Source organism: Gouania willdenowi, chromosome 8, assembly GCF_900634775.1.
Source record: "Gouania willdenowi chromosome 8, fGouWil2.1, whole genome shotgun sequence".
NCBI lineage: Eukaryota > Metazoa > Chordata > Actinopteri > Blenniiformes > Gobiesocidae > Gouania > Gouania willdenowi.
Window position 1 is genome coordinate 15,114,108 of NC_041051.1, and position 114,148 is coordinate 15,228,255.

At 38.8% G+C, this 114,148-nt stretch overlaps 2 protein-coding genes across 2 annotated transcripts; one reads left to right on the forward strand and one right to left on the reverse strand.

Moving 5' to 3' along the window:
• Positions 1–212: 212 nt before the first annotated feature.
• LOC114468936 (ras-related protein Rab-26-like) lies at positions 213–54,791 on the reverse strand. The gene is made up of 9 exons (XM_028456116.1): positions 54,369–54,791; positions 51,304–51,414; positions 21,546–21,587; positions 20,080–20,146; positions 14,434–14,486; positions 3,809–3,874; positions 2,842–2,898; positions 2,185–2,261; positions 213–1,042 (listed from the first exon to the last, which is right to left on the reverse strand). The coding sequence occupies exons 1-9, from the start codon at positions 54,558–54,560 to the stop codon at positions 943–945; spliced, it is 765 nt and encodes a 254-aa protein (XP_028311917.1). The 5' UTR covers positions 54,561–54,791; the 3' UTR covers positions 213–942.
• Positions 25,910–28,568, forward strand: LOC114468934 (uncharacterized). The gene is made up of 7 exons (XM_028456115.1): positions 25,910–26,079; positions 26,229–26,315; positions 26,423–26,554; positions 26,666–26,923; positions 27,351–27,841; positions 27,945–28,292; positions 28,462–28,568. The coding sequence occupies exons 1-7, from the start codon at positions 25,930–25,932 to the stop codon at positions 28,508–28,510; spliced, it is 1,515 nt and encodes a 504-aa protein (XP_028311916.1). The 5' UTR covers positions 25,910–25,929; the 3' UTR covers positions 28,511–28,568.
• Positions 54,792–114,148: the final 59,357 nt, after the last annotated feature.

Consider the following 114,148-nt stretch of genomic DNA (forward strand, 5'->3'; position numbering starts at 1 on the left):
AATTTCAGTTAAAATGAAAAAAAAAATGCACAATTACAAGTTTTGAAACATCATCCCACATACTGTATCAGATTGGATTGAACAAAAAAAAAAAAAAACCCCAAACATTTAAAGACAATAAACCAGCTGTCTTTTTTTGTTGTTGTTGTTGTTGCATTGTTACTGTACCATATTATCTTTTATTTTGTAATAAAAAAAAAATAGAAATCCCCAACAAAGCTCTTGTGGACAATGCATGCAAATATTTACCAAAGTTCTTTAATTTTGATTTAATTTTTACAAATACCAGAATTTTTAAAGCAGTAAATAATAGTGACAATAATAAATAAACTGTTTAAATAATCTGACACTTAAAACTCACTTACCCAACAATCTAATACATACTGTATCTGTATGAACTGAACTATTTAACCAACACTTTCCCAAAATGACTTACAGATAATTCACTTCATGCTGGTGATTGAGACTGACTGGACCCAGCCTGAGAATTCACTCAAATGTGCAGTAAAATGTGAACAACAATCACATCACAACAGTCAACACAACAACATGTATGTTATGTATACAAATCACTTTACAAAACACGTGTTTACAGAAACACTGTAAATTGGTATAGAATCAAAACATTATTCAAAATAATAATAATAATAATAATAATAATAATAAATAAATCATGTCATCATCCTACACAAAAACACAATTCTGAATTAAACCTTTAAATTAAATTACTGATTTACAGTTAACTTGCCTGTCATGTTGTGACCACTATTTTGCAAACACTAACACTAATGTTCAATAAATATGAAATAATAAATCAGTGATAGGCTGAGCCAGCAAGATTTGGGGTTTGTACATTGTTGGAGCCACGTCGTCCTCTCTGATTGGGCCAAATATGAACCCACGTGATTAGTGATGACTCAGCTGGAAGGTAAAGGCGGAGGTTTAGGACCTGCAGCAGCCGGCACCCTTCATCTCTTTGTTTACGTATTCCTGGAGCATGAATTTTTCCCCAGGTTCCTTCATTGACCTGTGCTTCAGCTCCCTAAAAATCACAGAATCATCATACGCCTAATCACAATTTACAATAAAACTATACACTTCATGCTCTAAAACAAATGTGTCAAACTCATGGAGAAAGTCAAAATGACAGGGAAAACTTGAATCATTGTGTAAATGAAACTCAGTTTTCCCAGTGCTTATATCGCTTGATTGTATTCATTTTTAATGTTGAACTGCTGAAAAAACTCACAATTCTTACAAAACCTTCAATTTCCCTCATATTATTACTAGGGGTGGGAACCTCTGGGTACTTCACAATACGATACGATACTCGATACAAAGCTCTCAATAACGATTATCTCACGATATGACAATACTGCAATTATCGATGTATTGGTCAGAAATCGATCTATGATAATCTATGACATAACAAGAAAAAAAAAAAAGATTAAGTGAAAAAATACAGTTTTTATTTTATATCTCTGAAAGACAATAGTGTCCTATGAACAGTGACACTATTTTAGTGCAAAATTTCTGTAAATAAGTGTCAACATACCAATGTAATGAATAAGTATCTCCAATAGTGCTTTCTGTAAACAAAAAATAGGGTCTTTCTTACCAGTGACACCATTATAGTGTAATATTCCAGTAAACAATATATTGGTTCCTTCAACAAACAGTGACAACATTTCTGTGAAGACGTACCTGCACATTTTAGTAAAAAAGCAGAAAAGGTTTTGAAAAAAAAAAACCCGATACTTAGCGAGAGCATACCGATAATTGATCATGCGAAAAAATATCGCGATTTATTGCCATATCGAGATATCATCCCACTCCTAATTATTACATAACATTTCCCTTAATTAAATATAAATTAGTCACAAAATCTAAAATAATTAAAGTGAAGATCCTGTTGGGACTATAGCTGTCACTTATTGCTTGGACATGGTTGGTTTCCTACATATTTTGTATTTTATGTATATATAGAAGTGTAAACTAGGGCACAATAATGTTGAAATCACTCGTTTTCCTGCATAAAATCTGTGGCCCACTTGAGATCAAACTGCTCCGTATTTGGCCCCTGAACTAAAATGAGTTTGACACCCTTGCCCTAAAATGTTAAAACACTATATTATCCTGTCTATTTTTCCCTGTGACAGCTCTTGTAGGCAGAATTATACTTACTTGGCCACAGCAGTGAAAGCCAGCTCTACATTGAGACCTGACCTGGCGCTGGTTTCCATGAAGGGAACTCCAAATTCCTGCACAGTCAAACAAATATGGTCATTTGCCTTTTTAAGTCAGAATAAAAACAAGTGCATGAAAAAGCAACACTTCAAAGCCACTAACAAGGCTCAGAGCTGGTCATGGATGAAAGTCATGATATGCACCTTTTGAGTGAACACCCATCATTGCTTATTATTTCTTTTTTTTCCGTCAGACTCGTCACTGTAAATGAAAATGATTGCGTCGTGTGTATTTTCTGTTTGATTTAATTATTTGAATTTATTATTTAATTAATCAATTAAATGCATTTTCATTTTCCATTTTTGTTTCTGTTCAGGCTGAGCCACAGGACACTCAGTGGTACTTAATTTTCCAAGACTCTTTGACAACGTAGCAGTGTTCATATAGTGTGAACATGCAAAAGACAAGACGATAATTAAACCTCCTTCAAATCCTAACAATACATATTGACATGACAATCTATGGAGTAGAAATATACAAAAAAAAAAAGGCCTTTTGCAACACTTTCTTCACCATTTATCAAAGTAAACTTGCAAACTCTTAAGGACAAATAACTACCATAAACACTTCAGGTTACGCCTGTCGGTTGTTTACCTTTGCAAGCCGTTCACCATCCTCTCTCTTCACCACCCTGTCATGAGTGGCATCAGCCTGTTGGAAAACCATAAGTAAGAGTGAGGAATACAGGAGAAGAATATGAGGTCAAAACAGACGACCTCTGCACATTCTTCACCCCCCAGGGAACAAATGAAAAACTGCAGCACTAATATTTTTTTTCATGTGATGTTAAATGACAAAACAACAGCTGTGGCTCAGTGTTTTACTGTCATTTGCAGCACTTTGATGTATTTTCCTTTAATCATAGGAAAGGTTGAATTTGCTGCTGAAACATCCATAAAAAGACTGAATAATAACAATGAGAATGGAGGAGAAAGACTCAGCTGTAGGCTATTGAAATCAATATTTGAGACTATTTCTCATAGTGCGTTTACCAAAATTCACATATTGATATTTTTACTCAAAACAGCAATAAACAATATAAATCTCAATATTCTTAACTCAATAAAGCCGTACCAGAAAGACAATCACAGGTTAAATTTGCTGATGAAAAATGCCACACGCTCACATTTATTAACAAACAGCTGCACAATAAATGCTACTTTTGGCTTTTTCTCCTATGAAGGACAGCACGTGTGAGTGAGTTCTGTAGTGTGGCTTGTTTAGGGGAAACTCTGGGTTAGGACACACTCAGCTATCCATCAAACTGTTCTTTGTCGCCTATTTCAAGTCGTTTATCTGTATCACCAAAATAGAAAACTCAATATATCTTGAATCTCGATATATTGCTCAGGTCTAAACAAGAGTCAACTTAATGTGTTTTTTATGAATATATTGTATAGTGTAGCGCTTTGGTGATATTTAAACTTTTACATATATTTGAATAACTCTGAATTGTACATCTATTTTTTCATCTTTTCTAAGATTTAAAACTTACACTTATGTATCCTACAATGAAAAGTAATTCCTCTCTTTATTAAAGACTAACTGCAGATTGTCTTGCCTTGTTTCCAAGCAGCATGAGCACCACATCCTGTTGGGCGTATTCATGGATCTCAGTCAGCCATGCCTGTTAAGCACAAGATGAGGAAACAGAGCAGTAGAAACATTACAGAAAGATAAGGAGACTCCAAAAAACAACACCTTGTTTGGGGGCTTGACTATGATGAATTCATGTTGGGTGTGGGATACATATGTATGTGTATATACGTATATATGCATATGTGTGTATCCATAAAATGAAGAGTCCGTCCTTAAGACTGCTCTACTGTAAAGTGTCTTGAGATACCATTGGTTATGATTTGGCACTATACAAATAAAAGATTGATTGATTAAAAGATTGATTGATTGATTGACTATGACAAGCTTTGCATATGAAATAAAACTAGTACAGTGCCCGTCGGAAGTTTGGATTCATATAGTGGGAGGAGCTTAAGTAGAGTTGTCAATTATGGCCAAATGAGTATGTGTTTGAAGGTTGGATGTACAAAGAGGTGTACATACTCTGTACTCTGTAGTGTTATTTAGTGAAGTTTTGCGCATTTCTGTTGTCATTTTGTGTATTTTTTGTATAAATATTTAGTTTTGTGTATTTCATGTCATTTTCATATTTTTTGTTGTCGTTTGGTGTATTTTTCTGTAATGTATGTTTTTTGGAGTCGTTTTGTGTGTTTTTGGAGCCTTTTTGTATATTTTTGTGCTTTTCTGTTGTCGTTTTGTGCACTTTTTGTAAAAACATTGTTTAGTTTTTTGTTTTATTTCAATATTTTTTTTGATAAATTCCTATGTGTGGTGAGGGCGTGTTTTGAGATGTGTATGTGTGTGTGAGACTCGCTACCTCCATCTCCTACGTGGGTTCTCTCACACACACACGCATGCGCATCAGCCGCACGCATGCGCATCAGCCGCGCACATGCACATAATCCATCACAGGTTGTTGAGGAAAAAAAAAAAAAAACGGACCCGGAAGTACCACGAATAATAAACGTTTTGCAACACCAAATAAGTCATAACTCTCTCTCTAAACGGCTCTGTATGTGTTCAGCGTGCACATCCTGGCACTCTCATACACACGCACGAGCATCAACCACGCGCATGCACATAATCCGTCACAGGTTGTTGAGTGAAAAAAAAACGGACCCGTAAGTACCACGAATAATAAACGTTTTGCAACACCAAATAAGTTGCAACTCTCTTCCTAAACGGCTGTGTGTGTGTTCAGCATGTACATCGCGGCACTCTCTCACACACACACGTGCATCAGCCGTGTGTGTGTGTGTGTGTGTGTTTACATTATAGCTGCTAGCATCTTAACATCGATTAATGTAAGAAGAAACACGGAGGAGGAAGTGAAGTCCGTGACCCGTGATTTAAAGGAAGTTTGCGGTCACAGGAATCATTTCAAATAATCATGAAACATTACCATTTAGCAGTACAAAAACTTGTTTTTCACATTGACCTTCTTTTTTTAAATCCAAACAAACTGCGACACAGTGACGTCATGAACCGGTGACCCGGAACCGGAAGTGCCATGCTCAATACCGCACAAAATACAGAGAGGGAGCTGTAATCTTAAAATTAAAATGTTTTGCAACACCAAATTACTCCAAAATAACGGATGCACACACTCGGCCTATGTGCAAGCTGTCCATAAAGTTTCAGGTTGAACAAACACTGCGTCGGGGAAAAATCCGCTCCACAAACACGCATGCACACACACACACACACACACACACACACGCAGACCTTCTTACATCTATCGATAGATGACATGAATCAATAGGAAAAAAAACGGTTGTGGTTGAGATGAGGAATTAATGAGATATTAAGGTCAGGTTAGATCAAATACATAAAAGTAATAATAGGGAGAGGTTGAGATATTAAACTGACGGGCACAATAAACATTTAATCAAAGCTGTCGGCTGCTTCCTCATTCATACGTTACATGGATAGTGAGGCTTTGCAGCAGAGCTCACAGCGTTTCTGTCTGTATGAGCTACGACAGCAGCTGAGCCATCAGTCCACTATTAATGAGCGTTTAATTACTTCTAATGAACACCTGCAAACCCTCCCTACGGTACAGGTTACACCTTACTGAGCAACTAGTCATCAGTCTGCTTTCATTTCTCTCAACCACTCTCCTATAAAGTGTGTGATGCCCCGAGACCAGGAGTCACCAAACCTTCTGAAACTGTGAACTATGTTTAAACTAGTGAATAGTCCAAAGGGCTACCAGTTTAAAAAGCACTTATTAAATACAGAATTATTACGTTTTCACTTTAAGCGTCAACATGCAACACTTTTTCTTTCTCCTAATTCATGCAATTGTTTCATTTTCATTAGTTTTCTACTTTAAACAACAACTTTAAATAATCGTAACATGTTTGTATACAATTTAACCTTTATGTTTCTAAAGAAAGTGGATTTTCATAAAATAATACATAGCTTATTACAACAATATTCACTTGAAAACATTTGTCACAATGTTTTAGTGACAAAAAAAAAACGTTTTTAAAATAATTGTAAAATTAATTAAATACAAAATCTTATAATGTGGAAGTTGCGACAAGAAGCGTCTATTTCAAACCGTAGGTTTATTATCAGACATCCATCAATGCACAACCACACGGAAGTAACAGTTGGCTTTTTATGTCATTCCCCCGAGCACTACACTGATCCGACACACCTACGTCTCCATCTCCTGGCCAATCTGGTGATGAGAATAACCCTTCGCGGTCCACCACAATAATGTATATATAGGCACTGACTACATCAGCCATCTGTATTTATCTGTGTGGGTTTGAAGCCAGGCCTGAAGTAAATCAGATTTTAGATGGAGCTCATTGGAGACGAGAGCTCTAAACCAGGCCTGAGGACACCTCACATGGTCCATGGGGGCTACCTGGTGCCCACGGGCATAATGTTGATGACCTGTATTTTGTGATAAATGGTCAAATTGCCAAAGACAAGGATCAATACAGAGGTTTGATTCTTCAAGGTTTAACACAGAGTTTTACACCCTTTTTCATGTTGTGACCCCATTTTGATATCACAAATGTCCGGCGACCCCAGAGACTTTAAATGTCTTATTAAAGTGTGGTAGAAATACAGAGTAGCCAGGATTAGTGCACAAAGTTACAAGATGTTTTTATACTGCATTTTATTTTAACCAGATTTGAGAAAGTTTAAGTATTGGATACAGTTATTTGATATTTACTGTGTGACAATTAATAATTAAAATTTCAAAATATAATTTTAATCTATTTTTAACTGTTTTTTTTTTTATTTTTTGACTAGATATTTCAGGGGACCCCATTTTAATTCCCGGCAACCTCACATGGGGTCCCCACCCCAAGGTTGAAACACTGGTTTATCTAGACCCGTTTTGTTGACAGGCAGCGACAAATAGCTTCCCTGTGGTGGTCAGCCAGCAGTGACATGCTGTGACCACTAGGGCTGGGTAGGCACTGCCTACCTTGCCTACCCTGACTGCACGTCACTGTCAGCCAGTGTTCTCCCCATTGCACAGCCTGATCTAATTCTCTCATTTATATACAAGCATGCTTTGAGGATAATGTAGGCGATAACAGGCTCCAAACCACTAATTTCAGCTGCTGTGGTGCTCCTGACACTTGTTAACTTCGCATTATGATAGAAAACACAAGTGACAGTGGATGCACTGAGGAATATAAAGTGTTTACTGTGCAGATGCTGTTAAATGCAGGTGTTATTTTTGTATTCTGTGCTCTGTTTTTCACCTGCACACATGCTACCCTCTATACAGTCACCTGGTTTAATGTGTAGCCATTAAATCAAGGCTGGATTTGTGCTGGGAATTGATTTAGGGGTTAATGATGTTTGGTGATCCCAGTGACCCTGAAAAAAAGGAGCAAGCAGGTCAGAAAGTAGATGGATAAAAGGTGTGTTCGTGTTAAAGAACAAAACAAACAGAGGTATTTTAATCAGGTACACAGTGCAAATTGTATAGACTGAAGGACAAAGCTCTGGAATTCTACAAATTAAACTACTGTGGGTTTGTAAGAGGTTCCATCACACCTGATTGCAAAGAGTTTTTATATATTGCTATGTTAAAGTAGAGTATGAATAAAACACAACCCTAGACTTTTAAATAAGAGGGAACAGCTGCAAAGAAAAACGTTTGGATTATATTTTTACGAGTGTGCCAGGTATTTTATTTTGAAAAATTGCCACTGACTGGCCTTTATTAGACTTATTTCTGAAGTTTTGCATGCAGACGGAGAACACAGTGACTGCATCATGGGATCGGGATGTGTTGCAGGAACTATCTTTATTCCCACGCGTCTTCTGACCAAAATAAAACATACTTGGAAATCACTTGGAAAAGTTGAAATCTGATTAGATAAGATTTTTTTTTATTGCATAATGTACTCATTGCAATGTGTCAATCGCCAAGCTCTCCTTTGTAAATTTATTAAGGGTTTTATGTATTTCCACTGTGATATTGCACAAATGCACAGTGAGTGTAATACATTTGTTACACACTAATTTAATTTGTACAAGAGAAAGCAACTACAAAAAGCCCAAATCTGTGACTGTAATCATTCTGATAAATGCACAAAACCTACAGCACAATGAACTTTGAACCTTTGCAATATTGTAAGATAAAAATGAAAAATAAATGAATGAATTTTTAATGGTTATACAGCAAGCTGCAGAGTTAGAGAGCATTTTGCTATAAAAGGTCAAATCCACTTTTGACTTTTCAATCAGCCAAGAAAATGCAACACGGACAAACAAAAAAGCATTAACAAAAATGAAAACAAACTTCTATCTGAATGCAACGATTACTGAATACCTCCACTTTTGAGTGGCTGAAGTTTGAAGGCCACAGCACATTTATATTCATACCCTTTCAAATAATTTGAGTAACACTAAAGCAGTCAAACAATGTTGTATCTGAATTAATTTGATCTGTGAACGTCCAGCCTTGCTTATAAGTAGAAAATAATTTAGCAAAGCTGCAACAAACATAAAATAATGCTTTTTTTTGTGAGCAAGCAGCAATTATATATATATACATATATATATATATATATATATATATATATATATATATATATATATATATATATATAACACTGAACCATGGGAGCAAAGAGAGAGTTTATGAAGATCATGTTTTCAAAGTTAAAACCTTCCAACGGAATTATGACAAACGTCTAATTTCTTTACATACTTTATGGGTTTATGACAAGAAGCCACTTCAAACACACTAATGCATCTTGTTGCACTCTCATGTGTAGCTTTGCCACTGTAAAGCCTTCATGCATAGCAGCAGATACAGTGACGTGTGGAATCTAATATTGTTGCAAGCAAAAAACACATTTATGGATGACGTCTCAATGGATCGGTACGGTAATAAAATGAGATTATTATGTTGACGCTTATGATGTTGTTGCTCATTTGAATCAACCCTCAAAGGGCAGAGTAATTTATCTACATGCTTGTTCCACACAGATGAAAAAAAAAGAGTCTCTTTGAAATGTCTCATCTCCACAGGCTCTTAATGAATGGTGTTTGACTTTGTATCACTGCATTATTTATTGACAGTCACTCATCACCATCTGGCATTGGTCGAGTCATGGCATTTAGCAAACAGCTCTAAAGTCTGTAGCCATGGGGAATAGATAAGATTTGATGAATTTGATAAATGATGGATACTTGTTAGGGTTCTCCTTTTCTTTTTTTTTAAAATTTTAATTACAATTTTAATGTTTTATATTTTAAAAAAAAATGTTCCTTTTTCTGCTTTGTTTTTTTGGGATGTCATTTGGACTAGAAAAGTGTGGTTGGATGGTGACTAAGAGAGGGAAGGTAGTCCACACAGAAGGGGTCTCACTCCCGGAAGGAACAATAGCAGACATTGAGGACAGTTACAAGTACCTCGGAATCCCACAAGCAAATGGCGACCTCGAAGAGGTGACAAGGAAAGCGGCTACGGCCAAATACCTCCAACAAGTAAGTCAGATCCTAAGAAGCCAGCTCAATGGCAAGAACAAGTCCCGGGCAATAAACAGCTACGCCCTTCCAGTAATCAGATACCCTGCAGGAATAATAAGCTGGCCAAAGGATGAGATACAGACCACAGATGTTAAGACACAAAAGCTCCTAACCATGCACGGAGGGTTCCACCCCAAATCCAGCACCCTGAGACTGTACGCTAGCCGTAAGGAAGGAGGCCGAGGTCTAGTGAGTGTGAGAGCCACTATCCAGGATGAAACATCCAAGATCCATAAGTACATCAAGGACAAGGCTCCATCAGATGACGTGCTGATTTTATTCTATTATAATTTATTTAAAAAAAAAATTGATATGGATGCATTTAGAATTGATCTGAGAATCGTGCGACATATCGCGATATTTCGCCAAATTGATTTTTTTCAACACCCCCATTATTTTATAGTCTTTTTAATTATTTTATGAAATTACTTGTGCACGTTCATCTCAAAACCTTCATTTTTAACTTGTGTCAATCACATAAGCACATTTCTATGAAGCACTCTGATCTACAAGTCAATTGTAAGAAAATATGCTTTATAAATAAAGTTTGATTGATTGGTTGATAAAGGAAGATGCACACAGACAAAGATTTCATTTGTATTGTTTTCAATGTGGTTCTAAAAGCCATTATTATGACCACTTCTATGGACATCAGCAGACAGACATAAAAGCAGCAGTCCTTTCCATTCTATGTAGGCAATTAGAGTTTAATGTTCTAAAAATAAGTTATTCCCAACTGGGAGTAACTTGTTTAAATCTCTGCCTTGGTTTCATCATAATGCGATTGGAATGCTCAAGGGATGCAGGCTTAGAATAAAGATGCAGGCAAAGAACTGGAATGAACCCAATGATGGGATAATACAGCCCTCACCATTATATACAGTATCATCTGTTCTCATTTTTCCTTTCATTGAAAAGAAGGAGGGTGTGGAAAACTAATTTTTTGGAGATACAAATTTGACAAATAGATAAAACACGACTTGATTTACATGGCATGTTTAGTAGCACCGATGTAGTCACAAATTGCTTCATAATACAAGCACATTCACCCATTCATATTCACATCCACACCCCAAAAAAACATACATTTTTCCAGTCTGACAAACCTGAATCTTATTGAGAGAAAATGATCTGACTGACTCCTGACTAATGACCCCAACTGGGGCCAGGCTGTACCTTTAAAACTAATTTTCTGCACCCGAGCCCTAAGTGGATTTTTATAGTCTCCCTGAAGCACTTCATCTGATGTGAGCGCATTCATCATGTTTCTAAATGCCTTGTGTAACTGCTCCAACTATATTGACTCCATATTTATTCACTTAAACCGCCAATTGTTTATCACATGGAAATAAAAATGAATCATCATTCTTGTCTAGAGCTTAGAAAGCAGCATAAATAACATATAAAACAGATTTATCTGGCAGTATAGACCCTTAGAATGCTTGTATCGTACAACGGATGGTTTACAAGCTTAACCATAAACTTTGTGATCGTGTTCTTTAATTTTAATGAATTAATCCCAGAATAAAAACTTCATTGGTTAAAAAAAAGCATTGAAAAAGCTTTAAATTGCTACTTTGAGGTGATCCTTTTGCCTGAAAAGCCATTGTTTAAAGATAGCTACATGCATTTTAGTGCTTCCATTGTGGAGGTTGTATTTAGGTTGGAAAAGTTTCTGTGTCTGAGCCTCTATTACACTTAATGTACACGATTTAGCGCCTTTGAGATGACATTGTTGTAATTTGGCTATATAAATAAAGTTGAATTGAATTGAATTGATTTACAGTTGGTAGCTTAGCAAAACTAATAATAATTTTGCTGAAGAGGCACTATGGGTTTATTATGGGTTGGAGCGTCTCCCTTACTTTCCCTTTGAGAGGTGTAATATATCATGATTAGTGTCCATTAACATGAGATGGGGCTCATTTGGCATCTGGATACGCCAACACATTAAATCTCCTCCTCACAGGAATGGACAATTGTTGAATCATAGCGTGATGAAAGGTAAAACCTAACTTTGATTGATTTATGTAGTTTAAAAGCAGCAATGCAGCTGTGACGGATTAGAAGAAGAGGTTTCATCAAATAATCAATGCGCTTTACAGTGTTAGCCAGAAAAGCTGCAGTTACTAAGCCAGCGGTGGTTATCAAACTTTTTTGGGTTCTCACCACTTTGAACGAAGGTAACTTTCAAGCCCCACCTGCGCCCATCGACCCCCACCCAAATAATCCTGACAAATAACACATTGAACAAGTAATATCATATTTTATAATGAATCAAAAATCAAAAACTAAATTCAACTTATTAAAGGCACAAAACAACTAAGAAAAGAATGAAATGAACTCACAGAGAACAAATAACAGCATGTCTCATAATGCAAGTAAAATATTTCAAAATAAATCAAAAAGTAAATTAAACTAATCACCTGCATAAAAAAACAAATGTAAAAGTACAGCAGTCAAAAGTACAGGAAATAACGAGACATGGTTTGCAATCTGCCCAAAAGCTTCAGAAAACAAAAAAGGGAATTCTTTTTTAAGTCAGCTATTAAAAGTTTATTCATTGTTCCACTCCACTTTAGTTGCACGTTACATTTTCTTCCAGGTCGCATGTCTAATGCAGTCTAATAATTTAATGTTCTTTTAATTTTAGGCTAGTCATTATTATTTTCTTTGTGTATCGGCAATTGTTTAGTAATAATGATCTTTATTGTTAATGAAGAAAGTTTTTTTTTTAAAGATTGGCAACAGAGTGCCCCACACACTTTGAGAAGCACTGATCTAAGCTGACACTTGTTTCACTAATCAGCAGCTGCACACAAAGTAAACTCACTAAACTAAAGATGTGGCAGCATTTTTTCTCTAGGCACGTCTGTGGCCCTTAAAGAGATTCAATAGCTTCTGGCTCTTGGTCTCAGCTGGCATCGAGACCAGTGTGTCAACAATGGCAACACTTTGAAGACGTAACCATAGAGATTCACTTCAGTAGGGGCATCCAAATGAGGATAGAATAACAATTGGTGTCAAAATAAGCAGAATCGCTCAATAAAATCATTTTCACTAATTTTAAAATCCATCTCTCTATAAAAGCAAGTCAGTCTGTCTCTCTGTCTGTCTGTCACTCTGTCTGTGTGTGTGTGTGTGTCTGTGTGTGTGTGTTCCTCATACATCTCTGCGGATCAGGATCAGACAGAGCTGAGACTTTCAACATGGCTGCTGTTTGGTTCAAGGGTGCGCCCCACTCTCTGACTCTATGGAAACAGTGATGATGTCATCAATCCTACCTCTATAAAAGCAAGGAATCTCTGTCGGTCTGTCTGTGGGTGCGTGTGTGTGTGCGTGTGCGTGTGTGTGTTCCTCAAATATCTCTGCAAATCAGGATCAGACTGACCTGAGAGTTTCAACATGGCTGCTGTGTGCGACGTCGGATTTTTTTGGACTGCAATGATACCGTTAATAAATTATTTCATAAATGCTTTACCAATTCCGCGATCATTGTCCACCGGAGTCACCACAGTCACTTGCGCACCAGAGCCAATCACTGGAGAGCGCACCCCCACGCACCGCCTCGTAAGTGCTTCATGTGACCGCAAATTTGTACTTGCAGCAGTATATAGCCAGCGGTTTGCTCCCGTTCTGTCCATCTAAACGGACTGTTGTGGATTAATGACGCTCAACGAGTCTGGACCGAGTCTGAACAGATCTGCGAGGATAACGAACTGGAATCGGAACAGATGGGGTTCAACTCCCTACAGTGTCCTTGATAAAAGCCAAAATATATGAAAACACAATAGTTATCACTCTACACATTTCACAACAAACCTAAATGTCTCTGACGTCCCACCTTCAAACACAACCTCATTTGGCCATCCATGAAAAAGCTACTTAACCTCCCACTTCTCTATAGCAATACATACTTATACGGTCACTGCACCAGTTCAACTAAATGATGAATTGATTAAGTTCTCACTTCACTGCTGTACCAAGGTTTTCTTTTATTTCACAGATAAAGATATACAGTATATGTTCCCTCAATCTACACTGAATGAATGCTAGCATTAGCATTACTCCAGTATGCACTTTTTTTTGTAGTATTCAATTATTCATGTAATCCTGGCCAATCATCACTAATCTGGTACTAATTATTTGACGATAAATCGCAATCATCACATTACAGATTTTTACTGCACTCTCTTACCCGTTTAATTTAGTTTTGCCCCCAAAAGAAACACAAAGAAGGATTCCTGATAAACAAAACAACAACAAAAATACAAAAAAAACTAAATAAATTTAAAAAAAGAAAGAAAAATATCTAATTTGACGCAAAACACACAAAATGACTACAAAAATAAACAAAACAAAAAACATGTAAGACTTTAATCTTTACAATTATTGATATGCTTGTATTTTTTATTCAATCAGACAGCAATAGGAAATTATGTCAAGTGTTTTCCAATGTAACAATAAACAAAATATATCAGAATTTGTGCCTATTTCCACTTTTTTTTTAATATTATTCAATTAATTCGTGCAATCGATACCACGTTATGTCCCTAAGTAAGTTAGGTTAACTGAAAGTTGACTTACCTGAATGTTGTCAAAGGAGCTTTTGTTGGTGACATCATACAGCATGAGCAGAGCTATAAGAAAATACAGCCTGGTATGAGTAAGAATTTGCCTGTACCATTTAGTTTTAGAGCATGTCCTTCACATGGTGAGTATATATATATATATATATATATATATATATATACATATTGGCTTTTACAGCAGCTGTCTAGTCGTTGATAGTTGAAATGAAATACAAAAAAGTATCCAATGTGTATTCTTATTCTAGCAGGTAAATATAAGTATATGTATTGTATAGAGCACTTAATACACAAGGCAATTCAATGTGCTTTACATGATGAAAAAGTGCAACAGAAAACATTCAGCTTAAAAATCAATACGAACATTAAAATCAGCAGTAAAAACAGTTAAAATCAGCAGCAAAATCATTAAATTGACAATAACATGATTAAAAATCTCCCTCTTAGTCATACGCAGGAGAGAAAAAGAGTGCCTTTAAGTGTTTGGAATGATACAAATGTTAGGCAGTTCTACTCAGTGTATGAAGCAGTGCAGGCATTTAGCAGAGAGGAATGGATTAGGACAAAAGTGAGGAAAATAATTCCAGCTGCAGAGGCTGGTAATGTCACCACCCTTATTATGTAGATACCTACAAAAGAGTTCAATGTGTAAAAACAAGTTATTCAGTATTTTCATATATTTATTTTATCAAAGTGAGTAGGAACATGAGATGAGTGTCTCTCTCTCCCACACACTAAACACACACTGGCTGTCCACCATTATCTAAAATAGTCCTCTCAGCAGGACTCACCCTCTCCCTCATGGCCTCTCATAATTCAGAGCCCTGCCGTCCTCCTACACTCATCTCTCTGCCATACATTTTAACTCTGGACTGAAATGATGAACAGTTTATGAGGAAATCAGAATAACACCTCACATATACATATATCAATCCAAACCTTTTCAATCTGGTTCTTGTCCAGGTTCTATTTCTACAGTCACGCCCCATGTTTCCAATTTTCATGGAAGGTTCTCGTTCAGGACAAGAAGGCATTAATCTCTGTGAAGCTTCTGAAATTGTCATTACACTTTTAAGCTCTGAAACGGTTCAATCATGTACGAACATCTCCATTTTCTCTGACTACAGGGCCATACAAAACGTCTCCAGAGCTTTCATGCCACCCTGTCTGACCCCGAGATTCATCTTCACTAGCATCAGAGTACTTCACTTGCTGAAAGATCTCATTTCAAAGAATGGCAAGGTCAAGAACCTTTCTGCCCCTTAAAGCTTCAAAGAGCTAACTTCTATCACAGCGTTTCATTAGCAAAGTAGGATTTCATTGTCCGAAGTATACTGAGATATTAAAAACCATCAACTCAGGTACATTTCTGAAGGTCATAAATTTGCTGAGTTTGTTCATATTCAACCCATTTATTATAAATTGCAGTCAGAATAATTGGCATCTGCAAAGTTGTGGTAAGAATGTTGGTAATTTATACAGTAATATGGTAAAAAAGAGTAAAAAACTAATGCAAAGGTGATGAAATTGGAATTTTTACCAGAAGGTGGAATATTATATTTATTTTAATACGGAGGTGGTGACTTCCTATCCAGCATGTTTGAAATGTCTCCCTGATACTACACACCTGAATCTAATAATTGTGTAATCATGTTATGCAGATAGTCTGATAAAGAGCTAACCTTCACAATTAGGCAAGGCAAGGCAAATTTATTTGTATAGCGCATTTCATACTCAAGGCAACTCAATGTGCTTTATATGATAAAACATTCAATTTAAAATCAATAAGAACTTTTAAAATCATTAGTAAAATCAATTAAAATCATCAGTAAAATCAATTAAAATCATCAGTAAAATCAATTAAAATCATCAGTAAAATCATCATGACATCAACAACATGACTAAAAATCTCTCTCTCAATCATACGCAGTAGAGAAAAAAGTGCCTTTAACTTTGATTTAAAAATGTTCACATTGGATGCTGACTTCAGCTCTGCTGGCAGTTTGTTCCACTTCTTTGCAGCATAACAACTAAAAGCAGCATCACCATGTTTACTGTGAGCTCTGGGCTCCACTATCTGACCTGTGTCTATAGATCTGAGAGACCTGCTGGGTTCATACCTGACTAACATGTCACTGATGTATTCTGGACCAAACCCATTCACAGATTTATACACCAGCAGCAGAACTTTAAAGTCTATTCTGAGGCTGACTGGGAGCCAGTGTAAAGACTTTAAAACTGGAGTAATGTGCTCTGACCTCTTTGTTCTGGTTAAGACCCGAGCTGCAGCGTTCTGAACCAGCTGTAGCTGTTTGATGCTCTTTTGGGGGATTCCTGCCAGAAGACCATTACAATAGTCCAGTCTGCTGGATATAAAAGCATGGGCCAGTTTCTCCTCCTTTTTGAGCCATTAAACCTTTCACTCTGGAGATGTTCTTTAGGTGGTAGAAGGCTGTTTTTGTGATAGATTTGATCTGACTGCTGAATGTAAGATCTGAGTCAATCAGAACACCAAGGTTTTTGACTTGGTCTTTAGCTTTTAAAGATCGAGACTCAAGATAATTGCTGATAGCAGTCCTCTTTTCCTTGTTACCAAAGACAATCACCTCCATCTTGTCATGGTTTAGTTGAAGGAAGTTTTCACTCATCCAGCAGTTTACTTTTTCTAAACAGTCACACAACACCTCAATGGGACCATAGTCATCTGGGTTCAGTGATAGATATAGTTGTGTGTCATCTGCGTAGCTCTGATAATCAACCTTACAGTTCTGTAAAATTTGTCCTAAAGGAAGCATATAAAGGCTATACAGAAGAGGTCCAAGAACAGATCCCTGAGGAACCCCACAGGACATTGGTAATCTGTCAGATTCAAAGTTTCAAATGCTTACAAAATATCTTCGCTCCTCCAAGTATGACTTAAACCATTGCATTACTTTTCCATTTAGTCCAACCCATGTTTGCATCTGTGCAACAAAATTGTATGATCTACAGTGTCAAATGCAGCACTTAGATCCAACAGAATGAGAACAGATACTTTTCCTGAATCAGTGTTCAACCTTATGTCATTGATCACTTTGATCAGAGCAGTTTCAGTGCTGTGATGAGAACGAAAACCTGACTGAAATTTATTAAATATTTTGTTGAATGTTAAGAATTGACTCAGTTGGTTGAAGACCACCTTGTCAATGATCTTGGCCATGAATGGAAGGTTGCTGATTTCTAAAAATAGAGCTATTGCAGTCCGGACCCAGCACACATTAGACCTGTGTCGCTCTAAGATGAACACAGCTGGCCTGAGGAGAAGAGTGATCCTGGGCCTGGTATCGTCGAGGAGGGATGGGTGGTGCAGATTGGTTCTTTAGAGGAGATAAGATGGGACCATGGTGGGGTAAAGGGTGGGGTGTCAGTCTTGTGCCAGCCAGAACCAGCTCGTTCATCTGGGCAGTTAAATCCAAGAAGGCAGGGGTAGGAGAGAAGCTGGATGAGGTGGAAGTAGGTGAATTTTGGGGTGAAGCAGGTGGGTCCTGAGATGTGGGGGTTGGGTTGACCTCTTCATTTTGGCGATTTTTATTTCTTGCTGGAAGCTCATCGACTCCATGTTCTTTCCTTGTTGTTTTGTTCTCCGATGGTACATGTTGTCCTCTGTCTTTATCAGAACTGATAGCAGTGTGACTGGTGAAGTAAAACAAGTTGGATGTGAAGAGTTTTACTCCAGCCTTGTTTAGACACAGTCCATCTGCTCTAAAAAGATGACGACGTTCCCAAAAAATAAGAAAATTTTCTATAAAATTTAGTGAAAGGGCAGCACAAGCCGAAGACAGAAATTTATTCAAAGAGTAAATCCTTGAGAATTTCAGATCTCCTTTGCGGACTGGAGGTATCGGGCCACTGATGAACACTTTAGGCTGTAAACAGCTCACAGTTTTTAGCAGATGAGTGAAATCCTGCTTTAACACCTCAGACTCCTCCTTGGCTAAATCATTTAACCCAAAATGAATCCCAACATTTTTCAAATGTGGGTAATCTGCAACGATATGCAAGATTTTGTCAGCCAGGTCTGATACTGTGTCATTAGGTAAGCAGATCACTTTCACGTTGCTGCTTAACATCTTCTGAGCATCTTTAACAGAAACGTCTCCCACTATCAGTGTGTGAGGTTGTTGCTTTGGCCTACCCTGTAGCTTTTGTTTTCCTGAAGCACTTTCAGTCTTCGCAGTTCCAGAAGGTTGTGTGTTGACCTCATTAGAGCCAGATCCTAGGTCATTCAGCAGTGGGGCGAATCGATTACCCAGTTCTACATGAAACTGGGTTTGTGACTTGGTGATACTCCTGCCTTTAGCAGATGTCCACTTTTGTGCCTGGGCAGACAAGGGAGTTGATGTTGAGGCTGCAGTCTGCGAAGCCAGTGCAGGCCAGTCCGTCTCATTATTGATATCAGGGCGCTTTGCTTGGCCCGTTAGCCTTTGAAGTGGATATGACTTTTTCTCAGGCTTAGCTCCCAGGGTATTCCAGGGAGGACTCGCACCTGTTGTCTTATCAACGGGAACAGGATCCTCCCTAGGCCTGATAGCTTTGTTAGCATGGGCTGGTAGCGAGTTAGCTTTATCCACTCCGCTTGCACAGTCGTATCATTATCATATCCACAGTCTCCATTAACCTCAATGTTTACTTGTATTCCTCGCACTGTAGTCTCCAGTTCAGTAATCCTTTGGAGAAGACTGCTGTATTCTGTTGTGGAAAGAGCCATTCTTCTGCTAGTTAGCTTGCTACTTGTAGCTAGCTAGCTTGCTACTTGTAGCTAGCTAGCTTGCTACTTGTAGCTAGCTAGCTTGCTACTTAGCTTTCCAGTTGAGCCAGCAAATAAAAAAGCAGTAGATGATTACCTCAGAGCCAGAGTCAGATGGTAAATGATAGAGTTTGATGTTGAGGTATCGTATCATTTCTCAGAAGAAAATGTTCATGTTTAGTAAATAAATTCCTCTGTGAGCTCCGCTCTGCTCTTTTGCTGCTGTCAGCTCAGCTGCCGGAAGAAGAGTTAGGTGTGGTGTGGTGGACCAGGGTAGCATCTTAAAACATGCTGGATAGCGGATCTCCAGGACCGGACTTTGGGCACCTCTGCTTTTAAAGGTCATTAGATTTGTAAGAAAATGTCAAGACCTTGAAAATCATGTTGTTAAAAATGTTTAAAAAAATGTTTAAAAAGGTTCTAAAATGCACATCTGGGGCTGTGTTTGAAATCGCATAACATACTACTCACACTAAGTCTGATGTCAAAATGAGTATGTAGTGCGTTCACATTAGATAGTATGGAAAGATCGAGTACACGAGAAATACCCGAATGTATACTATGTTGGGACATTTTTGAAGTATGCACGGTGGACACACTAGTCATACTAAACCGCCCCATGATGCATCGCAAGCGGAACGTAAAATCGTCCTGGTACCGTTGTCTACAATGTATAGACATGACTGAGTAATATGTTAAGCTTTGATTGAAAATGCAGCCAAAACTAAATATGTTCACTTTAAATTAACTACATAAGTGTACAATATAATACAAGTTTTTTTTATTTATTTTTTCAATCAAATGTTGTGACATTTCACAAAAAGAAAAATATTTCGACTCTAATTATTCGTGTCTCACCATTGGCATCTCGGTAGTAAGCATGGGTGACACTACGAAACCGCTCCTGTCCAGCTGTGTCCCAGATCTACAGATATTGAGAAAAAAAGAGGTAATCCATAATTACAACATTGGGTTACCATCTCTTACTTACTAGTCAGTTTTTAGGTTGATTGTTTCAATGCAACAGAGCACATAGTGGAGACATCCATTTTATTTTCTACAAGGTAAAAAATACAATTGATGAATGACAAAGATGTCCTTTATTCTCCTTTGAACAAGTCATTGTCTTGAAATGTTGGCTTCTGTTAGGATTCCGTTAGCTCCATTGTGAACTTTTGACAGGAAAGGTGTAAAATTGTAAAGAAGCTGCTAAAAGCTTCTCTAGTGGCATAAAAAGAAGAAGCAAAAAGATCAAGCATTAATCCACAACTGAAGCATTACTGTATTACAACTACTGCATGAAGCCATGCTTTCAGATACAGTTTAGTGCAGCTCTGCTCATATACACACAATACAGAGCCCTTAAATACTATTAACTGTTTTCTCAAACATTTTTTATTTGTGGCATTTATTGATTTGCTCTAGTTCAATTCAACTTCATTTACACAGTGCCAAATACAACAATAATTCATTTCATAGCACTCATCACACAATATATAGTTAGTTGAGCCAAACCACAGACTGATACAGGTCTGTGAATGTTTGGTGTCAGGCCGAAAAGAAAATAGAATGTTTTGAAAAATGAAATGTATTTTATTTTCACGTGTGTTCTGTGTAATTTATTTTGAAAAATGTTCACTTTCGCGTTTGTTCCCATCACTTCCTCACTTGACTGCACTTAATTATACTATAAAAAAAAATTAATTTCACGATATATCATAATTTTTTGGGTGCCGATTTTAAATTGATTAAATATATATATATATATACATATTTTTTTTTTCCTTTCTGATATTTAATCAATATTTTTCTTATTGTATTTTTCACATTTGTGTGTTTTCTACAGAGCAGCCTAACTACTGGGCGTGTTGACCACCTCCTGTTCCTACATAAAAACCTTGAAAATTATGCCACTTCCGCACCTCCACTCCAGTAGATGGCGCCGTAGATACTATAATTTTAATATTAATAATAAATATGATGTTTTGAAGCGAATAGTTTTGTCATCTGAATGATCAATATTTTCTGATAAACATATACAGCAACTTGATTTTTCATCTCTACGTTTAATTTGGATATTAACTGGGTAGAATATTGTAATATTGAGATAATACCGCACCGTGACCCATGTATCGTGATATGTATTGTATTGCAACATCCTTGCCAATACTCACCCCGAGTGTGTGAATTAGGTGAGCAAATGCCGCGGCATCTATTGTTGGTGGCGGACCTACATCTATGATGCATTGAAGTGACTGACCTTGAACTTTTAGGCAGGACGTTTTTATATTTACATCTCTTTCAAGAAAAATCTATTTTCTTACCTGAAGCTTCACTTTTACACCGTCAATGTTCAGGACTTTATTCTGAAAAAGGAAGAAAAGAGTGACGTGAGTGACAAAAATAACCGTGCAAATAAAGAAAGTCTCTACGGCAGCAGTGCCCGTTAAGTTGATAGTGATCGACCGGTCGATCGCAGAGGCATTGGGTGTCAATCACTCTTGTGGGCTGGACGTCATAAATGACTTTAAAAAAAAATCATATTAAGATAATTAAATGTTATTTCTTACAATGTATTTATGACTAATGACAATAACTCCAAATAGATTTATGATAAAAACAATTTGTTAACCTAAAAATAAATCACATACGTCACCTCCTGAAACCTCTACAGACCAGGTTTTAAATCCCTGGAAGAAAATAGATATTTTATTTGTGTGGGCAAAGATACATTTTTTAATTTAGTTTAATATCCATGCTTGATATGTTGCGAGAAATGATCATTTAGCATGATCATGTGTTGTAGCCCTTCAAATGCATTAACTCAAAACATTTTCATACATGAAATGATTTGATATAATTTGAACTGTATAGAATTTTATACACTATATTGTCTTTATTGAGAAAATATTTTTTTGGCTCCGGAATGACTTTAATCCAGGTGAGATTAGGCAAAATGGCTCCTTTCAGAGTAAAGGTTGCGGACCCCTGTACTAGTCCAAAGGACGGCAGCATTTTGTTGGAATAACAAATTACATCAGATTTTATTAATCCCACAATGGGGAAATTCACTCATTACAGCAAGATTATCAAATATACTGTATGCTACTCAGAAAGAAAAGCATTTTAACAATGTACATAAACCTATGAACCATCAATGAATATCAACCTAAGCAGCTCTGATGAGGTGATCAGAACAAACCTTTTTTGTAAATTATGATTCTCGTGTTTATTATTTTTTTGCATGTGTAAGATTGTAGCTTTTCATAGAACTTTCAAGAACTGGTTGACATTAGACTGACCAACAGTGAGAAGTAAAAAGTCATTCTAACACTATTATTTTTGCTTAGTTTTCTTGTAACCTGTATTTGTTACACTTAACACAACAGTGCTTGAATGTTAGAATTCATTAAAGATACAGTATGTGGGTTGTGTGTGTTTTATTTCTCTTTTTACCACTTTCATTAACTCTATCTGAGTGACGTTAGGCTCACGTTCAGTAATGAGGAGCATTGAATGCACCTGGGTTCATCACTGTCACCTGGTAGTATTTAGTCCTGCACACAACAGTCCATGCATAGCTGTCTGGCCTGGATTTTAGTCAATAAATATGTAAACACTTAATGCTTCTTTTACTGTGACTTCCCTACTTTACGTTTCTTGGGTCCATCTTTTGTTGGTCTGTCATTTGAGAAATCAGGAGTTGTGGGGTGAATTATTTTTTCGCACAAATTCCTTTTTACATCCTGCTTTAGAACTTTTTTTTTAATTTACATAGTTTTATTTTCTGAACAACAGTTTTCTTTGAGGTTTTCCACAATCCTTGCCCTTGTCACAGCCTGTCTAAGAGATCAAAATGTAAGAATGCAACCTGGACATGAATAAACCAAAATGAATTATTCAGTGAATTTTGACAGGGTCACTAAGACAATAAGTATTCAATGATATAACTTCTTGTTTGGCCTGATTATTTAAGGTAAATCATTTTTGAGCTGTTTAATTTTGATGAAAAAAACCCCCTGCTCAATTGTTAAATTCTAAGTATGTTTTCCCCTTAAAAATGTATTTCCTTTAGATCACAAACAACTTTTTCAAAGACATAAAATGCAGTGTGGATTACATTAACTGGTGTCACTCAAAAGCCTCAATCTTAAGTCTTCTCCAACTGGATTCAGGAGACTTGAGCTGTTGACCTTATAAATCCCCATTCCCTGGAGAGAAACCTGAGGATATCCATGGATACAAGCTACTATCAAGCTGAGGGCAATAAAAAAAGAGTGAACGTTGATATTCTCAGTTGATCTACCTCTCTGGGACTCACAGAGGATGCATTTCATACAGTATTAATAGGGTTATCAGAGCGCTAAGGTAGTTTGTGTCTAATGGAATTTCTCCAAAGTAGACCTCCAGGCAGGTTTAGTAATCATAAAGTACTTCATAAATATTCAATGGTGGAAAAGTAAATAGTTTTTCCAGTTTTTTGCACTAATATTGTGTCGTCTCAATCATTCTTCTTGCAGGAATGCACTTTGAGACAATCCTGAAGTATCCCAACTCTGCTTAGTCTATATCTATCTATACTATAATGCAAGAAAGGGGCGTTTCTGGAGCGAAAATCTCCCTGACGATGTGTCTGTTCGACCTGATGCTTTGTCAACGGCTTCCAAATATCACATTGGTACCAGTCTGAGCACTGTCTCTCACTTTGGGCTCAAGTTATAGAGAAAAAAATATTTTTTTTGTGACGTCATGAACTTTGACCCCTACCAATCTTTTTACTGGTAGGTTACAAATTGAAAAAAAAATTTGTTTAATGGTATTAGTCTGAGCACTGTCTCTGAATTCGTGGCCAAATACAATAATGCATAGGATTTTATATAGCGCTTTATCATAGACACTCAAGCGCTTTACAGAAATAAGGCATTATTCTTTCACTCTACTACTTAGTGGTGGTAAACTACTATTGTAGCCACAACTGCCTTGGGGCAGACTGACGGGAGCGAGGAGGCCATAGTGCTAAGCAATGGCCATTCATACTAAGCATAGTGGGTGAAGTGTCTTGCTCAAGGACACAATGACAGATACCACTGGAGCGACTGTCTCCCACTGTGGCACCTGGAATTCTCAGTGGTCTCCCATCCAACTACTAACCAGGCCCAGACCTGCTTAGCTTCTGAGATCTAACGAGTTGGCGCTACCTGGTGCAGGATTGTCTGTCTCAGGTCCTATGTCGTTGTCCAATCATCACTGCCACTTCCTATGTCGTTGTCCAATCACCACTGCCACTGCCTATTCCGAAATTAGACATCCGCCAATAATGACCGAGAGTGAAATTGGTCATAAACCAATAAGGGCCATCTCTTTCCAACCAATAAGAGCCGTCTCTTTCCAACGTGAGACTAACCAATAAGGACCGTTTTTATCCAACGTGAGATTGCACAGGTCGGTGTGCCATTTGCACCATCTAGTCCCGCCCCCTTCGATTCTCCATCGCTCGGACATAGCAGACGGAGAACTGTTCCTGCATGTCACGCAAAATGTAAGTACTATTTTCATAATTATGTGTACTTTATATCATAGTTATAACCCCCATGTTGTATTTTCATCAGTTTAAAAAGTTTTTTTCATTAAGTTACTGCCCGTCACCCATTACATCTAGCGCCATCGTCGCTATTTAATGATACCTTTTTTGACAGCTAACATATAATCTTTTTAAAACTGTTTTTTTTTTTCAACCAGAACTTCACTGTACCCATATTATCTTGAGCTAGCATAACACGTAATATTACCGGTGTTATAACTTAAGTGGTGACCGTCGCTATTTAATGATACCCTTATTAAGAGAGAACATAATGTATTTTTAAATCAACGTATTCAAATTTAACCCCGTGTTTTTTTATTTTAATCAGCACTTCGCTGTACCCTTATCGTCTTGAGATAGCACAACATGTGACATTACCGGTGTTATATCTTACAACGTATAACATTACCGGTGTTATAGCTTAGGTGGCGATCATTGTAACTGGTGATCGACGCGTTGCATGCAAACACCGGACTTATTCTCTTTTGCAATTGTGATTAATTTATAGATTATTGCAGGGGGTAATCGAAAAGATTTAACAATTAATTTAAAAATAATTGAGAAATGTTCCTGGTTCCTTTATAGGCTATTTTTTGTACAAATTCACTGCAAACTAAAAGTACTATTGCTCAATAAAATACTATATTTTCTTTTACTTTATTGAAACAGGATTATTTAATATTGTAGAGGCTATTTTATCACACTTTTGACAATAGGAGACAATAATTACCAACATTTTAGAAAGGAGACTGTATTTACTTACTATAGAAGTAATCACATAAAAGTTGCATGCTATTTAAAAAAAAATCCACTTTAAATTCCACACTGTTTTAAAAATTAGGGGTTTAGGAGAGCCAACTGTTCTACAAATGAAAACACGTTAAATTATGGCGAGGGTACTTATGATATGAAGAGGGTGTACACATGATTTGCCACTGACATGAACCTCCAGCTTTTGTACTTTTCATTTCTGTATTTGAGTGTTACAAACATTAGCTGTGCAGTTTTCTACAGTAGTGGAATAGCTTGTTACAGTACTCATAGAGCATGTTCACACTGCAATGCATAGTTGTTATTACTGTTAGTGTTGTGTTGTGTTGTGTTGTCATGTTTGCTTTTGTTTTAGAATGGCCACTAAAGCTAAAAGCCACAAGGCAATGGGAGATGGGGAGTGGATGTCCAGGTTGAAGTCTTTTGCCAGAACAGGGGTTTGGCCCCTTGGAGGAGGGAACAGACCAGCCCCTCGCCAAAAAAAATGGCACAACCTCTACCAGAAGGTAAAGTACAGTAATCTATGTAAGTTTGTGAAATGTCTGCTGGTTTTGAAGGGACATTATACACGCCATTGGGAAATACTAATACATTTCAGTGTTAAAAACATTCACTATTTGACTCATCCTAGGCTAATAATGATTCTGTGTTTCAGATTGTGAACTGCCCCATGCAGGCACGTGGACAAACCACTATTTTTGGAGAATCCAGAGCTTGTAATTGTGGATTTCACGATGATCAGGTAAAGTGTTCTAAAAATTATATCTTATAATTGTTTAATCTGAATTTTATGATGTTTTTATGCTGTTGTGCCTTTGCTGTTTTATTGTTGTTTTGCTGTTATGTTAGCAGCCTGCCACTCCTGCTCCCCCCGCTCCTGAAGCTCCTGCTGCAACACAGCAGTCTCAGGCCTCAGACCCAGCAGCTGGTACTGCGGCAGCTGGCAAAACCTTTTGGCGACCCCCTCTCAGTTTATCAATGGTTAATTTAATTTTTATTTTTATTACAGTTTTTAATTTGTTCGGTATTGATAAATAGATAATTATTTTACTTTGTGACCAAGTTATCTAATCTATTTGTTTCTCCTATCAGTTCAACAAATCACGCTTTGGTGGGAAGCTGTCTGCCCAATTGAAGCCCAATTTAGTGGCTAGAAAGACCCCCAGCTCTTCCTCTTCTCCATCCTCTGTGGGGACCCCTTCTACAGCCTCAGTGAGGACCACCGGCCCTGCACCATCCCCTGTGAGGACCCCTTCTACAGCCTCAGTGAGGACCACCGGCCCTGCACCATCCCCTGTGAGGACCCCTTCTACAGCCTCAGTGAGGACCACCGGCCCTGCACCATCCCCTGTGAGGACCCCTTCTTCAGCCTCAGTGAGGACCACCGGCCCTGCACCATCCCCTGTGAGGACCCCTTCTTCAGCCTCAGTAAGGACCACCGGCCCTGCACCATCCCCTGTGAGGACCCCTTCTTCAGCCTCAGTGAGGACCACCGGCCCTGCACCATCCCCTGTGAGGACCCCTTCTTCAGCCTCAGTAAGGACCACCGGCCCTGCACCATCCCCTCTGAGGACCCCTTCTTCAGCCTCAGTGAGGACCACCGGCCCTGCACCATCCCCTGTAAGGATTTCCTACCCTCCTGTAAATATCAGCCCTGTAGCCTCCTCTGCTATAATTATATATTCTTTAACAGTCAATTATTGGCACACCTCTGTTTTTTCTAGATTAGCCGTAAATTGATAAGTTAACTTAATGATAATGTTAATTTATTTAACAGAATGAGTCTGAAGGAGTTCAGCCTGGAGGGGATCAACCAGTCACAGCTCAGACCACAGCTTCTTTCTGGTTGCCAGGGGAAATGAGCAAGACCATCCCTGTGCAGGATCAGAGATGGATTGCAAACACTCTCTTCCACTCAGGAAAACTACGGCCAGATGTTAAGCTGTGGTATGAGCCCCCTGTCCCAGCCCTAATATACCACCAGACACCGACACCTGACCGCTTTTTCACCCATCGGCTGATGGTGTGGATGCCGTACCACCTGTGGAAGGTGAGGGTGTTTTGCCCAGCTTGTGGCAAACAGTTGACTGGCTACGGTGTCCATAAAAGGGCAAGGAAGGTCCTGGACATTGACAGGTATTACCTGATGGTGACAGAAACGCTCAGGTGCACTGTTTGTTCTGTCAACTATCTGTCCACGAGCCAGACCGTCAGAGACCAGCTAGACCTGCCGCACCAAAAAATGTTCCGGCTGATCCTGACTCGCAAGTGAGTAATATTTTTTTTAAATGTTTACTTAGTGAGAAATTAAACCACTGAAATAACTGTACTGTTAACAGGTGGCTAAACTTTGCAAAAATCCACATTTCAGGTATGCCTGTGACATTCGTGTCATTCGGCTGCTTCGGGACCGGACTCTTGGGAACAGTCCAGCAAGGCTGGTGAAACAGCTGAAGGAGAACCATGGGGAGGAGTGGCTCAACAGGTTGGCACACTATCTTGGTGAGTGTGCTGACTTTGTTGATCGGCCCAGCTTATTTCCAGTGGTCTGCCAGGAGCCCCCTGAGCCAATGGACATCCCCACCAGTCATTGGTTGCTGTCTGTGTATGGGAGGGACATCCTCTGCCGTCTTGACCACATAAAGGCCAGCATAACGTCAATATTTGGCACCATCTTAAAGATGGATTCAACCAAAAAGGTAAAGAAAAAAATTACTGCGTAATGAAGATAATCTTTTGTACACATAACACTGTTAACAGTGATGAAATGTTGAAAAGATGCTGATATGTGAGCTGTGAAAAAAATCTAAATATTTTTTATAGATTTTGTGTAGAAAAAAATAAAATGCATAAAAATGCCTTTAAACATCACTATTGTCAAATTTCAGATTACAAAGAAGCTGGCTGGTCATGCCAGGGGTACAGCACTCTGGGTGACCTCCATTGGAAATGAGCGTGGTCAGATCCTCACCAGTGTCCTGTCGGTGCAGGAGGGACCAGGTCTGGACACCATGGTGAAGGGGGTTATGGATCGCTACCGGCAGGCGGCTGTTCCATCCCCATTGTTGCTTTACGTGGACTGTGGCTGCTGTGTCAGCGAGGGAGCAAGCAAGCTGCAATCCAGGTTTTCAGACTGGCCAAACATAAAAATCCGCCTGGACATCTGGCACTTCATGCGGAGGCTGGCTGGTGGCTGCACCACAGACGCTCATCCCCTGTACCCCACCTTCATGGGCTGCCTCTCTGCCTGCATCTTTGAGTGGGATGCAGGAGACCTCGCTCTCTTAAGACGGGTTAAGAGGGAGCAGCTCCGACAAGAGGGCGTTCCAGCTCCTACTGATCGCATGGTGGACATGCAGATCAGTAAAAAAGAGCTGAGCCTGTATTGCAGGAGGAGAACTCGTGGTGAGGAGGAAACCACCAGACTCTTAGATCAGCTGCTCCAGCAACTGGGGGGTGCAAATGGGAGAGACCTCATGGGGGTCCCACTGCTGGACCTGGTTAGAATGGAACACATCTGGCGTGTTCAGAAGCGTCACGTCAAATGCATCCAGGACGTGCCTGATGTTCACCTTTACACGGAGAACGGCACCACTAACACCAAGTGTGGTGTAGTTCTTACAAAGTATCGCTGTGCCAGAGGTTCGACATCATTGGAGTCCTTTCATCTCCACCTGAACAGGTTCATTCCAGGTTTGTGTCTCACTTTATGTGTGATTGTTTTCATCTTATTTTTTTATGAGAGAAAGAAAAACTCAGTTGTTAAGAAAACCCCTTTTTATTGACATCAGTGTTGTTGTTTTTTTTTTTTTACCAGGAACAAGTGCAAATGCACTTAACTTTCAGCTGTACCTGCTGGAAGGCCTGAACAGGTGGAACCAGGACCGGGGAGCAGCTGCAGTTGCAAGCAGGCCATCATCTCTGCTGACCTACTCTGGGGATGTGACCCACTGTGTCAACACCAGCAGCTTGAAGGTGTTGGGTAGGGCCTTAGTACCCACCTTCAGGCCACCTGCCAAATACACGGGTGTGTTTATTTATTTATTTTACTTCAGTGCAACATTTTGTTGGTTTTCATTTTTTTGCATTTAATGTGATTATGACAGGCCTGAATTTCATTTCCTACGACCATGTTACACACATTTAATTGATGTTAAAATAGACGGTTCCTAAGTAGTATGCTTTGAATATGACTAAACAATATTGTAGCTGTGTGTATGTGTGTGCATTAATTTCTGTTTCTTCTTTTTTATAGGAGAGCTGCTTGGTGTTGACTACCTGCTTAGTCAGACTGGACAGCCATTAAAAATTATTCCGGATACAGAGGAGACAGAGGACATGCTGGAGGATGTAAATGTTGGTGAGGAGGAAGATGAAGGTTTCGAGGAAGAGGAGCAAGCCCCTGACTTTTTTATTTCAACTCTCCTTAATGACCCGAGCTTCCCATCATCTGAAGCTCTCTTGTTGTCTCAGCCAACTACCTCCTCCCTGGGTACCACCACCTCCTCCCTGGCAACCACCTCCTCCCTGGCTACCACCTCCTCCCTGGGTACCACCACCTCCTCCCTGGCAACCACCTCCTCCCTGGCTGCTCCTTCTCTGGCTGCTCCTGCTGCTGCCTCCTCCTCCCAGGCTGCTCCTTCTCTGGCTGCTCCTGCTGCTGCCTCCTCCTCCCTGGCTGCTCCTTCTCTGGCTGCTCCTGCTGCTGCCTCCTCCTCCCTGGCTGCTCCTTCTCTGGCTGCTCCTGCTGCTGCCTCCTCCTCCCTGGCTGCTCCTTCTCTGGCTGCTCCTGCTGCTGCCTCCTCCTCCCTGGCTGCTCCTTCTCTGGCTGCTCCTGCTGCAACTTTCTTCTACCTGCCTACCACCTCCTCCCTGGCTACCACCTCCTTGGCTGCTACCTCCTCCCTGGCTGCTCCTTCTCTGGCTGCTCCTGCCTCCTCCTCCCTGGCTGCTCCTTCTCTGGCTGCTCCTGCTGCAACTTTCTTCTACCTGGCTCCCACCTCCTCCTTGGCTGCCACCTCATCCCTGGCTACCACCTCCTTGGCTGCTACCTCCTCCCTGGCTGCCTCCTCCTCCTCCCAGGCTACCACCTCCTCCCTGGCTGCCACCATTTCTGTGCCAGATGTCACTGCATCTTCTGATCAATCTGGTGTATGTAAATAATAGATTGTGTGGGGGAAGAAATAATCTCACAAATGCATATATTCCATGTTATTGTCCTTTAATGTCCTTAATCCTTTCTCACATATTTTTCAGGCTGTGGATGACTCTGGCATAGAAGGTATAGACAAGGTTTACAATTTAGCAGATTATCTTCTGGAGCTCAGAAACCAGCCCTCTCTCGCTCTCACAAACCAGCAGGTAGGAAACATTTTTGTCTTGCTATGTGATTTGTGTATATTGTCATATTCCTTACATTGTGCACTGCACACACATTTCACATGCCTTTTTTTATTGTCTCTGTGCTCAGGTGAGCAACATTGTTGGTTTGTGGCAGAGCCTGCTGGAATACGACAGGCAGAGGGTTGTATTTTCTGCGAGATATCAGAACAGGCTGGACACAGGGAGGTTCAGGTCTCCTAAGAAGAGGCAGGAATTCACACCTGGGTTGGAGAGTGTGAAGAGGCATGCTCTCACCACCACAGCCCCACTTGCTCAGTGGCCAGATTGCTGCCGATTAATAGAATGCCTCTTCATTAGACTGTGTGACATCCACCGCAGTCCTAAAAAAAAGGGGACAGGGTACATGTCCCGGTGGGACCTCATCCTGCAGGACTACAGATCAATTAGGCAGCGCATTCTGGCCAATGGGACAGTCATGCAGCAGACCACTTTGCAGCTGGTAGATGTGAGCCACACTACCCTAGTTCAGTGGCACAACAGGAGGGTGAAGAGGCAGGACACTGCTGTTGTCAAGCAAGGCCTGCACCTGCCCAGTCGCTTGTCAGTGGCATCTTCCCCTCTCCCTCCTGCCAATGTACGAGCCCCTGCTGCACCAACTCATGCAGGACAGAAACACATTTATCTTCTGCCCGAGAGCACTGTGGGCCAGGCTCAGGTGAAGAGAAGGAGGATCCTGCCTGCACCCCCAGCACAACCTATGGGCCCACAAATCAGAATCCTGGCTCCAGGAACTTTGCAGGGTCCTGCACTGGTGGCTTTTGCTCCATCCCTGGGAGCCAGTCTCCTCTCTGCTCCTCTCGCTCCACCTCGTGCGCCACCCCGCAAACTGATCCGTAAAGTACCCCACAACACCTGCAAAAAATGCGGTAAGTTCAGGACAGCTGCCACAGGTCACAGCCAATACAAGGGCATTGTGTACTGCCCCTCTGTAGAGGCTATGTCTAAGGAGCTGTGGTTGGAGAAAATGAAACAGGACAAACAATAGTTTACTTCTCTCCTAGAGGTCTGGACACTAATTAGTGCCCCTCTCCCCCCATTCCAGAGGCCTGGACACTAAATATTGTCCCTCTCCTCCCCACCCACAGACTCTGACACTGTATTATTTGTATATAGTTTTTTTAATCAAAATCATATATTTGATCATATATCAATACGTTGATTGACATAGTGAGGGTGTGTTTGTATGTACTGTGTGTGTAAGATAGTCAAATACAAGGGGAGGTCAGGGAGGAGAAATAAATATATATATATATATTGTTAAATAAATAAGGCAGGGTTAAAAAGGGAAGATGGGGAAAGAGAAAAAGAAAGGAATAAAAAAGATAAAACAAGCAGGATTTTTTTTTTTCTGTTTATCTTTTGCTTTGTATGTTTAAACTTGAACATTACTAATGATGACTGTAACCGAATGATTCTATTTATTTATCTTGTTGCCTGCTGTTCTCAGTTGGAACCCTTTGGAAGTTGTTAGAATTTTTAATTTTTCATCATCTTGTTTGCTGTTTGGTTCTGTGGTCTATTTTGGAATTGTGTTCATGGGTTAAGGCATCAATAAGTAATATACTTCAACCTTAACCCCTTCAGTAATTATGTATAGACATGTTTTTGCTTTTTTCTTTTCTGTATAAAGCCTTGTTTTAATGACTAAACAAAGAATAAACTAACTAACTATAACTGCTTGTTTTGGTTCAATGTATTCAAAAAGACAATTGGAAACTTTGATCTTAATTTTTCACAATTTATTGACATTTTATGAACACTATTCATGCATCTTAGATAAAAATGTTTGCTTATATGTCACTGATTATAGTTTAATACAGGGGGGCAACCATATTTTAACAGTCAAAAATGAATAATAGTGTGGCTACAACAAAAATATCAACTTCATTAGATTCATTAAACATGTTTTTTAATCAAAATTAGTCTTTCTAAACTTTACTGATGTAGGGTAGATTCATTAATTTTCTTTTCCTCTTCTTTTCTCTTTCTTTCTCTCTCTTTTTTTCTTTTCCTCTTCTTTTCTCTTTCTTTTTCTCTCTTTTTTTCCTTTTTTTCTTCTTCCCCTTCTCCCCCCTTCTCCCCCCCTTTTTTCCCCCTTCTTCCCCCCCCCTAACAGACTATTGTTCCCCAGCTTTGGGCCAATGACAGGCTGGTATGGCTGGTAATGATGCTACAACTGGTTTTCAAAAGCTTAGGACTCTCAACAAACTCCAATTTGGACATCAGCATCAGAGGTTTGCCTAATGAGGACACACTCCAGTACAGGCTGCTCCCCATATCATTATTAGACAATGGATGGGAACCGTTTAATGACTATCCTGAACTCACAAGGTACATGAGTGAACACACACACAGGTGCACTACACACACACTTCACAGGGATCATAAATTACAGATGCATGAGAAGCTTTCAGAGGGACCTGTGAAGTGTGAGCTTATGAAACATTAATGGCTGCATCAGGAGGCAGCTACCCAGAGCATCATGTTCACAAAACGGTTAGGCACTGAGCAGGAATAGGAGCATAAAGGGACGATGGTCCCTCTTTGTTGACCAGTTGATCTTACAAGCTTTCTGTGCAAGCAGCTTGTCAACACTGATGTCAGAAAGTAAAGCAAAAGGGAAGTACACACAAAAAAAAAAACACTAAAGCCAACCTGGATAAAAGCTTTCAAGAGTCATGGTGATGCTGACACACACACATACACAATCTCTTTGCTCCGACCTCCCTGCATGCCTGAGCGTGGCAAAACATTTCACTAGTGGGTTTTAAAAGATGGTGGTTATGACTCAGTGGAAAATGTGACAGGTTAAAAAGTATAAGACAAAGATTTCTTCAAAAGTTTTCAATAAAACATCGTGCTACTGAAAAAAGCCTGACTACGAGCTATGTTTCACAATCAAGTGTGTTAAAGCAGGATGGCATCTAAAACATTCTGGATTGTACTTGGGCACCCCCTGATTTAGTGTTTGAATCTATGTTGGAGTTTGTCAGTGTAATCGCTTCTTCAGAATCACAAACGTTTTTATTCGCCAAGTACAGTTTAAAAACAGTACAAGGAATTCAACTTGGTGGTTGGTGCGAAGAGCAAAAGTGGGGGACCAGCGGTGTGTTTGTGAGGCTGGTGGCAAAAGGAAAGAAACCGTTTTTGTGTCTGGAGGTTCTTGTCCTGATGGACACAAACCTCCTGCCAGAGGGGAGAGTTTGAAAGAGTTTGTGTTCAGGGTCGGCCACAATCTTTCCTGCATGCCTCAGAGTCCTGGAGGTGTACAGGTTCTCAAGGGAGGGCAGATTGCAGCCGATGACCTTCTCTGCAGAGTGGATGATACGCTGATGGTTCTTTCTATATGTACAAATAATCACTTGCACTGTACAAGGAATGAGTCATTGAGACATTGTATCATTATTTGATCACTCTGTTTGTAGGCCCCTGATTTGAAGACTGTTTCTACATGAAAAGTCTAACCACAAAGTAGCCCCTTTATCCAGTTCAACCTCTTGAAACTTTGCCAGTTTAGGAAACCGAACTTTCAAAGCAACAAACTTTACAACACTTGCCAGATAAGTGTTGTAGTACTAGTACTCAAGAAACCACATTTTTAGGATCTTGGTCTTGTTTTGTAGCCTGGCGAAGCGACATCCACTTCCTTACTTTTTGTAATTATAATCGCCTGTATGAATAATACAAGGGGATTAGGATGGATTCTAGGCTACTTGTTTGGACTCAAGAATATTTTTACACAGTCTTGTCTGGGACTGGCCAGACTCAAGATTTATCTTCAAGGAGAAGCACTTGGAAATGTTCTTGTTTAATGTTGTTATTTGACTAAAAACATTTAGCATTAGCTCAATGATTATTCTGCCTCCTTGGAATCAGTCCATCTTATTTTATTTCTGGACTTTTCAATACATACAAGCATTTATTCTTTGAAATTTGTTGAACACATTTGTCAAGATTAGAAAGTTTTTGAGAGTTGTGCTTTCTTTTGGATTGTATATTTTTCCATCTTTTTCCAAGAGTTGCAGACCCCTCGTTTTTGTCTGTCAAACATATTTAAATGAAAACTAAAATGAGAGGAACGCTCTTTCACTGTTTAACTTTGTCATACTTTTAAAAATGGATTTTTATGGTGTTGCTCTTGTCTCCATCTCAAAACCCAAAAGTCTTGGTTTCAGTTGGTCTTGGCCAAGTCATGGTCTGGGATAGTATGATCTTAAATACAACACTACCAGATAATAAACAAATCTGGGCCTGCAGTTGTTTGTCAAATTTCAGCAGTTCAAGACCTATGAACGCAAGTGAATAATTCTAGTGACATAGTTTGAAACAGTTTTAAATACATGATTTTACAGGTGACTCTGCAGGTTTGATGAGATGGATTTTGAGTTAATGAAAAAAAAAAAATGTTTCCAAAAATTTTAAATGTAATCAATTTTCATATATATTTTCTGTTTATGCTCACTGAATCTGTTCATGTTTTGGTATGTTATTTTGATGAAGTACAATATTTGTTACCCCTCATTTAATATACAGTTAACCCTATTATCACACTAAAATATACATTTTTAATCATTTTGTAAGTCATAACTCAACATCTTTCATACATTCCTGCTCTTTTCCTCTAGTGCCAATTGCCACTTGTCTATAGTGAACATCCGGTATTCCAGGATTGTAGTCTATACTTCTTTCAAACCACATTTAAATATTAATCGGCTCCTCAGGACTTGCCTCTCTGGATCTCTGTGACATTAGGGCAGCAGGAGGCAAACAGGTTGTTATTAATTGCAAACACAGTTAAACCCTACCCTTTTTAATTTTCTTAGAACTGGGGCTTTACTGTTAATGTGATGAACCTGCAAAAATTCAGTGACGTGGTTTGAGCAACTGGTGGAAATCAAGTCAAATATGAAGTATTAGTAATATGTAAATATAGAAATATAATGGCAAAGTACACATTGTTTGGTTTTGTGTCTGAGAATTTAGCTTATTTCTACATTCTAAACCAAAGATATTCTTTTTATTCACACTCAGTCTAAACTTCTCTGCACCACTCAGAAAGAAGAGAGATGATGTGATTCCTTTCAGGCCAGGGCTGCCTGTTTATTAGGTACAGCCACAGTTTTTCTCTTTGGTTTCTTTATTTCTAAAATGTGCAGGCAAGCCTTCGCGGCCTATAACACAGGTCAGCCTAATATTTTTGATAATTACTTTTCATTTTCCTCAATTGCTACTTTTACAGACAACTGACAGAAAATCTTTGACGAATATACGATATAACAATGACTTGAGTAAATTGATAAGCTTTCGACTCATCAGTAAACGCAACAGATTTCCAAATGTAGCACCAAACATTCTGACATAATACGCACCATATTACGGCTCAATTTAAGTTCAAGACTTACTTGCACTGCCATGTTTGGGACATTAAGGATTCAGTGTGTAATCATGCTAATACCTAATGCACTGTAGGGTGAGATCAAAAGTGGTTATAAAGCGGTAATAGTGAGTTTTAGTGCTAAAACCTTGCGTGCAAACAAACACACACAAAGAAAAGGGGCTAAAACTATTTGGCCATAATCAAATAGGTTGTTCAATCCAAAAACTAACATTTTAATCACATTTATATTTGTTCTAAGAGCCAATATTTTAAAAAGATGTGGTCGGTGGCTCAACTAAAGACCTTTTTTTTTTGGGGGGGGGCAAGGTAATTGCCAATCTCTACAAAACCAAAATATCAAATTACTATCTCTACTTTTGTTGCTACTCAATGAAAAATAAATGTATGTAAGACTCAGAGTCAATGAAACATTCAATTATTGATCAAAATCAAAAGAGTTCAAGTAATTTACAAACTGAAAACAAACTCATAAACATTCCATGAAAAATAGGACTATGAAGACTGTATTCATAGCCTGTATACAATCACTGCAATTATAGTCAAATTTACATATATCTGTTTCTACCCATGGGGGCCTTGATGTGTTTTCAATCTTGTGAGCTCATTAACAAGCTGAAGGGAGAGGAGAATAAACAAGTCTTTGCTCTGTAATGTTTATACAAATGAATACTGTACTGACATATTATTAAGGGTGTGTTGTTTCCCATCAAATGTCTAATACTGCATTGCAAAGGGATCTTAAAGGATCTAAGCTTTTATTTGACAATGTATTTGTTTTAAAAAAAACTTCATAAGAAAAAGACAGAGTGCTGGGATTTTTTGGTGTTTAACGAAGATTTGGTGAAGCAAATCTGTACAAAAATGATGTAACTTCACTTTTCCCTCAATGCTTAACCTACGAAAAACTAAGATGAGTGGGAACACACTTTGAGGAGAGATTGCTCTCAAACGTACTCAAAGTTGAATGTTTGCAGAGACGCCTTCCTGGATCTTTACTCTAATCAACTGTTGTCACATCTGTTGAGCATTGTTATCAGCAGGTATTTATAGATCCTGTTTGTATTAACGCATGTGTCTAAGTTACTTGGCAGCTACTAAATGTGCGACATATTGTGACTAAAACAATCCAAAGGGAGACCTCACTGGTATCTCCCATCAAGATTTACCAATAACATGACACCTCACATCAATATCTTGAAAGTCAGGATCATCTATTTACATAATAATCATAAATCAAAATCAGGGTCCCTCAACAGTTTGTCACATTGTACCATACACACCCATTTTCTTGTGTTAGCAGAGATAGGCTCTAGTGCCCAATGACTATACTGGGATAAGCTGTTCGAAATATAAACATGCAGTTTGAGCTTTTTTTTTAATATTCATATAATTTTTTTTCTGAGCTATAGTATCACTTCCAGAAACCAGAGAGCATTGTTTACTGGCCATGAGATTTATAAGCTTGATGATAAATGGTACAGATGCATTATGAAAGTCAGAATTCAGGCAAGAAATAATTACATACAGATTTGGTTTTAATTCTAACGACATCATTAGTTAAATGGAAAATGTCGTAATGAGTAATGAAACCTATCACAGTAATTATTTTCTGCTTCTTGGTGAAGGCGGTTGCATTCTTCTCTGCTCGCACTCTCTTCAGAGTGCGAGCGTGCTTGGGTCTGAATTCCTCATTATTATAGCTCCACAGGCCCCTTTTCTGCCCCTTTTCTGATGTGCTTCTAAGAGCAACTCGTTTTGGTGCGGTCTCTTTAAATGCAAATGAGACACTGCATACCCCGCCCCCTCTCCAGGTTGCAGAGGTGACACTTGGTTCAACTCCACCCTGTTCGGCCATTTTTGTAGTTTGATAGAAGAGATACGATTGTCTAGCGGCGCAGAAACTTTTTATTCACACGTTATTTACAAAATGTCAACAACAGAAGACTTGTCCATCCAGCCTTACATGTTCAAGCCAGAGTCGGACCCGGCGGAGCGAGATGAAAATGAAGATGATGAACCTGCAGAACCATAAGAAATGAGCTAACACAAGTACCGAGCTAACGCTAGCGCCAAGCTAACATCACGAAATGCATTTTAATACAGTCTTTTCAAAGACAAAAACGGCAAAATGAAATGACTAATGAAAACTTTAGACTTAAATTAAATCACGTAGGCCATATCATCAAGGATCTAAAACGAGCACACAGCGCTAACATATGAAGTCTGAAGACGGTGCAACTGCTAATGCTAACAAAACAATGACAGGGACGTCTTATCATCACACTTTTTAGCGTTATTTACAGCTTACCGAAGTGCTCTGTTCGTCGTCTCCAAAGATAGAAGGAATTGAACCCTCAATCAGACAAAGTCTTTCGGCAAATCCTTCTTTATACTGGCAGAGGTTGCTGAAGCAGTCATCCTTGAAGTGCTGCGCGCACACAAAAATGACCTTACCCACAGATGTGGGTACATTTCCATGAAAAATAAAACTCAACCAGGCACTTCGAAAAGGTTCTGATGCTGGGAGAAGGTGTAATGAAGCGTGTGGGTTACTACATCCAACAACCGAACATTTTGACTTATCCTCTCGTAACTTCGGCATCCTTGAGCTTGGACTACAAAATAAAAGCGAGAAATAAAAAATGGCGGATTGCTCGAAGTGTTGGGCCTGGAGTCGATGTCCTAATTTGCCAGTTCCGCTGCAAATACTGTGACGTTATTGTTCAAAAAACGTAATAGAGAATCGAAAAATCGAAACAGATGAAAAATATGATCAAAACAGAATATAAAGATATCAATGGAGCATCTGAAGAGACTAATTTGAACTTTTCTGTACTTCTAAACACTCTAAATATACAACAAAATGCATTTAAGGGCTAAAAAAGTGGATTTAGCATGATTTGTCCCCTTTAAATTTGAAGTTGATGCTAGTGTGTGGGGTGCAGGTGCGGTGTTACTTCAGGCTGATAACCAAGAGATTGATCATCCTGTTTGGTACTTTAAAAAAAACTCAATAAACATCAAGTTCATTACAGTACAATAGAGAAGGAAGCACTAGCCTTGTTGTTAGCCCTGCAAACTGTCTAAAGTTTATTTAGGTTCTAGCTCCCAACCCATACAAGTTTTTACTGACCATAACCCTCTGGTATTTCTTGGCTAATGCTTTGGTCCCTCCTTTTGCAGGATTTTATTATAACAATTCTAAATAAGAGAGGGACAGAAAACGTGCTCTGGATGCTGGAATCTTCCCCATCGTACACAGGAGCATCTGACGTGCTGACGTGGTGACGTATCGATCATTTCCTGTTTACACTCTACCGCTGTTTGCAGCGCTCTACTACTGTGTTCTGCTAACGCTAATCAAACTTGTTGTCATTGATATTTTAGCCTTGAAAACACTTGTTTTACCGTAGAGTTAAACGTACGAAGGTTAAGTAAAAAGCAATCCCGCCTCTTATAGGCAGTGTAATCTCCTTTAAACTTCCTTTTGTCCTTAGCTTAGCTTAGCTTAAATTTAGCACCTATGGCTTCTCTCTCCTCCCCTCCGCTCTCCTGCCCGGTGTGTCAGATGTTTAGTTACTCCTCGTCCTCCTTTAGGGACAATGGTAGTTGCATAAAGTGTAGCGTACTGTTAGATATGGAGGCGAGGATCAACAATCTGGAGAAGCGGTTCCGCACCCCTGATACCAAAACAGAAGCTAGCAAGCAGGACCTAACCGGTGCGGACCGTGCTAGCGCTAGCCCAGCTTCCCCCCCGGCCAGCAATGAGTGGGTTACTGTCCGTGGTAAGCATAGTCGAAGGTCAAAAAGCCGCTCGGGACACCACCATGTTCACGTCTCAAACAGGTTCTCCCCCCTCCGTGAGGACAACACACTCACCGGGGAACAAACTCTGATAATTGGCGACTCCATAGTGAGAAACGTGAAGCTAGCGAAGTCAGCGGGCATCGTGAGGTGCATCCCAGGGGCCAGAGCGGGCGACATAGAATCAAATCTAAAGTTGCTGGCAAAGAGTAATCGTAAGTTTGATAGGATAGTCCTCCATGTCGGCACTAATGACTCCCGACGTCGTCAGTCGGAAGCAACCAAAGTGAACATTGAATCAGTTTGTGCTTATGCTAAAACAATGTCGGACTCCGTAATTTTCTCTGGTCCCTTACCAAATCTGACCAGTGATGACATGTATAGCCGCATGTCATCATTTAACCGCTGGCTATCGAGGTGGTGTCCAGAAAACGAGGTGGGCTTCATTGATAATTGGAGATCCTTCTGGGGAAAACCGAACCTGATAGGAAGAGATGGAATCCATCCTACTTTGGAGGGAGCATCTCTACTATCAGAAAACATGGCACATTTATGACATCTCATGAATGAGACCATGTTACAGAGGGGGAGTCCTCCACGCCCCTCTGCGCTTGCCTTAGGACAGTTTCCCTCCCATTGCTATTATGATAGCTGTGTTCATCGCCATGGCAACTGCTGTGATGGTGATGAATATTATTTTATGGAGACGGTGTCAGTCCCCCGACCCAAATTTCACAATGATTTTAACATAAAATCAAATAAAAGAGCTATCAATTATAAAAATCTGAAAAAAATTAAAATCTCAAATCTAGAAACGCCAAAACATAAAAGCATTAGATGTGCTCTATTAAATATTAGATCACTGAGATCCAAATCTCTACTAGTAAATGACCTTATCTCAGAAAATAACTTTGATTTATTCTGTTTAACTGAAACATGGCTGTATCAAGATGAATATGTTAGTTTAAATGAAGCCACTCCTCCCAGTCATTTAAATACTCATATGCCACGAGACATAGGCCGTGGAGGTGGTGTAGCAGCTATTTATCATTCCTCTCTCCTAATCTATCCTAAACCAAAGGCCAGTTACACTTCCTTTGAAAGCCTGGTTCTAAATTTATCTCATACCGAATCAAAAACCTGCCAGCCAGTCTTATTTGCGATAATTTACCGTCCTCCAGGCCCTTATTCTGAATTTCTATCAGAATTCTCTGAGTTTATATCAAACTTAGTCCTCAGTTCTGATAAAATACTGATAGTAGGAGATTTTAATATCCATGTGGACAAAGATAGTGATAGCCTGAGCTCAGCCTTTATGACCCTAATAGACTCAGTTGGCTTTTTTCAAACTATTAATGAAGCTACTCATCATTTAAATCATACTCTTGATCTTGTTCTAACATATGGCCTTGATATAAATGAACTAAAAGTCTACCCTGAAAATCCTCTGCTATCAGATCACTTTTTAATATCTTTTAACATTATCCTAGAGGATCTCGCACTGTGCAATAAAATAGTTACGAGTAGAAATCTGTCCAATAGTGCTGTGGCTAAATTTAAAGAGGCCATTCCTGCTGCCTTAAACTCAGTGCACCATCCAATAAATAACTATGATATTAATTATAACCCCTCTCAACTGGATCTGCTTGTCGATAGCTCTGCTAGTCTACTAAAATCCACCTTGGACTCAATTGCCCCATTGAGGGAAAAAACTATTAAACGTCAGAGGAAAGCTCCGTGGTTTAGCTCTGAAACTCGCACACTCAAACAAACAACCCGTAAATTAGAGAGAATGTGGCGCTCCAATAAAACAGAGGAGTCACGAATACTTTGGCAAGAAAGCCATAGTAAATACATGACAGCCTTACGACATAGTCGATCTACATACTATTCCTCACTAATTGAAGAAAATAAAAATAATCCGAGGTACCTTTTCAGCACTGTAGCCAGGCTAACACAAAGTCAGAGCTCTATTGAGCCCATGATTCCTCTAGCCCTCAGCTGTGAGGACTTTATGACATTTTTTAACGATAAAATTCACAAGATTAGAGATAAAATTAGCCACTCCCTGCCTTCACCTGGGCCTGCTGTACCATTAAATGTAAATAGGCCTAACCTAAACTGTTTCACACATATAGGACTTCAGGAACTTAACTCTATTATTTCATCCTCCAAACCATCGACCTGCCTTTCAGATCCGATCCCAACTAAGCTGTTTAAAGAAATTATTCCCCTAGTCTGCCCATCTTTGTTGGAGACAATAAATATATCCCTATCAATAGGCTACGTGCCACAGTCCTTTAAAGTAGCTGTAATCAAACCCCTTCTCAAAAAACCTACTCTTGATTCCAGCACTTTAGCAAACTACAGGCCTATATCTAATCTTCCTTTTATTTCAAAGATTCTTGAGAAAGTTGTGGCAGCTCAGCTCTGTGAATTTCTTCAAAACAACAGCCTGTTCGAGGACTTCCAGTCAGGTTTTAGAGCTCAACACAGCACAGAGACTGCTTTAGTTAAAGTAACTAATGATCTACTCTGGGCTTCAGATGAAGGACGACTCTCAGTGCTGGTTTTATTAGATCTTAGTGCAGCTTTTGACACTATAGATCACTATATTCTACTAGAGAGATTAGAGAAATTACTTGGAATCACAGGGACTGCCCTAAACTGGTTTAAGTCCTACCTATCTGATAGGTACCAGTTTGTACACGTGAATAATAAGTCTTCTGTGTACACTAAAGTAAGCTACGGGGTTCCTCAGGGCTCTGTGCTAGGTCCAATCCTCTTCTGTATCTATATGATCCCCCTTGGTAATGTTATGAGAAAATACTCTGTTAACTTTCACTGCTATGCTGATGATACCCAACTGTATGTATCAATGAAGCCAGGTGAGACAAATCAGCTATCTAAACTTGAGGCCTGTCTAAAGGACATTAGGGCCTGGATGGACCAAAATTTTCTTCTTCTCAACTCAGACAAGACTGAGGTCATTGTACTGGGCCCACGACACCTTAGAGAAACCTATGCTAGCCTAACTGCCCTAGATGGCATTACTCTGGCACAAAGCACAACTGTTAAAAACCTTGGGGTTCTATTTGATCAGGACTTATCCTTCAACTCTCACATAAAACAAACTTCAAGAACTGCCTTCTTTCATCTCCGTAACATTGCTAAAATCAGATCTATCCTGTCTCAGGGCGACGCCGAAAAACTAGTCCATGCTTTTGTTACCTCTAGACTGGATTATTGTAACTCTCTTTTAGCAGGCTGCCCGAGCAAGTCGCTTAAGACACTTCAGCTGGTTCAAAATGCTGCAGCACGTGTACTGACTAAAACTAGGAGAAGAGATCACATTACTCCTGTATTAGCCTCTCTGCATTGGCTTCCCATAAAATATAGAATAGAATTCAAGATTCTTCTTCTCACTTATAAAGCCCTAAATGGACAGGCACCAGTCTATCTCAAGGAGCTTGTAGTGCCATACAATCCCCCCAGAACACTACGCTCTCAAAATGCTGGACTACTCGTTGTTCCATTCGTCTCTAAAAGTAGTATAGGAGGAAGAGCTTTCAGTTATCAGGCCCCACTTCTCTGGAACCATCTACCAACCACGGTTCGGGGGGCAGACACCCTCTCTACCTTTAAGGTTAGGCTCAAAACGTTCCTCTTTGGTAAAGCTTTTAGTTAGGAACCAGCTCATAGCTCATAATTAAGATGCAATAGGCATAGACTGCCGGGGGGGGGGTCTGGCATGCTCGGTTGGAGAGAGGTTGGAGAGGGCGTTAAGAGAGAGGTCATTTAGGTTAGAGAGGGACCGGAGAGGGTCCCATTCCTCTCTCAAACACTCCCTCTATGTCTGCTTCTTCCCTTGTGTGTTTGCTCCTGTACTCCTTCTGGCTTTTGTCTTGCAGGTCCGTGGGATCCTCAGTGTGGAGTCACAGAGTCTCAACAACTCTGTCTCCACCCTTTCCTCTGCACACACCCAACACAGCATAACGTGGATGGCTGTTCATCATAGGAATGGGATCCACACAAGGTTCCTGCTGCTTAACAGAAGGTTTTCCTTGCCGCCATGATGAATTCATGTTGGGTGTGGGATACATATGTATGTGTATATACGTATATATGCATATGTGTGTATCCATAAAATGAAGAGTTCGTCCTTAAGACTGCTCTACTGTAAAGTGTCTTGAGATACCATTGGTTATGATTTGACGCTATACAAATAAAGATTGATTGATTGATTGATTGATTGAAGATACTTTGTCTTGATCCTTTTTGAATTAAATCTTATCCGAGCTTTAAATTCTTGGGAAAGGCGGGGTTACACCGAGCAGCGATGAAAGGATTCCATTCAGTTTTCTGTTGTCATATTGAAGCTTCCACCATCGCTGCAGTGTACAAAAGCAATGGTAAGTCGTTGTGGTAACGATCGCGTGTACAGTTCTGAATACTAACAATATATTAGTATGCCACGTGTGATCTGAGTCCCTTAAACCTGACATTTTATGGGCACTCAACTTATCCCTCTGCAGGCCTGAGGCGGTGTCCCAATGTTTCATCTATTCTGGGGTGCAGGTTGTTGTGATAACCTTCATTTCCAGAGTGGAATATAATCATACATCCTTGGCTGGAAATGATTTTGTGACCTTGAGATCAGGTCATTTCTTGATTTTATTTTTAGGTGCACATCACTTGATGAAACTCTGGAGGAACTGTCACAGAGATCAAGGATGGTCATGCATTTTAATAAAACATGTACATTTTCAAACACAGACACAGTGAAGCACATATGCAGGTTATAAAACAAATACTGGCAACGACATGCAAGTTGTTAAATCAGCACTTAACACATCAGAAGCCAGTGTCAATGCTCTCAGAATGGCAGCTATAAATGCCTGTTTTAAAGGGGACATATCATGCTAAATCCACTTTTTTAGCCCTTAAATGCATTTTGTTGTATATTTAGAGTGTTTAGAAGTACAGAAAAAATCAAATTAGTCTCTTCAGGTGCTCCGTAGATATCTTTATATTCTGTTTTGCTCATATTTTTCAATCTGTTTTGATTTTTATATTCTCTATTAAATTTTTTTAACTATTACATCACAGTATTTGCAGTGGAACTGCCAAATTAGTACATCAACTCCAGGTCCAACAGTTCGAGCAATCCACCATTTTTATTTCTCGCTTTTATTTTGTAGTCTAAGCTCAAAGATGCTGAAGTTACGAGAGGATAAGTCAAAATGTTCGGTTGTTGGATGTAGTAACCCACACGCTTCATTACACCGTCTCCCAGCATCATAACCTTTTCAAAGTGCCTGGTTGAGTTTTATTTTTCACGGAAATGTACCCACATCTGTGGGTAAGGTCATTTTTGTGTGCGCGAAGCACTTCAAGGATGACTGCTTCAGCAACCTCCGCCAGTATAAAGAAGGATTTGCCAAAGACTTCGTCTGATTGAGGGTTCAATTCCTTCTATCTTTGGAGACGACGAACAGAGCACTTCGGTAAGCTGTAAATAACGCTAAGAAGTGTGATGATAAGACGTCCCTGTCATTGTTTTGTTAGCATTAGCAGTTGCACCGTCTTCAGACTTCATATGTTAGCGTTGTGTGCTCGTTTTAGATCCTTGATGACATGGCCTACGTGATTTAATTTAAGTCTAAAGTTTTCATTAGTCATTTCATTTTGCCGTTTTTGTCTTTGAAAAGACTGTATTAAAATGCATTTCGTGACGTTAGCTTGGCGCTAGCGTTAGCTCGGTGCTTGTGTTAGCTCACTTGTTAGGGTTCTGCAGGTTCATCATCTTCATTTTCATCTCGCTCCGCTGGGTCCGACTCTGGCTCGAACATGTAAGGCTGGATGGACAAGTCTTCTGTTGTTGACATTTTGTAAATAACCTCTGAATAAAAAGTTTATGCGCCGCTACATAGCCGTATCTCTTCTATCAAACTACAAAAATGGCCGAGCAGGGTGGAGTTGAACCGAGTGTCACCTGAAGAGGGGGCGGAGTATGAAGTGTCTCATTTGCATTTAAAGAGACCGCACCAAAACGAGTTGCTCTCAGAAGCACATCAGAAAAGGGGTAGAACAGGGGCCTGTGGAGCTATAATAATGAGGAATTCAGACCCAAGCATTGCAGTTCCGCTTTAAATAGACCACAACTGTATGATTTATATGTAAAAAGGAAGGATTTAAAACCATGATATGTCCCCTTTAAGGGTTGTGCCAATCTTTCATCTTATGGTCTTTTATATAGTTTATTTTTTTAATGTTGTATAAACCATTTAAACTCAAAGCTATCTGGCTATTTTTAGCCTTTCAAGTAATAGTTTGTCAAAACTTTTAACATAAATGCCTTTAGCAGTGTTTTTTCTCTTCACATTATTGTTATAGTGGATTAGAAAAAGTCTTGCATAACACCAAACAAAATGGCAGGGCAAAGGAGGATTTTTTTTGTACATCTCTAGCATGTTCCTTTCTACATAAGCTGAGCAGCTTCTAAATGGGGTTTTGATGTGGTATCATCAGGCTTGCTAATGTGGAAATGTGTTAATTTCATAATAAATGGATCATATTTGAAGCCGAAAAATCTATTTAAATTAAAATAAGAAAATATTCCTTTGGTCAAACTAACAGTATTATTCAGAGTTATTTTAGTATTTATTTATCTGTCTATTTACCAGGCAGTCTCACTGAGAATAATAGTATATACTGTATCTACATACAGTTTACAGTCATTGTCATGAAGTGAAGAAGCAGACGTGATGTCACAAGGTGCTACTAGAGTCGTTTTTAAGGATGGGATGAGGACCCGCTTCGTCCTGCAGGGTAAATGTCTCACACCGGATTTCTACTGGATACGTAACTACAGCGTAATCTGAAGTCCGTCAATCCCCACGCCTCCATCTGGGATGTGTATCTGTTGCAGCAAGAACTCAGGAGTTCCCGCAAATTCACGAGTAATTGCGCGATATGGCGAGTTGTAATCAATATAAAGAGAACCACAAAGCCATACAAACAGTTCATTGTGTCCTCGGAGAGGGTTAGAAGGAAATCGATCAGCCCTGCCCTCGAACTTCCGCTTTTATAGAGATTATTGTGATTCAACCATGGGTAAGGTCAATATTTATAAGTGAAATACAATCCACTAACGCACTGTTCAGTGTCTACCCCCGCCTAGCGCCTGAAGAAAGCTGGAGATAAGCCCCGGCAGACCCCCGCCACCCTGAAAAGAAGCAAGCGGATGGATGGAAATATGATCTGCCTTGAACACGGAATATTTTGTTTTGAAAATAAATTGAATATTTTATTTGTCTGTGCACTACTTCCTGTCCCTCACGGTCTTATCTTTGTTGAGTTTATGCAGCAAAGCTCGCTTATATATGCCATCTGAAGGGCAAATTGTGCTCAGCTGGCCAACTTTGTGGGCGTGGTAGTACCGACATATGATTAGAGCAAATTCTTCTGAGAATACGGCTCTAAAATAGCGCAGACTGACGGTGCAGATGTTGCTATTAGCGATTGCGCTCCATTTTTTGAAGATGTGGCCCATAATGTGATAGCAAAAGAGAAAACCAAAGTTAAAATGACCATTAATGAGCAATGATCAATATTCTCTTTGATCCTGTTCTGTTTGTGGTTATACACAATTTATTAACCTGTAAAATATATACTATACATATTACAGGAGAGGTCATAGTTTGTTTTTTCAAATCAGGCCATCTACAGTTTAAGCTAAAGAAAGCACCAGTGCTGCAGAGTAATCTTAAAAGCATACGGGGTTTAGGTAAGATGAGACTGTAATGAACAAGAGGGGTTTAAAAAAAGTCAGCATCACAGGAGCTTTGAAGTGGAAACTAGATCATCTTCCCATTTGAAGCAAGAAGTTTTCCACCAACTCTAAGAGATCCAAGCTGCCTCCGTTAAAAATAATCACGTGTGCATGCATGTGAATATTTTTCTCCATTACTTTCAGGTTTTTCCTCCTAATGAACATGTGCTATGAAATGACAAAACATGAATCTTTTATTTCTTCTTCACAGGTAAAAGTGTTTCAGTGTTAGCAATTAGCTCCAAAACTATGTAGATTCAAATTGTGTCAGTAATGACGAATGATCGTTTTAAAGGTATTTACTCAGGTGTGTTTTTTGCGATCTGATGTCAAAATGATGGAAGTACATATGCACCAAATGTCTGAAAGCTGTGTGACAGATATTTTTTACTGTACAATACATGTACTTAAGTATGTTTACCAGTTGTGGTTAGGTCCAATGAATACTACATTAAATGAAGTAGCTACTGCATCTATGTCGTTGTACTCTATAATGCAACTGGCTCGCAAAACACACTCGATATTCTAATTATTTTACATATTTGAAGGTTTTTAACCAAAGTAAAATCTTAAAGGTGTAGAGAAGGATTTTCCCAAAGTTTAGAAAATAAACGCCCTCTCCACTTTTTGAAAAAAATGCACATGCGCAACACTCTACCTGCTCCCGAGAGGGAACGCCGATTAAACGAGTGCGAGAGCGTGTGCACGAGCCCAGTTGTCCTCGTACACAGCTCTGTTTACAAGTTGGTGTCGGCATCACTCATACAAGTTCACTTACCCGGTGAGAAATGCGAGCTTCGGTAAATGGCTGAAACCGTAGGTCACAAGACACAAACACTTGTAAATGTGCGTACACACCCAACGCGACTGTAGCCACTGTAGTGGCTAATGTGTTTATGCTTTAATGTGCATACACATTAAAGTGTGTGCACATCTACGCCACACCTGGATGTGCACCTAAATAAACATAAATATATCAGTCACACGTAGACGCAGGTGTGGGGTGAGTGAAGCTATAGCGATCAGGTGACCTTCACTATGTAGCACCGTCTACGTGACATGTAAACACTTAGAAAAAATTGTTAAATGTGAGTGTATAAAGGACCACCATTTAGTCTGGTTATAGTCTGTGTCACGACACACCCGTCCATAGAGTGGTAGTGACTGTAGTGTTACACTCTGAGTCAGATCGTTGCTGTGATTGGACAGGATTCAACACTCACACACGCTTACTGACGTGCACGCATGTGTACGTCTATACGCCTGGATGCCAAACAATTTTTTTCGAAGTGTTTACATGTCACGCAGACGGTGCTACATAGTGAAGCGCACCTGATCGCTATAGCTTTACTCACGCCACACCTGCCACTACACCTAACTACTGAAATTGGGTAAGTTTAGTGAAAGTTAGGCAGGCAGGTACGCGTGTGTTAGACTGGTGCACATGAATTTAGAAGCAATCCACCCCCCATAGTGAGTGTGCGTGCATGCCGCTGACAGGGAAGAGAGAGGGTTGATCACTTCTTCTTCGGTCGTATCATAGACAGCACCGCTTTTATGGTTTAAGTGATCAACCTTACGGGGTTACTAAAGGATGAGTTCACCCAGAATGTAGGCTTATTCATTTTGCCACGGTAAATTCAAGAGGTCTTGGCTGCAGACCTCCGCTGCAGCGGTCTCACTGGAGCGGGTGGGAGGGGCTGGCTGCTGCCTCGGCTCTACAGACAGTGACGAATGGGAGGGTGGTCGCTTAAGAAGTTAAAATTTTTCAACTTTGAGCGACTAGATCGCCCTTCACTCGGCGCTCAAATCGCGCAAGTCACATCGCTTGAGGGGAGATAACTTGAGGTTGCGCCATTTATATTGATTTGAATGTAATCTAGTCGTTTCAGTTAATCCAGTCGCGTTCGGTGTGAATGCCACCTTTGCTGGGGACGAGCTAGTTGATTGACAATTAGGAGGACCAATAGTTTAGATGATCCACCCGGAATTGGAAGCCAAAATAACATCTTTCACAATACCTTTAATACAAGCTTTTAGAAGAAAAACAACTGAACTTCTTATTACTAAGTACAACAAAGTAGTTATGACACAATAAAAGAGTTGACAAAACACCGAGCGCAGTCAGCTCCTGTGATTTGTGTTTCATTAGTAGAAAAAAAAATAGTGATACCAAAAGCGTGCATCAACACTACAGAGTTGTAAGCAACATTATTACATAATAATTACAGTAATTGTTTACCCACGCACAAACTTATCTCTCCCACAGACTGGGCAAAAATTGGCTGTTGATTTAATGTCTCACAATATGAGAGAGCTGATTGGTGATAGGACAAACTGCAACACTACCTTACTGCTCCAAAATCCTAGAAAACGCATACCTATTCTGTATGGCATTTGCATGTTATTTCATAAATGATGGAATTCTATACATGCACCTGATTGTGTATTTATACAACCAATACAAAATAAGCATATCTTTTTTCACATCTTACCAATGCATACACTGCACTGTGATTATTTATACCCTAATTGATAAGTGCAATAGACAGAATCTCATTCTTGGAGCTTAGTTTTAACTGTATCAGTAAAGCCTCCAAAACTTTTAGAGTGCACAATAAGTGTTTTAAAGGGAGAGTTTGACTTGTAGGTTTAGTACATTTTAAACTCCATATTCCTTATTATGGGGCAAATTCTTGTCTTGCAAAAAAAAAAAAAAAACTACCTACATTGAGCTGTCAGAATACACATTGGTAAAATGACCATATACATTTGCAAATTGTCAAAAAACAGTGTCAAAGGTTTATAGTACCGAATACACACACAAAATGATCTCCAACTTATTACACAGTTCTATACAAACTACCCGCGGGATGCTGCACTAACAATGTTGTTGTGTCAAAGTCTATCAATCAATCCATTCAGATTGAAATTTTGACAATATAACCCCGCTTTGAACACACTTAATTCGGAAAATTAAAAATATTTGATACAACTACGTGTTTAATATAAATCATCTTAATTGGCACATGACTGGCATTTATCGCCCAGGGGAGATACAACTCAAAGATCTTTAGTGTGTATAGAAAATGTTTTAGATCTTTGAGTTCAGCTGATGAAAAATGGGAGCAAAAACAAAAGTGTTGCGTTTATATTTTTATTCAGTGTATGTCAAGCTAATTTAGGAGTATATCTCATGAGACCTTAATGTTTGCCTGTGTGTACATGGCCCTGTACAACAAAAGACCCTGAGCATTTTTGATTGTATTAAACCTTTATCTTTAAACTCACCCTGAAGTCGATGCCCACAGTAGAGATGAAGCTACCGGCCAAGAACGCTCCATCTTTGAAACGAACCAGCACACACGTCTTTCCCACGCCAGAGTCTCCGACCAGCATCACCTTCACAATAAGAGTAATACATTAGGAGAGGTTAAAATAGCATCAATCATCATTCACTTTAAAACCAACCTAAATATAGAAGTAGATGCATGGGAATAAAATATTTGTTCATACATAAATGCAAAGCTGATTTCTAGAACATGGAGCACCTAAACCGATGTGCATTTCTCCTAATAAAACCTTTAACCTAATTACAATTTAGAATATGATGTGATTACTCATATCCGCTTAGCTGAGGGACTATAAGACCTTGACAGGTGAAATCAAAAGTGTCTCCTGGGTGCACAGAGGAAACGGAGAGCACATGAAAGAAAGAAAGAAAAAAAAAAAGAGAATGAGAAATGAGATGTGCAGCGGGTCACTGAATAGATACACAATGCACAGGAGACTCAGACTCCCAGACTCTGTTTCTCTTTGAAATATGGCTTTTCCATTGAGCAGTCCTTCTTCCTCTCTCATGTGCACCCAGACAGCTCTGTGTGATCAGGATCACTGCAGGACTCCAACAAGACTCATGCTTTAGGGCTAATATCTGATTAAAGATAATAAGGAGGAAAGCGAGTGTAAAAAGGTGTCCTAGGCAGTGGGAACTTTGAATATTTCTCTGCAAAAAGGAGAAAAAGGGAAACACTAATTTCTTTAAACCATTGTGAGAAAAGGTAAGCTTAAAGCTTTATCTTGCAGTAATGTAGACAACTATTAAATCAAAACTTGAGAGGATTTAAAAAGGCTTCAAGGTTTGGTATATCTGCTTTTAAGTGTTTATGCAACTTTTCAGATCAAACACATCTTACCAAGGGTACATTTATTTGTGCCTTAATATTGTGAAATAACAGGGGTTCTTAAACATTTTGGATCCAAGGACCCCGTACAAGGACCTCCTCATAATCCTCAGGTCAATTAAACACAATTTATTGCCATTTGTAGCCCTAAATACTAGGGATGTCCCGATACAACTTTTTCACTTCCGATACGATACCGCTATTGCAGCCTTGAGTATTGGTCGATATACCTATATTGCTCCGATACAATATCAGCATGAATCATACATACTTTTATTACTTATTTTGTAGTGTGGAATGTTAGAAAAGGCTCGATCCAGTGATGTTACACAAACAGAGAACAATAGTCAGCAACAGTAGGAATGAGAAAAACTGACCCATTTATTATGAACCAATTGGTTACATACATTTTAACCTTCCACATAATATCTACAGTATTCTACAATTGCATAAATAAAATATGATATATATCAGAGATTTTAGAAGCAGTCCAATACAATCCAATATTCATTTTCTGGCTGATATCGGACCGATATCAATATCGAATTGGGACACCATAGGAAGTTAGGAACAATCTATTCTTTGATAATTTCATCTTAATAATCAGGATCTTTGTAGTAGAAATGAACCCGTACTAGATTTGTTTTTAACATAAATATGTGCACATTTATTATTTAAAAAAGTACTTTTTTCATACTTTTATAGTCATTGCCATTGAGACATCCATCACACTTCAGTGTGTCATGTCTCGTATTCATAAAATGCATTAGATGTAAACTATGTTTGTTTAATTGGCGCATTGGTCCCCATATGTAGTTACACACTTTGGTAATGATACAACAACAATAATACTTTTATTTTATTTTTAAATGGAGGGGTCGTCAATTGAGAGGTTGGGTGTTCAATCCCAGTGTTATACATGTCGAACAGGACCTTATGGCAGCTCAGTCCCATTGGTGTGTGTATGAGCTGATATTGTGAAGTGCTTTAAGAGTACTTCCGTGGGGATAAAGCACTACATAAATTAAGCTACAGCTTGAGGACCCCAGTTTGAGAACCACTGCTCTATGAAAGGTGTGTCTACAGATTTAGGTCAACAAACACAAAACTGATTGTCAGATGCTGTAACACAGGGGTGTCAAACTCATTTTAGTTCAGGGGCCAAATATGGACCAGTTTGATCTCAAGTGGGCCACATTGTAGGTGGGGGGGGGGGGGGGGGTTGGGGGAAGACAACAATTTTAACATCATTGTGCATTAGTTTTCAATATCAGTTCAATTCACTTTGATTTTACCATTTTTTGTGTAATTTAGAGGAATTTTGTGGAGTTGTTTGAGAAGTTGCAAGATGACTCTTCTTTCCACAATTTGCAATTAAATATCCATGCAATATTTCAAATCAATTCAATTAAAATAGTCATCTCAGTCCATAGTAAGAAAAAAAGAACCGAACAAGTAACACATGAAAAGGCATTTTGCGACAGTGGGAAGAATAAACTCTTTATAGGAAGAAATCTCCAGCAGAACCAGGTTCAGAAGTGGCAGCCATCTGCTTTGACTGGTTGGGGTTAGTGAACAGAATAGAATAGAAGGATAGTCCATCTGAGTGTCCCAGACAAGTTGAGCCGTGAACCAATGTCCATCCGATATAAACAAAGGAAAAATGCATTGTGGAGTTTCATTAAATTGGTGAATTTCAGATATCTAAAACTAGATCATAAGGTAATTTGCACAATGAATGTTTTCTCTGTCATTTTTACTTTTGTGTGCGGGCTGAATTGGATGCTTTAATTGGCCGGATTTGGCCCCTGGGCCCTGAGTTTGACACGTGTGCTGTAACAGAATAAGGGAGTCTGACATTAAGGATAATAAGGAATGACTGTATGAAATGTGTAGTACAGATACTGTAGGTAGATGTTTATGCGAGTATGTATGCATTTACGTACATTATGTCCACATGTTATTTACATTTTTACTGTTGCATCAGTAACAAAACTGAATTAAAAAAAAAAAATAAATAAATATATATATATACACCAAACAATAACAACCTTCCATTAGTTTTCAATCGAACCATAAGTTCAGGTTTTATTATGTCACACAGCTTTAACCTGTGTCACACTAGGATCATCTTGCTCTAAGTCTTAAACACTGTTGTTGTTTGTATCTCACCTTAAAGGAGATGTCGTAGAACTCGCTGCTACTGATAGAGGCTGTGCTGGGATGAACCGTCCTGGGCTTCCCGCTCCCTCTGCCGGAGGGGCTGCCTGTGCCGGTGCCTGTGCCGGTGCCCGTGCCTGCACACGGACTGCTGCTGCTGCTGCTACCTGCTGCTTTTCCCTTCACGGTCTTCTTCCGAGACATGCTTTCAACTCCTGAAGAATCTTTGGAATACCACAGGCTGGAAAATCCCCCAAAAGACCGCACTGTGCCAAAAAAAAGTTGGAGCTGAAACGATAAACGAGTTATCGTTTCATGTGAGCGCAGCAGCACATGATGATGATGATGATGATGATGGTGATGAGGAGGATGGTGTGGTATCTGCTGCAGGATGCAGCAATGAGAGCACAGCAGACTAGAGCTGCTCTCACTCTGATCACCAAACTGTTGAATAGGGAATAAAAACCACACTGATAGTAATGGTCTGTGTATGACACCCACCACACTGCTGCTTGTTTGTTATTTGAATCCCCATCCTGATTCAACAAGTCAACAAGACTATTTTACTGACAAAAACAAGACAAATCTCCAGAGGTGAAAGTAACAGATTACAATTAATTGATCACGTTACTGTAAATGAGTTGCTTAACCCTGTTATTATTCTTGGGGTCAATTTGACCTCTTTTTATTGTTCATGATTCAAAAAATAATAGTTAAAGGTGCAGTCTGCAACTCTTATAAAAATGACTTTTTGCCATATCTGCTAAAGCTGTCACTATGTAAGTACAGCTTTACATGAAACTAGTGGTTTGTGTGAAAAAATAAAAAAAAACATACTCATTGAGTCGCCCCTGCTGCTCCTGCAGCCTTTGGCAGATTGCCAGAATGCACCACGACCGAGCAAAAAGAACTGTTCAGAGTCAAGATTGTGTTTGATGGGCTGTCCGACAGCTGTCGCTCACAGGCCCCGCCCCTTTCCCAGGGCTGGAGCGCTGTAATTTCTTACAGTTATGGTCTGGAGAAGTAGAACATGGAATTAGCAACTTTTAGGCTTGAAAGGTAATTACTGCTGCTTGATTTACATTATGTTTGATTTCTAATTGTTACACTGGAACTCTGTAGTGCATGTGTTGTTCTTGTGCGCGCAGCAGCCTCCGTGTGGGCTGCTGTAAGTGCTAAGAAGAAACGAAGGTCCCAATTTCAGTCTTTAATAAACACCAAAAAAAGTGACGTTTCGGGCTGACCGCCCTTCATCAGACATGAGTTGCAGCTTTCTGGCACACCTGTTTTTATAGTGTACATGATTGAACACAATCACATGATACATGTCAGCATAGGTGAGTGGACATTTGTCTCGCATATATTTTACAGTTCCCATGTGTACTAACTATATACACTATATAAATACATACAAAAATATATACACTACTATATACAAATATATATATAAAAAAATAGACTATATATATTTAAAAAACTTTTTGCATTATTTATAAACATAACATTTGTAGTATACAATTTTATATGCATGATCATACAAACATCAGGGTACTGTACCCATAATATTGTATGGAAGTATTATACCTTATGTAGGTGTGTCCTAAACTAATCTTAATATGGTGTAATGACCACAATTGCAAATAAAACTAGAACTGCAAGCAGTTATGAAAGGGGGCCAAGCCTTCGTGCGCGACTCGGCCCCCAGGTTTCGCGGAGTTCATGGGAGTACGTCACAAAGGATGACGGGCTCGTGGCGTGCGCCAGGACACAGGCCAATGTGCCATTTGCTGTGAACAGGTGGATATGAAGTTTTGAAAGATGTGATTTAAAGTGTGAAAGTTACAGGCCATTGCACCCATTATAGTGGCACCTAGTGGTGCACTTTTTGGTATGGGTCATTTTTGACCAATTGCTATTAACTTCGAGATACTTTCCCAGGAGGGACCCAAGGTCATACCCACCTAAATTGGTAAAAATCGGTCTTGTCATTTATGAGATATACATTTCCACTATTTGCAGCGCCCCCTAGTGGCGTAACTTATTAAAATTTCAATTATACCATTACAGTCACATGCCAACCAAGGATCTCAGATTTGGTGTTGTTAGCATTTATTTTGACCGAGATATGCAACAGTTATGCATTTTTATAGCTAGCTAGAAAAATTTACTCAGTAATTATTCGAGCATATTTTGAGCCAACAAAATTATTTTATCAACTTTAGATCAAGTCCAACTGAAGACTCTACGTGCAAAGTTTCATGCCGATTAAACAAAACCCCAAGGAGTAATTTGAAAAAGTAGGTTTTTGATATGTCGTGACACACAAAGAGCAATGTGCTGTGGGAGTGGGCGTGTCCTATGTCAGAAGATGTAAATCTATGTAGGAAACATGTGGATATGAATTTTATGAAGATGTGAATTAAATTGTGAAAGTTAAAGGCCAATATGTTTTTTGCAATTATAGTGCCACCTAGTGGCGCAATTTTTGGTATGGGTGGTCTGTGTGGTCTTCTATATCAACCCTGTAAATTTCACTGCCCTCAACATAATAATTCAGCAGAAATAAATGTTTGTTTATTTATGTGTTATGATGTAATAAGCCACGCCCACTTCGACCAATCGCAAATAACTTTGAGATATCGCCTCAGGAGGGACCCAAGATCATACCCTCTAAATTTGGTAAAAATTGGTCTCGCCATTTAAGAGATTTAAATATTCGTTATTTGTAGTGCCCCCTAGTGGCCTACATCATTCAAAATTGGCGCATTTCCTCACAGTCACATGCCAACTATGGATCTCAGATTTGTTGTTGTTAGCATTTATTTTGACAGAGATATGCGCCAGTTCGCATTTTTATTGCTAGCTAGAAAACTTTACTCATTAATAATTTGCGCATAATTTACCCGGACAAACTCATTTTGATAACTATATATCATGTCCAACTGAATACTTTACGTGCCAAGTTTCATGCTGATTGGACAAAACCCCAAGGAGGAGTTTGAAAAAGTAGGTTTTCCAGTTTTTGCGATTTTGCTCCAAGAAAAGTTTAGGCGGAAATGGGCGTGGCCTAGCCCAGGCGATTCAGTGCTATTCAAGGAATCTGTGGATATGAAGGTTTTAAATATTCAACAAACGGTATGGGAGTTATTGGCCAAAACGCGTTGACCTTTGTTATAGTGCCACCTGCTGGCGGATATATGTGAATTTTTGCATCCAAGGTCTCCTTGGGGTTTTGGACCCAACCACCAAAGGGCACCTCCCTACCTTGCACGGATTATTCTGCAGCACCACTTTTACCCAAGGAAAAATAAAAGGTAACAATAATAATCGGAACGATTACAATAGGGTTCCTAGCACCGCTGGTCCTAGGAACGCTTCCCTGGCCCCGCGGGCTTGGCCCCCTAAAAAACTGCTGTAAGTGACACTGTGTTGTTGCTGTTGCTGCTGCTGCTGAGGTGTCTGCACATTGAGAGAAGCGCTGCAGTAATATGCTTTTAACAGAGAGTTGCGGACTGCACCTTTAAGTTAATGCAAAAATGAGCTCCCACCACATAAACTAGTTTAAAAAGCTTTTAAAATCATATATTGTTAGTAAGTATGAGGAGCAACAATTTTATAGGACAGCAATAATATATATGTGTATAATTTTATAAATATATTAATAATTAAACATAATCAAATGTTTTTGTTAATTGATTAAATTTGTATCATAAATATGAAATAGTAAAATATTAATATTATGTACATGTCATATACATTCACATATATGTATGTACTTGTCTGTATATATGTTTGATGTGAATGTGTAAACTGTATATATACAACCTGTGCAGAATATGTATTGAATGTGTATAACTTATTAGGTCAGTACAAGGACTAGAATCTGTCGGGTAGGTGGAAACGTGGATGTTGATGTCATGAAAGTCTAGGTAGGCCTATGAATGGTTGTTTTTTTTTAAATTTGTGTGTATTTTGTTGTTTGTGTGTATATATATATATATATATATATATATATATATATATATATATATATATATATATATATATGTGTGTGTCTCCTCATTTTGGAACAGCTCTTTCACAGTAAAAGTGATGTAGAGGAGCATGTCTGAGACTTATAGTGAATAACCCCAAATATGCTACAAATAGCTAGAAAAAAAAAAAGAAAAGTAAAATAAATATCTTCATGAGAGGTGAGGGAGGTTCCCAACATCAGCCAACATGGTTTTGTGAGAGTCATGAATGTGCCCCCCAAATTAGAAAATATTTTAATGACACATTTTCAAAATAAACTAACTCTAAAACTGAAAGTTTGACCTGATGGTAGCGCTGCAGGAAACCAATAGGGTTCATACTCATGTGGACATTAATGTTGTCAGTAAATTTGAGAAGATTTGGATGAAAATTATTCAAGATAAATTCATTCTAATTTGAGAGTTTGTCCTGATGGTGGCGCTAGAGAACAGGTCATTATTTTATTATCAAAGGGTTATTTATGTATTCAACAAATAAACAAAGTGCCTTACACAAAAAAAATCATTTTCTGGAGGCAAATATCCCTGGTTTCAGATTGACCCTAAGGGTAAAATGTGTTATATTATATTATATTATAGTAATATTTGAGGATATTAGGAGGGTTAATTGGTACTTGTGCTTTTTTGTGTATATTTCTAAATCGGTAATTTTCCTTGGACTTGAGTACGTTTTAAAAGAAGTATAGTAATTCATTACATTTCTACACCCAATCGATACTAAGGAAATTATTTTTTTGTAATTTTTTAATTACGTTTCATGAACATATTACATGTGTTCTTATTGGCACCATTTCTGATCAAAGCCCAGTCACTTTCAATGATTCAGGTTGGGGTTTCCACCTATTGTATTTTTACCCACATGGAACAGTTGGCATGTTTTAGAGCAGGGGTTCTCAACATATTGCCACGCATTAAATCGCGACTTTTTTTTTTAGAATTCAACAAACCAAATTTTGTTTTTCAAAAACAACTGTTAAAACACATGTAATCTTTCTTAAAAACTACTGTATGTTGATCTTTCTCCTAAATTATATATGTGTAGACAGATATTTTTAAAAAAAAAAAAACAAACATCCTCATTCCTACAATAAACTTTACACAGCTGCATGCTGCTTGTGCACAAATATCCAATTTTATATTGCAAAGGATTTAGCCTATAACAGGTTAAAGCTTAAATCTTTATTTGACCTGAATAGGCAATTCATTTCAACAGTCCAGTCTTTTGTTTGTTTATTTATTTATTTAAGACAAACAAACATCCCTCAAATAAGAAATCACTTTTTATTCCTTTGTATACACTTCCATAATGCCATACAACCAATAAATGAAGCATTTAATGAGTCTGTAAAGGAGTAGGGTGAAGCAGAAGTTTATTGAGTCCCTATCTCTACTAAATGTGCTTCTATTATTGATCAAACCAGTTAGCGTATGAACAGTGTGTAGTCTAACAGCCGTTAATAAAAGCCAAACCAAGAACCACTACTGCAATGCTGTCGTACTCCATCTGCATCTTCCAGTTATTTTCAGCACCAGTCAGACAAAGTAGGAAAGGCAGGTGTTAAAACCAGTCAGGACTCCAGTCCATCAACCAACCTGTGATTATCTGCAATGAGACAAGCAGGAATCACCACTTACCCTAACAAGCACTGGGCTTCCTGTTGGGACCTTCTCTCCTCTGGCTGTTTTTCCCTTTTGGGGTTTTTGCTCCTGTCTTAGACATAATTAATGCAAACACCAACCGTCATCTCCTCCTCCTCCTTTTTAAACTTCTCTGTGGTTTCACTCCTCTTTTAGCCCGCCAGCAATTTATTCCATTCACATGGTTCTTCATCACTGCAATAAAAGGCTTACAAAAAATAATTTTAGTAAAATTCTAAAAGTATTCTTAGTTTTCCATGTGTTCCCATCCTGCCTAAATGTTTTAAATGGTAGAACAAAATTCCAGTGTCATTTTTTGTTTTGTTTTTTTGTGCTAAGGTTAAGTTCTAGTAAAACAAGCTTTTGCAACAAAAAATTCAAATAAACTGCATTTGAATAATGTCCCGATCCGATATTGATATCGGATATCGGTCTGATATCAGCCAGATAAAAAATATTAAATTTTATCGGACTGCGTTTAAATTCTCCAATATAAGTGTGTTATTGTTTTGTCCCCGCCCTTAGCTGAAGTGAACTTGAATTGTTGACTATTGTTCTACGTTTGAGGAACATCACAACAGTTTTTCCACACTACAAAATAAGTAATAAAAGCATGTATGATTCGTGCTAATATCTTATCGCATCAATATCGGCATCGACTAATATTAAAGGCTGCAATATCGATATCGTATCGGAAGTGAAAAAGTTGTATCGTGACATCCCTAGAATAATGACTGTATAGTTGTTTTTATGACCTCTTTTTGAAGAGTGGAATAGTAAAGGACAATCCCATTGGGATTAAAAATCTCGAAGCATCAAAACTAAAAAATAATGTGAAGATCGCAAAATATCACTATATAAATTATGAAAACACAAATTTTAAAAACATATTTCCTTAAAGAAACTGAAGCAGACACTTGTGCCCCAATTTGAAATAATAATAATAAGAATAAACTTTATTAATATAGCACTTTCCAAAACACATGTCACAAAGTGCTTTGAAAAGGCAGCTTGTACATTAAAAAAATACAATATATGACGTTTTGGTCAGAGATTAATACAGTTTAAAAAAACAGAAATATAAAAACAAGTTAAAAGTTACATAAAAAGTATGTTTTAAGAAGTGATTTAAAAATGGTCACAGAGTCAGCAGACTCTGATCATAAATATAAATAGTTACTATTCATTTGTGAATAGTTCTTCCAAGTTGGTGCATTAATTTTACTGTGGGATTAACTCTGTTAACTTGTATGAAATGGGTTTTAATTCTAGTAGAGATGAATAAATCAATGCCATGTTACTTTATATTTGAAGATACTGGAAAAAATGTGCTCTTTAGTTGTAAGCTCATTCATTGGCCTAAAGAGGGCGGTGTTGTGACGTAAATAAAAAGGTCAAATAGAACGTTTGTTTCTGAACTTGAACTCACCTCTGAGGTTAGTGGCAGCAGATGAAATGTATTAAATGGATTAGGACACTGCTTTTAATTTCCTAAACAATTTGAATTTTGCACAACAAAAATGAGTACATATTTATTTGAATTAAAAACATGGTATTTCCTCTTTATCAACGTATATATACAGTATTTATATGCACCATCACTACAAATCTTCTATAATCTTAATTTTTGTGGCTTTGTTACTGCAATTTTTGCCTTTTTTTTATTGCATAAGTGTTGCATCAAAAGTTTCCCCTGCCTGATTATTATTGCCTTACCAGGTACACCCCTGCCTTTCTGTTATGGGTTTGCATGTTCTCCCCTGACCACACAGGCCTTTCAGTTTTCAGAGCCTCAAACTGGATGCATGTGTCCAAAGTATATGGAGTATAAAGGTGAAATGATCTTTGACTTAGATGAATTAAATCAATGTACCTCATGTGCTCCTCTTTAACACAGATTACGTCCCTTTGTTGTGGCCTCCACATGCTGCCTACATTTGTGGCAAAAAAACCAAAAAAAAAAACCCAGCACTTTCTGATTATCTTTGTGGCTCTAGTAATGAGACGCTGTGTTCCTTAGCTGCTTTAATCGGTTTGGTTAAGAAACTGCAAAATGCTGTTTTCTTTCTATTCGAGAGCCAGACTGTCCACACTCATTGTATGTTCTATGGATCATAGTCGAGAACGCTCATTTGATGACAGCAAGAGAAAGTGTAGCGAGCTCGTATTACCTCTGACCTGTGGAATTGATGAAATAAGTAATACCAGAAGTATTTCTCAAAGGCTGCCACAGTTTATGTTAAATAGGGTTTGTTAAGGACGACTCAGAACAAGCCAACACATGTACACCACTGTTTATTTAATTAATGCTACATTTAATTCTTCTTTTTCAACAATACTTTTTAACCTGAGGAAATATGATTTTGAAAAAAAGACATTTATCACAGCAAGGACCTCAAAACTATAATGATAGTCTGATCCGAGGGCCATGATCGACATTCATGTCAGCATTTCGAATAACAACCAATCAGAGAATGAATACAAGAAATATCAAAGGGTTTTGTGAATTGCTCATGTAATTTGTAGTTTTTCTGTCATTTTGTGTGTTTTTCTGTTATTTTTGTGTATTATTGTAGTCATGTGTTTTTGGAGTCGTTTTGCTCGTTTTTGTGATTTTTATCTGTTATTTGTGTATCTGTGTCATGATGTTGTGTTTATCCAGTAATCCGAATATTTTTTATTACAATTTTGTATATATTTCTATTGCTTTTTTTTGTGTTTTTGTGTCTTAGCAGTAATTTTTGATGTCCTTTTGTTTATTTTTCTGTATTTTGGGAGTCGATTTATGTGTTTTTTGGAGAAAACATTTTTTGTTTTTGCTTCAATTCTGTGCGTTACCTTCGGAGAATGCACAAAATTAAACTGGGATTCTCACGTTGCTGTCAAAATTAACACTGGGGTCAACTCATACAGTTCAATACTTGCATATTAAGATCATTTATAAATTCAAAATACATGTTTTCGAAAGAAAAGTGCTTTAGAGTCAACATGAAGAAACTACATTTCATTGCTCAAGCAACCAGGAATTCAAGCATTTTTTGTTTTTATTTACATGACACATTATTAGCAATGCATATTTAAATGATCGTATTTAGACGACAAGAAACGACTAATGTAATTATTTTTCCTCAAAAGATTTCAGCTGAATTAAAAGGTCATCTTAAGAAAAAATCAGACATATCAAATTTGAGGCTGGTATGTGCAAAGGTCAATTTAGTTCATTAAATTTCTATTTATCTTTATCTTTATCTTTATCTTTATCTTGACTTGGTTACAATTTTTTCAACAAATCCAAATGTGGTGCATAATATTTTTTTTTTTTTTAAATTTTATTTCATGTTGAATAAGATTTTATCCTGCAAACATATGAAATTCTTCTCTTCATCCTCCAAAAGCCTAGTATCCAACATGCTGAAGTAATACATCATAGACATGTTGGAGGCGTCTTTTATTTGACCCCCTGCTCATGAATACGAAGCCATCCAGTTATAAACATACCAACAGCTGGAACCCCTTGACTCTGTCCCTAAATCTGCTGTCTGTCAGCGTTTATTGCACTGACGAGCATCACGCTGAGCAAAGCAGGAGTGGAGAGTCATTGAGGGAATAAAAGCCCCCCAAAAATCGAGTGCCCCCACATTTGCTGCTCCTCCTTGACAGCTGAGATTTGTTCTGCCTCCAAAGCAGCTGTCTACCGTGGCAACAGCTGGACATTTTGGAGGGAATGTGGGACATCGTACACAGAAGGTCACAGGAATCCATTCTGGGTTCAAGAGAAATCTTGAGGCCTATATGAGTAAGATTTGCCCCAAAATACCTCCATACAGTGCAGGAAAATAATGTGGCATACTGTACATGTACGTTTTTGTTAAAATGTACGGAACAAGGTTAGTAATGCAAACTGTGGAATCAAATGAAGCAATGGAGAATATGCACCGATTTCCAGTGGTGAAAGTAACGGATTACAAGTACTCACGTTACTGCAATTGAGTTGCTTTTATGGGTACTTGTACTTTTTGGAGTATATTTCTGAATCAGTCATTTTGCTTGTACTTAAGTATGTTTTAAAATAAGTAAAGTAATGCATTGCATTTCTACACCCAACTGTTACAAAGTCAATTATTATTAGTTGTTTTAAAATGATCAACAAACATTGTGAAACTGTAAAAAATTAAATGACCAGACAACAATCAAATGCATCACATCATACCCGACCAATCAGATTAAACATAATGCACCGTCCGCGCCAAAACACCATTGAATGGAGGTTATTTTCTCAGTTTTAGAGTTTATAAATTTAGCTATACTTAGAACCTTCTTTTTTATTTTAAACTGAATTCATTGGTGTTATTTTATTTTTTTATTTTTAAATATATATATTTTTACAAACCGATTATTTTATAAAGAAGCTTTTGTGGAAAAAAAAATACATTTCCAATCTCTTCCTTATTAAGTTTATACATGAGATGTTTACTGTATGCAAGAGAACCGTGGCAAGATTTATGACCAAAAAATAAACCTGGGGGGGAGTAACTAGTAATTTTACTTTGAGTACTTTTAATTGAGCTTCTTTTAACTTGCACTTTCGTATTTAATGCATGACTTACTTGTATTTGAGTACAATTTCAATCAAGTAACCGCAGTGTCGGCGTCGTCCCACTCTACGGGGAGCCCTGGGACAAACTTTTTATTACTCGACAAGATCTGATTGGCTATCGCAACCATAGACTGTAAAAAAGATGAACTACACAAGCAATCTAGGAAGTGAAGCTTTTATTTTTAGAGCTCTACCTGCTGACTTGCTGCAGTCTAGGTCATAAACCCCACCTCCTCAATGAAAACAGATGGGATTTTGGTCAAACACAGTATTTTTTCTTAAACTTAAACTCTGCTGTGATCATTAGTTATTATCACCCTACCTTGTGTTCAAGTGCTCATTTTTCTGTGAAGTTTGTTTTAAATAAGTTATTTGAGATTGAAATACGGGATTTGACGTCACATATGATGATGATTTACAGCCGATGATTGGGCAGCACGCTAAATGGGTGGGGTGTGTTGCCAGGGCTCCTCCCACCAGCCCCTACTGTGCAGACTCTAAATGACGTGAAATTTGCAAGATGGAAGCGCCCCTAAGCACCAGGAACGTTGAGTGGGAACAGCTACAGTGCACGCCCACTGATCGCAACTGACAGCGCACGGGAGCCTGCTCTGTTGATTCTGAAGGCCTTAGGCAGATTTCATAGATCCTGACAACAACAATATGATTGGATAAAAAACTGTACTATAATACACTGTACATCACTGGAAGCAGCACGACCAATAGGTTGCGTTCACGTGATGTCATGTTGCTAGCTGCATCGCGAGAGCGCAAAATTCAGGTGAAGGGCAGGAAGTGAAGTAGCTTGAGAATCTGAAATAATCAAAATGCCCATGTTTTGTGGAGTTTACGGCGGCTCCAATTGTTCTAACTGAGAAAAGGAAAATATATTTTATAGAGTTCCGAAGACTGTCGTACACAAAGGTGAGAAATGTAAAACGCTCACAGAACAACGCCGTAAAAAGTGGATTTTAAACCGACGTCTGCGGTCGGGAGGAGCAGAGTCTGCTGATGCCTGTGTCTGTAGCGACCACTTCGTCAGAGGTATGCTAGCGAGCTCACTTTGTTTTTGTGGCTGTGTTTATATAGCATTAGGCTGTCATTAAATGCTCATTTACTTTTATTATTTACCTTCTTTCATTCACCCCTGCTGCACACTGTGCACAGTAAGCGCTAAACACCCAAATGCTATTTCACTACATGTCATAAAGTACTATTCAGTAGTAGTAGATACAGTGTGTATGTATGTGACAAACAAACCATATGTATCCTTTGACTGTCAGGCTAATGTTGTCGTTAAGATGTTTTGCATGTTTGTTTACATTATAGCCGTTACCGCTAGCTGCTAGCTTAGTTAACACATAAAATAATATATGAACAAACACTCACCCTTATTATAGGGAGGATATAAAGAGAGGGCATAAATAAATAAATAAATAAATAAATAAATAAATAAATAAATAAATAAATAAATAAATAAATAAATAAATAAAGAGAGAGGGCAGTGTTTCACCTAGGTGAGGGTGGAAGGGAACAGGGAAGAGGGAGTCAGGATAGGAAATGAAAGGGATGGGGAAAAGTTGACTGTTTTATTAAAGTGAGAGTGAGATGTGATGTTATAGTTGTGCACATTGTGCTTATTGTGTTGTGTAATCAATTCAACCAGTCTGGTGACAAGTGTGGAGAAATTGAAGCGGGTGACACAGCCCCAAGCTAAGGTATAATGGTTATGGCCGTGAACAGAGGGAAGGAGTGAGTGGTTAAGGTTAAGCCCAGTACCAGTTTTATCCCACAGCCCAACACATGCCAGTGCATCCATGACCAATGTTTGTGCAAGAATCGCTTCTGCGAACCCAAGCGCCTCCCCAGGCCCGAAGATGCAGCTAGGCCGGCAGAAACAACGGGAGCCAAGGAGCCAAAAGCCACCCCACTAGACGCCCCAGAGATCCCAGGCCAAGAAGCAGCCGCTCACACACCCTTTCACTATTTATGAGGTGTGAAAACTCAAAATTTGCTCAATAAAATTGACTCAAGCTTTGTGGAAAATATAAATTGAGAGCTAAAGTATATTTAAAAAAAATCATATATATATATATAGTTTTCTACATTCATAAACTTAAAAGTGACTGATGACAGGATGCAGACTGAGACATGCACATGTTGCACTGTGTGCTTAGCGCTACAGTTTTAGAGCCATTTGTCATCTGTCAGTTTACTCTTGGTCAGGTGCCCTGAGTCCGAGGTGGGTGTCGTGCAGCAGCTCGGACAGTCGCTCACCCTAAGGCTCAGCAACTGTTTGGTGTTGATCTGTTGGCTGCTCTTTCCCTCAACTGCAAGTGCTGCGATGACGGGAGGCGGGTGGTGAGGGGTGGGGGTGGGGATAGTGTGATGGTGGCTAAAAGGCATGAGTCTGAAACCCTGTTTGTCAGGCAAAGGCAACAATTGGTAGACTGGTACTGCGTGGTACCCTTTCACTCCCTGAGGCGTCTCAAATCAGGAAAATAAGTGTGAATGTGGAGGGCATTTGTTCTGCAGACTAACTTTAAATTTTCTGTTCAAAATATGAAAAATCTTTGAATTTACAAACAAGTCTGTCCCATTTTATTTATTTTTTTTTAATATGTTTTCAATTTGCTTGCATGTTTCTTACTGTTTGACACTAAAATGTAATTGACATTTAGGGACAGTTAAAATGATAACATTAGACACCAAATAGCAGTGTTTTTCAACTTTACGGTTGGGACCCCATGAAGGGTCGCCTGGAGTTTAAATGGGGTTACCTGAAATTAGCAATTATTGAAAAGATAAAATATTACTGATTTTTCAATTATTATTCTTTTTCTATACTTTTATTTTGTCAAATATAACTATTTCTTCTAATTTAATCTAAAATGGAGTAAAAAATATATTTGAGCTGGCACAACTCTGTATTTGTAATACAGTATAACAAACATGATCATGGGGCGACCATAGCTCAGTGGTAGAGTGGGTCTCCCCATTGAGGGTTCAAATCCCGCTCTATCCAGGTCATTGTCGTTGTGTCCTTGGGCAAGGCACTTTACCCACATTGTCCCGTATGAATGGATATGAATTGTGCATGAATGTTGGTTGTGGCTCAAAGGTTGCTTTGACTCTGAAAATGTATATCAAGAGCTCTGTGGGTGCAGAATGCATAGAATTCCGACCCTTTTGCAAGACCTTAATAAATCAGCTTGTCCACATTTTCATATCAGCAACATCTGTCACCACCACATTGGAAATCTGATGCAACCTCATGCAAGATTTTTATTTATTTATTTTTTTTATCAGTTACTAGAAAAATAAACTAGAAAAATTCTGCAAACATCACACGATTAAATAGAATAACACTTATGTTGCCGATTATCATCTCACTTTTTTTTTTCTATAGATAATGATTTTGTGACCACCTGACAGAATTTATTCAACATTTATTTAAGCTTTCTTGCACTGTTTTACGATTTAGAAATCAATTTCCTTTGGTTATTTCCTAGAGTTATTAGAAGACAGAGACTTTTTACTTTTTAACGTTTAAATATAGGTGTTTCAAAATGATAAACTTTTTTGCTTTAATGCCTTTACCTCCAAAAATTCTTGTCATACAAAATATTTATTTCTTTTCCCACTGCATTGTAAAAAAAAAAAAAAGTTGTCAACGTTAATTATTCCCCCTGCACAGATGACACCACAGCTTTTCAACGTCACACCCCCAGCCCCCACCCCAAATATCATTTTCACAGTTAACCATTTTTTTTTCATCCTTAATTTTTACTAAAAAAAACAAAAAACAACCAACAGGGTGTCTCCAATAGTAAGACCCAGTAGAGCTGTCGTGAGGTTGAATCTGTAGTGCTGAAATTAATACATGCCCAACTCTCACTGGGGGCCTTTAAAATATCCAGACGCCAGCGTGGCAGAATGGGAAAAAAATAATCACTACCAGGGGTCCCACACTTTTTTTTATTTGAATGTAGTCTCTTCCATTGCGCATTCATTTTTGTGTTTCCAGGAATAAACGAATGCTTAACACTACTTTTCTTTTTCTCCTTCTTGTGCGTAAAGACCAAGAGTCTGAAATTCTTAGTCAAGATATACTGGAAGCTTTCACAAACTAACAGTGTGTCACCCAAGGCCCGACCATAAATCCTTGTTAATCCAGGGTGCTTCCTACAAGCAGTGTCACTGTATTCCTTTGCACTGGTGTTCAGATTTATGACCGGGCACATGCTGCAAGGCATTTGGTGTTGCAAAAACATGCAGAGTAAGCACGTATATCCAATATTAGCTTAATTCAGTGAGATCTGAAGACTTATAAGAGAGGAAAATAAGATAATTAAATTCTTTGTTTCCAAATTACATTTTAAAATTACAATTACATCTTCAATTGTCAATGTTCAATTATAACTAGCGATGTAACGATTCACTCAACTCCCGATACCATTCGATTCACGATATTGGGTTCACAATGCGATTCTCTCATGGTTTATTTTTTAAAATGGCACTGTAGAAAAATGATGACTGAAAAATATTCCTTTATTTTTTGGGGGAAAAAAACTATAAAAAACTATAGTTTTCCTTTTATTTTTCATTGTCGAAAGAATCCCTTAATAAACTATTCAAAACAATGCAATTTAACTAAAAAATAAATCTTTAATGAAATAAATAAAGGAATAATACAAATGAAGAAGAAGCCTGTTAATTTAAGTTCTGGTTCTATAGTAAACAATGCAAAACTGCATAATAGTTCTTTTTAAAAGTGCAACTGAAAATGTATTTTGTGTCTTAACAATTGGACTTAAAAAAACAAACAAAAGGTCATTACACTGTATTTAGGTCAGATATTTGTTTGGACCAGCAGAGGGCGCTGGTAACCCAGTGGTCGGTTGGCATGCAGATATCTTGCAGTGAAGAAGATGCTATGCTAGCAGACAGAGCTATTAGAAAAACGTGACTTTTACAGATATTCACGTAATATTACAGCTATTTTTTGGTGCCAAAGTGGTAAGGAACCATTTATGAACATGTTTAAGAGTAGAAGGCGGCCAGAAAGAAAGTATTAGCAGATTCCGCCCGCCGCCAACACTTCTGGATAGCGCCCTCAGCTGGTTAAAAAAGTACTGCGATTCAATTTCCACAGTATCGATGTGAATCGTGATACCTATGAATCGATTTTTAACTGCCTCACGATTAATTGTTACATCCCTAATTATAACACAACTATGATTACGGCAACCAGCCTTTTTTCCAATGACAATTATTATGTCCCCCAGAAAGTCAATTACAATCACGTTCTCACTTTCTAAAGTTCAATTACTAATTAATCATAATTACTGAGCCTTTAATTAATAACTCTATTAAACGTAACTTCCTCATGTGTTAGCTCTCTGTTAGCATCTCATGATAACGGGTCAGTTTTGACCCATGTCCTAAATCAGCTGTAAAATACACTAAAAATCATCTAATTTTTTTTTATTTTTAACCTCTTGGTTACCTTGTTTGGCTTCCTAATCAATTAAAAATATTGGTAACTATTAATATATTTGGTGTGGGCATCTGAGCCTTTTTTCTGTGAGTATGCACCCCTCAATTTCATTTATCTGAAATCAATTACAATTGAATTACGATTACAACGGCAACAGATTTTTCCAATTATGATTACAGTTATAACTACGTCAACATTTTAATGAATTGCCAATTACACAATTGAAATTATAATTGACCCCAAGCCTGGGTCCCACATTATTATGTGCCTATAACTTTAACAAAGAATTAAACATGACTTCTTGTCCACTTTGTTTTTTTAGTCTTTAGGACCTTGGGTGGGCTTTTCATATGGGTGTACTCAGCTGGAACTTTGACTGTAAATGGTCACAACACACACACACACACACACACACACACACACACACACACACACACACACACACACACACACACACACACACACACACACACACACACACACACACACACACACACACACACACATGCATGCATAAACACATAAAGTAAATCTACATCCAAGCTGCGGCCGAGAGTGGGCACGCAAGCACCAACTGGAGAGAGCCATGGTTGAGCGGGAAAAGGTGTGAGCAGGAAAAGTGGTGTGTGTGGGTAAGTGTGAATATGTAGTGTGTGTGTGTGTATATGTGTGTTTGTGTGCGTGTATTTGTAGAGTTTTTGCAGTTGTGACAGCTGGGATGAAGGAGTGGAGGCGGCGTGTGTGATTGGAGGAGGTGCCAACAGAGCAAGTGTCTCTTTATTTTCATCACACACGAGTGTGTGTGCGCGTGTGGATATATGTTCATGGACAGTATATACATCTGTGTTTGCGTCTGATGAGGGCTACATGTTCATGGTAATTTGCTCCGTATGTACGAGATGCTCTGATCTTGTTTCATATGAGGCCAGTAAATGTAAACTGGCATCATATGTTTGTCACTTCAAGAAGGAAGCTAATGGATCAATTTGACTGAGTTTCCTCAACACCTCCACCCCACCCCCAACACACACACACACACACACACACACACACACACACACACACGTACGCACATGCAAAATAAAATGTTTATTCATGTCCTTAATGCAACTTTGCCCATCAAAACATTAAACTTCTATCAGTTCTTTACAATGGTACTATTGTGTTATCTGGAGACAAAAGAAAGGACAACTGTGACCAGATTCTTCCAACTTCCCTGTAAAAATGATGCTTGTTGCCAAAATTGCAGGAGGAAAAACAAAAAAAAGGGAAGTTTTACAGCAAACGTACTGCTATACGACTTTATCTATATGCTTTATCAACAACCCTTAAAATCAGGTGAAGAAGAAGAAGAAGAAGAAGAAGAACTCTATCTGTTTTTTAATCACAAACGTAAACTTCTGCTATTTTTTTAAAGGTATTTCTGTCAAATTGCCATTTGGTGATTCTAGTGTAATCAGGCAAAGTTTAGTTTGAAATATCTCTCAGAATATTAAGGGTATGTACAGTATAATCACAAAAATATGTGTTTTAGTGCTTAGTCATGTTAGCGATTATTGGTTCCACTCGTCTTTGTTTTAATTTCACTTCCTGCATTTTACTGTGTTGCTGTTTTTGGAAATTTGGAATGAACGTTTAGCTTTTGGCTACTTGAAACTAAAGTTTATATATATCAATTAATTTACTGCGTAGCTGTACTAATATGATTAGAATTTTTTTTTTAGTGGTGGTGTTAGTATTTGTGATAGCTTCTAAAATAAGTAACACTCAGAATGTACATAACATTAAAAAAAACAGATGGATTTATGCTTAAATCTTTGTTGGAAAACCGTTGATCAACTTTTCCGTCATGTATTATTTTAATAGTTTTAACATCTACTATGCACATGCTACTCTATGGGAGCTCATTTCTGCCAGTAAAAAAATAAATGGGAAAAGTTAAATAATAATAATAATACAAATGTTCAGCCATAATCATGAGAAAGTAAGTCATAACTATGCCATAGTAAATCATAATTTTGAGATACTAAAGCATAATTATGAGATACCAAGTCATAATTATGAGATAGTAAGTCATAATTATGCAACAGTAAGTCACAATTTTGCAATAGTAAGTCATATTTTATGCAATAGTAAGTCATTATCAAGAGATACCAAGTCATAATTATGAGGTAGTAAGTCATATTTATGCAATAATAAGTCATAATAAAGAGATACCAAGTCATAATTATGAGGTAGTAAGTCATATTTATGCAATAGTAAGTCATAATAAAGAGATACCAAGTCATAATTATGAGATGGTAAGTTATAATTATGATATACTAAGGCACAATTATGAGATGTTAGGTCATAATTATGAGACACTAAAGCATAATTATGAGATACCAAGTCATAATTATAACATAGTAAGTCATAATTATGCAATATAAGTCACAATTTTGCAATAGTAAGTCATATTTTATGCAATAGTAAGTCATTATCAAGAGATGCCAAGTCATGGTAATGAGATAGTAAGACATAATTATGCAATAGTAAGTCATTATCAAGAGATACTAAAGCATAATTATGAGATGGTAAGTTATAATTAGGATATACTGACTAAGGCACAATTATGAGATGGTAAGTTATAATTAGGATATACTGACTAAGGCACAATTCTGATATATTAAGTCATAACTATGAGATACTAAGGCATAATTATGAGATAGTAAGTCATAATTATGAGATAGTAAGTCATAATTATGAGATACTAAGCATTAATTATGAGATACTAAAACATACTTATGAGATAGTAAGTCATAACTATGAGATACTAAGCATTAATTATGATATACTAAAGCATAATTACGAGATATTAAGTCATAACTATGAGATAGCAGTCATAACTACAAGATAGTAAGTCTTAACTACGAGATGATAGGGCATAGCTATGAGATACTAAGGCATTATTATGAGATAGTAACTCAGAATTATCAGATAGTAATGCATAATTATGAGATACTATATCTAAACTATGTGAAGCAGACTGCAGCCTCATTTTTCAGTCATTTCGACTGTTGTTAAAACAGTAAAATTTTCCCTGTCTCTATCATTAGCATATATTCATATTTTCAGAAATCCATTAAAGCAGAATTGCCTTTGCGTGAAAACCTTGAAAGAATACATTGATATCACCAGTCTATTAAGCTCCATGCATGTGATAGTGTGTAGCGTTGGTGAGGTCACTCTGCAGCTCCTGCAGTAACGACAGACAGCAGATGCTGCAGAGAGGACCGTGATGAGGGCAGTGATGAGGTCATTCAGCAGGCTGGATTAGGCCGTAACAACTGGTACTGTGGTCAGTGCCAGCGTTGACCAGGCCAGGCCAGTTGATGCTGCTGCTGTCTAAAGCTCCACATCAACATTATACTCTGGTGTTGTTTTTCCATTAACTTGGTGTTGAGCAGCTCGCCAGGCACACAGCGTGAAGCAACAGTTGCTGCAAGGCTTTAGGGCCTTTGCACTGCCTCCATTTCTCTTTTTTTCTGTCTCAGTCCGAGGTTACACACTGCCACTACAGTCCTCCCAGGGAATACAAGCTCAGGTTACACACCAAACACATCCGTTAACTCAATTATGCAAGCTTTTAACACTTTGATGTGCAGCGCTATGGCCTGGATTACAGAGAGGACAGATGCCTCCTGACCACAGCAGATCTTTGTTGCTGCATGCCTCGGCTCTGCTGATGAAAGATGGACAAAACTAACTGGTGAGGGTCAGGAGGAGAAGAACTGATAACCTGACTGGGTTGAAAGACAGAAACAGACACAAGTGCATTAAAGTACAACTTCTTTAAACTTCTGAAGTGACCTTGACAATTTAAGTGTGAAAATGTTAAATCAGGGGTCACCAGGTAGCCCGCGTGGACCATGTGAGGGGCCCACAGGATATCTAGTCACCAATGAGCTCCATCTAAAATTTGATTTACTTTCCAAAATTCAAACTCACAAAGATAAATACATGTGACAGATGTAGATAGTATTTAGTAGAATTAAACACTGCTGCGCCTAATAACGTTTTACAATGAAATGAACCATCTTTAAATGTTTATTTTTATTGAAACATTGTGACTAATGTTTTTAAGGGCTGCAGATTTGGTGTATGGTCAGGGTATGTTATATATATATATATATATATATATACACTGAACAAAAAATATAAATGCAACACTTGTTTTTGCTCCCATTTTTCATGAGCTGAACTAAAAAATCCACATTTTTTTATATATAAACAAAAGACCCATTTCTCTCAAATATTGTTCACAAATGTGTCCAAATCTGTCAGTGAGCACTTTTCCTTTGCAGAGATAATCCATCTCACCTCACAGGTGTGGCATATCAGGATGCTGATTAGACAGCATGAGTATTGCACAGGTGTGCCTTAGGCTGGCCACAATAAAAGGCCACTCTAAAAATGTGCAGTTTGAGTTCAGTCTGAGTTGATCGTGGCCTGTGGAATGTTGGTCCACTCTTTTTCATCTACTGTGTAAAGTTGCTGGATATTGGCAGGAACTGGAGCACGCTGTCGTATGCGCTGATCCAGAGCATCCCAAACATGCTCAATGGGTGACATGTCCGATGAGTATGCTGGCCAATGAACTGGGATGTTTTCAGCTTCCAGTAATTGTGTACAGACCCTTGCAACATGGGGCCGTGCATTATCATGCTGCAGCATGAGGTGATGGATGCAGATGAATGGAACAACAATGAGCCTCAGGATTTCATCAAGGTATCTCTGTGCATTCAAAATGCCATCAATAAAATGCACCTGCGTTCGTTGTCCATAGCATACGCCTGCCCATACAATAACCCCACTGCCACCATGGGCCACTCCATCCACAACGTTGACATCAGCAAACCGCTCACCCATACGATGCCACACATGCTGTCTGCCATCTGCCCTGAACAGTGAAAACTGGGATTCATCCGTGAAGAGAACACCTCTCCAATGTGTCAGACGCCAACTGCAGTCAGGTCGAGACCCCGATGAGGACGACGAGCATGCAGATGAGCTTCACTGAGATGGTTTCTGACAGTTTGTGCAAAAAATCTTTGGTTATGCAAACCGATTGTTGCAGCAGCTGTTCGGGTGTCTGGTCTCAGACGATCATGGAGGTGAATATGCTGGATGTGGAGGTCCTGGACTGGTGTGGTTACATGTGGTCTGCGGTTGTGAGGCTGGTTGGATGTACTGTCAAATTATCTGAAACACCTTTGGAGACGGCTTATGCTAGAGAAATGAACGTTCAGTTCACGGGCAACAGCTCTGGTGGACATTACTGCAGTCAGCATGCCAATTGCACGCTCTCTCAGAACTTGCAACATCTGTGGCATTGTGCTGTGTGATTAAACTGAACATTTTTAGAGTGGCCTTTTATTGTGGCCAACCTAAAGCACACCTGCGCAATAATCATGCTGTATAATCAGCATCTTGATATGCCACACCTGTGAAGTGGGATGAATTATCTCTATAAAGGAGAAGTGCTCACTAACACAGATTGGTGAACAATATTTGAGAGAAATAGGTCTTTTGTATATAGAAAATAATTTTGATCTTTGAGTTCAGCTCATGACAAATGGGAGCAAAAACAAATATTGCGTTTATATTTTTTGTTCAGTATATATAACATTTATTTTGAAAACACACAAGGTGGATTTTACAAATGTAACATGTTTTACAATTAGTTAAAAGTTGTTAAGAGATGGTGATTTTCTATGACATGTAGACAATGAAACATTTGCAGGAATTAGAGAAAAGAAAGTGTTGCATGTTGATAATTAATTAACTTTTGAAGTTACTACAAGCCTTCCTTATTATCTTAGCCCTTAACTAAAGTGAAACTGTGAAAATAAAGTATTAAAGAAGCTCTGTTCAAACTGGTAGCCCTTCGGACTATTCAGTACCAGTTTCAAAGTACTTTCTTTCTTGCAACATCTGTGAAATACATAAAGGTATAACTGGATGTGCCATGTGTGGCTCAAAATCAGGTGATTTAACCCTCGATTTTCACATTTGTTCACCTCACAGCCTTTTATTCGAAAAGTGATTAAAACATAGCAGCAAGCCCATCATTGGTTTTCACTTATTTCACTAAAGCCTGCACATAAACCCAAAGCCATTAGCTGCACCGCTGAGACCAATTAGCAAAAAAAGGAGTCGAACAACGCTCGTTTGCTTTTACAACCCTTCCTTCACCCTCCTCCCATTCTTTCATTCCACTTTCTCGCTCTGATTCAAACCTTAGTGACAGCTCTTGTCTTTAGCCTTTTTCAGGCTGGCTAAGTGGTTTTATTCAGTTTGAGTGCTCTTGATTCTTTGCATCTGTGGCGATGCACTGCTGTGTCCCAACCATAGGCCTGGAGGCCTGTCAATGTCTATCTCTGACACAGACTCTAGATGTAAAAAGGCAGGTGTGAAGTCTATTTATTTAGGGTGATGCTCAGCTGGAAAATCACTGTTTTAGACCACTGATACTCTGGTTCACATAATGAGTGTCTTAAATGGTTATTTTACACACTGTATAGGCTTTTGCTGCACAGGACAGAGTACTGCTTCACTTCTCAGAGAACAGTAAGGAATCTTTCCCACTAGGTGGCAATACAGATGCAGACTCACATTATCATAAGAGAAGAAACCAAACACCTGTGGTGGAGTTTAAGAGAAATATCCTTGCTGTGTTACAGTGTCACTGAATGTGTCATTTTACCACTGAGGGAAAAAAAGGACCAAAAATTGGCTCAATATTATAGTGTAGAATTCAAATACAAAGTTTGTATAATTTGCACATTTAAAAAAAAAAATTGCACCGATTCATAAACGGGATAAATTTCATTTATTAAATGTAATAAAAACAGGATAAAAATATTACACGAAACAAAATAAAAAGTTTATATAACGATAAAGATTCTTTAAAAAAAAATCTGATTCCAATTATATCTCAGATTTGTCATTTATTTATTCATTTGTTGCTGCATTATGTTTGGTTTATCTTAATACAGGGCCAGTATAACAATTTAAGTTCAGTTTTATATTTTCATCAAACAAAGATGTTGTCATGTATTAATGCTGAGCAGCGTCTCATGACCTTCTGGGATGAATTGCTATGCTATACAAAAGAGGATGCAAACGTTGCATCGGTTTAATCATTATTTTATTTTTTATATACATAAAAAAAAAAAAAAAAAAAAACTTTCTAATGCTTTTAAAGACCAATAAACGATTTTTTAAATATTTTTTTGTGTGTGAACATGATTTCATGGTCGTTGACAGAATCTTTAGTGGAATAAATGCTATGCTCAGCCAATCTGTTTGTAATATTTTCTTGACCTTTTCCACTTTTGTTGGTACAGATTATTATTCTTAAGCCAAGAACAAAGAGTGTTTGATGAGGTCTTTTTCTGTGGCTGTCAGGAAGTCGTCTACTCTTTCTAATTGTGACCGAATGGTGTGCTGTAACACACAATGTGCCTGCGCATCATTTAAGAACAGACCAAACCAGAAAGCAAATCATGGGACTTAATAACTTGTCTATTTTGGTTCTTTTGCACAATTGGATAACATTTGTGATCGTATGCTAATGTATATACTGCCCTTTGTTTAGATCACAAAAGAACCCAAAGGGGTCAACTAAAGAGCAAAAGAATGAAGAGAAGTTTGGATAAAAGGACACAGAGACAAAAGAGAGGATGGGGAATAGATCAGACGCAAAAAAGAAAAAGAAAAACATTCGGTTGAGGAGAGACGAGTCTGGAATCAATAATCTGTTTTCTCTCGTCCGACTGAGGAGGCGAGAGCGAGCGAGCGGCGCCTGAGGACAACAGACCGCATCCTTCCTTCCTGTGAGGCAACACGGGGACAGGAAGGGCCACCAGGGGAGGTCACTTGGCGAGCCAATCACTTCCTGTAAAGGTTGCTAGGCATCAGGGGTTAAACACATCCGGGTCACGAGGAGCCACCTGACTCTGATGGTCCCCCCCTCTGTTCTCTTTCCAGATGTTGACCTCAATGGCAGAGCAGGGGGAGGGGGTTGGATGAGTGGGTGAGCATTATCAGCAACGTATCATAAGGACTAAAAATGGATTTAGCAAACTGATGATGAATAATCATCTCCAGATCAAGAAGAAAATGAAAAACTGGTAATTAAGACAATGACATTTCTTACACAAATTAATAGCAAAGTAATTATTCAGCTTTAGAGCAATCGTCAAGAGTGCATTCATGCGATGGATTGCATATCAAGTTAATACATTACCGTAATTCAATTACCAGAGCTCTATATACAGGGCTTAATATTAAAACAAGCCAACCGGCCAAATGCTGGTGAATTTCAGCAGTGGTCGGTAATAATGCCCCTCCTGCTAGCCACTATGGTGGGTTACATTTTATACATGTATTTAATTTCGTTTAATTCGTTTTCTCTGCATCTGAAATAATAAACCAAATGCAACGTGAGAGTATGAAGCTACAACTCCCACGAGCATTGCCTGCACACAGTGTTTGCTCATTGGTCCAGTCGTGGAACCTTTTGCTGATGTCACTGCTGACAGCGGGCAGGACTCAGGTCTGTGAGGAAGACAGAAGAGAAGTGGTTGAGCGAAGTGGCAGCACGTAGGTGTAACAAAACACGGAGAGAGAACAAAAAAGGAGAAAAGGTGACGAGACGAAGGAAGAGTAGATGAAAAAAAAAATAATTTTCAATGAAACATGGAAGACGGGTTGAGAATGGCTGGTATATGACCCAGGTATATGACCCCTACTATGAGTGTGCTGCACTCATAGTTGGATTCATGGCGGTGAAAAAATAAAGGGTGTTTCTTTCGGGATGGGGACAAGGAACTTTAATGTGGAAACAATTAAGGACCATGAAATGTCCCTTGGTCATAAAGGGTACATCGTGACTAAACGGGCAAAGACGGTGGGTTCATCGTAGGACATTTTGGCTAGTGAAATTGCTGAGTGGCTAGAAACCTCTAGCCACAGTGGCCTGTGAGCAAAACAGTTAATGTCAAGCCCTGGCTACACACACACACACACACACACACACACACACACACACACACACACACACACGCACACACACACACACACACACACACACACACACACACACACACACACACACACACATATATATATAGTTTGAGATCCACAGAATGGATAAAAGCAGCAAAAGCCTGTTGCACCAACACTGGAAAGGAGCACAAACTTCACCACTGTGATCAAAAAGAAAGAAAAAAGAAAGTGTATGACTGAATCCAGCAAAGAAATGCTTCCGTCTATTAGTATACACGTGAGCGTACAGGTAATAGCTGCCAAGCTGACCAGAAAAGTATTGGCAATTTCCTTGAGATCCAGACTTTGGCTGCACTCCCCAGGGGGAAGTGTGTAATAAAGCTCAGATGTGCAGCATGGCCTGTTCCCTAATGGTCCCTCCCACCAACCACCCCCTTTTCTCTTCTCAGATCGTAGAAACACATGCGGGTGAAGAAGGAAAAGACTATGACAGAGTAGACAGGAGAGAGGTAGACAGAAAAAAGAGAATTCTGTCTGCTGTTATATTTTCAGACTCTAACCATATTAACCAGGTTGATACCGTGAGCATGAATGATTACAGGATTCATATTTATTACAAAAATGACACCATAAAGTGTAATAGAATTCTAAAAAGTCAAAGCTGTAGGTCAAGAGATGTACTGTCATAAACCTGTCTAAATTCTTTTGACTTGGGACAGTTGAGCAAAAATATTGTTACAATAAAGGTCACAATTGTCGAGGTCAAACCATTCACTTGTTATTTCAACAATGTACTGTGCAGCTACTAAAAGCATTTATACCAAAAACCTCTGTCAAGAATATCAAAATTTAAGGTCAGAGTTTGTCGCGTACTGTACTTTGGCCGACGGTCAGTATTCATGTTGTCACAAACATAATTTTGATTGTGTAGGGCATGGGTGTCAAACTCATTTTAGTTCAAGGGCCAAATACGGACCGGTTTGATCTCAATTGGGCCACAGATTTAATACGAGAAAATAAGTAATTTCAACATCGTGCCCTAGTTTGCACTTCTACTTACACATAAAATACAAAAACCGACAATATTCTAGCGGTGATAGATATCAATCCCAACAAGATCTTTGCTTTAAATGTCCTAGATTTTGTGACCAATTTCTATTTGATTAAGGGAAATATGATAATTTGAGGAAAATTTGAGGATTTTGTAAGAATTTTTAGTTTTAACACTAAAAATGGCTGCAATCATATGATATAAGCACCAGGAGTGTTGAGTTTCATTTAGATTTTTACTTCCTCCTGAAGGGTGAGTTGGATGATCCAAAGGGCCGTGAGTTTTGACAAAACATGCAACAATAGCAGAAAAATGGATTCTACATTAGGAATGGAACAAAGAGAGCAAAACAGAGTTTCGAGAGCAAAGTAGATCATTTTCGTCCACTGTATTTACCTTTCTGCTTGTTAGGTGCAGTCATTCCCCTCTGACCCTGCAACACTTCCCATGTATATCAACACACACACACACGGGTGGTTGAGTTTGCCTCCAACTAGCAGCCCATTACATGACTAATAACAAACACAAGCGATCCAGTCACATTTCTTTCATGGTTGCTATGTAAGCAAACAGGAGACATGCACCAATAATAAACTAATAGCACTCATACAGTAAGTGGAGCTTAATTTAGCTCTCATTATGGCTAACATATGTGCACAGTACACGTACATTGAGCGCCTATAGCTGAGAGTGCAAACATAAGCCTCACACGGTGTTCTGAGATGAGGATTTCAAGCCAAGATACAGTATGTACTTAAAACTGGCAGCATGGATAACCCATATGGATTGTCATCTGTTCATAATTAATGTCATTATATTTTCAGATAGATAAGTAACCTGCATTTAAGGTTAATCAAAGAATACTGAGGGCAGGTTCTACATAAGGTATATTATATTCATAATGTACCATGACAGGCTTCACAGGTCTTGATTTTTTTGTTATTTTTAAAAATTAACACATTAACACAATTCCACCAGGAAACCCAGTTCATGTTGCACTCCCCTGATACATCTTATATTCAGAGCTACTCGTCAGCAATGTTTGTTTTTTTATCAATCGTGTGAGTATCTATGTTTGTTTTTCAACCGTGACCCCACATGGGGTCTCTTGAAATTTAAATAGGGTTCCCTGAAATATCTAGTATTTAATAATTTTTTAAAATACTGATTAAAAATGCATTTTTTAAATATTTAATTACTCTTCTTTTTCAAAGGAAAAAACAACACACAATCCTAAACAACTTTGTTCTATACTTTCACCATCTGAAATATAAATCTAGTTCAAATAGAATGCAGTTTAATGAAAAGAAAGAGATAAAAATAAAAAAAATAAATAAATAAATAAATAAATAAAATAAAAAAAAAAAAAAATAAAAAAAAATAAAAAAAAAATAAAAAAAATAAAAAATAAATAAATAAATAAAATACAGCATAGAAAAATATCTTGACTTTCAACAGCATGTGCAGACAGGGTAAAAAAAAAAAAAAAAAAAAAAAAAAAAGAAGGAAAAATATCTGAGTTGGCCAATCCTGGCTACTATGCGTTTGTTACACAGTATAACAGATGAAGCAAATACACAATTAAAAAGTCTTTGGGGGTCGCCAGAAATTTGTGATGTCAAAATGGGGTCACTATACTAAAAAAGTTTGGGGACCACTGATCTATGTGCTTAGGATCCAACTTCTTTTAAGGGTAATTTCAAATGCCACTTCTCCTCACAGTTTAGCAGCATGATCTCAGACATATTGTTGTATCAGCCCAGTCAATACAAGACTACATTTGTTCCCTGCCAATCTCAAAACCAACTAACAAAACCACAGCAGCACCTCAACCACAAAGCATTACATACACGCTCTCTCCCTTTTTTTCCTACTCTTTCTGTTGAAGCAATCATCATTTAACAAGCTGCTGCAACAGCGAGGGCTGTGGTTTGATATGAGCTTGTAGGGGTTAATTTGCTTTACCCAGACTACTGGGCCCTTGATGAGGCAGGGGTCTCCCCTGCTAATCCTGCCTCTAGAAAGGGTGCTTGTAAAGCCAAAAGAGGAGGCAAAGGGGGGTGGGGAATAACAGTTTCCATAACGATAAACAGGGACCCAGAAACACAAGACGACTAATTTTAGAGATTCAATTTGATGAAATCAACCGTGTGACAACATTGAGTTATTTCCACAACATGAGCAGGTATATACGGTAAGTGTGAGGCACTCAGACAAAATGTTCTTTGAGTGCTGTGGTCAGGCGTTTTGCCAGACACCTTTCCACACCTAGCACTTGGGGAGCCTCGCTGAGCGAAAGGGCCAAGCCAGTCTTTACTTTTGCCATTATTGCACTCAACACATGGCCAAGAGGCTGTGATAGTGTCACACTGCTACTACCATAAGCTGGTGACCAGATTTTTATTTGCACATGCTTTTATGTGTAATGAAAAAAGGTCAAATAAATTACATTTCTTTTTTCCTCCTTTCGGATGAAATGTATTATTGCAACTCCTGAACCAAATGTAAAGTAGCCATCGGTTAAAAAAGGGCAACATTTTAAATAAACATAAACTAGTTTTGAATAATAAAAAAAACTAATTTTTCTCATGTTGAAGGAGAAAGCATGAGAGGCGAACAAGTAATATTGTCAATGCCATCGAACAATCAGCATCGAGTTGCAAACGCGTGGAAGACTTTTGAGCTTTTTATTTGGTTTATATTGCAAGCGCTACTATGGCAACTGTTGTGTTTGACAGCTCACACTCCGCAGAGATCAAGTTTACAAGTGAAATGTGCTGCTGCCTTCAGGATCTTCAAGAATTCAATTCAATTTTATTTGTATAGCTCAATTTTCAACAAAGTCATCTCAATGCGCTTATTAAAATATAAAATTCATAATAAGAAAGAAAAAATCCAACAAAATCCACATGAACAAGCATTTAGAGACGGTGGGAAGAAACAACTTTTAACAGGAGGAAATCTCCAGTAGAACCAGGTTCAGAGGTGTCAGCCATCTGCCTCGACTGGTTGGGGTTAGTGGACAGAATGACCAACAGAACAGGATAGAGAGATAGAACATCAGAGTGTTCCAGACTAGTTGAAACAGAAGAAGGAGAAGGCACTGACTGCAGATAAACATGATACTGTATTATCAAGTCAGCCTGCCTTGGCCTTGGACCTCACTCCCAGTGGCCTAGTCAATACTTATTATAAAGATGACAAATCTCTTTCTGTAAGATAACAGTGACTCCAAGGTCTGTAAATACGAAGAGACCATGTCCGCTCTAGCGGTTAGATTATGTTATGACCAGACTTCCATAAATGAGACAAATGGGACTGAGGTTGTAAAAAACCGGTAGAAATCAATGGTTTGGGGGAAATCGACCAGGACAGGGAATGTACCTCTGAAAATTGGGACTGTCCCGGGTAAATTGGGAAGTGTGGTTACCCTACAGGCTCCTTTTAAACATGCTTGTGTAGCTGTGTGTGTGTTTCTGTGTCATATATATATATATATATATATATATATATATATATATTGTAACTGCAGTGTAGATATATGGTAAAGCCTGCAACTGCATAAATGTTCTGACAAAGATTATAAAAGCCTGGCTGCTGTTACTTTAGTAATGACATACCCAGGCCTTGATGTACATTTTAAAAAGGAAAAAAAAAAAAAAAACAAGTGACAGGTGGGTGTCTGAAACAACAGCGTTGGCACATACCCATGCAAGGAACAAACGTGTGACAAGAGCGCAAGCAAGCTTTCATAGTGTGAAAGAACTGAGCTGCAGCGGGTAATTATGACAGCTTATGTGAATACATAAGGGAGGGATTATTTATTTCATTTCAGGGACGCTGCAACTATGGAGGTAGATTTGTTTTTTATACTATTTAATCAAAGAAAAGGTTGCTTCAATTGAAAAAAAAAAGTTTAAAAGAAAAAAGTACTTTGGAGTCAGTAAACTAAGCCAAAGATACAAAGTGCTGGCCAACAGGTCTAGATTACAAAGTTAAATGGATTGGATGGTTTTTGTGTATGAAATCTGAATTTTGAATCCCATCATGTCTCTACTTCCTGTTGGTTTACAAGTTGAGGCTGCTGCCATTTAGTCACTTCTCAAACTATTTAAAACATTGCATTTCCTCTTAGCCTAAAAGCTTAAAACAAGGAGTGTTCTCTCTCAAACTGGGCGTCAACAACTTAAGCACACCATAAGGTGAACTCGGAGAACAATGGTGACGCTACAGAGGGAAAACTCAGTCAATAAAAGTCTGAAATAAATTCTTAACTTTTATGCAACACTGAGCAAGGCAAAACATGCAAAGAACAAGAACAAGCACAAGCTTATCTTAAATATACAATAAATCACTAAAATTGTAACATGGGCTGAGATTTCACTGCAAAACCATTTTTTTTTTTTTTTCGTTATAATTATACTTATTACACCTCTCCCTGCATATTTGCAATAGCTTACCATCACTTTGAGAATCAGTGCTCTGATGCAGCATTGACGACGTTTCATAAAACACATGAAGTTTACACATGGAGACTCACATACTGGTGTTGGTGTCAGCCTGTGTCATCATCGCACTTGCGAACAACCAAAAAGAGCAGTTGCCATGGTGATATGTCTGGGCACCACACTTTAACACATACACATGCTTGTAGACAAACACACTTACGCACACGTTTGCCGAAAAACAGACATGCACTCACACAAACACGATTGGCTGAAAGCGTGGTCCAAATGGTGACTCTTTGCTGGGTGAGACAGCACCCTCTGGCCTGTGGGGCCACCACAATGGGATTCATTCAGTCCTCCCCTCCTCCTAAATACTCACCACTAACAGCCTTGGGGTGGAAAAAGAAAGTTGGAGGTGAAAGTGATGGCGACGATAAATTCAATATTTGTAAGTGTCCTGAAAATAAAGAAAACAGACCAGCCAAATCCAAGCCACTTTGGCCCGTCACATGTTTTATGAATGTTCAACAGCCCATGCTGCCTGCACTGAAGAAGCACCAGGGCATAGATATTTCACCATTTCAATGTTTTCTGTCTCACTGTGCATGCCAAAAAAAAAAAAAAAATAGAAAAAAAACCTTAAATGCAAGCGTGTAAATGACATTCCACACTAGGGCCATCGGAGGTGCTGTTGGGCAGTTGTCGGATCCATCCCTCCGTCAAAAACTCAAAAACAACCCCAAACCGTTCAGATCATAGCCATCGTATCAAATTCCCTGCAGAAGTACTTTAAATAGGATACAATACTGTATATCTTACTGAGGTTAGCCCATGTAGCACTCAGCTGGAGGACTAAAAGAAAGTGGCTGGGGGCCAAACCTATTTGAAGGAAACGTGTGCAGGCCACGCTGAGGGGGCGAAACACTTGATCTGGAGCTCACAGATGTGGAGTCACTGATGGATGTATTTGGGGCAGATGCTCTCTACTCCACATGTGCCGCTGCATGTGTGCATGTGCGTGCATGTGTGTCTGCTCAGGTGTCAGTCATTTTTACAGTTTTTTTTAATACACGCATGCCACGTCTATTTATTTTTTAGGTTTAATTGACAACTTCAAACTTAGTTCATCAATAGAATAATAATACAAAGAAAACTTGGTAACACTTTTCTTGAAGTTTTGTACATTAGGCTGACATTACGCCATCATTACCTGTCATTAGAATGACAAAGGTGTCATGAAGGCTGTTAGTAAGCTGTCATTAAGTGTTGTTTGCTAAATTACGACATCTTTTGCTAAATTATGACACCTTTGGAGCTATGTTGGCATTTTTTGAGTTAGGTGGAGGGATTTAGAGGGGTTAGGGTTAGGGGTTACAATAAGGTTTAATGAATAACACTTAATGACAGCGTAATGTCAGCCTTTATGTATAAAACTTCAAGTAAAGTGTTACCAAAATGTAAAATATTACAGACACTGAAACAAAGCAAAGTGATTCATAAAAATAACATATGTAATAACAGGAGATAACTGCTCTCACTGTTATCCTCCTGCTGAGTGTGCATGATGTAGCCCTCACAGTGTTATTATAATAATCATATTTAGCCCTGTAGGCATCCATACATATAACAACAAAAGTGTAGTGTCTAATGTCAATAAACACTGACCTGGGGGCGGGTCAGTTAGAGGCGCTGGAACCACGCCCACACGCGGGAAGGGAGCTGCCTCCGTGTACTGTGTCTATGGTAGAGAGCAGTGTGAAAGCGGCTCCAGCGTCGATAGTGCTTCTCCCATTGGGTTTCCAAAAGTGCTCGGATCGGGCCAAACGAGGTGTCAGCGGAAAGGTCTGCTCCGCCAGAGTCCGAATATGTGCGTGTTTCCCAGGTAGAGTCGGAACTGCGCCCTCTATAGGCGCAAAAAAATCGTGGTGCAAAACAAGTGCTAATTTCATGGAAAATGTGGCACCAGCGGATGTGTTTTATTCCCTCGATACCAAATATGTGGTTTGTTTTCGGCTAGGGGCCGAATTGCACCCACTGGAGGCCGCAGAAGTTTGGTGTGAAGTATTAATATATTTCATACCATTATATACATATATATTATTGCTGTCCAAGTTAAAATTGTTGCTCTTCTTTCTTCTACTTACTGACTTTTATGACTTAAAAAGCTTTTTCAACTGTTTTTTGTTGCTGCTTTGTTTTATTTCACCCTTTAGGCAGTTCCATAATTTAACCCCTGCCATTGTTATACTCTTCCTTTTCAGTGTTGTTCTGGCATATTCATGAGATCTGGGAGTTTTAAATCTGTTTTTTTTAAAGATAATTCATTTGTGTGTGCTCTGTATCCTTCTTGTATGTTTTTTTATTTGTTATTCTGCTTTTTAAAAATGTTCTATGATCATGCAACACTAAACCGTTTTCGGACTCATTTTCAGTGTGTATGTCACCAGAGTGCTAATGATTACAAATTGTCCAGCTGTCTGATATAAGAAAGTGGAACTCGAGCACTTAAAATCCCCCCAGCCCCCTCCCCTGCAATCACTGGCGGCTACGCTCACTGACTTTTATGAGCTCAGGTGATGGCGTGTCACTGTGGAATAGCTCTGCGCCATCAAAAACTTAATGATTCCTAATAACATATCCATGTTTTTTACAGCCGTGCCGCTCACAGAAAACCAACAATTATAGGTAATATCATTCACAAGGCGTAGTTAAATGAATATATTTTGGATCCAGGGATTAAGACTGTGGGTTCCCAAACAGGAAACTGAACTCACGTTTACAGGGTAACTAATTATTAATAACTTAAGACGAGGCCTGTAATAAGGAATCACTTGGATTACGCTAGTGTTTGCCTCATAAACACTGTGGTTCTGAGCTACACCTGAGTTTTCAGCCTGTCTGCTGCTGCCAAAACATTACCTCACAGGGGAACCACATGTGAGCTTGGCATTCTCCCAATCAGAAATGCAGCTTTTCAATATTTAAGCTCCCATCATACTGGACTTTGTCTGGCGGACTTGAAAGCATTGAATGTTGTGAAGAATCTGTTTGTGGTTTGAAAGAATAACCCTATTACAAGCTTTCAATCATAGACTTAATGTTGTTTAAAAAACTTTTTGTGTCCCCCAGTGATAATAAGGCCCCCGTGTCACTATTATTTATGTATATGCTGAATGAAACTACACAGGCATAGATTGTGGGGATGTAAAGAAATAGTCAACTCACGCTACAATACAAATACAAAATAGGGCTGACAATACAAAATACTTGCGTAACATCACTTGATCAAGCCTTTTCTAACATTCCACCCTACAAAATAAGTAACAGAAGTATGTATGATTTGTGCTGATATCGCATCAAATTGATATCGGTATCGGTCAATACGCAAGGTTACAATATCGGCATCGTATCAGAAGTGAAAAAGTTGTATTGGGACATCCCTAATAAGAATTATACTACTGTTGTCATCTGTCCTAGGAGCTGTTCAGTTAAAAGATCTGGGAAGAATTTAGAGAAAAACTTTACATTTGGCACTATTCCTAAGAGATATTCACATGATTTTTCTTTTCGTAGAGTGCGATGATAATAAAGTTCAAGATGTCAAAAATGGCAACAAGGGGACAAGCAAAAAGTGAACAAAAAGTGTCTTGCAGTGAGACAATTATTGATTATTTATTCACAAAACTTATTTTATAAAAAAAAAATCTCTGTATCCCACCTGTCCTGTGCCAATGGGTTTAAAGCTATGGTACGTTTATCCCGCCTCTAACACACTAGCTAATCTGTCAGACACCCGTGTCCAAATAAACATGGCAACGCACAAAGACATGCATGCACACACACCCACGTACACTCAACAGAGTAATGTAGACTTTGCCCATAAACACTGAAGTAAACATTTTTACATAGGAGTTACTATTTGTCGTTTGTTGCAAGGGCTGGAATTATAGATGAACTTTTAACTGATTATATGTTTATTACCCATGCATTGCACCAGACACTTTGCTGTCTCCACTAACACACCACCTTCTCTGTTTTACTTATTAGTGCCATGGCCACTTAGTGAAAATAAATCCAATAAACCAAAATGCAGACCCTTGTATTTAATTAGAGAAATTGGTATGTTGAAGAACAGCATGCGCTGCAAAAATATACACTAGTTACTTTTCAGCTTCTGTTATTATGCAATTTAACTGTATCTAACTACACTATTAGCATAGTGTGTAGGAGCTGGTATATTCTTCGGAGAGCGGAGATGTATAATTGAATAATTTGCGATGAACCGGATGATAAGGCGAGGAGCAAAGGAAGCACTTTTCTTCCTGTGGCTGGTTGCAGTGCAAAAGCAAAGTCGTCCCACATTAGGAAATTGTCAAAGAAAGCTTTGTGATGGATTTTGCCCTGAGTCGTTGTCTCCTGCTCTGCAGTGAGAGGACACGAATAGTCACATTCCCAGGGAGCAAAGGGTAAAAAGGTCACTAGTGGCCGTGATTGTGTAGTAGATTTTAAAAAACATTATAGACACAAGGAAAAAATATCCCATATACTGTACATGTAAACTGTAAAAAATGGATGAAAATGAAAACGAATGAATAAAACTAAACAGAAATCTCTATGGAAAAAAAAAAGTAAATTTCAATATAATACATTTGATTAGTTTGACAAGGAATAGGAAGAAGCATAAGTCCTACCCTCCATTATTCACCATTAACAACTGTAAAATACAATGAAATAAACTAAATCGACAATACAAATAAATACTCCAGTTGAGCTATTAAGAAAAACAAAACAAAATACACACAAACTCCATCAACGTGAGATTTATATTTGCTTTCATCATTTCTGTACTTTTCAAAGACATATCTTAAGTACAGTTTTTTTAAACTGCATTACATTCATACTTAGTTTAATTGTTTCATCAGGAACGTTGATCAAAACCACCCCAATCTACTAAATAGATAGATATCATTAATTGAGTTTGGATAAGTAATACCTATTAAATACAAGTGCTAATAAATAATATCTTTAGTAATTCAAAAGACAAAAAATAATAGTATCAAGATATTATAACAAGAAATTTTACTGTAAAAAAAAAAAAAAACCTTTCACACCAAAGTTGATCCAACTTCCCAAACTAAATTATTTGATCACAGAAACTCAGTAATATTGCACTTTATAGTTTTTACCAGTGTTTTTTAAAAAAAATAAATAAAATAAAATAAAACAGTATATGTAGGAATGTGTGAATAACAACAATAGTCCCATTTTAGCATTAACAGTTACAGAAAGGTTAAAAATGATCATTAAAGCATTAACATGAAGACCCACATCGACACACCTGACACTGATTCATTTGTAATTACTCAGCTCTGCAGAAAACTTGATAATGAGCATCACTTTCAGGTGTGTTAAAGCACGGAGACATAAAACCAGCTGGACTTTAGCTTCTCAGCTAGAGGAACAAAAACTCTGCACACAAGAGAGAATAAGCATTTGCTCAAAAAGCAGAGGTGTACAGAGTACTGATATAGTCTACTCAAGTAGAAGTACTGTTTCTTTATTTAAATTGTACAAGTAAGTCATACATAAAATACTCAAGTACAAGTAAAAAGTAGCTCAATTAAATAGTATTCAAAGTAAAAGCTACCTTTCACCACCTATGTTTATTTTTGGTAATAAATCAGTCATTGGCCAGTTTAGGTCACGTGACTAGGACTAAACCTAACCATAAACCTAACCCTAACTTTAACCCTAAAAATTATTGTGATATAGGGTTATAAACTAACCCTAAACCTAACCCTAACCCAAAGACGCTACGTACGTGTACTTTGGTAAACGTACCAATAGCACTGGGGGTTGTCCATATGGCAACCGTACAAATAGACACTTTCATCTAATAACTTCTGGGAACAAATTGAATCTACATGAATCACGTGACGATCAAGCATTTCGAACTTCCGTTGTAAACAACTGTCTCTCTATACGGCTCTGGTAGTACCCATAAAAGCAATCCAATTACATTTCAGTCAGGACCGCTTTAGTCAAAATAAATGATTTATTTACAATAAATGTGCATTAGGATTTATATAGCGCCTTTGAGCGCTTTACATGGATATGCATGCAATTGTGTATTCAGCAGTATGGGTCTGTTCAGGGACCTCCTTGCCTTTTCCGCGAGCTTACATGGAAAGCCGTAAGTAGGGAGAGCACTCCTCCCTGACCTTCCCTGAGCCCTAGCTAAATGCTAAAGCAAGGAGAGTGGTTAGCAGAAACCCCCTGGAACAGATCAGAGCATATGTTAATGACAACAATGACACCCAGTTAGTTGGATACATACTGACCAGGAGGAGTTGGGGCGGAGGTGGGTTGCGAGATGCTTGCTGAGGTCATAAGAGGCAGCTGTCGCGGTTTAAGTAGTGCTTCCTGTATGCTTTGACCAATAGGGAGCCAATCTGGGCTGTCGGTTGATTGGAGGTGTGGCTGGCTTGACGTCCGCGTCCTGCCTGAACGAACGCTATGCTCATTTAATGTGAGTACTGTCAAAAACAGCTATCCCAGTAGTTTGTTGTCACTCAAAGTCTTTCTAAGGCATCAAGCAAATCATCTGTAATCAATAACAGCTGGTTTTAACTATCCCTGATTACTGCTTCCTTCTTACAGAAGTAAAGTAAAAATAGATGAGAGCATGTGTTTAACAAATGGTTGTGTGGGGCTGATCATTGCAAATGAATGAGGTTAAACTTTGTCAGTTACCCTCTCTAAGTCCTAAAACACATTTTACAGATTTATTAGCTGCCCCTGCTGCAAGTCGGATGGTCAATCAGTGACCATTGCTGTGATGACCTCCATGACATCAGAGCTGCATGTTACATGCATCTTTAGAACAATACGCTAGGTTCCATGTTGTCAGCAGTTTAGAGGTCATTAAGTAGAACATGACATTTATGACAACACAACCTTGATCGTGGTTTAACCTGAGTGTGTATCGCTTCACATTATTTGGTGTTAGGCCCACTTCAATAAAAAAGGCAAGGAAAATTTATTTGTATAGCGCATTTCATACACAAGGCAATTCAATGTGTTTTACATGATTAAAAAGTACGACATTTAACGGTTTAAAAATCAATAAAAACATTAAATCAGCAGTTAAAAAAACATTAAAAATCTGCCTCAGTCATACGCAGTAGAGAAAAAGAGAGTGCCTTAAACTTGCCTAATTTGAATTATCATTTCCCCACAAAAACCTTAAAAGGGGGAAACTTTTTAACCCATTTTTACCTATTTCCTTTGGCCATTTTGCAACTTCCTTTTTGTTCTATTTTTGCCCCTTTTCAAAAAGTTCTGACCTCTTTTATTCAATTTTTGTCCTTTTTTAAACAAAGTTTTTTGACCACTTTCGTCCAAATAACTTTTGCCCAATGAATACTACATGTTTCATTTTTTACCTGACAATTTGCCTCTTTTTGTTGCACATTTTTTCCCTTTTTCACTATTGCCACATTTTGCTCATTAAAGCTACCACCTGGTTCGTCTTTATTTGCCCATTTTTGCCACTTTTGACTGCTTTTGGCCAATTTAAGTTTCTTTGCACTCTTTTTTTGCCACGTTTTTGCCACTTTAGGACAATTTTTAGCCGCCTGTTAACATCTTTTCCTCCACTCGCTTTTTAAAAAAAACCCAAAAAAACAGGCCACTTCTGGCCGACGGCCCACCGGGACGATGACCAGTATGCCAGATGGCCAGTTCACCCCTGCTGTGAACTCTGGGCTCCACTATCTGGCCTATGTTCATAGATCTGAGAAACCTGCTAGGTTCTAACCTGACTAACATCTCATCGATGTATTCTGGACCAAACCCCTTCACAGATTTATACACCAGGAGCAGAACTTTAAAGTCTATTCTGAGGATGACTGGGAGCCAGTGTCAAGACTTTAAAACTGGAGTAATGTGTTCTGACTTCTTTGTTCTGGTTAAGACCCGAAGAGAAGTCTCTCTACAATGTGACACATGCTACAGCTTGACTCTCTGGCTCAGGGATGAGTAGAGCAGCTCTGCAAGCGGAAGAGTGGGTGATCAGGACATGTGGTTCAGGTCAAGGGTCATCTCACCCCCATCTTAGCTTCCTACACGTGTCTGTACACAGGAAGTCAGGATCAACACACAAACACACCAGCGAGTGTGTAGGCTACATCTAACGTGTAATGACATACACGATGAAAATATTTCCTTGTTGCTCGTGCGGGTCTGGCCCAGTAAGAGTCCCACTGCTGCAGACGGATAGTCTCAGTGCACCAGTGACCTTGTAAACACAGGCCACCCATAGTGAAAGAAACAGAGCCGAGTCTTTAGCCTGGAGGCTGCTCTGATAGCACTGCCAACTGTCATGTCCTGTGACCTGACACTACACGCACACGCACACGCACTCACAACCACACACACACACACACACACACACACACACACACACACACACACACACACACACACACACACACACACACACACACACACACACACGCACACACACACACACACGCACACACCCACCATGCGAGAATAATCTAGCAATCTGAGGAAAACATGGCCTAACAATAGCTGTGTTTCCATTACCCTCGGAAATGCGCAAAATCTAAATAGCGCAATAAAAACTGGTAATGGAAACCCCTGAATCTAGAAAAAACACTCAAATCTCACGAAAAAGTTGAAACGCTTTCATGAGGAGGAATTACAGACATTTTGATATTGAAATGTGTCCCAAAAGCATAATGGAAACACTTTTCCCGCAAATACATGTCACAGAACGTGAGGCACATGGTCACATGACCACTGCTCTCCGAGAAAACATGGCGCGGTACATGTAGACAGAAGAGAAGATTGGGATATTTCTCAGAATTATACTTAAAAATGATTACTGCCACATTAGGCGTGAAACAACAAAGGACTACAGAGTTTTATAAGGAAATTTTGGAGCGTTCATCTTCCTGTAGCAAAGCCTCGCTGGATGAGAATTCACAGAAGTTACAAGGCTCCTGCCCAAAACAACCTTCATTGGAAACACGTTCAAAGCGCAATTATACTTTGTCGACATTTAGAAATATTGCTTTTATTTTGCAAAAACCCAGCTATTGCTGTGGCAATCAGCCTTTTTTTGTGTGTTTTTCTATTAAAAAGATACAAATATGTGACACTAACTGTCTATCTCTAAGCAGTTCTGAGGAAAATCCAAACAAACTGGTTTCAAAGGTCAATGAGGAAGAGGAAAGACTTTACATATTCATGATAGTTCCTCCTCGCAGTTTATGCAAATAAGTGTATGAGGAAGCTCACCTGTTAAATTGTCAAAGTCTGTCTTTAAACACAGAGCTTTTGCACAGAGCTGGGCAGAGTTGATGATTTGTTTGTGGTCCAGTTTACCAGTACTCTCTGTTTTCATTGTTTATGTTCCTTTAAAGCTTTTATCCAAATTCGCTATGGTGTCTGCACAGTAAATTAACAATAAACACAAACTCAAATTAAGCGCAAAAGCTAACTTATTTATTTATTTAATATATGTGCTTGCTAATTCCTATGTTGTCTTTTAAAACAGGGGACCATTATCATGCATAGAATGAAGGGTAAAACCTACTTCCACCATAAAGAGCTACTGTGTAATCCAAGTTATCAAATGAGCCACAAATTTTCATTCAGCTTACAAAAACATCAATAAAAGGCTTCATTCAATAAAACTTTTTTTTTTTTACGCTTAGAGTTTGTAAACAGTGATTGGTCCTCAACAGAGCATTGATTATAAACTGAATGCGTTTAGTACTGAAAGCTGGTGGTTGTGGTCCGGGGTGTGAGATGAAATAACACTGTGATGACTGTTTAGATTCCTGACACAGACACTTTCATTAATGACTGGAGGTCTGGTCATGAACTTGTGGTTTGGTCAAATAATGAATGTATTTGTTGTGGAGAAGAAGAATAAAAAAGTTCTTTCACTTCTTAAGTCTACAACTTAAGTCATTATGTTATGTCAGTGCAGCTGATTTTGTTGGTGTATTTTTTTTTTTTTAGAACTGCTGTAATTTCATTTTTTGGTGATTTCAGCTGGTCTGTGAGGCACCAGATGTTTGGCACCTGTAGAGTCCCATCAACAGTGAAGAAAAGAACAAGCAGTGTGAGGAATAGTAGAGCTTGTCCAGGCAGACACAGATGCACAGGGTCACACAGGGCGGCCATTGTGGGCATCATTTTTGCATAAAGACACACGCAGAAGTGCACACACACCTGGGTTTGGGGGGGCATTACTAAATTAGACAAGGGGCTGCCTTCTTGCTGATGTGGGGATCCACCAGTTCTATCTTTACACATTGGCTGTGGAGAGATGTGCTGTTGTCAACATGTGATCATCAAACTAGAGGTCATGTTATAGTTCCAGAGAGATTCACTTTGTCTTCTTTTTGAATAGTTAAGTTGAGGTTTTGTTCATCACGACAAGGTTCATCTTCTGACATTTTTCGACTGTCAAATGCCAGTGTTCGTGAGGGGAGTTCTGCTGATCGCCTTTGATGGTTCCTGAAAAACCTTGTCTTTTTATTCAAAAAGAAGACTAAATGAATCTCATTGGAACTATAACATGGAAGTCAAGAGAAATTTCAAAGGAAACATCAAACGCGATTAGCAGAGACTGGCAGCTGACAGTTGAAACATGTCAGGAGATAAAAATCTCATGTTTTAAAATGGACATATAACACGGTGTCTATGCTGAACATTCCATATTTTCAGACGGTAGGTGCCTCTTTTAATTTGGATACAAATCAACCAATTAACCAATGATAAATGCTATAACTTAGAATCAAAGTGATATTTTGACTTAACAAATGTGTTAAAATTTAAGTTACAGCCAAGGTTTCCACCTCCATCAAGAGTCAAGACTGGGGACCCTCTGATTGTTTCAAGTAGCACATTAGCCGCTCACTGACCGATGGTTCTTGGTGCTCAGAGGGAATTGTAGTCATCCTCTTGCAGCTAGAACATGCATCACATCCTGCTTGTTTCTGTGGTAAGACCACACTCTGAATTCCCTGAGTTATACGTAAGCTGTAACATAGGAAACAGCAGTGGGAGAGACATGCTGATGTCAAATGCTTAATGAAGCTTCACCTCACATCACTGTAAACAATATATGACCAAACAAATGGCTGAGTTAATAAATAAATGACTCCACAGTTGGCTTTAAACATTATGGAGGCTGAACGCTGACAGCTTCCTAAGTTCTAAGGACCTTGTCCTCTGCAAAAAGGCCAGAAGCGCCTGGACCTCATTGCATTGATCTGTTCCTGTTCAAGATCAATACATTTTAACCAAATAAGCCAGGGAGTTTGACATGCAGCTGTATCACTGCAAAAATTTAAACCATCTGAGCAGCAGCTGTTTGACATTACTTTCAAATACATTCAAAGTTATTGTGCAATCTGTCTGTATGCAGTAGTCAGATCACAGCACCTCGTCCTAGGTAATAAACAGAAGGGCGCCTTGACCTTACTGTCTATCTAATGGTCCACTTTGGCAGCGGAATTCTCCATTTTCAGTACAATCAGCTAAAGCACATTAAACAATGAATGTATGGGTGAATGAATGAAATCATTAATGAAATGGTAATTAACAGACAGGATTTAACCGGCCTGGCAGCTGATCACTTCATCCAATCAGACTTCCAAAGTCAAGGTTCCAATCATTTGCCAAGGCTATCTCAATCAGGCCAGTGCCCTGTTTGACAGTTTGTGCCAGAGAATCCAAAGCCCACAGGGTTGAAAACATTTCTGCTTGCCAGTCCCAATAGTGAGCTTCTGGACTTTGAGGTTTACAAGGGCCGCAATATATTCAGTGACCTCCAGGACATGGGCAGCAAAAGAGAGGCACCTTGCTGATGTGCAAAGACCTGTTGTTGTAACAGATTAAAATAAAAAAAAATGTTTTTTTTTATTTTTTTAACCAAAAACATTTACTAAAGTCATACAAAAAATGTGTCCCATAATTTTTTGACCTGACAGCCACAAACAGCTGGATTGAGTACAGGTCAGACCATGGGTTTCTGTAGAACAATACATAAATAAAGTTAAATTGAATATATGTCATGTTTATTTCATTACTGCATTCTGACTGCATCAGTATGGCTGGATAATGCAATTTTAAGATTATATATTGGTTGAGATAACCTCTCTCTTTTCAGATGAATTCCATCATTTTCTACAAAGATCAAGTTTTTTTGGGATATGGACTTGGTTATAAACTGCAGTGCAATGCATTACATGGCCAGAGCGGTGGTCTTTGGTCCAACCAAAATCAGATTACGCAGGAAATCATGATGAAATTCTTTAAAATTCTAACGACTGCCGAGTTGACGACAACAACATTCTTCTAGAGTTTAATGCGCAGTTTAAAAATGCAGATGTCAGATAGTCCGCCATATCCTTATCCTTTCTTTTCTTCCACCCTTGATCTCTTCCCTTTGATTTATTCATTTTTTCTATGTTGGCGAATCCAGCACAACAATAGTGTCTTTCATGACAGAGAAAGTGTTCCCACTACCAGCACCCTGCAAGCCCACCCCCCCAGAGTCCCTCATACACCAGACTGAACCAATGTGACCTGGACTTGGAAGACTTGTTCTACTGGGAAAGGAAAAATCTGTTCTATAGCTACCAGAGGACATATTAGAAATGTAATTCTTTGAAAGAAGACACATGTGAGAAAGTCAGAAAAATCTAGCTTAAGATTTATGAAGTTGTTTCCTTGATAAATAGATAATATATAGATGACAATGTAGATCTGATATTGCGTGAATATTGCCAATTTAAGAAATGCAGTGTTTTAAAATGTTTATTCTTTAACAGAGAACTCGGATGTACAGTATGCTTTACTGGATTAATACATTTATTTAAGCAGAAACTTAAAGGAGGTTTGAGACTTCTTGTGTTTGCTTAAGTGGAAATGATCATTTGTAATTCTCCCTCCAATAACAAGAGAAAATAAGGCTTGAGAGCCAACAGCAGACTTTATTGTCGAAATCAGTGGCTGATGTGGGTGGGAAATATGGAATGAGAAAAGAGGGAACTGAGCTGGAGAGAAGAGGGGATAGCAGCTCATGATGGGTTTGGAGCTGCTGGGAATGACCAGGGGTCATGTTGCCTCCCCCTGTATTTTCTCTCTGAGGTGCATGAAGCAAAGCTGACTGCATAGTCAGGACTCCCGGTTAGAAAGACTGCCTTTCTTTCCTCCAGGCCCCTTCTAATGCAATTGGAAGAAATTAGTATAATTATGCTCCATATTGCAGATTGAGGAGGCAATGTGGCCGTGGGTTGGGGACAGGCAGGGCAAGCCAGCGTGGGTATTTGCTGACGAGAATAACAAATTCATCAGCTAGTTGAGCCGTTTATCAGAGTGCATTCTTGCATTTATAACATTACAGCTAATCAAATAAGGAGGGCGTGGAATGCTGCATCTTTCTCAAAATGTGATTTTGCTAATGTGAAAATGACTCCACATCTCTCCCATCCACCACATCTGACCACTTGTTAACATCGCACAGGGCAGGAGAATTCATATGATCCGTATGAATCTAATGTTCATATTATTTAGCTGCACAGGCAATAAGATATTGAAGCATTTTATGGATCCTTTTTAAATACAGACATCTCAGATTTGTACATTTTAAGCCAACATGAAGCATTCACGTCAGGGATCACATATACTTTCCAAAGCAGAAACTTTTTTCCATCTATCCACTTATTGATCCTATTCAGGATCACAGGACACTGGGGCAAAATCTATGACGTTGGGAAGCATTTTAATCATGAATTCCCATCAGCAACACACATATTGCCCCCTTTTGTATCAGATAACATATTTTATTGGACAGTGAGAGAAACCACAGTGCAAAGAGGACATCCATGTATGCTTGCGAATAACAAAACACAGCCTGGAAAGCCAACAGGGTCACAAACCCATGCTGTTCTTGTGTTAGCATTGATGCAGTGTTGCTAACAACATTATTCCAGAGCAGCCCTTAAGCACAGGTAATAGTCATGGTAGTAATTGGTTAAATAGGAAGATTTGATTCTGATTTGAAACGTGTAAACAACATTAATAACACATGGAATAGTGAAAACGTGTGCTTTGAGGACAAGCAATGATAAAATCTTCATAAGCTGGAAATCATTAAATACAAATTGACCTTGAATCACACTTAAAGGACCGCTCCTTCCTCAAGGCGTCCATCTGAGTCCCACCCTGTAGAGAAGGATGGAGCACTGGGGGCGGAAGAACACCATTTGATCCTTGCTCCACATTTGCTCAGGCCTACACATTTTTGGATATCCTGTTTGAGAAAGCAGCCTTTTCATGATTCCCAGTAGCATTATCGTATAGTTACATATGAGAGAAAAGCATACAACAAGTAAAGCTGAGGAGTGGGTTTCTGCTTTTAACGGCCAGAGGTTCAGTTGTTGTACATCTGCACTATTTTGTTGTGGAAACGTTGACAGGGTGAGAAGGTTTCAAATAACACTTTGTATTGGACACAAAAAAAGAAGAAAATAAAAGTTGACTTTCGCCCACACTGACATCAGCTGATCACAAAGAGGTTTTTTTGGGAGTAACAGGTCAAAATCCAGATGATGACACTTTTCAGCCATTTACAGGGTTGCATCATGCATGTACCAAGAGGGAATGGATGAGAAGAAAGAAAGAAAGACCGGCATGTGCATTAAGAATAAGAAATCAATAAAACCAGAGAACAAAGCAACAGGAGCTAAAAAAAAAGAGTGACAAAAATAATAATAAATCCTCCTAAAACAAAAATATAGAAAAAAAGGTTCCACGCAAAGTAATTTAACTATATTTGTAGTTTTGGTAACTTTTAGAAACTTTATGACTTCTAACAGAGTCTCAATACTTTAAAATTGTAAAATGAATAAAAACAGATGGTCAGATGTCCAAGCCCCAACTGCCGCTAGTAGCAATAACTATACAGTATAATTTACAATATCCCTTAAAAACCATTCATGCCCAATATATATCATAAAAACGTATTTTCTACTCATTATAAAACTTCCTTGGGGAGCATTTTGAATATGTAGCAGCACAGTGAAATAAAAAGTTTAGGGACTAAAAAAGAAAAAAAAAAAAAGATAGTCAAAGTTGTTAGGACATATAACGCCGGCTCTTAATCAGTCATGAAGCAGAGGTAGGCGACGCCCTCAGGAAGCAATTAGTTGTGTCGGACCAGTTGCTAATAAAACACTTGGGTTACGAGCTACCCTCAACCAGTTAGGCCAGGGGACCCACACTAACTCTGTACGGGTGTGTGTGCGTGTGTGCGTACACACATAAGTTCAGGCCTAATAGGCTGACAGGGAAAACCACAGTAGCAGACAGTGGTGTAGCAGCACTTTCTCTTAGCTTCATGATAATTGGTGAAGGATTTCACAAAAAAACCAAGGCTGGAACTATTTGAATCCGGCACCCAGCCCTGAAGTTCACACTTCAGCCATCAGCAGAGTATGCCTTGAATCAATTTACAGTCATATACCATAATTTTGTTGCTATGGTGAAAGAAACCTTCAATAATGTCATACAAAAAAGCTGTGAAACAGGTTGTTTTATGATAGACAGCTGATCTGTTATGGTACGGTAACAATAAAGCCACTGATTATTATAGACTTGAACAATGACAATACTACTTAAAAATGCATGAAAACTTGGGACCCTTTTTATCATAACAATCTGAACTTTCACTTAAATAATTATTTATTGAAAATACTTTTATAAATAAAACTGCAAATAAATCCTAAGAAACAGCTAATAACTGAATATAAAGGACATGTATGTGGTGTGGTGACTCTAAGTGGTATTCATTCTCTGACCATTAAATCAAAATAATAAATGTAGGCCAATGGAATAGCTTAAAGGCAGGGTAGGTAATTTCCAGTGACCAAATCGAGACCACAAATGACAATTTCATATGTTTCTGCTGGCAAGTGTTAATCAAACAAAATCAGGATCATAAAACACCATGAAAGAAACATAAACAATTATTCAATATTGCCTCCATACTTTACCAACAAAATATATCTCATGACACGGCAGCGCATTCATTGTTTGTGTTGGAAACACAGAAACACGGAGAAAATGCCAGCAACAACAACTCAGAACAGCCTCAGCGAGGCGCATCCAGAAAGCCAATCCTTCCTTTTGTACCATTCACTGTGGAAAGTAGCAACAATTTTCTGACCTTACCTTTGCTGAAGGTGTGGTAGCTCAGGTGTTGGTCTCTCATCTTTTAAAAGCCGTTGTTTTTCCTCAAAATAAATTTTCTTTATCATCTCTAGCGCTGTCATCCTGCCTGTAGTGTTATCCCGCCCACTAGCTAGAGAAGGTAGCAGTGGCCACGCTGGATCAATTCACTAATGCACTGTGAACGTAGGTATAGCATTTAGCATAACGCGGTTATGTCCAAAGGCAGCGTAGAGAGCTGCCTTTTTACCTAAATGGTTTGCATCTTGGGGAACTGACTGCGCATACGCAAACACATTTAAGCACGCTATGGGGCAGAGCTGCAACATGTTTTTGGGAGGGGGTGTGGCCTCCTTCTGATTTACAGCGGAGTGAGACTGTGCAGCATCTCTGCCATACTAGGAAATAGTGCTGTTTAGTCATTTGGTCTATGAAACGCACAAAATGCTGACACTTTCAAACTTATAGGTACTGTAGGCTATTGGAAATTTAAAAACAAATCATTTATAACTATTATAATTAAAACAAATAATCAAAATATCAATTCACCCTCGGGTAGGCACGGCCTACCCGAGGGTGAATTGAAAAACTAGCATGATTTTGAAAGTAGCATAATCCGAGTGCTCCGCTTTTACCGATACCCTCCCTTCTGCTCCCTCTAAAGCCACGCCCCTCACTCAGATGCACGCGAGCCGGTGCTCCAAAAGCAGAATGGGGGCGGGCAGGGCGACTTGCAGCGTCCCCTTGGTGCCCTCGGCGACTGGGGATGCGATCGTCGTTCCTGGGCAGTCTGCTGCTGGTGCTGCTTCCATTCCGGGTCCTTCTGGCCTGGGGTCCGGTCCCTGCTGGATCTGGGCCCACCGGGGGCGCCCGCCGGCTGCCCGTTTGGCACAGCTCTAGCCATCTGCTGGGCGTGGGCCTTGGCTCCTCTGTTGGGTTCTCGGGCAGGTTGGGTGTTGGGGTGTGGGTGGGGGCTGGGGGGCAGTATGTGTGTGGATGTTGGTGGGGGGCCTTGGGGATGGGGGTTGGGGTTGGTGGCGGGGTGCGCTGGGTCCTCGGCTCCTGGGGGCTTCCTCTGGTGTGTATGTGGGGGGCGGTGACTGCCTTTTGGCTTGAGGTCTTGGGGATGTCTGGGGGGCTGCTCGGCTGTGGACTGGGGCCCTCTGGCCCCCGCTCTTTTTGCTGGCCTGGCTGCATCTTCGGGCCCGGGGCGGCTCTTGGGTTTGCAGTAGCGGTTCTTGCACATACATTGGTCTACGATGCACTGGCACGCCTTGGGCTGTGGGATTAAACTCGTACTGGACTTAATCTTAGACACGTTGATCCCAAATACCTGTTATAGGTGTTACCACTCACTCCTTTTCTCTGTTCACCGTCACCACCGTTATACCTAAGCTTCACACTTGTCACCAGACTGGCTTGATTACACAACACAAAAAGCACAACTACAACTTCACATCTCACTCTCACTTTAAAATAATCAGGTCTTCCCCACCCTTTCCATTTCCTTCCCTTGAGTCGCACAGTTTGAGCTGGAGCTGAGTACGATTGAAAAAATTGCAGTGTCTACCCGCCTTAATTCTCTGTCTTCACTTCTTGCTAAAGTATAGCAACAGCACATCATAGTATTTAATGCAAAGAGTCATCTGTAAACCAAAAGAAAAGATCTAATATAATGTCTTTGACCTCAGCTGGGAAATTGTAAAGTTGGAATAAAGTGTCACCCGGTCTAAAAAAAACCCCCAAGCCCTTTGTTTCTTGCGGTGTGGCAAGCACACATTTTGATTTGGTTTCAACTTAGAAAATAGTCTCTGCCAAATCTCAGACTAGACAAAACAAAACAAAACAGCCTTTTTAGTCGACCAAGCGCAAAAACCGCCACTTCAAACTCTACCCTGAGGAAAAAGACAGGGTTAGCAGCGATAGAGGGAAAGAGGAAAATGACAACAGAGAGGGGAGGAGGATGCAGTGGTGGTGAATATAAGTAGAAGCACATTGACAAGCTGCAGACAGCAGGCATTTCTCTACACGTGTAACGCTCGGCCCAGCTTCTAAAAGGACAGGATTTGTTGAAAAGTGGGGTTACTAAAGAGCCACATGGGACTTAAAACTCTGCTCAATGGGTTTCTGTAAGGATTAATCACCACCTTTCAGTCACCTCCATTTCTCATTATTAGGTTAAGTTTTTTAACGTCAGAATATACAAAATCTTTTCTTTTCAACCATTGCACAATCGCTTCGAATTTGGTGGGCCTAAAATTCAGTTTTGCTCCGGAAAACGCAATAAAGATCAAGTTTTAGTTGAATATTCTATCAAACCATGACATAGTCACAAAAAAACTTAGTGACTTGTTATCTGTGTGTTGTATGATCTTTTTTGAAGTGCTTTCACAGCTCTCCTAAAATAATCTATTATAAATTAATAATTAAATAGTTTGAAAGAGTAAAAAAGCAAAATGACTAAATAAAGCATGAGGAAACTTTTTTTTTTTTTTTTTAAAAAAAAAAACAAATTTTAAATCTTAAAAGAATTACATTGTGGTTAATTTAGCAAATTATTGAATAAAAAAAAAAAGCATTTGGATTTTCCATCCAAATGGAAATAGCTTTCCCGTGCACTCACACAAACACAAGGATAGTTTACAAAAATCAACACCAATCCCACCAGGCCAACCTCGGTGTAATACACATTTTAAGTCTTTCAGGAATAAACAGTAAATAGAAAACATACAATGATGAATTGAACTAAAAAAGGAGAAATGAGGTAAACTTTTGCCATGCACATTGAGAAAAATTGAAAACATGTGCAACATGTTTGTGCAGCTGAAATCCTGAGTGAAGACTCCAACACTGCAAACTAACAAACAAGACGTATTCATAGACAGATGCCTGCAAAGTGCTGAAGCTAATTTAACATCTCAGGTGCTGTAAGAAGTCATTGTTGTAGGACCTTTAATTTGTTTTTATTCTTTTGCACACAGAAACAAAAGTGTGTCTTCGGGCCAGACTTTCTCACACTGTGTGGTCCTCAAGAGGTGAGGTGGAGAAGAAGAACCTCACCCTTCATCAACAGAACCAAAAATCATGTTTCTCTGGATCCTCTGTGGAGTGCTGCTATAGTTTGTCCTGGATGATGAGAAATATAGAGTTATTTTTTCTCCTCTTTGCTTCACTCTTAGCTCTAATAACTCCTCAATCACACCTGAGGGAGCCAATCAAAGGCCTGATTCTCCCAAGAGGGTTTGTTTTAAACCACGTGAGTCAGCAAATATGAGCAAGGTTGTGATCATTCTGACCACAATTAGATTATCTCATAAGAAAAACAGTGAAATATTTGGCTTTTGGATAAAGAAAGGAGTGTCAGAGGCCGGGAAAGACCCAAGGAGCAGAGAGAAGGGCAGAGTTCACAGTAGTGGGGAATTCTCTGTCCCCTTCTTTTGTAATAAAATAACTATTTTGGGTCTTTCCCATTTTTTCTGAGGCACTTCAAAGCAAAAATCCTAATTCTTTGGTTAGCATATAACATTAAAGTGTGTGAACATATAGCCACACCATCATAGCTGCATGAAGTCACCTTAGTTTCACCATGACAGATATGGGACACACTTAGGGTCAGGGTTAGGGTCATATATAATTGTAATTATAATTGTACAATATTTTGCTGTCGTAATCACAATTAAAATATAATTGAGTTTAGATAATTGACATTGTAATTTTTAAATTCTATAACAATTGTCTATTATGATTTTACACAAAACTGGGAAACCATGTTACAGTTCTATGTACAGTTCTACACATATGTAGTTAACAATTATCAAAATATGTTTCACATCAAGCTTTCCCACATTAAAACCCTTTAAAAAAAAAATACAAATCGGGGGGAAGATTGACATAAAAAAAAAAAAGCTCAGACGCCCACACCAAAAATAATAAAAACCTATATTTTTATTGATTAGGAAGCCTAAGTAGATAACCAATAAGAAATTAGATGATAGTTTAGTGTATTTTACAGCTGATTTAGGAGCCGTTATCATAAGAGATGCTGACAAAAAGCCAATAACTTTATTAGGTCATTTATTTCAGGCTCAGCAATTGTGATTAAATGTAATTGAACTTTAGTAATTGAGTGATTTTAATTGACTTTCTTTGGATAAAAAAAAAAAAAATATTGTAATTTAATTGTAATTGGAAAAAATTGCTGGTCACTGTAATCGTAATTGAATTGTAATTGAACATGGGTAATTGAAAATTGACCCCAACCCTACTCAGGGAATCCCAGCCTGTTGGTCCATCCGTTAAGATGGCATAATTGTAATTAGATAGATATAGAAATGTACAGTCTGCACACTTTAGTCAGGTGGATTTAGACCCGGACTATGTACATTTCTAAACCAAGTGGACAATGCTGGCTGTGCCAATTCCTGTCTTTTCTTTTCCTCCCTAATTAAGCCGTCTGTAGCTCTGTTGGCAATACAATGCTTGGTTTTTACCTTTATAAGTACTCAAAAGAATGTTATTTTCTTGGCACCCAATTTCCACCGTGGCACATGCTCTGCACCTCAGATCCACACCAGCCTGATTCAAAAAACACTAGCAGCCACTCAGTGTTCGGCTGGCAACTCTCCACAGCCAAATGCAGAAAAACTATAAGAATCATTAAAAAGGGGGGAAAAAAATCCAGACATGCCGTCTGTCTGCCTTCCTCCTCGCATTGTGAGTGTAAAGTGCAGCGTGACACTGGTTACTGAGGAGGTGTGAGCTGAATGGGATGTTTATGGTTTAAAAATTGAAGTAAGGAAAAAGAACGATTGTTACCAGAAGGAATGGTGAGGGAAGACAGATGATGACAAGAAATGATCAAAACAAACCAAAATGCAACAAACTTATTAACCATGACTTCAATAAAGTATAATAAAAGTTCTTTCAAGTGGTTGCACACTTAACAATAGCTGCAGTCCAAAACTTGGGCCGACTTGACAGATTGCAGTACGCTCATAGTTACAAAGTGTGTACATTACTGTGTCTTGTGACGTTAATAAACATAGAATAGTCAACTGGTTCCTCTAAAAATATCACTTTATGCACTTTATTTTGAATTTTTCTCACTACTTGACATCACCAAGCTGAAACTCCTCCTCCTAACCTAGAATAATGTGAGCTCCTCCATCTCAAACTACAAACACTGTGGTTTAATATAGAATATATATTTTACTTTACTGTTATATATGTAAAGCTACATACACAAAATGTGTTCTCTGCATTTAACCCCTCCCCTGAGGAGCAGTGGGCAGCAGCGGTGTAGCACTCAAAGCAGTTCCATTTTTAGTATCCGTTATATCGCCTCACATCTCCTTTGACTTGATGTTTGTGACACAATGCGACGTAGCGGTTGGACAAAACAAATGATTATCACCTTAAATGCACTGTTCCTGTAGTTAATAGAGATGAGAGAAGAAAGTGACTTAGCAGCTTAACACTACGGTGAGTTTTTGAAGCAGCTGAATGACTCCGCTGCTGCTGCTGTGATAAACACAGTCCCTGAAGCGCTGAGACGGACTCACAATCACGATAGCTGCTTAAATAGCCATGTGTTTTACTGTAATGTGCACAACAGTGTGTGGATAGCAAAAGAAAATTGCGTTGGTGATCACTGATCTCCCTCGCAAGAGCGAGGCATGAAGTCTGTGTCTACATGGGGCCTTCATGCATGAATATGCATGAAGGCCTCAAAACAGCCTGTTTATAGAAGCATCATGAAAGTGACTTTTCAGAGGCTAAAACTCCAGAAAACAGGCGAGTTTGGGAAAATAAAGCTCAAATACTATGTTGTTGGGGTTCTTAGAACAATTGGAGAAGGGTGGAAAATAGCATAATACTGAACGTTTAAGTGAAGCCTGTAGACGGCGAGATATCCCGAAGTTTCCACAATATTCAAAGATTTGCTTCAATACGATTGGCCCATAGAATCCTAAATAACACTGCACCAACACCACTTAAGCGTTTTATCCAGTACACGTCTGCTATGACAACTAGAACCACACGAGCCTCCGTTAGGGGGCAGTGTAGTATACCCATACATAAAACTGTTTTTGCACAGTCGGCTTTTTCATATAAAGCAATAAAGGAATGGAACGAGCTCACAACGGTCCTGAAAAGTCAAACAGACCATCTTCTGTTCACAGTAGAGCTTAAAAAGTGGCTTTGGAGCACTCAGCGCTGTTCACACTGAGGTGGACACTGAACCACAGGACAACTTACAGTATGTGTATATATCCATGTACGAGAACATTTTTACTATGAAATCTGAAATGTATTATTGAATTTGTGTTTAGTGATTACAAATGTGAATGAGAAGCAGAAATTGAGAGGTGTGGCTGCACTCTACAGGTGTGATGCTGTGTATGTGTGGGTGCGTGTCAGTGAGAGGGCATGTTCTGATTGCTTATTCATTGCATGCTATTGTTTTTATGTATTCTTGTTTTTACCTGTACTTTGACTTGTGTATTATTTATGTAATCAGGGACTGCAGATGGAAACTAGCTATTCAGCTATAATCTGGTGCAGAACATATCTGTCTTTGAGCTTAATGTCTCTGTGCACTGTCCCTTCAATAAATACTACTACTACATATATTTATAGCTTCATCGTACAGGCCCAAAATGATTAAAAATACAAAAAAATACACATTATTCTGTCATTAATAAAGGATAAGAAAAATTCTTGTCAGCATTTTTGTTTTGTCAGATGATGTTGGCTCAGAGAGAAAAAAGTCAGTTTTGAATAAGCAAATGGGTTCATTTTTTTACTTGCACACTTTCCATATTACCCAGGACTTTTATTAATGCAAAGACATTATCGCGAAAGATGCTTATCACTACATGCATCTGCTAAATTATAGGAAAATTAATGTTGCAAATGCGACTATTCGAAGGTGACAAGGTGTGTGGTTTGCTTCCCTATTCCCATGTGATTCAGTTTTTTGGTTTTGCATGTTTTTCCACCAAGATGACACGAGGCTGCAGCCTCTCTATTCCTCACTGACAATGCACACAGAAAAATAATATTCTGTTTTGTTTGTGCTGTTGTCCAAACATATCTTGGCTAACCCTCTCCTCTGACTCCTGAGCCAAACCCCCAGCTGTGTGTGATGGAGGTGAAACCCAAACCAGAGTGCAGAGAGCTCTCTCAACTCCTCAACCTCTCAACACATCCTCAGCACTACCCTTTGAAAATAAACCACCACTGCAAGCCCCCGTCTCAAACTCTCGCCTCATATGTGCGCACACATGCCCCGCACTCCGCTGGGAGCTCTTTGGAGACTTCCCCGCTGCTGTTCCAGGAAGCAGATGTGAGAATGGCGGCACTGGGCCTGATGCTTTGCTAAGAAATATGGAGATCGTTAGTCTTTTGATGAAGATACAGGAAAAAGGTGAGGGATGCAGAACTCTGGGTTTGTTTTAATGATGTAGCACCATGCTAACTGGATGGTATCAGTGCTACATCCAGAACACATGGATTCATTTTACCAATGTTCAAATAAAAAAGCTTGACACATATTGAACAGATTATACCAAAAAAACAAGATAAACAAATTGATATGAATGAAGGAAAAAGACAGTGATTGGTGAGAATATTAACTATGTAAAAACAAAACAGGCAAATAGGACACACACACACACACGTTAGCCGATAGTTGATGAAAAGTTTTGCTATTTGATATAAATCAGTGTCGTGCTGATGTTGCTTCCCATACTCTTAAACATGTGGAGGAAAGGAGCTCCAGATGGCTGCGAGTCTATATTTTCAAAGATCCACCATCATCCATCTAATGACGATTGCTCTCCCACACAAACTCTTATCTGAGCGAGTAGGAATGCAAAATTAGCCGTTCCTGCTATATCACAAGAGCCGAGGAGGCCCTTAAGAAAATACATTATGACCCTAAGTCCTATAAGTGTCCTCAGATCATCAGCACAGCTTCCCTGACAAGTAAACAGATACGTAAGTAAACTACATAAGGTTTTAGCTTTATGAATTATTAAAGGAAGTGACTCATCAAAAAAAAAAAAAAAAAAAAAACTGAGCTAATATACAGGTCAGTTTGTGAAAGCCAATAATTCACAGTATAAATATTCTAGGTGGTGATAATGGAAATATGCAGCGCTAGCAAGGCGACGTCTTACTTGCGATAGTTCATTTAAACAGGAAAAGTGCCCACAGACGCATGAGAATGCAAAAATATGCAATGATTAAACGGCAGAGGAGGTGAGCGTTGTTTAACGCTCGTTGTTTAACGCTCATTGTTTAACGCTCATTGTTTAACGCTGCTGGTTTTACTCAACAACACGTGGGTTCAGCATGTTTGCAAGTGTCTCAAAGCAAAAACATGCATGTGGGACAGAGACCTCTTTCAGAAATCAGTCTAATGCATGAAATGTCATTCAAGCGTTTTCAAGCACAGAAGGATTTAACATTAATGAGACTGAATTATTGCACACTTGAAAAAGGGTGCGGGGGAGGAGGTTAAAGTTTGTGCGTCAAAGGTCTCACTGGGAATACAGAGAGCGCCTTGAGTGAAACATGTTTGATGAAGATATACGGCCTGTTTTGTAGGTTGTGAATCTTTTTTTTTTCTTTTAAAGAATGAAAACGTTTGGAATTTGTCACAAAGTGATAATTATGTTAAAGCCACTACCCACAATACTTTCTTTATTTGATAAAATCATAGTTTAGTTTGTGGCTCATAGATCAATGGATCTCACATCATTTATTCCAAAAAGAAAAAAAAGAAAGGAAAAAGGTTGAAATTGCCGCTCAAATATTTATTTATTTTTTATCTCCATTATAAACATGTTCTTATTTACATGTTTTATAGGCTTTTTTTTTGTTTTGTTTTTTAAAGAATGAAAACGTCTGGAATTTGTCACAAAGTGATAATTATTCTAAAGCCACTACCCACAATAATTTCTTTATTCGATAAAATTATGGTAGATCAATGGATTTAACATTATTCAATTTAAAAAGGAAAAAAAAAAAGAAAAGAAAAAGGTTGAAATTGCTGCTCAAAAAGGTTTTTTTCCATCTCTATTGTAAACATGGTCTTGTTCACATTTTCAGAAAAGTTTAGTGCATTGCATTGTGGGATGTGGAGTCCTGTAGACAGATGCATAGAAGTGTTTTTACTTTATTTGTGATTTCTTCTATTTTTCATCAGGCAATAAAGACGCTTGACCACATTTTTGTTCTATTTTTTCCCCTGGCATTCCCCGTATTAAAATTTATCCCACAATGCAATGCGCGAAAAAGTCAACAAAGTCTTTTCGGTGAAGATGAAAACAAACCTTGCAGCTCAATGTTTAGATAAGGTAAAGACTTATGGTTCTGCTTTTAGACATTAGATAAATCAAACTAACTCCAATGGTTATCTTTAGAGTTGAATTTTATTTCACCTTGAGCAACATTGAGCCCCAGCAGCGAAAGTGGTTTGACATCTGAGCTGCCTTGGTGTGAGTGAGAGTGCTCGCCTGCGCAACTTCCTCTTCTTTCTTTCATTCCTTTCCTCCCTCCATCACCTACCACCTCTTTTTGAGCTTCCCCAAGCCGGATGAGGGTCGTTTTACCAATGTCTCTATTGTAATGCAGAAATCCAACTTTTCGGCAGCAATCCTGACCCGTTAACAGCTAAACTTCACAGGGTTGACAGGGTCTTCCTTTGCTTTCTGCTGGTTGCAGTTTATCTATGGTGTTGCAGCTCTTAAAACAGAATTAAAATCATAAATACAAAACTAACCACGAAGCCTTTGAGAGTGGCATTGTATTTAAGTATGTGAAAATGTGAGACTAACTTTTTTCTCATTGTGCCTTTTGTATTTCTATCTACAAATTTGAGTGGGCCGTGTTCCCACAGACGTCGTCCCTTGGCATGTGCATACTGCTATTTTGCTGTTTAGTGGGTGTCACCGTGTTTGTATATTGACATGCAGAATGTTTGTGCATGAGCAGGGATAGGTATGGGGTGCTCTGAGGATGTATACGTGTGTTCTTTTGTGTACATGGATGTGTGTGTGCGTGTGTGGGGGGGAGGCACAGCTTTGCAGCCTGATATTCTGGGAACAGCAGGGTGGCGTTGTTGACCCACCTGCTCCCTTCTCTCTTCAGCTGGATCTAGTCGGATTTCAGCAGCTGCATCCCCTCACAAAGCACCTCTTTGTAATCTTCCCAAGGCGCATAAATACAACTGCAACCAGGGAAGGAGAGAGGAAGGAGGAGGAAAAGATGGACAGTGGAGACGAAAAAAAGAAAAAGAAAAAGGCTGTAACTGTTTGTTTTAATATGTGCCACTGTTTGTGGCACCTGGATGTTTAATGGCATGTACATGTAGGGAGCGTCCATGGAATCACATGACCCGTACATGTAAGTGCCACAACCTTACGCTTCCACATGCATAGAAGTAGATATGCAAAAATAGATTGTTTCCTTTTTGCATACACTTTTTAAAAGGCAATTTTATTCAGTTTTGCAGATAGAAACAAGTTATATCTTGTGAAATTTCAAATGTACCCCATTTGTTACTCATCGGTAACATTTTCCTGCAGCACTTTCAATCTTAATCAATCTCATGCCCCTGGACTGTGTATGTCACATGGATGTCATATTTCGGTCACACTTCATTTGAGGTTTTATACTAAAGGCTGACATTACGCTGTCATCATTATGACATGAGAACGTCTTTAGTATGAATAACATGAACCCTAACCCTAACCCTAACAATTAAAGGAAGGAATCTTACCTTTTTTCAACATGAGGGACGTGCATGCACAGTTCGCCAGGTGCGCATGGCCATTGTCTACCGTAGGAAACTTTCACTGTAGGTTTATTCTACACTACATCAGCACTAAGAGAGAGACAAAAATGTCACAGAATGCATTTTTTTAAAAGCACCTTTAGCTAACTAAATGGGCCAAATATATAACGTGAACACAAACAACCAATCAGCGTTAAAGAAGCACGGTCAATCACCCGTTACACAGCATCAGTGCAAAATCACCGGTAATTTACCCACAAAGGACACTAAACTTTCAGAACACAAATACAAAATATTTACAAACTTTTACACCCATAACATAAGGCCATAACTCCTCTTATGTATCAGCAGCACAGCAGAAAATGAAAATAAAATGCGTGCTTACCTTTTATTTGTTAAAACAGCAGGGCTGCCAAGTTTTAGAAAATGTCAAGAGTGAAATTTTAGTGACATGATGCTTTCATAGGTCGGTGGCGGAAAAAAATGTGGCCTTTTTTTTAACATTGATATGATTCAGTTTTAACTTCCATTTAAAATACCTTAAGACACCGCCATGCCAGCGGCTCTCCCAGCACTGTGGACTCTTAATGCTAGTCTTAATTAACCAGAAATTAGAAATGAAAATTGTAACAAGAATTTTTACAAAACACATTTATTTGTCAATATTTAATTTCAACCAACTCTTCATCAGTTAGCTGGAGACATGTCTCATGTTGTTGGTGTTTGTCGCAGATTGTGATGCCTTGATGACAGAGGCAGGGCGCTCCCAATGAAAACACTGTGGCTCAAGGCTCGCCATCTTCACCCTCATGATGGATGAGAGTATTTGAATAAGGAAGTACCAAGACCAATTGGCAATATGAAACAGCCTGCCAAATCTGCTCATACTGGTCACCTTTAAAAAATATACATAGGAAGCGTAATTACTCTCAAGTATTGTGTAGTATTAAGTTGATTATGTCAATGGGTATTCCCATGAGTACAGAATAATTCTTACCTTGTTCTTCATTGCAGGGTCTATGGGCATGGCAATGTCCATGACCTGGTAGTTCAGAAACTCCTCACTAAGTTTGTCACACTCCTCAGGTCTATTGTACCGGAGAAGTTCATGAAACCTACAACAAACACAATGTGCACTGATGTGGTAAAGTAGTGTAACTAAAACAGGGGTTGTTTTTCAGATGTGGTCATCAAACAAGAAAATGTGACAACAGCCTGGTCTTAAGCCTGCTGTACTTGTAAAGCATATTGAGATAACTTGTGTTAGGATTTGGCACTATATAAAATGTACTTTACTTGATATACCCCAACTAACCTATTGACAAAGTAGAAGGCATCTTCCACCCCACACTCTGCTCTCTGCTGGACATCCAGAATCATGGCATGTTTTATCAGAGGCTCTTTCATGGAGAGTTTCTTGATGGCATACACCACAGCCCTTACCAGAAATGCCACTGCTGCCTGCTGGAACCTCTGCACTAGCAGCAATCTAATGTCTCCTGCGTCTCCTGTTTTTTTCAGCTGGAGTTGCTAGGAGACAGTGTGATGAAGCTCTCTGGTGAATATCTACAGTAACTTGTGCAATGATGTAGTGACCAACTGGTGACATGTAGGTGGCAGCAGCGCACCTTTGGATGAGAGATCATCCGTTATGGGCAGAGCTCAGAGGGAGAGGAAAGAAGTTTACAAGACACAAAATGGCGCTACGGGATTTGATGCTGAAGCTCCCAGCGGCTCACAGCAGCGCACACTCGACCAGAGCATGTGTGGAACCCAAGTGGACTATTGAGAGTGTCGCGATAGTGAGTGAAAACAATAAACAAAAACAGGGCAAGCGGTGACACTCGGCATGTCCGGGATGAGGAAGAAGTTGCGTGAGTGGAGAATGACGGGGGAGAGACTTGGAGGAATGCCAAAATACAGTAAGAAATCCATTAATCTCTGACACAGATAGCAAAATAATAATAATGTTGCCATCAAAAGCCCAGTCTCAGTGTTGTTTTTGTAGTTTTATAGAAGGAAACCAATGTTAAGGTGTCCCTAAAGCAAAAAAAAAAAAAAAAAAAAAATGCTTCAAAGTCACTAATAGGTTTTTTCAGGTTTTTTTTGTTTTGTCACAAACTGGCGATTTGTGAGAAACTTGCCTCTATTCAACTGCAGGTTACAGAGCAATGAAACAAGCTAGAAGCAAAATTATTTTTTCTATCGGAGACTTTAATTTTTCAGAATCGCCTGTCACTGAGGGGGTAGAAATTTTGAAAATGGCTGGCAGTGAATGAGTTAACAATGCTGTGTGCACCAATATGTCAGTATGAGACGAGAATAAGACTGTGTGGAGTCACTTTAGTCACCATCAAAAACCACAATAGCTAACTTGAAAGCAGCCCTTGA

Excerpts from the sequence above, each read along its gene's own strand:
- LOC114468934 (XM_028456115.1), top strand. The coding sequence starts at position 25,930 with ATGGCCACTAAAGCTAAAAGCCACAAGGCAATGGGAGATGGGGAGTGG. Across the intron at positions 26,555-26,665 it reads CCCCTCTCAGTTTATCAATG|TTCAACAAATCACGCTTTGG; the intron begins GTTAATTTAATT and ends TTCTCCTATCAG. Across the intron at positions 26,924-27,350 it reads CCGGCCCTGCACCATCCCCT|AATGAGTCTGAAGGAGTTCA; the intron begins GTGAGGACCCCT and ends TTTATTTAACAG.
- LOC114468936 (XM_028456116.1), bottom strand. The coding sequence starts at position 54,560 with ATGTCTCGGAAGAAGACCGTGAAGGGAAAAGCAGCAGGTAGCAGCAGC. Across the intron at positions 51,415-54,368 it reads TCTACGACATCTCCTTTAAG|GTGATGCTGGTCGGAGACTC; the intron begins GTGAGATACAAA and ends CTTATTGTGAAG. Across the intron at positions 20,147-21,545 it reads GTGTAAAAGTGAAGCTTCAG|ATCTGGGACACAGCTGGACA; the intron begins GTAAGAAAATAG and ends CAATATCTGTAG.